Consider the following 144,179-nt stretch of genomic DNA (forward strand, 5'->3'; position numbering starts at 1 on the left):
GGGTTGTTACAGTTTTCCATTGACTTTAATCATAGAGCATGGTAGTACTAAGAGACACCCCAGGGACCTCCTATGTTCCAGGCAAACTGTTATTTACGAGATACCCTGGGGGATTTCCTATATTCCGGATAAACTGATATTTACTTCCATTGTGTAGTAGCAGTCCTATTTCCCCTTCATAATCATAATCAATCACCCTAGACAGTACAGTAATTCCCTTTTCTGCCTGTTGATTCAGAGGCATGAGGAGTTCAAAGTGGTTGGGTGGCAGTCTTAACTTGTATTTCAAAGGACTCAATTACTCTATCTTCTACTGGAAGCACTCCTCCTTCTAGAATTAAGACCTGTAGACTAGCAGATCTTAAGGTTGCAGGGACAGGAAGAAAAAAATTTTTCTAGTGGATCACTAAGGGTAATAGTGAGTGGTAACACTCCTATTTCCACCCTTTGATTCTGGACATGTGAAGCCTGGCTAGGAAAGAAACAGCGCCATAGAGTAGATACAGATTTAGAGCACGTACAGCATTCTGGAGAACAATGCCCCAGCCCTGCAAGGTATTGTCACCCAGTTGTCACCCTAACTGCATCTTCAAAAGGCCATTCCACATTTCTATCTGTGCTGGTTTGAATGTATTACATCCCCCCAAACGCCACTATCTTTGATGCAATTTTGTGTGGGCAGACCTATCAGTGTTAATTAGATTTTAATTCTTTGAGTGTTTCCATGGAGATGTGCCCCACCCAAATGTGGGTGATGACTCTGATTGTATAATTTCCATGGAGGTGTTGGCCCGCCCATTCAGGGTGGGTCTGAATTAAATTACTGGAGCCATATAAATGAGCTGACAAACAGAAGGAACTCAGTGCAGCTGAGAGTGACATTTTGAAGAGGAGCTACAACCAAGAGGGACACTTTGAAGAATGCACAGAAGCTGAGAGAGTAGCTGCAGATGAGAGACAGTTTGAAGACAGCTGTTAAAAGCAGACTTTTGCTCCAGAGAAGCTAAGAAAGGACAAATGCCCCAAGAGCAACCGAGAGTGACATTTTTGAGGAACTGCAGCATTTGGAGAGGAATGTCCTGGGAGAAAGCCATTTTGAACCCAGAACTTTGGAACAGATGCCAGCCACATGCCTTCCCAGCTAACAGAGGTTTTCTGGACACCATTGGCCATCCTCCAGTGAAGGTACCCAATTGCTAATTTGTTACCTTGGACACTTTATGTGACTGTGACTGTGTAACAAAACAAACCCCTTTTATAAAAGCCAATTCATCTCTGGTGTTTTACATTCCAGCAGCATTAGCAAACTAGAACACTATCAGTCTAGCTGCTTCAGGATGGTGGGGAACATGGTAAGACCAGTGAATTCCATGAGTATGTGCCTATTCCTGCACTCCATTTGTCATGAAGTGGATTCCTTGATCAGAAGCAATGCTGTGTGGAATACCATGATGGTGGATAAGGCATTCTGTAATAGATAGTAATTTTGGAAGAAGCATTGCCTGCAGAAATGGCAAACCGATATCTGGGAGTATGTTTCTATTCCAATTAGAAAAAAATGCTGCTACTTCCATGATGGAATGTCCAATGTAATTAACCTGCCACCAGGTGGCAGGCTGATCACCTCAGGAAATTATGTCATATTGGGGACTGAGTATTCGTCTCTACTGCTGAACAGATGGGGCATTCAGTATTGACTGTAGCCAGGTGGGCCTTGGTGAGTGGAAGACCATGGTGCCGAGCCCAGGCATAACTTCCATCCTTACCACCATGACCACTTTGTTCATGAACCCTTTGGACAATGACAGGAATGACTGGAGAAAGAGGCCACCTGGTATTCACAGAATGGATCGTCTTATCCACTTGATTATTAAAACTTCCTTTGCTGAAATCACCCTCTGGTGAGCATTCACATAGGGCACAAAAATATCTTCATGTTTTTTTCCCACTGAGAAAGGTCTATCCACATGCATCTTCCTCAGACTTCTTTGTCACCAATTTTCCAATCATGTTCCTTCCAAGTCCCTGACCATCCAGCCAAACCATTGGTAATAGCCCATGAATCAGTATACAAATGCACCTCCGGCCAGTTCTCTTTCCAAGCAAAGTGAACAACAATTTCACTGCTCGAAGTTCTGCCCACTGGGAGGATTTTCTCTCACCACTGTCCTTCAGAGATGTCCCAAAAAGGGGCTGTAGTGTTGCAACTGTCCACTTTCAGGCAATACCTGTATATCATGTACAACTGTCTATAAACCAGTCCCAAGTTTCCTCTTGCTCAGTCAAGTGATTATAAGGAACTCCCCAAGATGCCATAGTTTTGGGCTGGGAAAGAGAAGGTATTGTGGCAGGAGTGGGGGACCATGGGCATTTGGGCCACTTCCTCAAGTAACTTACTTGTGCCTTCAGGACCCACTGGAGCTCTATCTCATAAACACCACTTCCATTTCATGGTGGAGTGCTGCTATGCACACCCAAATTTATGGCTTGGTGGGTCAGACAATACCCAGTTCAGGTTGGGCAACTCAGGTCTCATGGTAACTTGGTGCCCCATGGTTAAGCACTTGATATCTGCTAAAGTGCAGTAGCAGGCAAAAAGCTGCTACTCAAAAGGTGAGTAGTTATTTGCAGAAGATGACAGGGCTTTAATCCAAAATCCTAAGGGTCTATGCTGTGACTCTCCTAAATGGACCTGACAAAGGCTCCAGACAGCATCTCTATTTGCCACTGATACTTCCAGCACCATAGATCTTCTGGATCATATGGCCCAAGTGGCAGAGCAGCTTGCACAGCAGCCCGGATCTGTTGCAGAGCCTCTTCTTGTTTCAGACCCCATTCAAAACCAGTAGCTTTTTGGGTCACTTGGTAAATGGGCCAGAGTAGCAAACCCAAATGAGAAATATGTTGTCTCCAAAATCCAGAGGTCAACAAGGTGTTGAGTCTCTTCTTTGGTTATAAGAGGGTCCAGATTCAACACCTCATGCTTCAACTTAGAAGGGATATACAGACATGCTCCAAACCACTAGACACCTAGAAATTTCATGGAGGTGGAAGGACCCTGAATTTTTGTTGGATTTACCCTCCACCCCTAAATGTAATACATTGTTGAGTTTAGAACAGTTGCTACTTTTTGCTCACTAAGTCCAATCAACATGATATCATCAATATAAAGGACCAGTGAGATGTCTTGTGGGAGGGAAAGATAATCAAGGTCCCTGTGGACTAGATTATGACATAGTGCTGCAGAGTTGATATATCTCTGGGGTAGGATAGTGAAGGTGTATGACTGGCCTTGCCAGCTGAAAGAAACCATTCTGGTAGTTTTATTAATATAAATTGTGAAAAAAGCATTTGCCAGATCAATAGCTGCAAACCAGGTACCAGACGACAAGTTGATTTGCTCAAGCAACAATACCACGCCTGGAACAGCAGCTGCAATTGGAGTCACCACCTAGTTAAGTTTATGATAATCCACTGCCATCCACCAAGATCCATCTGTTTTCTGCAAAGGCCAAATGAAAGAGCTGAATGGGGATGTGGTGGGAATCACCATCACTCTATACTTCAAGTTTTTGATAGTGGCACCAATCCCTTCAATCCTTCCAGGAATCCAGTATTGCTTTTGATTTACTATTTTGCTAGGTAGAGGCAGTTCTAGTGGCTTCACTTAGCCTTTCTTACCATAATAGCCCTCACTCCACAAGTCAGGGAACCAATGTGGGTATTCTGCCAGTTGCTGTGTATGTCTGTTCCAATTATGTATTCTGTAACTGGGGAAATAACCACACAATGGGTCTGGGAATCCAGTGGACCCATTGTGAGATGGATCTGAGCTGAAACTCCATTGACCACCTGACCTCCATAAGTCCCTACTCTGACTGGTGGACCAGAGTGTCATTTTGGGTCATCAGGTCACTTCTGAGCTGACATTTAAAAATCCCCCAAATGACTGATTATTTCCTTTTCTCCAGTGCTCTGTTACCCTGATAAAAGGTCATAATCTCCTTGGGGAAGTCTGAGAGGAAAATTAGTATAAAGTTTTGGCAGTGTAGCAGGGTTCTTCTCCAAGGGGACCCAGCCTTCCCTTCATTCAAGGGGCTGTAGGTCTGTAAACTGTCTCAATTCTGGGAATTGATTAAAGGGCTGTGACTCTCTGTTTTTGTCATTCAAGTTACACTTTTGTTTACTTGACCAAGAACACTTCCGCTTATCTATATCAAGTAAGAATTTAGTAGACTGCCAATCTATTTTACTTCTAGGTATCCCATGATCTACTAGCTAATGCCATAGGCCCATGCAAGTCAAACTATTTTGACTATTGCTGTGCCAGTTTGGATGTATTATGTCCCCCAAAATGCCATGTTCTTTAATGCAATCATGTGGCGGCCAATGTATTAGTATTGATTAGGTTGTAATCTTTGGATTTGGCTGTTTCCATGGAGATGTGACCCACCCAACTGTGGGTAATACCTTTTTTTTTTAAATTAAATTCAGTTTTATTGAAATACATTCACACACCATACAATCATCCATGGTATACAATCCACTGTCCACAGTATGATAACATAGTTATGCGTTCATCACCACAGTCTATCTCTGCACATTTTCCTTACATCAGAAAGAACCAGAAGAAGAATTAAAAAAAAAGTGAAAAAAGAACACCCAAATCATCCCCCCATCCCACCCCATTTGTCCTTTAGTTTTTATCACCATTTTTCTACTCATCCATACACTAGATAAAGGGGGTGTGATCAACAAGGTCTTCACAATCATACTGTCACCCCTTGTTATCTACATTATTATATAATTGTCTTCAGGAGTCCAGACTGCTGGGTTGGAGTTTGGTAGTTTCAGGTATTTACTTCTACCTATTCCAATACATTACAACCTAAGACGTGTTATCTATGTAGTGCATAAGAATGTCCACCAGAGTGACCTCTCGACTCTATTTGAAATCTCTCAGCCACTGAAACTATTTCGTCTCATTCTGCATCCCCCTTTTGGTCAAGAAGATACTCTCAGTCCCAAGATGCCGGGTCCACATTCATCCCTGGGAGTCATATTCTGCATTGTCAGGGAGATTTACAACCCTGGGAATCGGGTCTGTGGGTAATACCTTTGATTAGATTATTTCGATGGAGGTGTGGCCCTGCCCATTCAGCATGGGTCTTGATTAGTTCACTGGGGCCCTGTAAAAGCTCACAAACAGAAGGACATCAGAGCAGCTGCAGCTTAGAGAAACATTTTGGAGAACACCATTTTGAAACACAACCTAGGAGCAAGCAGACTCCAGCCACGTGCCTTCTCAGCTAACAGGTTTTGCCAGGTGCCATCGGTGTTCTTCAGTGAAGGTACCCTACTGTTGATGCCTTTGTTTGGACATCTGCATGGCCGTAAGACTGTAACTTTGTAACCAAATAAACCCCCTTTGTAAAGGCCAATCCATTTATGGTATTTTGCATAATGGCAGCAAACCAGAACAATCACTTTCAGTGTGCTGTCCATTATGATAGCCACACCCACTTTGTCTTTGTCAATTAAGTGCTGCCATTTGGCTTCTGCCAACCCAGTATCTGATCATCCCCATTTTGTTTAAGGATCCAATTTCTGTGGCAGCAGTTGCCACAGTAATAATTGACCTACAGAGAAGAGCAACCACAGAGCTCTTCAGGGATGATGGAATTAGTCTCACAAATTTATTCCTCACGGTCCTGATGAAAGTTGTGTCCTCTGGGAATTCCTGGGGCAGGTGAGCAGGTCTTACATGAGAAATCCACTCAAGCATTCCAATCTCTCTAAGCCTTTGGATCCCCTCATCTACATTACACCAGGGCAGTTCTGGCATGTCTAGTTCAGACAATGTAGTTGGGCCATGCTTCAGCCAACTATCCAAACAAACTTTTACAGCCCTTTCTAACCATTCAAGCTTCAACACTGAATCCAGGAATTCTGCTTAGTGGGTCCATATCAATAAATTCAGTCTGATCCACCTTTATCTTCCTTCCACCACTATCCCATACACTTAATATCCATTCCCACAAAATTCCCCTGATTTCTGTGTGTGTGTGTGTGTGTGTGTGTGTGTGTGTATACATATACACACACACACACACATATATATATATATGAAAAATTATGAAGTTCTTTTGGAGTATAGTGCATCCCCTCACAGGTCACACTTTGTACCTCATTTTTAGGAACCTGTTGTGGCTTCAGTTCTAGTTATAGTTCTGGAAGAGAAGAGGGGTGATGAGGATGAGTCATGAGATGAATCAGAAGTGTCTTGTAAGTCAACTACCTCAGAATTCCACTGCAGTTTCATGTGGTGAAACATGATTAATCTCTTCAGACAGAGATGTGAGGACTGTTTCTTCAGGGAGGTGGTTACAGTTTTATCAGGCACAGCACAGTTAATCTCTTTAGGTAGATGTTGGGCACACTGGAGATTGAGTGGCTGATTCTTCAGGGCAAATCATTACAGGTTTATCTGCAAATACCCAGCAGAACCTGGGGCTTCAATGTCCCCACTATTATTGTTATCAACCCATATGTCCCCATTCCAATTTTCAGGATCCCATTTCTTTCCAAACAATGCCCTTACTTTAACAGCAGACAACTTCCAAGGTTGTGAATTCAGTTTATGTTGTAATTCAGCTACTCACACAATGAGACTCTGGATCTGGCTTTCAAAATTGTCAGATCTGCAGCTACAAGAAATAAGATTTTCTTTCTAGGCACAAATAGAAACTCCCATGTCTTTCATGCAGTGCTTAAGTTGGGATTTTGTAGCCCTGAGCTCATCCTTTTCTTTTATAACTGTATCCAGCATATTTTGGAACAAACAGCCAACATCATTATACTTTTTAACTCCACAAAACTCTCTTAAGGTTTCAAAAACACTCTTACCCACAGCCTTGCCTCTTATAAGCATTTGAATAGCTGTATCCAGTGGTTATATTTTGAATATCTCTATTGCCAACTCATGCCATGGACTATCAGTGCTATCTTGATCACTGGAAATAGTCCTTGGTGCCCTTGGATCTAATCAGGTTAGAGAACCAATTCCATAAACCCCAGAATCAAGTCTGAAATCTCATCCTTAAGATTCTGTTTCTCAAGAACCACTTCTGGTACCAAAATCTGGATTAGATAGGGCTCTCTAGGGAAACATAACTGACAGGATATATGTGTCTGTGTGTATAGTGCAAATAATATGAGATTTTTTTAATACAAATTGGCTCACATGTCTGTGGAGATGGGCAAGTCCAAATTCCATAGGGTGGGCCACAAGCTAGGATTTCTGAGGAAGATTTTCAATGAATTTCCCAGGAGAAGCTGGCTGGCTGAAGTAAACAGGGAAATTCTCTCTTCTGATTGCTGAAATCATCACTTGTATTTTTAAAGCCTTCAACTGATTGGATGACACTTCTCTTATTGCTGAAAGCAACCTCCTCAGTTGATTGCAGATATAATCAGCCATAAATGCAATCAACTTACTGATGATTTAAGTCCATGAAATATTCTAACAGTAACAATCGGGCCGGTACTTGCTTGATCAAATGACTGGGTACCATTTCTGACCAAGTTGACACAAGAACTTTACCATCACAGTACTCATCTAGGAATACAGACAATAGTTTCAGAAAGGCTAAATCATATCACTGAAAAAAGCAAATTTATTAACCAGAATTCAATATTTGCTTATATTTTTTTATTTAAAATTTAATCAAATAAACAAAAATTAAGTGTAGCATTTGATGAGTATAGGCATACCTTGGAGATGTTGTGTGTTCAGTTCGACCACTGCAATAAAGCACATATTGCAATTAACTGAGTCACACAAGTTTTTGGTTTCCCAGTGTAAAAGTTAAGTTTACACTATACTATAGTCTATTAAGTGTGCAATAGCATTATGTTTAAACAATGTTTAAACAATGTACATACCTTAATTAAAATATATTTTATTGCTTAATCATGCTAACTATTATCTGAGCCTTCAGCAAGTCATAATCTTTTTGCTGGTAGAGGGTCTTAACGTGATGTTAATGGCTGTTGACTGATCACAGTGGTGGTTGCTGAAGGTTGGGATGGTTATGGCAAAGACTTACAATAAGATAACAATGAAGATTGCTGTGTCTATTGACTCTTCCTTTCACAAAAGATTTCTCTGTAGCATGCGATGCTGTTTAATAGCATTTTACCTACAGTAGAATTTCTTTCAAAATTGGAGTCAATCCTTTCAATTATCAACTAAGTTGATGTAATATTCTAAATCCTTTGTTTATATTTCAACAATATTCACAGCGTCTTCACTAGTAGATTACTTCTCAAGAAACCACTTTCTTTGAAAATGCTGGTTTAAAAGCCACAGCAAGTTATTCAGAAGATAGAGCTAAGATAATTAATGAAGGTGTCTACACTAAACCACAGATTTTCAATGTAGATGAAACAGACTTATATTGGAAGAAGATGCCATCCAAGACTTTCATAGCCAGAGAGAAGTCAATGCCTGGCTTCAGAGCTTCAAAGGACAGGCTGTTAGGGGCTGATGCAGCTGGTTACTTGAAGTTGAAGTCATTGCTCATTTACCATTCCAGAAATCCTAGAGCCCATAAGAATTATAGTAAATCTACTCTGCCTGTGCTTTGTAACTGGAACAACAAAGCCTGGATGACAGCTCATGTGTTTACAACCGTGCACTATTGTGAACTACTGCTCACCAAAACAGAGATTCCTTTCAAAATATTTCTGCTTATTAACAATGCATCCAGTCACCTAAGAGCTTTGATGGAGATGTACAGAGAGAACAATGTTGTTTTCATGCCTACTAACACAGCATCCACAATAAGGCTGTTTCACTTTCTTATTCATGTGTTCTCTGGAGCAGCACTTTTATTTCCTTCAAGAACTTATCCTTGGCATTTGCAACTTGGCACAAGAGGTCTAGCTTTTGGCCTGTCTTAGCTTTCAATATGCCTTCCTCACTAAACTTAATCATTTCTTGCTTTTTATTTAAAGTGGGTGACAGGACTCCTTCACTTGAACACTTAGAAGCCATTGTAGGGTTATTAATTGGCGTAATTCCAATATTGTTGAGTGTCATGGAATGGGGGGTGGTCCAAGGGAGAGAGAAAGATGGGGAAACAGACGGTTAGTGGAGTAGTCAGAACACATGCAACATTTATTAAGTTCGCTGTGTTATACAGGTGCGCCCCATGGCACCCTAAAACAATTATAGTAACATCAAAGATCACTGATCACAGGTAACTATAACAGATACAATAATAATGAAATAGCTTCAAATGTGAGAATTACCAAAATGTGACATAGAGACATGAAGTGAGCTCATGCTGTTGGCAAAATGGCACTGATAGACTAGCTCAAGGCAGGATTACCATAAACCTTCAATTTGTAAAACTGCAATATCTGGGAGGTGGAAAAAAAATGAAGCACAATAAAATGATGTATGCCTGTGTTGACAAATGCATAGATCAGTGAAACTCAAACCTTTTCTCAAAGTGATTGGACCATGTTACATGCTTCTGCCTGCAGTATATGAGAGAGTTTTCCATTTCCTTGTCAACACTTGGTATTGCCAGCTTTTTTCATTTTATTCATTCTAGTAGATATGTAATGGTATACGAAATTGGACTTCCCCGTTGACCAAGGATGTTGAACACTTTTTCATGCGCCTACTAGTCATTTGTGTACCTTCTTTACGAAATATCTGTATAGATATTGTCCCATTTTAATAGGCTTTTTGGTCTTTTAAAATTTATTTTGAGGAATTCTTCATAAATTCTGGGTGAAAGCTCTTTGCCAATACATGTATTGTGAATATCGTCTTTCAAACAGTCACATGTCTGTTCGTTTTCTTACAGGCGCCTTCTCATGAACTTTTAACTTTGATGAAATCTAACTTACCTTTTATTTTTCTTTCATGGATATCGCTTTCTGTGCCCCTCTAAGGAAACTTTGTCTGGACCCACGGTTGCAAAGATATTCTCTACACTATCTTCATAAAACTTTACAGTTATAGTTTTTATGTTTAAGACTATGATCTATCTCAAATTAATATTGGCATATAGTGTGAAGTATGGGTTGATGTTTTTGGGGATTTTTTGTTTTGTTTTGCATACAGATATAAAATTTTCCAACATGATCCATTAAAAGACTTTTCTTTCCCTAATAAATTGTTGGCCACCTTTACTGAAAATCAGATGAGTATATTGACATTGTATTCTGAAAACTTGCCTTTATTTACATATTAGTTTAGAAGATGTTTTCATGTTATCTGTGATAAAAAGACAGTTTAACTTATTTCTTTCAAATATTTACATCTTTTATTTCCTTTTATTGCCTTAATGCCCTGGCCATTACCTCTAGAACAAATACAATATAATGTTTAATTATAATGTTTATCTAGTGAGAAAGGGCATCCTTGTCCATGCTCCTAGGGAGAAAACATTCAGTATTTCACTACAATTGACCATATTTCACTATTCATTATGATACAAAATCTACATTTTTCTTACCTGCCCTTTATTAGGTTAAGGAAGTTCCCTTTGCTGAGAGCATCTATCATGAATAGATGTTGAATATTATCAAATGATTTTTTTGACTGTATAGTCTTATTATTTTTCTACTTATTATAGTGAACGGTAGTGATTAATTTTCAAATATTTAAGTATACTTGCATTTCTGGGCTAAGCTTTGCTTGTTAGATTCAATTTTCCAATATGTTGTAGAGAACTTTGTGTTTATGTTTATGACATATGTGTCTGTACATATGCTGTATTTTTTTTTCTTGTAAGGTTTTGATATCAAAATTGTATTGGCTATTGGCACAGATAATCACCTTGGGTTCTGAGTATCCCTGAATATTCCTGCTGGGTATTGCCAGGAATTCAAGGCCCTGACTGCTCTTTACTCAGGTCATTTCCAAAGGTTATGCTTGTAGCAAGCAAGCTTGAGGGGTGAGATAATGTATCCCTGTAGGACAAAGAGCAGATTTGCTTTCTGCTTGCTATAAAAGTGGTATATTATCCAAGTTCAATATCCCTCTCTTGCCATGCAGTTCATTACATGTGCAGGGATCCACTTGGGTCCTCCGTGTCAACCGTATGGTTAGTGGGACTAAGGTAACAGACTCAAATATATTGGTGCTCATGTTGTCTGCTGCCTTTGTCTCTGATTCAAGTCTCATTTCTTCTGCTGGCATCTATGAAATAGTAACATGCCAATTTATTTACTTGCAAGCATAGTAAAATTAAATCCAAGACCTTATAGAAAAAGTTGGTGTTACAGCCTCTTCTGTTTTTTGCAAAAATATCTGTGGGATTAGCATTATTTCTTTCCTAAATATTTGATAGAATCCACTACTGAAGCCATCATTTGAGAATAAAGCTTGATGTATGGGAAGATTTTGATAATATATTCTATTCATTACCATTGGGCTCCTCAGAGTTTCTATTGTGTCAGTTTTGATAGATTGTGTTTTTCAAAGAATTGGTCCATTTGAGTTAAATTGTCAGATTTCTTGGCATAAAGTTATTAATAATATTCCATTATTATCCCTTTATTGTCCATATTATTCATAAAAACCCATTTCTTACTGAAAGTAGCAGTTTTTGTTTTCTTTTAATTTCTTTTGTCCTGATTTTTATCAGTCTAGAGTTTTATCAATTTATTAATCTTTTCAAAGAAGGAACTTTTGGCTTTCTTGATTTTCTCTATTGTCTGTTTTATATTTCTTGATTTCCACTTTGTCTTTATTATTTTCATCCTTTTATATATTTGGTTTTAAATTGATTTTCTTATTTTAGAGTCTTAAAGAAGAAATTTAGAGTGATTTTCAATCTGCTTTCTTTTCTAGTTTAAGAGGTTAAAACTAAAATGTTCCTTTATATACTGCTTTTGCTATATCCCATAAATATTTACTGGTTGTACTTTCATTATAATTTTCCTCAAAATGATTTTTCATTTCTTTGCAATTTTTTTCCTTTGACCCATTCTATATTTAGAAGAGAGGTCTTGAATTTCCAAATAATTGAGGATTTTCTACATGTCTTATGTTATTGATTTTAAATAAGTTTGTTGTTATCAGTAAACACACTCTTTAAAATAGCAAGCCTTTTATATTTATTAAACATGTTTCCTTTCCAGCATATGGTTTATCTTGGAGGCTGGACATATGACCTTAATAAGAATCTGTATTTTGCCTTTGGGAGGTGTAGTATTCTATGGTAATCAAATCAAGATGGTCATCATTTTATTCAGATCTTCTATATTTCTATCTTGTTCTATCAATCACTACCATGGGGGTGTTAAAATCTCCATTGGATTTGACTATTTCTCCCATTAATTCTATCAGTTTTTGCTTTTGGTATTTTCAAGTCCTGTTCTTAGACATATACACATTTGTAATAGCTATTTCTTTCTGATTAATTGACTATCTGACAACTACGAAATATCACTTTTATCTCTGGTACTCTTGGACTTATAGTTTGTTTTGTCTGATAGTAAATATAGCACTCCAGCTTTCTTTTGACTAGAGTTGGCATGGTATATCTTTTACCATCACTTAAATTTGAACATTTATCATTTAGTATATGGTAAAGGTGATACTCAAATCACTGGTGCAAAGATGGAATAGTGCTGGGACAATGGAATAGAATGTAGGGAAATGCTTTCTTATCATGACTCAAAATCCAGAATCATTAAGGGAAAATATTGATAACTTTGACTAATAAAAATTTTACAAAAATCTTTTATGCCGCTAAACTAAAACACAAGCAAAGAAAAAAAGACAAACTTGGAGTAAACATTCATAATGCATATCACAAATAAAAGGCTAACATCTCTAATATATTTTTATAACACTTAGAATTTGAGGTAAAAACATACCATAAACATGAAGAATAATAGACAAAGACAGTCACTGATAATTTTTAAAATATATAAAAATGGCCCTTAAAAATATGGATTGATGTTTGATTGTACTCATGATAAGAAAATGCAAATTGAAATAACAATGAGATTTTAATCAGATTGTCAAAATTATAAAGCTTGACAGCACATCCAGTTGGTAAAGCCTTAGGAAAACAGGCATTCTCATATGTAGATGGTAGAAATACAAACTGATACCTCTATTTTAAAGAATTTGGCAATATCTAAGAAAACTAAATATGAGTTTACCATTTGACTTAGCAAACTCATTTCTAGAAATTGGCCTAGAAGATATACCTCCAATAATACAAAACTACTTAAGTTTTCCTCACGGCCTTGTTTATAATTGCAAATTACTGACAACCATCTAAATACACATACTTAAAAGAGAGATAGTGTGATTTATAGTATATCCACACAATTGTGCTCTACGCAGCTATAAAAATGAAGTCATCAATCTTAAGAATCGGTATTGAGTGATTTCCAGAACATATTACTAGGTAAAAAGTAAAGAGCAAAATTATATAAATAATGGTATCTTTTGTGTAAAAAAAACACAGGCACAACAAACCAGAAACTAATGAGAATGGTTATCTACCAGGCAGGGTATCATTATTTGCTCTGAGATCACCAACTCTGTGCACTCTAGCTATTTTTGCACTCTAGCTGTTTTGAAGTGGGGAGAGTAACACTTCTCTGGTTATGTCTTTCTTATAGTTTTGAATTTTAGGACCATCTTTATATTTTACACATTCAAGAAATTAAATAAAATCAAAAAGGATGAGAAAAGTTCTTAGAAAACATAACAGAAATAAATAGACATAGCTCAAATTCAAATAAATAACCTAACCACGAGAAGTATATTAATTATCTATTGTTAAATAGCAAATTTTCACAAATTTAGTAGTTTAAAACAACATGCATTTAAAAGCTCATAGTTTTTGTGGGTCAGGAATGTGGAAACTGCTTAGCTGGGTCCCCTGTTTCAGAGTCTCTTATGAAGCTATAACCAAGGTGCTGACGGGTTGACTGGGGAAGAAACTTTTTCCAAGATCACTTACATAGGTGTTGGCTGGATTACATTCCTTGTGAAATGTTGGACTGAAGGCCTCAGTTTCTAGATGATTGCTGGTCAGAGGCTGCATTCAATTGCTTGCCACACAGATTCCCCAACAGGGCAACTTGCTTCACCAAAGCCAGAAAGGGAGAGCCTGTTAAAAATACAGAAATCAAAATCATTTGTAATCTAACCCTGGAAATGACATTCCCTCAATATTGACGTATTGTATTGGTTAGGAGAAAAAAGTTTCTCAAGGGGATAAAGTGACACTTCTGTGAGCACCAGGAGATGGGGATCACTGGAGATCCCTCAATAGCTGCTACCACATGAAGGAAAGAAATAAAACAACCAATTCAAGGAACTTTTGAATCCAGTAATCTGATTATATAACTTCAGCCTAAAGAAGAAAATAAACATAAACAACAGTTGGATGATGTTTAATAACTTTATGGTTTTCCAATTCAGAAAATATTTTCTATATCTTCTGGGATTGAGAAATGGAATAAAAATATTGAGGATAATGGGAGCCAGGTTTTTCACCAATAGAAAAAAAAAGTTTAAAAATATTGAAAGGTGGAAAGCTAGAATAAATCATGTGGTTTTGCACTAGATTTAGAGATATCAACATGAACTCAAGGTTTTTAAGATGACAGACAGATAAACTGATAGATAAAAGATCAAGAAATACATATATAGTGGTAGATATAGATGTCCGTATAGATACAGAGATATATCGATATAGATTATTTCCTAGCTCTGTCTGCTGAGAAGGCCCAGAAGAAATACACTCCAATAGAGCGTGCACACCTCACACATCTTGGCATCCTCTGCTCACTGCGGGACATCCTGACTTTTATGCTTCCTGATATGATGTAATATGACAAATACATCTTCTATGAAATACTCGTGACAAAAAACATTCAACCTGAATTTAATCGAGCCTCTAGATCTAAATTCCATTTAAATGAAATACAGAAGATAACAGAACAAGTTAAAAAATATTTCAAGGAAACAGACAAATTTGGAATATGAGTCATTCTATAAGACAACTGGTCTTTTGTTTACTAAAAAGTCATCACACTCATAAAAAAATAGGGGGTGGGGGTTCTAGATTAAAAGAGACTGAAAGAGACATAAAGACAACATGAAATTCATAAAAGTTGACTGGATCCTGATTCTAATAATTCACAGTTTGAAAAAACAGTTTGAGGATAAATTGAAAAAATTGAAAATGGATTGAATATTAGGTAATACTAGGGAATTATTCTTAATTTTCTAAAGGGTAATAATGATACTATAGTTAGGAATGAGTATGCCCTTATTCTCAGGAGATACGTAGTGAAATACTTAGATGTAAAGTGTCACGATATCTATGAATTTCTTTAAAATGATTCAGCAAGACATACAGATAGATATATAGATACATAGATTTTAGCAAAGCGTTAATAATTGTTCAGTCTAATATTAATCATTGTATGCGGGACACTGATTACGTGCCTTAACTTGGCGGGCCTGGGCTGGGGGACCGGATCCACCCCTGGGGAGGGTAGTGGGTACGGGTGAGTGCGCCCTCTACAGCCCCCCGGGCCTGGGAAAGTGAGGCCGGAGGCAGGCCCCATTTCCTCACCCAAAATATACCAAATGTTAGGAGAGGCTTGCCGGAGGGAACCGCCTTTTCCCCACCCCCTTATCTTGCCCGGACACTCCCCGTTGCCAGCGCAACTCCCATCACCACCGGTGCGCATACATTGTTGCCGGACACCGTTACGGGAGCAACTCTCGCCCCTTTTCAATCAACCTCCACGCCCTCTCAGAACCAATCCAAGCCTTTAACCCCTACAGCTACCCCGCCCTCTAAACCGCCCGATATAAACTTGTACTCTCCCCTAATAAAGCTCTCTCTCTCTCTTGGTTTTCATCATCCTAAAAGAAACGTGTCCCGCCTGTTCCTTTCTCGCCGCCCTCCATACTTGCACGCCTCCCGCCGGGGACCTGGCCAAGTCCCCCGCCTCGCCCTCGCCTCCGGGAAAGAGCCCCCGCCGCCGGTACCCTCGGAGCAATCCTGGGAGCCTAGGATTTAGCAACCGGCCGCCACCCTCCCCCAGACGAATCAACTGCGACCGCAATTGTACTACTCTTTCCTGTATGCTTGAAATAATAGAGTCAGAAAGTACATAAATGAATAAAAAGAACCCTACTAATTAAAAGAAATAAATGAATGGGCAGTCACCAAACACTGGAGAAAGGTTTCAAACATGCAGCACAGTGACTCAAGCAAACAAAACAAAGGAAATTAGAGAAAATGGAAAAAATATGAAGATCAGAAAAAATCTTCTCCAAAATTCTGCACATAATACCATCCAATAAATAAGAACAGCATGCTATAAACTAGGCACATCAGTGTGCAATAAGGAACTGTTTGATATTTAAAATAAAATAAGGTCAACAAATAAATTCATTGAGATGCAGTTCGTATCTCAGGGTAAACCAGTGGGAAATGCCACATTGCAGTCAGGCCCTAAATAAATAGCCCTGAGCACATTACATAGTATTCAATTGACAGAACTAATCATATTACCAGTTTTATTAAGTTTCATTGAAAGGATTGGACGATGTTTTCATGAAATTTATAGAGGATATCCTTTAGGTATAGATAGATCACATCAACCTAGTGTATCCCTTAGGTTTCAATTTGGCCACCAAAGCAAGAATGCTGTCAGACTTGCTTTTGATTTTTTTATCCAGGGTTTGCAGCCTAACATACTTTCCTAGCCTTTCGGCAGATAGGAATAATTGGTGGTTGTTGTTTGGTTTCTCTGGAGCACTGTGGAAAGATGAACGCTTCAGCAACAAGCTCTCAGGGTATGATTGTTTGCTCTGAGATTGCCAACTCTGTGCACTCTAGCTATTTTTGCACAATATCTATTTAATTAAGGAAATTAAGGATAAGAAGGTATGATATATAAAATAACTAACAATTAGAATGTCACAGGCACTTCCAAATGAGAGTGGACACTGGTAAATATCTTGAATAAATATGTGGTGGAACTCGCTGGCTGCCTTCTCAACATCCATTCTCTCCTTCATTCTTATTAAAAGAACCTTCATTTTATTTTTATTGGCAATGCATCCAAGTAAAAAAATACACCTATTTCTCAGACTCTCATACAGCAAAAGCTGGCTATATGACATGGTTTCACCAGTAAGTTTAGCTAGAACCTGCTAGGAATTCTTGAGTAGATTTTGCTTTCCTGATATAAGTGGAAACCCTACTTCCTCATAGTTTTCTTATTTTTTGTGCCTGGAATAAAGAAGGGAGGCAAGTGGTAAAGAATTCTATCTTGCAAACATGAAGTAACCATAAGGATGATGGAACCAAAAGAAAAAAGAATTCCAAGATCATGGAGCCACTACACCAACCCTGCACTGCTTATGTCCAGACTTAATTGTTCTGTGAGAAAAAGAAACCCCTACTTAGTTAAGCCACCATAGTTGCATTTTTGTTGCAGGTAACCGAACATAACCTCTGATGCAAAAAGAGAAAGCCTTTAGAAATTCATGACTTTATCGGAAGCCAAAGTCAAACTTATGCCTGAGAGTTACACTTTAACATTTTCTAAGATTCTACAGTAGTTTCTATAAAGAAACTTTAAAACTTTCCATGTTATCATGCAAAGAACTCAGTCTAGACTTTTCTCCATTATGCATCATTTTGGTAATCAGAAGTCCTTGAAATATCACTACTTTTTCTAAAATGAAACATTCAGTCCAGGCTATACTGAGGAAGATTGTTGACTGCCCTCCTTGAAAACAATTCAACTTCCTACATAGTTTGAAAGACATTACCAAGGTGAAATTTGTACAAAATTATTTTCATATCTGGAATCTCTGCAAATGTGTTTCTGAAACTGCCTTGGCCTTTCCTATCTGAGTTGATGTAATGCGTCACCCTCTTCTTTTGGGGAGTTTTGAATTCCCAGTGTGCAGTGCTAATCCCTTCGCATTAGCACTCAACCTCAGGAGCAAGTTCTAATTTGCATGTGCTGAGGAATTAATCAAAACCATTTATAATCAAGCTGTCACATAAATGTCTACTGAAGCAAACTTCCACATCTAAAAGAGACAGTAATTCCAGTTGGCATTTAGGATATGGCTCAGGATGCCCTAGTTGAAAGTTAATACATGAAAGGAATGCAGTGTTTCTCAGCTTTGCTAACCTAAATTAGAGTATTTTTATAAAGGTGAGTGATTATTCTTGAAGGACTATAAAACACACGTGCGTGTGCATGTGCACACACATATAAGCACACACATATCTTAGCATTTTCCAATTCCTTCACAAATGAAACCAGTGGAACCGAAAACCCCAGATATCAGTATTTAGTAAGTAAGCAAACAGTCCACAATTTTAAATGATAAACCTTTCAAGTCCAGGAGATTAATAATAGAAAGGAATGCCTGTTGAGGCTTTGATCACTAGTTGAAACTGAGTCCTAGCCAATAGTAATTAGATCACAAATGTCAAACAATCCTTGTTGAGGCTTAACATGTAAACTCTAAACTCTGTCTGCAAAAGATGAACAAATTCAAAATAACCCTGCTTTCTTTTATTAAAATGGGTTTCAACACATCTATAAATGACAAATTCAGCATTTTTCTGTTGACTTTGGTAGCTGAGTAAAATTATAGGCTAAATGTTTGGGCAAGAAATGATGGTTTGTTTGGCTGCTTAAACTGACCTATTCTGTTAGAAATATAAATATATTTTCCTATATTATAATCATGGTGTTTTCATTAAGACATCAAATAACATAGATTTGACTCAATCACCTCCTTAGATTTCTACTTGTTTTCTTGCATAGATAGAGAAGGATACACATACAGCTGACAAGCTAGCTCACAGGAGTATAAATGTAATTGAGGAGGCTAGAGCATACCCAACTGTCTTTAACAAGCTCACTATATTTATATCTAACCTTTGGTTAATGATGTAACATGCTTCGATATGGCCTGTCAAGTTCAGGATTGAATATTTCTGCTTAAACTTTGCACAACTTTGATCATTTCATGCTAGCAATGTCCATCTGTTGCTGTCGCTTCACAGCTATCAGTTTCAGTGTTAGTTTGCCTCAAATCATGCCTCAATTTAATGCAAGCCAAGCTGGGAATGTCCACGAAGTAGATGGCATGGTATAATGACATTATTCAAGCATTTTTAAAACTCTGGCCCAGGACCTTTTCTGTGCCCTCTTCTTTTTCTTTGTGGCAGTCAGAAGGACTTAGTTTAGTCTCTGTTCTTGTCAGCTGCCACTTCCCACTCTGTACCTTGCTCCACTTTTCCAAATGCTTTGCTGTGCCCCAAAACAAGCATTCAGGTTGCTTATGTCTTAAGGATTTTCCCAGTTATTCACTGTCTGAAATTGGGAGGAATTCAAAATAGCAAAAGCAAATCTTCAGGTGAAAAGATTTCAATAGTTTTACCGTCTTGTTCCTTGGTCTAAAATGACTAAATCCTTGGCTGAAATGTTAGCTGAAAGCTAGTAAAATTTCTGTTCTCAGCTTTAGTTCTTAAGGTGAGCTCATGACTAAACCTTTCCCCACATTCAAACCCCATCAAAACAGGTTAACAGGTGCCCCTTTGCCTCAAGTGGGAATCGGGCATTTTTAAAACACAAGTACTTTGAAGTATTTCTGCCCTGGAACAAACGTGGTCTCCACTAGAAATCTAATTTTTATGGTACTTGCCCTCGGGGCCTTATTTCTTTTTGTCTTTCATTCTGCCTAATAAAACATAGCTTATGTTGGCATGGTTACTTCAATTCTTTGTATTAATAATCTGACAACAATTGCGGAAGAAACTGTCTTTTAAAATGGTTAGCAACCAAAACAGCACCACCAAATGTGCCAGATATACAAAAGCACTAATGTTCTTGATCTTTTCCAAAATTGCCAAATATCACAAATTTCAAAACTCTGCTGTGAAACTTAAAAGCTCACTTATCTTATGATGAATTATAGCAAACATTCTGTCAGTTTCCTCTGAATACACCGTAACAGAGCTTTAGTATTTCTCTTTTACTTCCTTGCTTAATTACCTGATATTTAGTTAAAATTAGTTCCCCTGAACACTAAGTGAAACTTTAAAAAGCAGACAATCTTTATCTTATAAAACCTTTTCCAGAAAAGAAAAAAGGAGGGAAAGATGCCCATAATTTTATTAGTTTAGTATTATATCCTTGGTATCAAAAATAAATAGCTGAGAAAATAAATAAAATATTAGCTAACTAAATTCAAAATATAGTAAGAATAATACAGAGTGATTAAGTTGGAATTATCCCAGGAATGCAAGAATGGTTTAATGATCAAAGCTTTATTTATGTGATTCACCATAATAGTGGACTAAAGGAAAAAAAATAAAATTTTGTAACTTTGTAATTTTCAAAAGAAAAACCAACAAAACTGGGAGCAACTATGATGTTCTTAACTTGATAAAAGTATTTACTCAAGATGGTCAGCTAGATCGTGCTTAATGAAGAACTTCAGACTCTACAAGACAAGAAGGTCTTTTATCAGGACTACTGTTCAAAATAGAAGGCCTGGACCAACACAAGACAAGGAAATAATCAGCAATGATAAGAATTGGAAAGGAGGAGATAAACTTGCCATTATTTGTAGATGATAAGATCACCTACATAGGAAACCCAAGAGAATGAACAAATTAGTGTATCTAATGAGACACTCAAGTGCAATTGCTAGATACAAGATAAACTTTAAAAATTAATAGCATTTTCTACACCTGCAGTCTTGAAATAAACAGTCCTATAAAGGTTGATAAATAAAATATTTAAAGAGCAGATAATCCTTATCTTTAAAAAGCTACCCAACTTATTTTATGAGCTTTTTATGATGTCCAAATTCATATATTTATAAGCTGCAATTATGTACTTTATCTACAGCATAGTGTAGAAGCTAAGAATAAGACTGCCCAAGTTCTAATCTTGGTTCTGTCACTTACTACCTGCATGAACTTAGGCAAGTTAGGTAACAACTCTCTGCCTTAGGTCTCTCAACTCTAAAATGCAAATAATAATAATACTCACCTCTTAGATTGTTGTGAGGATTAAATAAGTTAATACTTGAAAAGCACTTGAATAGTTCCCAGGACAAAGTTGGTTCCATATAAACATTAGCTTGTATTTATTACGCTATTATTTTTATTATTATTCTTATACTAACACATTAATACATTAAGAATTATTTTCCCCAGAAAAAAATTTTTTAATAAAATAAAAAGTAAGCAAATATAGAAGTGTTAATATTTTCTTCTATCCCCCAATTTGCTATACTCATTTCACTGTCGAGTCCAGTGCCTTCTGCAGTAAAAACCAACTGAAAATATGATAGAAAATAAGATGCCACTCAAAACAGCAACATAAACTATAAAATAACTAAGAATTAAGTCAATTAAGAAAGCTCAATATCTTCACAGAGACACATAAAATCTTTTAGAGCTGATCACATAAGACCTTAGTGAAAGGAGATGTTCACATTATGAAGCTAGTAAATTTTTCCCAAATTTATTTATAAATTCAATGCATTTACAATCAAAATCCCAGCAGAATTTGGCCGTGGAACAGGAAAGATTGATTCCAAATATAACTTTAAAGTTTAAACATTCATGAAAAGCCAATATAATTTTGAGAAAGTAAACTGAAAGTGGGAACTCATTACAAGATATTAAGACATATTATAATACCACAGTAATAAAAATCGTAAATCATTGCTGTAGGAACAGACAGACAACGGAACAGAATAGACACACTGAACAGTCTTCAATGTAAATGTGAACTTTGCATACAACAATGGTGGTATCTTGATAAAAGGCCTGAATGTTTTTGTAAAATTTCCTTAGGATATGCAGCATAACAAACAACCCCAAACCTCAGCGGCTTTTAACAGTGAACATTAGATTCCTCACAGGTTTATGGTCAGACAAGGGAACTCACATCCAAATAACCAAGAGTAGTCAAATGTACAGGCCTGACAATGGAGTGGTGAATCTATTCCTCCTACAGGAAAAGATAGCAAGAATGGAGATAAATAAAACCAGTGTAAGGAAGGGAGTGGATAACTGGATACAATAAGTATTCTATCATAACAAAACTATAAAGTTAATGGGAAAAAATAGGAAGGTATTTTTATAACATTGGGATGACCTTCAGTTGGGGGAGGAAGTATAAATCATAATGTAAAGTACTGATAGATTTGGATAAGTCAAAATAAAAGTTTCTACTCCGGGTAGAAAAAGCTGACATTTGATGAGTTGGGAGACAAAATTAGCATTATATAAGGGATTATTTTCTGGAGTATAAGAAGTCATACAAATCACTAGATTATAAGCTTCAAGAAAGGTGGATTTTTCCTGCCTTGATCATTATTATATCTCCAGCGCCCAGATATGTGCCGGCAATACTAATCCCTTCTGACTATTTCCCCTGTCTCAGGATCGCTTCCCATCTATCCATCTTCCAAAACATGTTTATTAGTTTCCTATTGCTACTATAACAAATTACCACAAATTGAGTGGTTTAAAACAACACAAACTTATTCTCTAACAGTTCTGGAGGTCAGAAGTCCAAAATCAGTCTCACTGGACAAAAGTCAAGGTGTCAGCAGGGCAGATCCTAGGAGAGAATCCATTTCCTTGCCTTTTCCAACTTCTGGAAGCTCAGTATCTTCACAGAGACACTTATAAAAGTGCCCACATTCCTTGGCTCATGGCCCCTTCCACCATCTTCAAAGCTGTCAGAGCACTGTCATATCTTTACTGACTCTACTACTCCTTCACCTCACCCTGCCTTCGATCTTCCTGCTTCCCTCTTTAAGGACACTTGTAATTGCATTGGGCCTACCTGGATAATCCAGGATAATTTCCCCATCTCAAAATCCTTTATTTACTCACATCTGAAAAGTCCCTTTTGCCATGTAATTTATCATATTCCCAGGTTCCAAGGAATAGGATGTGGACCTTTTTGCGGCAGACGGTGTTCAGCCCACCTCCAGTGTTTCTCAACCTTGGCACTACTCACATTTTTGGCTGCATGATTCTTTGTTGTGGTGGGTTATACTGTGCATTGTATGGTATTTAGCAGCATCCCTGCCCTCTGCCCACTAGTTACCACTGGCATCCCCCCAACTGAAAGGCAAAATCACCCCCCAATTGAGAACTATGGCTCCATACTCTTCTGGTGATCTTTTTAAAAACAAATATTATTGTGCCACTGTATAGAATTCTTTATTCATTCCCCCTTGTTTTAAAAATAATATTCATACTTCTAAGCATATTTTCGTAGTTTCCTAGGGCTTCATTTGCAAGGTACCACAAATAAGGTAGCTTAAAACAACCGAAGTTTATTGTCTCATGGTTTTGGGGGCTATATGTCCAAAATCAAGGCATCAACAGGGCTATGCTTCCTCTGAAACTTGTAGAATCCTTCCTTGCGTCTTCCTAGCTTCTGGTGGTGGTAGGCACTTTTTGGTGTTCCTGGTCTTGTGGCAACATAACTCCAGTCCTGCTTTCACACACACATGGCCGTCTTTCTCTCTGTGTTTGTCTGTATCTCCTCTCCCCTTCTTATAAGGACACCAGCCATATTGTATTCATAACCCACCATACTCCAGTATGACTCATTTTAACTCAACCAATTCCATCTGAGACAATTAGATTTCTAAATAAGGTCACATTCTGGGGTTCAGGGGTTAGCACTTCAATGTATCTTCTTGGGTGACACAAGTCAACCTATAACACATATCATATTAGATTTTACATAAACTAGCTTTGCTTACTTCTCTTGGCCCCATCTGCCTACTCCTATTCCCGTGTCCTCCACATATGTTTGGGGTTATTCAGAATATGAAGTTCTCTTGTATCTCCTGGCTTTGCAAATATTTTTTTCCCCTCTATCTGCCTGGAAAGCCTCTTCTCCTATTCTTCATTTGAGGAACTCTTCTTTACTTCTCTTTCACAATTTAGTTGTCTGGAAATCCAGGTCCCTTCCTCTGAATGCTTGTAGTGCTCTGAGAGTTACCTCTAAGGGAATACAGGTGTTTATTTATCTCTCTTCCTTGTACTGGTCTGTGAGCTGTCTACATCTCTGACATTTATCTTTATCCATGGATCTAGCACTCGTCATGCCTCTACTTGAATACACTCTCCAGTGGCTTTGACTGAGGAAGGATGTTTCTCCAAGATTAACAGAAGATAACTTGCTTTTCCATTTCAACATAGAGAAGATACTAATTCTCCCAGCCTCTCTCATGGAGAAGGTCCCTCACCAATAGATTATTTCAGCTCTTTTTGTGAGAGTATTTAATAACTATTTAATCATTATTTTCCCCCAAATTAAGGCTCATGTTCAGAAACTACTTTTACTTACTTAATATGCTTAAATTAAAAAAAATAAATCAGAAAAATTCCTTCCACAGGGAGGCTGGCAAAACAAAACTAGAATTAGAAGACCACATTCATAGATTCCACAACTCTGAAAAAGTTAGGTATTTTGGAGCAGTTTCATTTATCACCCAGGAGGGCATGTTGATTTTGCAATTCAGATCTTGACTTTGTAAGCAGAAAGCTGTTAGTCGGGCCCTTTCAGCCTTTAAGATGGAACAAAATCAACTGATTTGCCAAGTTCCAACATTTGGTAAATGCTTTAGACAATAAAAGTGTCAAAATTGTTTTTGTTGCTATGTATTTCATTATTCTTCTTGTAGTCTAATGTTAAAAGTTTGACTTAATGTGTAGAAACTGGAGACTCTTTAGTAATTACCACCGAACACACCTGCACATAATGCTCACTAATGATGGTTTCTTTGATTCAAAGCTCAAATTAAGGGGGTGCTGAGAGGGGATGAATATCATCTTTCTACTTGTTAAATATATTCAGGAAATTTATGTAAAACACAGAAATTAAAGAAATTTCCCCCATGCTCCATTTTTATCCTTCCAGCTCTGAATCTGCCCACAGACCTGTAAGGAGAAGAGTAAAAATAAAGTTTCATTATCCGAAATACGTCAAAACTTAATAAGCTAAATGAAGGTTTTTAGATGGCCTTTTAAATCCCATATAGGGCATGGCTACAAGGTTTCTTTTCCCCCTAAACCACTGTTTCTTAATTTGTTGTTAAAACATGTGGTTGAGGGCCAGTGTAACAGAACTGATGTTATTGAAAAATATGTGGTTAAGATCCTGGCCAACCTGGTTGAATCCCAATTCTGTAACCTTGGGTGAGTTACTTAACCTCCCTACGTTTCAGTTTCTTCATTCATAAAGTGTGGACGGCAATAATACTATCTATCTCAGAGGATTATTTTGAAGATTTAAGTGAGTCAATATTTGTAAAACACTTTGAACATTGCCTGGTATACAGAAGCACTAAATAAGTATCTGGTTTAATATTATTAGTGAAAATGGAGAAATTTTGAACTAAGGACTTGTCAAATTGTTATGATCTCAGCATTGTGCAAGAAATTCTATCCACCTAATATCAGCAAATGTGATCCATCTATTCCTTAATGAAGAATAAGCAAATAAAGTTTCCATGATGAAACTTAGGTTCCTCTCCATAGCTTGAATGGAGTTCCGAATTTCAGTTTTAATATGTAAATATTGTGAATATGTGGATTTGGGGATCTCTACACTTACTCAAAAGTTCCATTAGTTCCCTACAATCCCAGGAAAAAGAAATCCACTTTTCATTACTTTATATGCCCAAGAATATGGTCCCTAGGGATCTTTCTGACGTATTTCCCTTCCTGACTCTTCTGCTTTAATTGCTGTGTCTCAAGTACAAAACATATTTTCCTTTATTGCCTCTGCTTGAAATTCCCTTATTCAGCATTTCTACTTGCTTATGGCCCCCATTCCTTAAAGGACCTGCTTAATTCCTTTCTTGTTTCTGGGCATGTCCCAAACTGTATCTATTTTGAGTGATCTCCTTCAATGAATTCCCACAGTATATATCCCTTTTGCAATAAGCGTGAGATGTCTTTGTCCTTTATTACATTTTTTAATGCAAGTATTACCGACTACATTTTAATTTCCTCGTGTGCAAAGACTCTTCTATGTCACCTTGTACTCTGGAGTCTGGCTCTGTGCCTAGCACACAGCAAACAGTAAATGTTTTCATTAATGAAAGTTTTTGCAAGCAAAATTCACATTTTTCTTTTTAGCTCCCTGGGAACAAACTCTGGGATTCACCTCTTAGCTTAGCATCTCCAAACAACCTTCTGTCTGCATCTCCCAGTGTCTACAAGCATCTGTGTTTGTATTGGCTCTTAGCTTCTCTCCAAAATGTCTCTCTCAGCTTCTCTTGGACATTTTGTCTTGTCTGCTCTCTGTGTGAGCTCTCTTTAAAGGGCTCCAGTGATCTAATTGAGACCCACCTGGAATGGGTGGGGTCATATCTCCATGGAAATAATTTAATCAAAGGTCTCACCCACAGCTGGGTGAGTCACATCCCCATGGAAACACTCAATCTAAAGGTTCCACTCAGCAAAACTGGATTAAAAGATGATGGCTCTTCTGGGGTCCATAACAGTTTCAAATCAGCACAGAGATGATAGACAGATATTGAAAGATACCCCCTTTCAACACTTTTCCGCTAGTCCTACGTGCCTATGGGCTATATATTAACTACTTAAGATTCTAAAGAAGCTGTCCTTTCCAATGTTTTGGACATTTTTATATCATTGACACAATACTGTGTTGTTAGTGAAAAGAACCCTGGTCTAGCAATCAGAAAATTTGGGTTCCATTTGTATATGTTTATTGGTCCTACATGTGATCATGGAAAATAGCAATTGGTCTAAGAATTGGTTTCTTCATCTGTCTGTCCTGAGAATCACGCAGGGTTATTTTGAAGATAAAAGCATAAATGAATGTACACAAATGGCTGCACATTTGGTTGCTTTTATTTCCTCAAGAATACAACTAATTCACTAGTTTGTTGACCTAAAAAAGATAGTATTCTACAGGGTCATTGAATAAAAGTAACAATGTATTTTTGATAATAGTTATTCTAGAAGGAGCATCTGAAAACATGAAATTTTAATTCATAAAAATGGCAATAAAGACATATTTAAAGCTGGTAGAAAATATTTTTGGTGACAGACAAGTCCAATTTTTTCAGCTTCTGGTAATAATCATAATTCAAGGAGCATCCTGGGTGCTGGAGGAAGTGCACAGATGAGCAGGATACTCACTCTTCTGTTTCAAGGAATGAGTCTAGTGGGAGACTAATGTATACCCAGATAATTCTAACACAAGGTAAAGTTTGGTAAAATCTCTGTAAAAACCAACTTTAATAGAGAAGAGACTAATTCTGACTGTATCTAGGAGGATATGTATTCAAGTAGGCCTCAAAAGTTATGAGAATTTCAAGAAACTGGGATTGAGAGGAATTTTAAAAAGGTGAGAACAAAGCACAAGCCAAGGCACTAAAAGTAGAAGTATATTCAAGAATAACAAGTAGAATTTATTTTAATACCTTGAATTGGTAGAATGCTTTATAATTTTCAAAGTGTTCTAAGATATATTATTTGTGAATTAGAGCAATCATATGGCGGTAGATAGGAAAGGGATTCTTCATTTTACATATGAAGAAAGGGAGTTTTAGATAAAATGAATGACTTGTATAAAGTCAGCAATTAGGAAATTGTGCTTAAGAAGAAACTGTGCTTAAGAAGATTACTCTGGTAAAACTATAAAAGGAAAAGGGTGAGGAAGATGGAAGTTAGTATGGCAGTCAGGTAGCCTACTGCCATAGGCTGGGTGAAAGGTACCAAGAGTCCACGTCAGGACAGGTTGGCTTGCAAAGGTAAGGGAACTACTGTTTTGATAGACACTGCCAACACACAATGCATGCAGTTTTGCTCTTGACTGGACGTAAGGAATCAGAGACAAAGAGAAGTACAATATGTTCTGGTTTGCTAGATCTGCCGTTATGCAAAATACCAGAAATGGATTGTCTTTTATAAAGGGGATTTATTAGGTTACACGTTACAATTCCAAGGTGTCGACAAGATGACACCTTCACCGAAGAATGGACAATGTCATTTGGAACACCTTTGTCAGCTGGGAAGGCAAGTGGCTGGCATCTGCTTGTCCTTTGCTCCTGGGTTGTGTTTCAAAATGGCTTTCTTCAAAATGTCTCTGGGCTTCTGTCTTTGCTCCTTTCTCTCAGTTTCTGTGCGCCCTTGCTTCTTTCTCTCAGGATGTTCCTCTCTAAGCATCTGGGGAACCTCTCTTAGCTTCTCTGGAGCAAACTCCAGGCTTCATCTCTTTGCTTAGCATCTCCAAACATTCTTCTATCTGCATCTCCAAGCATCTCCAAGCATCAGCAAGTGTCTGTGTCAGCTGTTGAGTTCTCTTAAGTAATCCAGTGAACCAGTCAAGACCTTTCCTGAGTGAGCAAGGTCCACAACTCCACAGAAATAATTTAATCAAAGGTATCACCCATAGTTGGATGAGTCAGATCTCTATGGAAACAATCAAGAGGTTCCACCCAACAAGACTGGGTTAAGAGATCATGACTTTTGTGGCGGGCATAATATATCCAAACTGGCACACTATGTAAAGAAAATCGGGCTTGGCTTCACAGGTCATGTCAACAAAGTCTCTTAATATCTTTGGCGTCAGTGCCCAACTCTCACTTCTCAAGTCTCTGGGGGAACGTAAAACCTAATTCTAACTGAACATCATATCTGACCCAAATATTCACCAGTACACCACATCTAAATAAGAAGACCATGGTAAATAAGATAAATGAAGAACATGATACTTTTAAAACATGTCCACAAATTCCACACCCTTCAGGCAGTAGAGCTTAATTCCCCTTCCTTTGAGTGTGAGCTATACTTAATGACTGACTTCTAATGAATAGAAAAAGGAGTAAATGATGGTGTGTCACTTCCAAGACCAAGTAATAAAGGGTATTTCAGCTATCTTCTTGCCCTGTCTCTTGGATCACTCACTCTGGGAGAAGCCAGCTGCCAGGCCATAAGAACAGTCAAGCAGCACTATGAAGAGGTCCTTGACAAGGGAAACTGAGGCCTCTTGCCAACAGCTAGCCACTTGAGGGGCAAATCTTCCAGTCACATTTAAGCTTTTACATAACTGCATCCCTGGCCAACATCTTGACTGTATCCTCTTGAAAGACATTGAGCCAGAAGCACCCAGTGAGAACACAGCCAAACTCCTGACCCACAGAAACTGTGAAGTAACAAATGGGATAATTTGTTTCATAGCAATAAAAGGCAAAAGTGAAAAGGGTGTATAGGGCTTTCCTCTATCAAAGGCGGAAAAGAGATTATGACTGAATTTAGGTTGGAGGGAGCATGATTCTTTCTTATTCAGTAATATAATATAGAAGAGTAAACAAAAATTAAGCAAGGGTGTAAAGTACAAATAGTTGTGAACCTGTTCCAGCTAACTTTTGACCACTAATCTCTCCCCATAAAGAGAAAGATTCAGTAGTTTACAAATTTTCAAATTTAGTTAATTCAAATTCAAGTCTCTAGTATATATATTCTTCTGGTTTAACTACAGAACAGTGATATGATTATTAGATCACATTAAAATTGAGATTTTTTCTTTCAATGTGCTATACTTCAATTTTCAGAAAGGAATAGATTCTTCATAACTATAAAATTGTATGGAGTCATGAACTTCATCCATTTAAATGTATATATGTGTGCATACATCTTTGGGTGGGTTTGCTGGTAAATTTGAAGTTATACATGGCCTTCAATTTTGTATAGAACAAATACAACATTGGAGTGCAAATCCAAATAGCACTCCTCTTGGGGCATCCCATAGCAACAAGGTTGCATGATTTGGGTAGGACTCAGGTAGCTCAGCTATCTAAAAATGAAGAATATTTTAATATAGACACTAAAATATATTTAGCATGTAAAGCCAGTTTTCTAAGACATGCCAAACCTAGAGGTGAAAAATTACATTAAAGCTGCTTGTTCTCAGTCCTCTCACTTCCTTTTCTCCCAGCCGTCGTGTTCCAAAATAGCGCATACAAGGAAGCCAAGGCCTGCCAGTCTGTCACAACTTTGGACTTTAGGATAGAGGCAAAGGATTAGGTCAGAAAATGTGGTTACCTGCACTGCGTAGCTCAAGGACAAGAGTGAAACCTTGAAGCAGAAAATAAATTTGGAGCTTCTCAAGTCCCAACTTCTGCTCTTACAGTTCAGCCTAGTTGGGTCTATTCCACCCACCCTAAACCTTCTGTCAATAATAATCCCACATCCGGAGAATAAGGGCTGAACATTGCGCGGCAGAGGCACAAGCCGCCTAACAGAGCTGCCGACCCCGGGACCGGGGCGGGGCGGGGCGGGGCGGGGCGGGGCTTACCCGGGACCGGGGCGGGGCTGACCTGGGGGCCGAGGCGGGACCGGGGCGGGGCGGGGCTGGACGCGCGGGAGATTTGAACTTCCTCTCTGCCAAGCAATTTAACCAGCGCGGAGGTCAAGTTGCTCAGCGGTTTTTTCTCATCTGGGCCCAGAAATTCGTGGGCCACAGGGCAGGCTCCGGAGATGGTGGAAGGACCAGGTTGTACTCTGAATGGAGAGAAAATTCGAGCGCGTGTTCTCCCGGGCCAGGTGGTGACGGACCTGCGGGGAAGCGCTCTGCAGGACTCGGGGAGCCCGGGGTTGCCACACGCAGCCTCCGTGGTCTCTTGCCAGGTGAGCTATTCCTGTTAACTTGCCAAGGAATCGGCAGGGGGGAAATGGAATAACCCCCCCTACCCCACCCCCAGGTTTCCACGGTCCTGCTTATCATCTCTTTGCTCTGCTTCAGGTTTCCAAGGCCCTGTGTTTCTCAGAGTTCATCTAGACTTTCTGGGAGAGGCGGCTCTTCCTAGGGCGACTGCGTAGTTGAAAACTACTGACGCGCTGGGCTGAAGTAGCCGGGAATTGATTGAGGGTGTTTCATTCCATGTCACCCTGATTAGCTTCTTTATAACCGAGCAAAAAATGGCTTCCTTATGTTTATAGCTGTATTTTCTACTGTTAATTTTATCTGATCTCTGCAACCTCTGACATGTTTTTTTTCCTTCCCTGCCCTCCACATTTTTTAAGATGTTCAGCTTCTAGAATAAAATTCTAGCTCCTTGTTTGTCTGATATTTTGAAATTGATACGCATTTCACAAGTAGGATATAATTCTAAAATTGAGCATAGAAAATTCGGCACTAACTTTCCCACTCAATTTAATATTGCCATCTAATGAAGGGGCAGTGAAACCCAATTCTGGTTCCCTTAAGAGACTATTTCTTTTAAAAAGAAATGTAGCACAGCTTCTTGCCACTCAGGCATTCATTGCAAATGGTTTGGCATTCATTTGGTAAGAACTCAGAACTTGTATTTAAAATATTCTGATTAAGCCATCATGCTTTAAAAGCCCTTTGGATGTGTGGATGATTGTATTTCACGGATGCATGCAATATTGTACTGTACTTCAATTTCTACTGGAAAGCTTCCTTCCTAGCCTGTGGTCCTGGAAGAAAAAGCTGCCTGCTATGAAATTAGCATATGCTTACAACTTGAAAGAAATGAGGCCCTAAGTATGAGAAAATACATTTTCAAATGGGGAAAAAAATGAGAATGTTTTGCATCTCCTTCCAATTGCCCTTTTATTTTATTTATTTTGACTTTATATGTCAGTAAGTGCTCTGTACCTACTCCTTTACTATAGTGTTTCTCAAAATAGTTTCAGGGTCCCACAGAGATGGATCTTGGGTTGATCTGTTAAGAGCATTAATGTTTATAAAAATCGCACATTCAAAAAAATGTTGATTACTTAAGGCACTCGGGGAAAGCATAAGGAGCAAAAACAAATGCTTCCCCTCCTGGTTAGCTGGGGAGATCTACAGGCACTCATTAAATAATAGCATATAGAACTATAAATTGGTAAGTACTCTTAAGGAGAGGTAGAGTACATGGTGTTACAAGGACTGATAGGAAGGTCAGGAAAGGCTTCCTTGGAGAAGTAACAACTCAGTTGCAGTCTGAAGGGTGAGTAGGAGATACGCAGAACCTGGGTTGAGGGTTAGCAGGCAGAACACTTAAAGATGGCAAAGGAAGACAGCTTCAAGTATATGAGGAGCTGAAAGAAAACCAGGGTGACTGGGAAAGAGAGGGTGAGATGGAAGGTGGTTTGAAATAAGACTGGACTGGTGGGTAGGAGCATTTTGCAGAGCTTTGTAGATCAGGTTAGGGGGATAGTATTTATCCTAAAAGTAATGGGAGTCTTTGAAGTGTGATAAGATCCATTTACACTTTGGAAAGATCACTACCTTGAAAAGGAAAATGAAAGGCCTGGAGGAAAGCCAGGGTAGATGCTTCTCCTTCAGGGGACAACTGCAGAGCTTGGCTAGTCAGTTGGTGGGGGAAATGAAGAGAAAAGGAACAGAATCACTATTTTAGAAGTAAAGGCAATGGATTTGCTGTGGATATGGTTATATATATCATAATTTTCATCATTCAACAATAATGCATTTTTGTTAGGTTTTATGCTAGATCTTGGGGATACAGTGATGAATAAGATAAAGCCCCTGCTATGAAAATCCAACCTGTTTTAAATAAATATGACCAGTTTTAAATAAATATGACCTCAAATTGTGTTTAGGCCAAAAATAACGTGGACATTTCCTTTGAGTTTGTTATGAAAATCACTGGTAGCAAAGCATAAAGTGCTTTTGAAGCACTCTCACATATGTTATCTCATTTAGTCCTGTGAAATAATAACCTTATAACAAGCAATTAACCTGATTCTACAGATGGGGAATGTGAGGCTCAGAGGAATTTAAATCAATTGCCTGAGAAGACATGACTAGAACGTGGCTGAACCAGGATTTGATCTCCTTTCTGTCAGACTCCCAAGCCTCCACTCAAGCATGCTGAAGGTCCTCTCTGTAATAAAAGATTCCGTAGGAAAGTGGCTATAATACAATGGTAGGCACATCATGTTGGTCAGTATGTAACAATGATTATTTATTAGCTAGAGAAGTGAGACCTTGGATTTTTGGTTGCATCTGCTGCTGTTTTTAGTTATATTCAATTTAGTCATGTTGAATTCTCTTATCTACGCTGATATTTCCCTTCTGAAGGCTTTCAGATTGCATGTTTAGCTTTGCAGCCTCATATAATATAAAGGCTTCATTAATGGTTTGTCAATTATTAATATCACTTGGTAGCAATACCCAAATAAGTTGTAACTGACAAATAAAAAGTCACACACTTAATGCTATTATTTCTGGTATCTTGACAGAAGGATATTTAAAATTGGAATAGGTCTTTGTGATTAGGAACAGGAATCTGGTTCTATGGAAACTAGATTTGCCAATCAATTTGTAATTAAATAATCTCTTTGCGGCTGTTGGTAAAGTTCCAAATATTTTGCTATGGCTCCACTTTCAAGACCTTTGACCTGAAAAAATAAACTTTTGGAATACATGAAGAGCTTTTGCATTTTAGAGGGTTGTCAGAGCCATGGTAAATTTCATCAAAACTTGATAGGTTGTCACAAACCTCTGGCAGGATCATTAGTGTAATAGACAAATCTCATGTTCCTTAGGCATTTATGCCAGAGAGTTAAAGCTATTTAAATGTTTTCTGCTGCTGGCTCGAAATGATTAGTTTTCACAAGGGAGCATTAAAAAATAATTTAATAACTGCATACTATATTCTTTACAGTGCAGAAAATATGAACAAAATTTAAAAGAAGAGCTAGAGAAATATTGATTGGACCTTTAAGAAAATGACTTAACTTTCAGATAATCGTTGTACCAAAAAACAAAGTAACCCACCTTTGTAGCTACTGCCAATATAAACCAGATACTCTGTTACGTTCCAGTTTAAAGTTCATAAAGAACACACTTTAATTCATGTCTCAGACAACTGATCATCATTTTGAAGAAGAAAGCCTAGCCATAGAAGATCCAGCATCTGCTAGTCATGTATACACTATATTATTTCTTTGAGTTTTGATCCACTATCTTGTCAGCATAAAATTATGCAACTGTGTAAGTGCATCACATAAAGCTCTGCTGGAGCTTATAGAACCTTATGGTAAGAAACAATATTGGAATATAAATGAACATGTCTGGTTAATGAGCTGTGAAGAGTCAATCTTCCCATTTTAATTGTTGGGTGGATACAATATTTTAGTGAAATCAGTATGTAATCCGCATGTGTTTTCAGTCTGTTTTTCACAAAACAGGGTATGAAACAGAGTTTATTTACAAGCATTCATTTTGTTTGAAATATTATCCTTTGGCTATTCCCATCACTCCTTAATATTTGATACATGTATTTATAACACCAGCTACTCTTGTTTACCTTTATATATTCCTCACAGTATCATGAACAAACTAGGCATTCAATAAAAGTTTGAATGAATGGATGTATGGACAAGAACAAAATTTTGAATAGTGCAAAGTGATTAAGGATTTATGAATAAATTTATTTTAGAATCTTGTAATTATGAGTTTTCTATATATTTAGTTAATATTATGTGAAAATTTCTACTACAATAAAATCATGAAGCCCACAGTAAAAGTTTTCCTCCTACTTTCCCCTTCTTCAAAATGGAAGAAGAAAATCATGGCTCCTTTTATTGCCATTATTTGAAGGAATGAGCCAATTGACAGATTCATTTTCCAGATTAATGAAGCTTGTTCCTTTAAGTGTCCAAAGGGGTTTAAAAAATATTTTATAAAACATGCATTATATACTCTTGTACCTTCTTAAATATAAACTGATGATGGATTTACTTTAATGACTTAGGATTATCATTATCAGCATCCAGTTTATATGGAATCATCAAACAAGAGATAATGGAGAAGTCTCTCCAACCTCTCATTCTTCCAGATGAGGACAGTAAGGGAGGTGGTTTTCCATGGCCATTGTAGTTTTTTAAACAACACTGAAATATTCAGTGTGCTGTAGAGAAAAGAATATCTGAACATCTCAAATTTGAATCCAGCTCTTTTGTTACTTCTTCATCGGGAGATGGTTATCATTACAACTTACCTTATTTAGTCAAGACTAAATTAGAGGACATGTAAAACTCTTTAGTACACACCAAAGTAAACATCCTGCTAATTGCTTGTTCCTTTCCCTCCCAGTGAGGGCTTTTTCACCAGACCAATTTATCTGAGAAACACCCTATTTCCTCATAAAGTGTTTGTAATCATTTGATGTCCTCAAATTATGTACAAAATATTTAGTGTCTGGGTAAGTGCTTAAAGGTTCTGCTCTTAGAAAATTGTAGATTATGTTTTGATGTCTGACCTTATGACCTCTATCTTGGTGCTTAGGGAGCATTTAAAAATCAGGCTCTTTACTATGTTCTTGATGGTTTCGAGTCAATACATGGTCTCTGATTAAGAAAAGTGTGGCTGCATTAGGAGGGGAAAGCCTCTGGGAAAAAAAGGAGAAAATATGCAAGTAAATATGGTATTTTTTTTCTCCTGTGGGGAAAATATGTGACTGCATGAGAGTTGAAATATTTATCTGTGGAAAAGTCTTATTCTGCTCTGAAAAGTTCATCTTCCTTGTTCACCCATGGATAGGCAGGATAAATGGTAATCAGCACAATAAATCATGTGCTGTCTCTGAAAATACATGTTGTTTTGAAGATTTCATATTATTAAGCCACTTGAAAGTGGGAAGGTGAACCCTTCTCAATCATACTTAAAATTGTGGCAAAGGAGATTTTTGTCTCCATTTCAGAATTAAAATAAGGATGAAATGTTCAAATAATAGAGTAACAGGATTATAAGGGTCAACATGGGAAAGTCAAGTGTATATTGCGCAATTGTGTATAGTTACAGCATATATAATAGGCTTGTGGAAATTAAATTCTGAATTTGTCTGGGTGGCTGAAGCTTAAAGAGATGAAAGAGGTGATAACCCTAGATTCTACAGGAGTACATGTGAATATCTTGTAAATCTTAGTTTGTAGACAATAACTCTCAAAATAAGTGGAACTAGCCGTCACTAGTATGCCAAAATTTCTCCTTAAGTTGGGGCTAAAAAACAAAAATAAAAAAGCAGTTAAAACATATATGCAGGTGCTTAAGACAATCAATCATAAGTTGAATAGTTTATTTTTGTCCCCAGTTTATTATTCAGACCTGACTATTTTAGAAATGATGGTGGACTTGGAATTAGATGACTTGGGTCACAGTGCCTGTATGACAGACCACTGAATAAAAGCATCTCTAGGTATCATTTCCCTCAAAACCAAAATGAAGAATTGGAAGAGATGTTTTTAAAGCAAACATTTACGTGCTAAGTAAGCATCTCAACCAAAACCCACATTATAAGACTGGCTGATGAAAATACATCAATGCCTGCCTAAACTAGGCTCCTTCTACTTTATGGGAGACTCTGGTAAATACAGTATTCTGGTTTGCTAGAGCTGCCGTTAATGCAAAATTCCAGAAATGGATTGGCTTTTATAAAGGAGATTTGTTTGGTTACAAATTTGCAGTCCGAAGGCCATGAAAACGTGCAAATTAAGACACCAACAAGAGGATACAGTCACTGAAGAAAGGCCAATGGGGTCTGGAAAACTCTGTTACCTGGGAAGGCACGTGGCTGGCATCTGCTGATCCTTTCCTCCTGGGTTCTGGTTTCAAAATGGCTTTCTCTAAAATGTCTCTGGTTCCCTCTTAGCTTCTCCAGAGCAAACTCTGGGCTAGCATCTCCAGATGTCTCCAGGCATCTCCAAGTGTCAGTGTCAGCTCTTAGCTTCTCTCCAAAACGCCCCTCTCAGCTGCTCTTGGGGCATTTTGTCCTTTCATAGCTTCATCGGAGCAAACCCTGTGCTAGCATCTCAAAGCGTTGGCAAGCATCTGGGCCTGGAGCTTTTTTAAGTAGTCCAGTGAACAAATCAAGACTTACCCTGAATGGGTGGGATCAAATCTCCATGGAAACATTCAATCAAGAGGTCACACCCTAATCAACAGACTAATAAATCTGCCCCCACAAGATTGCATTAAAGAATATGGCTCTTTGGGGTACATAATATATCCAAATCGGCACATATAGTATACTACTTGTCTATAGCTTTTAGTGGTCATGAGAATTTGTTCCTCGTATATTTAAATCTCACATCATTGTAGATTATTAGAAAGTGAGAACCTGGGTGTTAATAATTTTATCAGGAGATGAAACCAATAGTAGAATAGAAGTTTTGCCAGGAAGTCTCAGGAAAGTTAAAGAAAGATGGGGATGTCGAGTGAGAAAACAGGAAGCCTGCACTATAAAGCCACACTCAGTCTTGGGAGGAAGGAGGAAAGTGGGAGGGGTCCGATTGATCCCACAGGTGTTCACTGATCCCCAAGCATTATGTGATGCTGGGGGGATATTAGCTAAACAAGATAGTCACTGTCCCTGAAGAGCTCACAAATAAATGGGAAAAAATGAAGTTGCAGATAAATAATAATCAAGTGTGGTATGGACTATGACATGGGTTGTGGGAAAGACTGCTAGGTCTGGCAGGTAGAAGCTTCAAGATGATTCTATTGCCCAGCTATGGAAACAATACCAGAGAGAGTTACAAAAGATGCATATGTGAGCAAGTAAGAGGCTATATTAACTTTTCATTTTAATTCCCAAACACCTTATCAAGTATAAAAAAAACTTGTTCCTAAATATATTCAATCAAAGTTCACAAAGTATTGGTGTGTGGAACAGTTTCTACTACACCAAGGTCATTTGAAAGTTTCAGATCAGTGTTTTTTTCCACAAGTGACTATTTCTCTACTTGTCATCATGCCTCCACTTGCCCTTCTGTCGACATCTGTGTTGTAATATTGATATCCATCAGCCAAAAACACTTTTTTGCTACATAACTGTTTCAACTTTTTTTTTTTTTTTTTTTGATGTGGTATTGTATGTTGTTTTTAATTATGGAGAAGAGGGGAAAACACCAGTAAAATAAGACAGGTGTTATACACCTTTAAGGATTTGCTTTGTGGTTCTCTTTGAGGTTCTGTAAGCCAGGACAATATATTTCACATTTCATTGACAGCTGTGTGAAGGGATTTAATGGTCTCATGCATTTTAAGTATATTGGCCTTTATATTTTTGGATTCATCCTCCTTCACACAACAGAATTTATTTACAAGAACACACATTCCTCTCTGTCTTGTTAACAAGTGGCACAATAACCATTAAGCTTTGGAGAGCCATCCACTAAGAGCTTTTTTAAAATGGCTGAATTGCCCATGGTTAGATCAATTAAACTTTCAGTAATTTCTGACAGTTGATAATAGATTTGGAGAGTAGATAGATACCTGCTCCAAAACAACCTTTGATGCTTTGAGGGATTAATCCTGGAAATAAAAGCTTTCTTTTTTGTCCTACCCCCCAGAGTTCGTTGGAGAAGATTTTCAGCTCTACTCTCCATAAGCTATATAAGGAACCAAATTCCCCCCAGTGTAGGTTCTATACAATACAGAGGCAGAATCTTATAGGCCCATTTAGCACATGGTTAGAAATTCCCTGGGGAAAATCTAGGATCACAATCAGTATTAACTAGGGTTGATTCTCTTAATAATAGACATTATTAGGAGCCCTGGGCATTTTAATATTTGGGCAAGAAGGGATAGAGGTTTCAATTAAGGCCCAATATTTTCACCAGCTTTTAGCCATTTCTTTCAGTTGCTCTCTTCTGTATGCCATATAGCAGTTTAAGAATAAGTGGTACAAACAAACTTGATATAAATTGTACCCTTAAATAGTTTGGTTAGCCAAATACAACAAAATCCAGTGGTATATTACTGCTGAATTAAATTTGGGTATTTTGATAATGAAGCAGCTTTGGCTGGCAGTGTCCAGTCTAGTCATTGAATAATGAGTCCTCCTTTTAAAGTGGCAAACTTCCCCAGAAAATTGGCTTGGTTTTCAGATCCATAGCATAAAAGAAGCAGGGAATATTATAAGGTAAGTAAACACAAACAGGAGTACTCCCTTTCAGTAAGATTAACACTGCATTTAGTTGATGTGAGTAATTAAGAATACCATGTGGTCCTATCCATTGAGATATGGAGGAAATTCTTCATCGCTTTCTCTTAGTTGAACCCAATTGCCAGGATGGAACTGATAACCCCATTTGTGTGAGGCCACTGGCCTGACTGTGAATTTTAAGACTTGGAGACATGACGTCAGAACCTGGCAAAACTGAGTAATATTATTTGCTTCATATAACTTTAGGAGATCCAGAGTCATGTGGTCTACCTTTCTTTCAGTTGATGACCTTGATTCCTACTTGACTGAAAAAACTGAACCATTCGTAAGAGAAAGTTCATAGCCACATCTACCTACATTCCAACATCTGTAACCATACAATCTAACTTCGTTTCTAATGCTGTGGATGAACTATCCATGATCCTGTCAAGACCAAAGCATCATATATATCCTTCAGCCATCTCTTTTGACTGTTAAAAACATTGCTCCAGCTGTTCTTTCTCTTGCACAATTAATGTTTTCCTTTCTGCTGAATCTTTTCTCCAACATACAAACATGTTCTATCTTAAAACGAAAACACCCGGCCATAATTCCCCTTGGCCACCAAGCCATTTCTAACTGTTGCCCTTTACAGCACTGTGTATTCAGCCTGCCTCTATTTCCTCCCATTACCTCTTAAACCAGGTTTTTGACCCCCGACCACTTCTCCAAAACTCTTGTCACTGATTACCTCCTCATTACTAAATCTGGTAGTCAAGTCTCTGTCTTCACTGAGTTTGGTTTATTAGCAGCCGTTGATACTCTTCTTCCTTGAAACATGTTTTTCACTTGAGGTCTAGTATACCACACTTGCTTGGTTTCACTCCTGCTTTGCTGGCACCTTCTCAATCTCCTTAGCTGGTTCCTCTTATCCCCAACATCATAACATTGGAGTACCCCAGACCTCATTTCCTGGGCCCCTTCTTGGTTTGTTTATGCTCACTACTGCAGATATCATCTACTTTCATAGCTTTAGAAGCCATTGTATGATGATCTCCAGCCCAGACTTTTCTCCTGAGCTCCAGACTCATATATCCAACTACCTATTTGACATCTCCACTTGGATGTCTAATATAGACATCTAACTTTAACATGTCTAAAACTGAATCTGACCTTCTCCCAGCCTGTTCTTTCAACGTGTTTCTCATTTCAATTGATGGCACTTCTATCTTTCCTATTGTTCAGACCAAAAATAGATCATCCTAGACCCCTTTCTTTCTCTTGCCTCTCACACATTCAATCCACCAGCAAATCCTTTTATGTTCTACCTTCAAAAGATGTCCAAAAATATGACCATGTTTCAACAACTTTACCACTACTATAGTGGTCCAAATCTCTTTCTTCTTTTGTCTGAATTATTGAAGTAATTTTTAAAGTAGTTTTCCTACTTCCATCCTCCATCCCCTTAGCTAAAATTCTATTCAGCAGCTAGAGAAAACATTTAAAAAACTAATCTTTCCCCTCCTCATTTCTGTCAGAGAAAAATCCAGCCCTTAGAATAGACCTTGTGGGCCACATGCTCTACTTCCTATTATATGTCAGACCTCATCTGTCTACTACTCTTCTTGTACTTCATGCTCCAGCCACACTGGCCTCATTGCCATTTTCCCAACACAACAGACACACTCCAGCCTTAGAGCCTTTGCACTATTGTCTTTTTGCCTGGATTGTGGCTCACTTCCTCTACTCCTTTAAGATGTGCTCAAATGTCATTTTCCCAATAGATTATGACTGTCTTTTTAAAAATTGCAAGCTGCTATCCCCTCCCCCAGTCCTGAACCCTCTTTTTTCATCTCAATTTCTTTTCAAAATGTTCTAACATTATATTATTATGTTTATTGCTTCCTCCCACCCCCTAGAATATAAACTTCATGAGGGCAGCAGTTTTTAGTTGTTTTATTCCTTGTATATCCCCAGCATCTAGAACAAGGCCTAGCAAATAGTAGAAAATAAAAGCTTTTCTAAAATGAGTGATTCCAATTAAACAGCCATACATGGTCCATTTTTAATGGGGAGGACTGTCTTTCCAGACATCACATACCACTTCTATTGTCTAAAGATGTCAAAGTTGTAACAAAGCCAAATGGATAACATGAACTGTCATAGCTGTTGGCTGTTAGAGTTTTAAGCTAAATGGTGTATATTCTTGTCAAAGCTGTTAATTTAACAGACTTCACATGAGACAATTGGGATTCATTTACTGTTTTATTAGGTGTTGTGACAGCACCATCTATTTCAAGGTTACCTTGTCTCTTTGCCAGGAGCCATTATAAAACAAAAAGTCAGAATTAAGTAGAGGAAAGAAGGTCTGGACAAGGAACAGACACATAATAAGTAAGTATAACCCAGTCAACATGGTTACCCATCTTGGGAAGTAGGGAAGTGGGGCAATTAGGTTTAGAGCAAGACAGTAACATATAGTGATGTGGGAGCTGACAGAAGAAGAATTTTTTAATTAGTCAGTCAGACGATGAATAAGTGTTGAGTTTGTAGATTTAACTTGTGGGACTTAAAGGGTTATGGGCGATTAAAGCACTGGGATGGCAGTAGTAGCAAATTCCCTCCTAACCCAAGAAATAAGGAAAGCTACTATGGTGTCTAGGTGTCTAGGTCTGTATATATGAAATGGGGTAAAATTTATCCCCTGGCCTCTGCTGGGAACCCTAACAGAAGCCAATGTACTTCGCAGGACTTTGATAAATGCTAGTTGTGCCAGTTTGAATCCATTATGTCCCCCACAAAAGCCATGTTCTTTAATGCAATCTTGTGGGGATGGACTTGTTAGTCTTTTGATTAGGGGGGACGTTTGATTAGGTTGTTTCCATGGAGATGTGACCCACCCAACTGTACGTGAGACCTTTTGATTACATCATTTCCATGGAATTGTGACCCCATCCATTCTGGGTGGGTCTTAATTAGATCACTGGAGTCCTTTAAGAGAGCTCATGGAAACAAGGAGCTCTGAGAAGCTGAGAGAGACATTTTGGAGTGAAGCTAAGAGCTGACACAGACTCAGATGCTTGGAGACACTGGGAGATGTAGACAGAAGGACGTTTGGAGATGCTGAGCTAAGAGATGAAGCCCAGAGTTTGCCCTGAGAAGCTAAGAGAGGACTCTCAGGTGCTTAGAGAGAAATGTCTGGGAGAACAGACAAAGATGAACAGGAGATGAGAGAGAGAAGCTAAAAGACAGAAGCCCAGAGATTTTGTGAAAGCCATTTTGAAACCAGAACCCAGGAGCAAAGGACCAGCAACACTGGCCACGTGACTTCCCAGCTGACAGACAGAGGTGTTCCAAACGCCATTGGCCTTCCGTCAGTGAAGGTATCCTCTTGTTTGAACACTTCTATGGCCTTAGAGCTGTAAATTTATAACTTAATAAATCCCCTTTATAAAAGCCAATCTATTTCTAATGTCATGCATAAGAGCAGCACTAGCAAACTGGAACACTAGTAAAGTCTATTGTGGTAGGATAGAAGATTGTTGGCATTGACATGGTGGGGAAACAAGACTCTAAAACATTAATTTAGAAATGAAGCTTAAAAAAATGTTAGTAAGACTGACTCAGAGATCCTAAAATTGTAAACCTAATCTATATTAAGGCAAAGGTTACTCAAAACAATTCTGTGTCTGCTCTGTATATCATCATCATAAAAGTGTTCTAACAAGTTGATAAGAACTTTTTACATACTAATTGTTTGCCCTGGAGGCCTACACCAACCTACTATCTGAATCTACACTTGGCTCCAAGAGTATATACTGGTTTAAAGTCCTTTGTTGCACAGAAAACATCAAAACTCTTGGTGCTTCTCAGTTCAGGGATATAAAGCCAGTTCCCTGAACTTAAGGTTAGTTGGATAATTCTGGTATTAGCTGTCACCATTATTACCTTGAAAAGGTTTAGTGGAAAAATAGTCTCTGTTCTCTCTCTATTGTCCCTTTGAACTAAGTACCACAGTTGTGTCATTTTTTTTAAACAAGGGCCAAATTGGTAAAAGGAAGAATAAAGTGGATGTGTCATCTTAAATAGTTAGAATGACAGATGTCATAGACCAAAAGTTTGAGAATCACTGCTGACCTTTATCATTCCAACTTAAATGGTGGAAAAGTTGTGGTTTGCTTCTAGGCTCTACATAAAGCTGTTCTATAATTATCTCCCTGAACCCTCTTTCCACCATCTGCCAAGATTTCATCAATGATCTTCTGAGGATCCTTAGGACCATTTGAGAAAAAGGAAAAAAAATGTTAGATACATGAAAATATTATTTTAGATTAAGAGTTAATTCTTAACTACATGTAGATATAATTATATGTATTTATGGCATTTCACACAATAGTTCTGCATATATGATAGTTTTAAATTATTTGTTAATTTTTGAGTATAAATTAAATTATGTTTATAGACATGCTTATAAATAAATCTAAAGACTAACAAATAATGATACAAGGAACACTGTTACACATACTGCCCGGTTTAAGAAAGAACACTGACAATATTTAAACCCAGTCCCATTCCTTTCTCTCCCCCCACAGGAGAACCTGTATTTTATGTTTATAATTTCCTGTTTAATGTTCACTCCATATGTTTTAATCCTAACCAAACATAGTTTGGTTTTGCGTGGTGGATGGACAAAAGGGGTAGTGGGTTTATTTTTCCTTTATTCTTAACATGGTTGGGGAGGAGAAGAGGAAAATTCTCTTATTAGATTCCCCTACTCAGGTGGGCCCCAGGATTTATCTCTGGTCATCTATGCCCCCATAAGCCTATGAAAATTGAAGCTCTCATTACCTGGTCCAGTATATGCCTTTATGGTGAAAACTGGCTTCAGGGATATGCTTACCTCTTGGTGTTCTCTCTCACTTTCACTTGGCTTTATTCCTTACTTGCTTATGAGTTCATCAATGCAATTAAAAATATTTTACTTTTCAATTTTTTCCATTATTTTTAGCTGCTTTTATCTGAATAGTCTTTCAGGGAACTTGCTATACTTATGGAAATGGGAAGACTCTATATTCTAGATTTTTAGTTTTAAAGCATTCATGTAGTTTTCCTGTGCTTTCTTTTCCTATGCACAGAGATATATGATCCTGGGAGAAACTCATTTTGCTTGTCAATTACTTTTTTCACTTAATTTTTTTGGTCTCTCTCTCTCTTTAAATGACTGCATAATAATTTGCCAAAATGTATGTAAACAGCTCATTACATTACTTGACTTGTTGGAGATTATCATCCTTCTCATTGGGATGCACCTGGGTATGAAGTATTAAAAGTGCATTTAAGAATTAAATTATAATTTTGTTTTGTGTTTGTGTGTGTGTGTGTGTTAACGTGTGTGTATGCGTTTTCTACTAGACTGCTGCACTGAATAATAATGAAGATTCCAGCCTGAATTTCTTGAGACTGCTTAATGGATATGTTTACAGTGGTGTGGAAACTTTGGGAAAGGAGCTCTTTATGTACTTTGGGCCAAAAGCTTTACGGTAAGATAAACCTGTACAATACATCTTATCTCTCTATGTTTAAAGATGTGTAGAAAGCTTGTCTTACAATTTGCTGGGTGTCGCATTTAATCATGTGGAAAGTACTCTATTTTTAAGAGAGCTCTAATATAAGAGGTTGAAATTCTATCATGAAAGGCAAAAAGCTGAAGAAGAAGAAATTGTGATGTCATTGTTACTTGGAGGGTTAGTCCATTTATTTCCTTAAAAAAAAAGTGATAGGCTAGCCGGGCTTCCCGAGATATATATACTAGAGCAGTTGATCTCTGCTCTTCCCTGAACTCCATATACTGCTGTTCTCCCCTCTTGTTTTCACCAATTGTTTATTGCATTCAGTGACATCAACTGCTTTATATTTGTGACAGCTCCTAGTTTGGTATAAATGTGCACACAATTTTTATATTTTTCTGTCTCCCTTCTTCTTCTGAAGCCTGAATGGAATTCAAAAATATATTGTGTATAGAATTCAAAAACGTTCCATAGAAATAACAGGATCTCCAGTGTTTCACGATTCATATGGAAATTCAGGGCTAATATTATTGGCAAAGAAAGACCAGCGATCTTCCACCTTGGTTGACTTGATAAAAAGGATGTCGAAATTTATATTTTCTGGAGTATGATTGCCCATATAATTTTTGCAGGGAAGTGAAAAAAGTCTACAGGTTAATATACCTATCAAATCTCAGTCTGCCTTTTCAAGTTTAACCTAAGCTATTGCAAACTGTAAAGATATGGTAGTGCTTCTTTGAAAAATTTTTTTTATGTTTCTTTTAATACAACTTAAAGGAAAATTACTAGACCCTGCGCTTCTAACTCAACTGAATAATGGTCACTAAGAGAAAATGTGACTATGTGATTGTTACTTACTGCATCTCATCTACCACATGTTTAGAATATTTCAGGGTTTATGTAATTACTTTTCCTTTGACATCTTCTCTCCTTATTGTCAGCAGCTGCTGTCCTTGGACAACATTGTCATTTCATGGTTTTTCTTAGTCTGTAATTGATAACATCAGCATATGTCTAGTGGTTGATGCAGTAATGATATATTGCAGGTTCCATTATTGCTGTATTGACTGATGTGATTGAAGACTCTTAGCTATGAACACAATGTAATCCTCACAGGATAGTTGAAAGCATTGATATGTTATTGATTCTCTGGTGTTAGGTGCAGATTTATTTCTGTAGTAGGAGAGGGAAGGTTTTATCAAATGTTCCCAACCAGACTGATAAGGGGGAATCGCTTCTTAGAGCAGGGCTATCAGTAAGTGTTCCATGAAGTTAAAAACAAGGGCACTCGTTTCTTCACATTAAGTGAACGAGTGCAATCCCTAGAGACAACATATCTCAGTGTATGGGTGGGGAGAAGTGCGGTGGCTTGCTTCCTTTCAATTTCTTGCAGGCTGAAGGGCTATTGGATGTAACTCGTCAAGGCCAGTGGCACATAAGCTGTTTGAATCTGAACTACACGACTTAAAAACGACCGTGTCACCTTTAACATAAGTTCAAAAAATACCTGTGCTTCTTAGAGGAATGGGTGTGTCTGTTGAAGACATGTGATCCTACTATGAGGCAGCAGGTCTGGGAGCATGAGATAGAAATGTAGAGTCTTCGTTTTTGTCTTCTGTTTTCCACCCACTAGGCTAGTCTGCATTTTAGAGAGAAAATAGCAGGAAACTTGCTTAATGATAGCTTACGGTTTTCTCTTATTACCCAGCTTTTCATGCTAAAACTTGCCCACAGGATTTTAGTCATAATGCATGTGTACTTCACAGGGCAGGCATATACCTTCCTGGGATTTATTTGATTAAGATAGTAGAATACAGGCATAGCCCTTTTTGAGAGAGTCTGCCATGTAAAAATCCAAACTTAAGAAATATACAAATTAGAGGGTGATGATTTCTATTACTAAAGGATGTCCCAGACTGCTCGAGTGCTCATAATAGTGCCATAATATACTAAAAATTATTTAATATACATTTATTTTAGGAGCACAGCTTTTGTTGTTATGTGTGGTTAATATCTATACTACTTTTGAATACTTTACAGAAGCACTTCACCTAAAAACAAAAATCATTTTTAATTTTTTTGTTATAAACATAATACTCATTAGAGAAGACAGAAATAATGAACAAACAAGAATAAAATGACATGTACACAACCCTACCATATAATAACATATAATTTCTGTTAACTTTGGATGCATATATTTCCGATCCTGTGTGTGCCTATATCGATATGTCTGTTCACCCAGACCCACCCACACTACAAGCTGTCATTTTCAATCAAAATGAACACAGCTGTTACATCTGGGACTAACATTTAAAAGATATATATTTTTAATGAACATCTCTTTCCAAAACGCTTTGCTGTTTCCAATATGCGATTTATAGGACTCTGTTTGCAATTATCATACATACTCAGAGACCAGAAACACTATCTGAAATATTTTGGAGGCTTTGCCACATTAGAGATACTTTATACATAACCAGTTTTGTAATTTGTTGGAGCTTAAGTGGTAGAACCTCTAAACAGATATGCAAGTAACAGTGTAACAGTAATGAAATCCATCATAAGCTACTTATAAAAGGGTTTTACAGCTTAGACTTAGTTTTTGTAATCTTTTGTGGAACATGATAGGAGAAACTGAAGTGTGATAAAGGTTCTAAATTAAATTACATATTTTAGTGTAGTAAATACCTACTGTTTGCCCATCATGGCCACTTTTCTTTGGGTACACCGTTCCTTTGGGAAACTGGTCATCTGGCCACAACAACCACATAGTTCAAATTGGATCTAACATCATTTTACATAACCTTATAGCTCATACACAATTGATTAAGCCAGTCTGAGTTCTTCTTGGGGACTTTCTCATCCGGAGCTGAGGAGTGTCGGGCCCTTCGTAATGCTGGGAAGCTGGGGATGTGAGTGAGGCCTTAGAATTCGCAGGTGGCCATGTTACATGGCTTGTCAAGAAAGACAGCACAAGGTGACAAAAAATAGAACCTGCCTACATAAAGCAGAGGGAGAATTCCAGAGGTAATTTAGTCCCTTATTCGATCTGTTTCTGAGATTCACCTGCATTCCAGCCTTTCCTACAGTTTGGTTGTTCAACCCTTCCTACGATTCAGAGAGCTGCTAAGTATCGCTTAATGCCTAAGCCTTTTTTGAGTCGAGTCTCTGTCACTTGCTAAGAACACTGACCATAAAAGTAATTTACAGGTAGCAAATTAAATATTTGTAGTTTTGAAATTTGAATTATTTTGAATTTTAATTACCATAATGCTTTCTTGTAAAACTGGCAAATATATAAAAATCTTCTTTGCCATTTATTTACTTTCCCTTTTGCACCTATAACCTGCAGGACCACTAGTTCTGCTTTCTTCTTCTTTCTTTTCATAACACATAATTTTATTCCATTTTTTTAAGTAATATGTAAGACTGTTATAAAACTGGCATTTCTGAAAAATATAAAGGGAAAAGTAAATACCAGCCATAATTATTACCACCTAAAAATAGAACTCAACATTTTTTGTAAATATCATATGTAAAATATAAATTATATACCACATATCCTACAAAATTTATTTATATATGTATATATTATAATTGTGTTTTAATATTATATAAATGGGAACTTTATATTTGGCTTTTTAACATAATTTTCACATTGCATAGGTCAATGTCAAAATATACCTATTCATTATTATTTTTAGTGTGTGCAGAGTGTTCCATATATTATCATTTTTTAACCAATCACCTACTGATTAACATTTCCCCCATTTTTCACTATAATTAAATGTTCTGCACTTAAACATCCTAGAACATATATTTTTACCATTTTGATGTTTTCTTAGGGTAAATTCCTTGATGTGGGTTTGCTGGATCTTGAATGCTGGTGCTTCTTTATATCCATTTTGGAGAAGTATAGGCATCTATAATAAATGGAAAGCAAAGACATTTGTTTGCATGATGAAGAATGCAAGGCCTATCTTGGCTCTGATTATTCAATCTTTATCTACATCTCTTTGCAAGGTTATAAAACCCTGCAAAGATGTTAAGATAAAATTCATTTGTAGCCTACAATACTTGTGGAATTGGGGAAGCTTGTCACAGATTCATCTAGCATGGTTTTTTCAAGGCATCTATTTCTTATAGTTCAATAGTTTTATCTCAACATTTCACCATCTCCAGATCCTCCTGCCTCCCCATCTTTTAAGTCATCTTTATTAAGGTATAATTTATTTATTGGATAATTCATCCTTTAAGAGTGTAGTTCACTGAATTTTGAGTAACCACCACCACAATCAATATATAGAATATTTCCCAAAAAACTTCCTCCATGTCCCTTGGATAGTACGCTCCGTCCATACCCAGTGTCTGGCAACCACTGATCTGATTCTGTCACTGTAGTTTTGCCATTTCTAGAATTTCATATAAATGGAATTAAACAGTTTGGAGTCTTTTCCATGTGCCCTTTTTTACTTTGCATACTGCTTTTAAGATTCATACGTATTGTTTGAAATATCAGTAGTGCATTCTTTTTTATCACTAAGAAGTCTTCCATTGTATGGATGTATCACAAATTTGTTGATCCATTCATCAGATGAGGGACATTTGAGTTCTTTCAAATTTTTAATTAATATGAATACAATTGCTACACAAATTTATATGTGACATATATGTGGGCCTATAATTTTATTTCTCTTCAGTAAATACCTTGAAGTAGGATTTCCGATTCATCTGGTAGGTTTATATTCAACTTTGAGAGGAACTGCAAAATTGTTTTCCAAAGTGGCTATACCACTTTACATATCCACCAGCAATGTATGAGAATTCCAGTTACTCCACTCTTGTCAGCACTTGGTACTATCAGTCTTTAATTTTAGCTTTTGTAATAGTTGTGCAGTATGTCTCTTTGAAGTTTTAATTTTCATTTGCTAATGACTGATGCTTTGTTATTTGTCATGTGTGTATCTTTGGGGTGAGGTGTCTGTTCACATCTCTTTTTCATTTTTTTATGGATTTACAGTCTTCATATTATTGAGTTGTAAATATTCTTTATATATTCTGGGTGTAAGCCCCTTATCAAATGTGTGTTTTGCAGCTATTTTCTCCCAGTCTGTGGTTTGTCTTCATTTTCTTAACCTTGTCTTTTGAAAGCCAAAAACTTTTAATTATGAAGAATACCAGTTTGTCAAATTTTTGTTTTATGTTTTTGTGTGTGTGTGTGTGTGTGTGTGTGTGTGTGCCCATCAAAAAACCTTTGCATATGAAAGCTTACCAAGATTTTCTCCTTTGTTTTCCTCTGGAAGTTTTATTGTCTTACTCTTGTGTTGAGCCAGCCTTGCGTTTCAGGATAATGTCCCACTTTGTCATGATGCATTATCCTTTCTACATATTACTGGATTTGATTTGCTAATATTTTGTTGAGGATTTTGTTTGTCTCTCCTACAGTTTTATTTTTTTGTTAGTATCTTTCTCTTATTTTTGTATTGGCTGATGCTGGCCTCCATATGAGTTGAGAATGATTTCCTTCTATTTGATTTTCTGAGAAAGTTTGTGTGTACTTGCTATTGGGTAATATAATTTTGTCTAATGTATTTGAGGTCTGAGGGAAAGAGAATGGAATAGAGGACATTTTTGAAGAAGTAATGGCAAAATGTACAGAATTAATGAAGCTGCGTAATAAGATCAAATGGTCTGCCATACTTGTAACTGGATTCCCAGAAGAAAGAAAGAATAGGGAAGAAGACGTTTCTGTAGAGTTAAATGGCCAAGAATTTTCTAAGCAAACCACAGATCCATGGAGCTCAGAGAATCTGAAACAAAAACAAAAACAAAAAACCCTCATTCAAACCTAGTCAGTGTGCTGAAAACCAAAGATAAAGACATAATCCTGAAAGGCAATTGGAGAAAAAAGAAACCTTATATACGAAGGAATAAAGTTAAGAAATACATTGGATTTCTCATCAGAAACTGTAGAACACAGAAGACAATGTAGCAATATCTTTAAATTGCTGAAAGAAAAAATAGCTGTCAGCTCAGAATTCTAAAACCACCAAAAACATCTATTAAAAATACAGGTGCTCTCTCTCTGACTAAGCCAACTTGAAAGGTGAAATCACTACCCTCCCCCCTACGTGGGATCAGACACCCAGGGGAGTGAATCTCCCTGGCAACGTGGAATATGACTCCCGGGGAGGAATGTAGACCCGGCATCGTGGGACGGAGAACATCTTCTTGACCAAAAGGGGGATGTGAAAGGAAATGAAATAAGCTTCAGTGGCAGAGAGATTCCAAAACGAGCCGAGAGATCACTCTGGTGGGCACTCTTACGCACACTTTAGACAACCCTTTTTAGGTTCTAAAGAATTGGGGTAGCTGGTGGTGGATACCTGAAACTATCAAACTACAACCCAGAACCCATGAATCCCGAAGACAGTTGTATAAAAATGTAGCTTATGAGGGGTGACAATGGGATTGGGAAAGCCATAAGGACCAAACTCCACTTTGTCTAGTTTATGGATGGATGTGTAGAAAAGTAGGGGAAGGAAACAAACAGACAAAGGTACCCAGTGTTCTTTTTTACTTCAATTGCTCTTTTTCACTCTAATTATTATTCTTGTTATTTTTGTGTGTGTGCTAATGAAGGTGTCAGGGATTGATTTAGGTGATGAATGTACAACTATGTAATGGTACTGTAAACAATCGAAAGTACAATTTGTTTTGTATGACTGCGTGGTATGTGAATATATCTCAATAAAATGATGATAAAAAAAAAATACAAGTGCACATGATTGCATGGAAACTTGAATGGGGGGTGAGATCTGGTTTGTTTGTACAGGTTGGTGTGAAGCCTTGATACATCCCAGAGTAATTTGGGCAGAGAATAAAAAAGTATTTGAAAAGCCCCCATTGGGGAAAAATGTGGAAATATTAAATTTACCCACCTGGGGGAATTCCTTATATTCTTGCAAACAATGGGGACTACTAATTTAGTAGGCCAAACCCTTGATCTTGGGTATTGCCCCTGTGAGGCCTGTTGCTGCAAGGGAGAGGCTGAACCTATTTATGGTTGTGTTTAATAGTCACCCCCAGAAAACCTCTTTTGTTGCTTGGATGTGGCCTGTCTTTCTAGGCCAACTTGGCAGGTGGACTTTCTGCCCTCCCCACTACATGGAACATGACTCCTAGGGATGTGGTTCTCCCAGGCAGCAAGGTATGTGACTCCCAGGGATGGGTCTGGACCCGGTATTGTGGGATTGAGAGGGCCTTCTTGACCAAAAGAGGGAAGAGAAATGGAGCAAAGTAAAGTTTCAGGGGCTGGGAGATTCCAAATGGACTTGAGAGGTCATTCTGGATGTTGTTCTGCATTATATATATCTATTATATAGATATCCCTTTTCAGTTTTTAAGTGTATTGGAATGGCTAGAGAAGGGTGCCTGGGACCGTTGAATTGCAACCCAGTGGCTTTGATTCTTGAAGATGAGTATATAACTACGTAGCTTGTGCAGTGACCATATGATTATAGAAAGTTTGTGTGGACTTGCTATTGGGTAATATAATTTGTCCAGTGTATGGACAGATGAGTGGGAAAATGGGGACAAAAAGTAAATGAACAGTAGGTAGGTATGAGGGGATGGGTTTTTAGGTGTTCTTTTTTACTCTAATTTTAATTTTTATTTATTTATTTATTTATTTTTTGGAGTAATGAAGATGTTCAGGAATTGACTGTGGTGATGAATGTACAACTGTATGTTGATACTATGAACAATTGATTGTACACTTTGGATGACTGTATGGTATGTGACTATATCTCAATAAAATTGCAAGAAAAAAATGCAGGTGCAGTAAAAGTTTTGCAAACAAATAAAAGCTAAGAAATCCAGCACCAGTAGATCTACAGTACAAGAAATGTTAAAGTCTGTCCAGCATAAGGAATATGATAAGGAAATTTGAAGCTACAGAAATAAATAAAGAACACCAAAAATGACAAACATGACAGTAAATATAAAATATATTTTTCTCTTGTTTTTAATCTCTTTAAAAGATAACTCCATGTCTAAGTCAAACACAGTTAACAATGTTTTGTGGGTTTTACAACATAGTTAGAAGTAAAATGCATTGCAACAATACCACAGTGGGATGGGGAAATGGAAGAACATTACTCCAAGGGTACCCCACTATACATGTTGTGTAATATTATTAACGTTGAATTGTGATAAGTTAAATATGTGTATTTAAAGCCCTAGAGCAGTTACTAAAAAGAGTTTTCAAAAAGTGTGTAAGTAATAAGCCAATAGTGGAGATAAAATGGAATGATAAAAGATACTCAATTCAAATGAAGGCATGGAAAAAGGAAAAAGAGAACAAAGAACAGATGAAACTAATGGAAAATGAATAATGTAGTATATTTAAGTCCAAATGTATGAATAATTACATTAAATGTAAATAGTCTAAACACCCCAATTGATAGGCAGAGATTAATTGAATAAAAGAGCCAGCCTCAACCATAAGGTATCTATAAGAAACCCAATTTAAATATAAAAACACAGATAGGTTAAAGTAAAGGATGGAAGAAGATATACCATATCATGAAAACACTAATGAAAAAAAGCTGGAGAATTATCATAAAGTAGACTTTAAAGGAAATAATATTTCCAGGGTTAAAGAGAGTATTACATTATGATAAAGGGGTCAATCCAGCAAGAAAATATAATAATCCTAAATGTGTATATACTGTTCCAGTTTGCTAAAGCTGCCGGAATGCAGAGGTTTCTTTTCCCTTCCCCAGTAGCTTAAGACTTTTGCTTCAAATGAGAGGAGTGTTTAAGTAAACAGGGTCTCATGCCTATATCCCACAAGAGAAGCTTTTTTAGGTCCCCTGCCATGATTTAACTCTTCTTGTATGTATCTGGTGGACATCCAAGGAAAAGAGTTACATGTGAGTGCATAATCCCTTTATCCTGTGGCTTCCAGGAATTCTAAACTGTCACACCAGCCCACATTCAATATTTAAGAATCCATTTAAAATTTTAGGTGTTTTCTTCTTACCCACTTTTATAGTAGCCATCTCTTCTGTGCTCTGCCATAGGTGAAAAAATTTGAGTTACATCTTTCCACTGAGGGGCTTGTCCCTCTTTGAAATTTAGTTCATCTGGTTGTCTTGCAACCTGTGTTTCTGTTGGGCACAAGAAAAGTTATGATTTTTTAAATTGTGTTTTTTTTTCTCATTGGGGTGAGAGCTATGTTCACTCTCAGGCTTCTATATCACAGGTAGAAACAGAATTTCTTCTTTCCCTTTTAACATGGTTAAAGCTATATCGTTTTACAATCTCTCTTTGAATTCCCAGCACAAGTTTTATAATTGTTATATTCAACTTTTATTTTACACCCTTTATTACCCTTAGGAAACTTTTGACCACTTGATATCATAAGCACTTGTCTCACCTGCAATATGTTGTCATTATCATAAACCTATAATGATACTATTATTTATACTTTCTAAATGATATTCAGATTATTCCGATAATAATAGCTCAAAGGAGTGTGGCTGATTTTTAAAATATTATCTGGTCTCATTTATTTATTTGAGGAAACTGTTTTAATCTTGAAGAATTTTTAAAATAATTTAATTTTAATTTAGGTGTAATTTTTGTTTTAGAACTCTGATTGCAAGAGACAGAAGCCCAACTCAAACAAGTTCACGACTTATTTATATGAATGCAGCGCATTCCTGAAACCTGAAGATAATGCTGCTGGGCTTTGGGGAGGACTAGAGCCAAAGACTAAAAGCTATTAGGACTCTTCATTTCTTGACTCTGTTTCTCACTGAAATATGCTATAGTTCACCTCTCTGCAGACAGGCTTGACTTGGCTTCTCTACTATACATTGTGAGGAACATTCTCACCAAGAGCTGTTTGAATGGTAACAGGAAACTGATCTCTCTAAATCCCCAGTCCATGAATTCAGCAGGAGAACTCTGAGGAATCTGGCATGGATACTGATGGATCCAGCTTGGGTCAGGTGACCATTCCTGAATCAATTATTTCAAAGGCAGAGGATCCTGGGTGGGGACGGAGACCAGTCCATGTTGGTCCTAACGCCCACCTTTGGACAGGCAGCTGTGGTTGGTGAGCGGAATTATATTCTGTAGTGTGAATACTCAGGTAACCAACTGGATTGGTGTAGGGGGAACATGAGAGGATCAGGAGGTAGAAATAAGCATTTCATAAAATTTTCTCAAGCTAATTTAATTATAATAAGGAATCTTGAGAAGCAGACCTAACTCTTAAATTGTCTTTTGAGGATGTAAATATAATATGGGCCTATGTCTTAGTATATAAAAAATAAAATATATGACAATTGTTACAACAATGCAGGTATTTACTGTGCATTGAAAATTTTCATGGGACTATTATATTTTTCTTAGTTTAAAATAGAAGGTAATTAATAATAAACACACAAAATATATTGGTTCATCAGGGCTGAGGTATAATATTTGGCTATTTAATAAAAATAAAACACATAAAAATAAAATAATAAAAAGTTATTACAACTAGTAATATTTGGAGAATTGCCTGCTTTATGCACATTTTCCCCTAAATGGGATAGATTTATAAGACAAAAAAAGGCATACTTATTTGATTCAGGGTCCTTATTGGGACTATTCTTGCATTTGAATTGGGTCTTATTCTTTGAGATTTTTGATGTAGATATGATTTCATTATATAAAGTGATTTATAATCTACTTTATGGGCCATGCAGCTGAAAAGATTGTACATATGATGGCTTCTGGGCATGACAATTGTACACTTTTCCCTGGGGTTGAGCCTCCATAAGCTAAATTATGGAGTACTTACAGGCACACGTTTTTCCTGTCAAGAACTATGGGGCATGCAAAATGCATTTATGATTGATAGTAGGGCACACAGAGTTTAAAACCCACATTTTTAAAGTTAGACTAGTTAACCTTGTACAATACTGTAATATGGTGCTTTGGAATTAGAAGCACAGAGCAGTAACATTTGCTGCCAAAAGAGCCATATTTATTAACTCAGCAAAGTTATAAGGAGAAGGATTTGAAAGGCAGGACACAATTTTTCATCTTGAGAATCATTTTGGGTCTTCATCATCTGTGGTCTCACAAACCACTTTTTTTTTTTTCCTGGGCATGCTAATCATTCCTATAAAATCTGAAAGGTTATGAATTTTGCATCACTGTATTACAGTTTTAAAGTTAACTGTAAATATTTATAAATCCCTTCTTCCCAGTACACATAAAGATAAAAAGAAATATAAAAGACTTGAAGACAATAGTACTTTGACTTGTTCCCTTTTTTATTTTTTGATATATAAGATTTTGCAAGAAATTATTTCACTGCTTAGCTTAAAGGAAGGGGAAGAAAAGAGTGAGGGTCTTAAACTGTAGATATTATTTTGGGTTGGTAAATGTTACCAATCCATTTAACTAGAAATAAGGAATTTGAATGTTAGTGGCTTTGTAAAATTTATGAAAACACAAACTACAGGCAATTTAAATTTAGCTTTACCTCATTTCAAACCTTTATATATGAAAAAAAAAGTTATGAGGTGTTAAACTCATCCACAAATAAAAGACACTTCATCTAACAAGAAAGGAAGAATGGGTATGGTTCCTTGGGTTTATTGTTGGGGCCTGATTCTTTCTCTAAGAAGTTATTTTATGTATAGGTTGAAAAATGGATTGTCACATCTTCTAGCTTTATAAGGATACAAAAGCTGTAGAGAAAGATATATAATAATTTCAGTTACCGTTTATTGCCCTTTAAAAATACCTATCCTGACTAACATTTGTTTGCTTATAATCCAAAAAGTGAAGTAAAGGAGCAAATATTTGATACATGATACACTTTCTGCCACTCAAAAATTGGTTTGATTTTGTTTCAGGATTCATTTTGGAATGAAAGGCTCTGTCAGGATTAATCCACTTGGGTATGAAAATAGAAGTGGAGTCTCTCCTGTTTTTGAAGTACAGCTCACCAAAGATTTGATTTGTTTCTTTGACTCATCAGTAGAACTCAGGTAAAAATAAAATAAAAATACTTCAGCAGCAAAACTGCAATGCTTGGATCTGCAGTTTGGTTTGGCACATCACCAGTGTAAATAAATAAGTAAGTAAAATGGTTTATAGTTGATAGAAACTCATTTTAAAGGAGCCTGCATGTAATATAGTTTGTTAGAGCCTTCACTGTTTCTATTTATATCAAAGCTCATTTTAAATGACACTGTGAAATTATAACCAGATTTATGATTAATGTGTTTTATATTCCTTTCTATAGAAACTCAATGGAAAGCCAACAGAGAATAAGAATGATGGAAGAATTAGATGTATGTTCACCTAAATTTAGTTTTTCAAGAGCAGAAAGTGAAATTAAAAAGCAGAAAGGTCAGATGCTATGTGATGTGTTAATGGATCAGAAAGTGTTGCCTGGGGTAGGAAACATCATCAAAAATGAAGCTCTCTTTGACAGTGGTCTCCACCCAGGTGTCAATGTATGTTGTATTTTTAAAACAATTTCTTTATTTTTATATACTATTAGGGGAACAGTATGGAACACTTCAGTCTGTTTTGCAGTAACATATTCTCCTCAAACAGACTTCACGTTTCCTCGTGCTTTTGTTTGCTCGTGTCACCTTCTCAATTAAGCCAACCTTGACCATCCTACTTAATATTGTGGCATGTGTCCCCTGCTTCCACTTCTCACTCACGATCTTCCTTAACTTGCTTTGCTTTTTATTTTCTCCATAATATTTACCACTTTCAAACATAGCAAAATAGTTACCTATTATATGTATTGTTTAAAAGCCGTCTTTTCCAGCTAGAATGCAATCTCTTATGAGGACAAGGCATTTATTTTGTTTACTGATGTATCCCAAGAATCTGGAGCATAGTGTCTGTCACATGGTGGGCATTGAAGAAATATTTGTTAAATGTATGAATGGACCGAGGTCACAATTTTCTTTTCTATCTGGCATATTAAATAAACACACACACACTCATGTATTCTTGTGTATAGCTATTGGTGATGTTAGAAAATGCTATTTCAGTGGAATGATAAAAATGGAAGTCAGGTTGCAGGGAGTAAGGAATAAATGTTCAGTCAGGAAATAGAAACAAAATTTAGAGTACTTGCTCAAATAGCTTACAGTGGAGTGAAGGGAAAATATTAGACAGCCAGAGGGAGATGTCAGAACAAGGAATAATTTTTTTTAACTCTTTTTTCCTTGTTCATCAGCTGGAGAACTTAAACTTATTTATATGTTGAGAATAAAGGAAAAAAATGATAGAAAGGGAGAGGTTGAAATTATAGAAAAGAGAATGGTAATTAGTAGGATAAAAGATTCTGAGAAGGTCAGAGGCTGGAAACCAAACTGGGGTAGGAGGATACACATATTTTAGTTTACACAAAAGAACTCTGCCTTAGCATATTTATCTAGGTTTGTCTAGCCTCTGTTAACTAAATCATTTTTACATGAGTCCAAAGATACTTTACTTTTGGTAGCTATTTCCTTGATAGTCTTGGTAAAATCTATAGGGGTAAGAATTAAGTTTTAAAAGAAACCAGTTAAAAATAAAAATAAAAAAATAAACAAACAAACAAACAAAAAACAAATAAAAGAAACCAATTAATCATAGTTCTAGATTGGGTTCTTATTTTTGACACTTTGAACAAGCTAGTCAGATTTCTATAATATGGGAATAATGAAGCAGAATTTTAACAAGAATGAGCTATTTTCGAATCACTTAGACCTCTATAGAAAATGCTTTAAAAAGTAGCAGGATATTGTTATCTATGATAAACTGAGAATTTATTTTTTATTGGTCTATTTATCCATCCATTCTTTCATCCAGTAGAAGATAATTTCCTCATAATGTCTGGGAGTATATAAAGTTAGTATCATTTCTAAAGTTTAACTATTAACCCCCTAAAAGCACATACACAATATTTAAAAAGTACATTTTAACATTTCAAAATGTGACTTAATACAGTATATAAGCTATGGTGAGAAATAAATGAGTTTTAGAAGTTCCTGTCTTTCATTTAATTTGAATATAAGCAACTGAAGAATATATATAATACTCTCAGAGTATTAGATGATTAAATGATTCTGGTTTTTATAATCAATGATAAATTATTTTCTTTCATAAATAGATATATGCATATATTCAAATACATGCAAGAGTAAGTTAGAATTTCTCCTGGAATTATCATTGAAAGCACATGTGCCAGATGACAATTAATTCTGCAAAGATAACAATGAGATTTATGCTAGGCTGGGTGGCAACAAATTCTTCAGCAAGGTCTGTTTCTGAGTTCTTCCATGTGTTAACTAGTACTTGATACTAATGCATTTATATAAATTCATGTCTTTTTAAAGCTTGATAGTGACCTCAATGATTAGCTACTCCATTGCCTTTTTTTTTCCCTTCTATTCTTCCTTCTTCCTTCCTTCCTTCCTTGCTTCCTTGCTTTCTTGCTTTCTTGCTATTTTTTGGTTGATTGGTTGGTTTGGTTTACAGGCTCAGCAAGACTTTTCAGCGTGGCTGAAAGACAATGCTAAGATTTTGAAGATTCCTGATACAAAATAGATATTCAGTAAATACTTGGATTAAGAATTAAAATTTATAAGTAGGAATATAATTATATAATTCTTTATCTCTAGTACTACCACTTATAAATAGAACTATTAATGATGCCAAATAAAAATATGAGTAAGAAACTTCTAGAAGATATGCATATATTTTTAAATCTATTTACGGTACTCTAACAGAACTGGCAGGTGGTATTATGTTTATGAATTATGAAATTCACATGAAATTATGAAACTATCCTCAGTCATTTTTCCGTTTTTAGGTTTGTCAGTTAACAGATGAACAGACCCATCACCTTGTGAAAATGATTCGTAATTTCAGCATTCTCTTTTATAGGGTAAGAGCATAAAGTTTTCAGCTATGTAAAATGTCAGTCCTGTCCCTTTCAGTTGCACCAGAAATGGCAAAGTTGTATATAGCCATCTAGTGGTAAGAGTATAGAGGTGCATTAAGGGAAAGTGACATTTATGGGCATAATTAACATCTTGAAATACTTAAAATTATAGGTCAGACTAAATTTGCTTACCAATAATTGTATTAAATTATCTTATATTAAGTTGCTCAGCAGGTATATTAACATTTTGCTTAGACTCTTGTTCTATTTTTAGACAAATAAAAGTATATGTGAGAAGCCTAATGAGATAGATCCCACACTTTAGTGTAAATAGATCTCAGTTCACCAGGCTTTGCCACTTATCTGTGTGGTTTAGATTATTCAGATAACTTTATTTAGGTTTAGTTTCTTCATCTGTGAAATGGAATAATAATTTTAATAATTTATTTCTGTCTACTACAAAGACAGTTTTGAGAATGAAATGAAGGGCTAAACTGTAAATTTAGAAAGTTGTATATATGTATATAGAGACTTCAATAAATACATTTCATCTTTTAAACAAAGTATTGTAAATGTCTGATTTTTTTCCAGTCCATTTTCTGTATTCAGAATTCATATTTTTTGACGTTCAAAAGGGAAGATATTGCTGGATTCTTTATTGATTGGCCTAAAGTGTTAATGAATATCTTAACTTTCCTATTCTGCCTTGAGTAACTGTGGCTATTTTTAAATTTTATATGCTCCTTTGTTCTTCCAGAGAAAGATGATCATAGAGAACTGCCCATATTCTGGCCAAGTTAAGTTGGGCATTTAAATGCTTTGGTTAAATTAATATAAGTAAACAACCAAAATTAATTATGTAATTGTATAATTTTCAGATATGCATGGTAAGCCACATTTCTGAGCTTTTAGATTTTTCACACTGCTGATGTAAATTCAAAATATTCTCTTTGTAAGAGCTTTAAATGTATGTAAGTAGAAAATAATTTTGACAGAAAATATCAAAACGTCTTTTCAAATAGAACTTATACCAATAAGGAATATGTTCAATGTTAGAAAGGCATTTGAATTTTTATTTTCTTTTCTAGGGTCACTGTAAGATTAGAAAAGAAAAATTATCCTTTTCAGGCCAGCAAAGATGTTAAATTTTGCCCCTAGAAATAATTTTTTTGGCTCTTGATACTGACTGCATTAGCAGCTTAAGTTTGCTAAAATGATCAGATTTAAAGCTAATCTAGTCTTTTTCTTATAACCGCATAATTATGTATAATTTTTTTAAAGACATTTTAAATTATGGAATTTTTATATCCTATTTAGATAAGAGGGTAAATCTATGCAAAGAACAATTTTTAATACCGATAAATTATAAAATAATGACTTAATTATTTTATGCAAATTTTGTTTGACAAATATTGCTGATTCTTGTCGATACCTGTTTCTCAGATGAAAGAAAATGTTATATACAAATACATGTAAACTTATAACATTATTTTCAGAGATGACTTCCAAGAATATATCTTTAGGTCCTTAGCAACACTATTTTGATAGATAACTTTTTTTCTTTTTTTTTTAGTGCCATAAAGCAGGATCTGCTATTTCTAAACACTATAAGGTCTATAAACGTCCTACTTGTTGTCAGTGCCACTGCAAAATAACTGTGTGTCGCTTAGGGAAGAATAACAGAATGACGTATTTCTGTCCTCACTGTCAAAAAGAAAATCCTCAACATGTCGATATAAGGTAAGATATTTAAATTAAAGGGCTACTAACTATCAGAATATTAATAAGAGAGGTAGAAATAGGAAATAGCATCATCAAAGAACCAGAATGGGCCAAAGCTGGTTTGTAGACCACTTCTGAATTCAGTTAGAAAACCTCTAGCTCCGCTCAGGTGTTAATTTCTAGCCTTTAGTTTTAATCTCATTTGTATAGTGAGTACCAAGAGGTGTAGATATGTCAATAATTGAAAAAAAAAATGCAAATATCATTAAATGTGTTTGCTTCATTAAGAATTATTACAAAATGAGCACTATCTTTTTATAGAATTTATGTCTCGGTGAAACATCACACTGATTAAAGATACAAGCAGCTGCATGGCAGTCTGTGTGATTACAAGCCAAAATGATCTGTGCACAAGAGTTCAGGGATATTAGGGGTTTATATATACAGGAAAGGTGGGGAAGATCTCTTAGAGAAAGTGTAATTTGAAATTCACTTTTAAAAGATAGTTAGAATTTTGTTATGTTAATGAGAAAGCAAATGCTATTTAATTGATAAGAAAGAGCATGTCCTCAAGTCTTGACTCATTAATCAGTGATGATGATAATATTGGCCAAGACAAGTGAAGGTTTCAAGTAGTTGAATAGTACAAACTATTTTTACAGGTACTATGGGACCAAATAGAAGGGATCATGTAGTTCTGGGACTGGTTAATGTTTTGTCCAAATCAGTGGATTAAATAACTTAAACTGATAGTAGCGTGGTAAGGGTGGAAAACGAAGAAACATAGAACACATATGAGGAAGCTAACAAGCACAGTGTAATGGGAGAGAAATAGTTGCAGGCCAGGAGTCAAGACACTGGGAATGGAGAAGAAAATAGAAGATTTAACTTAAAAATTGTTTAAAGTCAGCAGGTATTGGGACTGATTTGTTATTTAGGATAATGCAAAAAGTGTCAGACCCAAATAATAGAAAGAAATGTTGGGACAGAATGGAAAAGACAAGTTGAGTTTTGGATTTGTGAGTTAGTAGTGGAATATTCAGGAAGAGATGTCATTTGGGCTGAATTACAGGATGGGATATAATGACTTGAGAGTTATCAGCATAGTGTCATTGGGTGAAGTATTAAAATAGGATCCATTCACTGAGAGGAAGAATAGAGAGAAAGGAACCAAACCCAAGCCTCAGGGAATACCTATAACTACAGTAGGAAGAAATAGGAGTAAACAAAGGAAATAAAAATGATATGATTGGAAACCAGAGCATTCCAGGCAGAATAGCTGCACAGAAGCCAAGGAGGAGGGACGAACTACCATGTCTGCAGAACTCAGGGCTACGGGTTGGAGCCATGTGCAGTGGGAGGTTACAACTCCTGTTTATGTCTTCATAAATATATCTGGAACTGTCTTTTCTGTCCCGTGTTTCTGGACATTTTCTGGGTCATTCCTTCTCTTGGTCTTGACCACTTTTCTCTAAACACTCCATGCCCCCTTCATCTCAGCTCCTTCACCCCATTTTACTGTCATAGAGATCTGAAATATGTTTAGGTGATTCATATGTTTATAATACAGATTTGTGATTTTCTTATTTTGCATAAATAAGGAACTGTTTTTCATCATACTAGTGTAAATTTATTTGACCAAATGCAATTGACATGGCGATTGACATGGTACCTAGCAGAGAGAAGACATTCACCGTGTGTGTGTTGACTGAATAAATGATTCATGCTCTCTATTGGTTTTCTAGGAATTTATGGCTTTAGAGGTTAAAAAAATCTTGCCTATTCTTCCAAATCAAATAATTGCCAATTCCAAAGTTTCTTTGAAACTGGATTCTGAGGGTGCAAGGGTACCCTGAGAGAGCAGTAGAGTTCACCTATGCCTGAGAAATGCAAAGGTTAAGACTTACTTGGCAAAAACAGGTGTCCACAGCAAAAAATACACAAATACATACACACATAATATAAAATAAAGAAAAAGTTTGAAAACTAGTGCCTTTTGTTCTATTCTTAGAGATTTCTATGGTTAAATATATTTCATTTATTTCTGGATTAGTGTTTGAACCCTTTTATGTTGACTAAACTTTCTTATTTTAATTGAAGTGAAGTTGAAGAAGTCTGAAAAGCCCAATTGCTATGGTGGTCTTTCTTAACTCCTTCATGAAGTCCTCCCTGACTTCCCAACTTTCCCAGTTTACTTTGATCATAACACACTCCAAACACCTATGCCATTTATTTTTGGCTTTTTATTATATCCTAGCTACCATTATTTGTGTATGCGAGTGTTCTTTCCTTTAGGGGACACTGTTGCTGGTGTTATTCTTTCTTTTAAACAGATATTTATTAGGGACTACTATGAGCCAGGCACAGGGAATACAAAGACAAAATGGAATACGGCCCCTCAAAGTGCGCAGGGTGTAAGGTGAGGAGTAAATAAGTCTACAGATGATTAAAATCCCATGATGGAAGTGCTGTAAAGAGGTATATTTGCACAAATGCAAGATAAGTCTAGAGGAAGAAACACTTAAATCCACCTGGGAAGAACAAGGAAATCTTTCTGAAGGTGACATTTGAGCTTGATGTAGAAGGAAATAGGAATTCATCAATGACAATAGGTAGGAAAGGCATTTCCTGGAAGAGAAAGCTTCACATGGGAAACTTCATGGGGGAAAAGGCCTAGTGCATTTGGAGCACTGCATAAAGGGGAAGACATTTTGTTCCTATATGAAGAAATATTCAGGCCTCTAAAAACCATGCCTTTTAGAAATTTGTTAATAGCTGGTTACTAGTTAATGAGAATTTAGTACTGTTTGCAGACCAATTTTTACTGCTGGTTTGAGTTAGCACAGTTGTTTTTTGAGGGATAAAGAGATTAGAGGCCCTTGGGAGACATGAAGAAAAGTTATGTTGGGTTATTCTTGAAAGGATAACCTTGTTTAGGGAAGAGTATTGTGATTGCATAGTTTCCGTGTTTAAAAACATAATTTAAAACAGGTTGTTTTGATTTCAATGAAGGAAACTCAACTCAAGTTAAACTAAAAAGGAATTTATGAATCATGCTGTTACGATGAATATTGTTAGTTCCCAGGATTAGCAGAAAAGCTGCAGGGACTAGAACCATGCAAGTGACCTTGCTTGGCCTCTTTGCCCATAGAACATGTAGAGAGAGTGACGGCAGGTCTAAGCTGCTTCCTGCCTAAACCTCACACCTCAAACCTCATAACAGTAAATATTTTCTGGTTTCAGCAGAAGAACGGCATTCTGGAGGGCTTCCAGTAAGGAAGCAGAGTCAATTGAATGAAATAGCAAATGAATTTAGTTGAAACAGAAGTTCAGCAGCAGCTTGAAAATTATTTTATTCAAAGCTTCCTTAATTGCTACTTTATTTTGCATAACTGTTAGTTTTATTAACATTCACATTGGTATTTTAATAAAATAATCTATTTTGTTTGGACAAAGAAAAATCAGTTGCTTCCCATGCTAGTCTCCATTATACATGCCTGAGAAATGCAAAGATACCTCAGAGACAGTGTTACCCTCCACGTATAATTTATGCTCTGCTCTGAAAATGAAGCCCATACCCAACAGTCAGTTTGGGATATTCTGTTTTAAGATTAGTCGAATCTGGTAGTATGTACAGTGTATACAAGAAGAGAAGAGAGTACAGAAGAGAGCCTTCAATTACTTTAACTTTGGTCATCAAAAGAAAAAAAATGGCTATGGAAGAGAAGTAGAAAAAACAACTTCATAGAAACAGAGGTGGGGCATGAAGACTTAAGTTCTGAGTTAGAGAGAATAGGGCTTGAGGAAAGACCATTTCATTTGACAACTGGGAAATCAAGATGATCTTCCAGAAAGCAGTTTAAATAGAAATGGAGGAGCAAAATTCATTCATTAAACTTTATGGAATATTTAGAGAATACTGTTGTTCAATGGGAGGACACAGGTTTAAGAGAAACCCAGATGTGCATTTTTATGTAGGATATCAGGCATTGCTACATAGTCAATGCCCTGAAGGAACATCACACAGGGTAAGAAGATAGATAGTGACAGGGAATGTTCATTTTAGGTAGGGTGGTCAGATAACATCCTTGAGGAGGAGATTTTTGAAAAGACCTTGTGAAAATCTAGAGGTGAGCTAGAAGTATTCCTAGAAAAGCCAGAATGCCTCCAAGCTTCCGGTACCTCCAAGGAAGAGAAAGAAGGCAACACTGACGTCAGTAGAATGAATGAGAGACAGAGGGATCTGCTCTGCCTGGCGGGACCAAAGCATACAGTGCCTCCGCAGCCATCCTAAGGAGTTTTGATTTTATTCTGAGTGTGATGTGAAGCTGTTGGAGGGTTTTGAGCAGAGGGCAACATGATCTGACTTGCTTTACCAGCATCCTTTGGGCAGCTTTATGGAAAGACTGTAGTGTGACTAGAGTGAAGCAGTGACATCGGGGGGCTCTCAACAGTAGGCCAGATGATAAACGATGGTGGCTTGGAATACAGTGGGAATGGTAAGAAGTGGTTGAATTTAGGATATTTCAGAAGGTGGAATAGGGTTATGGCCTGAAATATATCTAATTTGAGGGCCCTCTTTATGCAAAAGAATAAAAATTAATGCAACTTTCTGATGTGAGTATTTAGAATGAGAAGAGAATTCACAGCAAATTATAATTTTTAAATACCATAATATCAGAAAAATAAGATATTACTATTTATTATTATTAGTTTACTGTGTGACATACCAATTGTTTTCCTACATGGTATTGACTGCATTCTTGATTTCCTTGTCATATGAACACCATCAATATTATTACATTTTTATTATTGTCAGCTTAGAAAATTGCCTTTTAGCTTCATAATTGGTTATTGATAGTGGCTTATCTCTAACTTCCCCTAGAGCAGTGATTCTCCAACTAACATGCATCAGGATCTTGTGGAGGGCTTGTTAAAACATAGATTGCTGGGCTCCACACCCAGAGTTCTGATTCAGTAGGTCTGGGTTGGGTCCTGAGAACCTGCGTTTCTTACAGGTTCCCAGTTGAGCGGCTGCTGCTGGCCTGGGAACCACACTTTGAAAACCACTGTCTTGGAGAACTCCAGCCTTTTGCTCTCCCTTTGGTCCACCTGATTTCCCACCTCAACCAGGTTCCTGGGTTGCTTGGTTGGGTGGTACATGGGTCAATAGGCCTTAAAGCCTGGGTCATAATGTCCCTGAGCAAGGAATGGAACATCTCTGGTTCAGATACTTCTTGAGGTTAAAGATGGGGTCCGCATGCTCAATGATTTCCCCAGGGAACATGTTCCCTGGGCATTGGGCAGGTGTACGGTGGTTCCAGCAGCCCACAGTCCTCACCCAGAGTCCCAGGACAGCCACCATGGGTTGCTCTTGGAATCCAGCATGAGGCTGGAATTCCTGCTTCAGTTCCCCACATGCCCTGCCGTAGTCCCTACAGAGAGTACGCTGAGCCACGGAAGGTTCCTGTGCAAGCTTAAGCTTCACCGTCTCCGTGGTAAGTCTACCTCTGCATCAGAGCCTGCAGGGTTTGCTGATGGATTAGATATGGGGTGTAAGGAAAAGAGATGTTAAGGATGGCTGCTAGGTTTTGGGGCTGACCAGTTGGGTGCATGGTGATTCCACGTACCAGATGAGACAACCAGTAGAGTTGTAGATTAGGAAGAGGGTAGAAATTATGAATTTTTTGGACATGGTAAATTTGAGATTCCTGTTACATATCCAAGTGGAGATTGGAAAGGATTTGTTTCTGTGTTTAAGAAGTAGAGCAGTAAGGAAAGGATGCTTTCAAAGCGTCCATAAGATACAATAAACATTCCCTTATGATTAATGAAATCCATGCAACTGGAGATGAAGATAGTGTAAAATTGGAACAAGTTGAAAATCTGAAGGTCATGTAAGTGTTATATTTTGTTAATTATGAATAAATGCTATGAAATACTGCCCTTTTTAATACCTAGAGAGCCATGATTAGGTCAGATAAACAAATCCTATAGAAGGTCTGGTGTTCTTTGGAATAAGAAATACAGAGTGGCGGTAAAGTCAATGTAAAAAAAAATAAAAGAATCATAATGAGATGTATCTTACTTTCAGATTTTCTTATGCTATTTAATATTTTACCAGACAAGCCTGAATTTCAAAATGGCTGTAATCATATGTAAGGAGCAAAATGTTACAGAAGACAAGGCTACCTTTGAAAGTCAAAGATCTCATATTATAAAATATAAGGTTCACAGCCTTTACCTGGAAGAACTTCTTTTAATATTAATGTTTGGAATAATGAAAGAAATTCAGGACACTACCATGGTATCTTAACATGATGTGTTTTTTTTTTGTTTTTTTTTAATCTTCATTTTATTGAGATATATTCACATACCACGCAGTCATACAAAACAAATCGCACTTTGGATTGTTCACAGTACCATTACATAGTTGTACATTCATCACCTAAATCAATCCCTGACACCTTCATTAGCACACACACAAAAATAACAGGAATAATAATTAGAGTGAAAAAGAGCAATTGAAGTAAAAAAGAACACTGGGTACCTTTGTCTGTTTGTTTCCTTCCCCTATTTTTCTACTCATCCATCCATAAACTAGACAAAGTGGAGTGTGGTCCTTATGGCTTTCCCAATCCCATTGTCACCCCTCATAAGCTACATTTTTATACAACTGTCTTCGAGATTCATGGGTTCTGGGTTGTAGTTTGATAGTTTCAGGTATCCACCACCAGCTACCCCAATTCTTTAGAACCTAAAAAGGGTTGTCTAAATTGTGCGTAAGAGTGCCCACGAGAGTGACCTCTCAGCTCCTTTTGGAATCTCTCTGCCACTGAAGCTTATTTCATTTCCTTTCACATCCCCCTTTTGGTCAAGAAGATGTTCTCCGTCCCACGATGCCAGGTATACATTCCTCCCCGGGAGTCATATTCCACGTTGCCAGGGAGATTCACTCCCCTGGGTGTCTGATCCCACGTAGGGGGGAGGGCAGGGATTTCACCTTTCAAGTTGGCTTAGCTAGAGAGAGAGGGCCACATCTGAGCAACAAAGAGGCATTCGGGAGGAGGCTCTTAGGCACAATTATAGGGAGGCCTAGCCTCTCCTTTGCAGCAACCGTCTTCCCAAGGGTAAAACCTATGGTAGAGGGCTCAACCCATCAAACCACCAGTCCCCTATATCTGTGGTCATGTTAGCAACCATCGAGGTGGGGTAGGCCAATACCCCTGCATTCTCCACAGGCTCCTCAAGGGGGCACTACATCTTTTTTTCCTTGTTTTTCTTTTTTTTTTTTTTTTAACTTTGCCTTCTTTTTTAAATAAACTGTATGAAAAAAAAGTTAAAAAGAAAACAAACATACAATAAAAGAACATTTCAAAGAGACCATAACAAGGGAGTAAGAAAAAGACAACTAACCTAAGATAACTGCTTAACTTCCAACATGTTCCTACTTTACCCCAAGAAAGTTACCTAATATAGCAACATTTCTGTGAACTTGTTCCTACTATATCCATCAGAAATTAACAACCACAGTCATTCCTGGGCATCCCCAGAACGTTAAATAGCTTATCTGTTCTTCTTGGATTATTGTTCCCCCTTCCTTAATTGCTCTCTATTGCTAGTTCCCCTACATTCTACATTATAAACCATTTGTTTTACATTTTTCAAAGTTCACATTAGTGGTAGCATATAATATTTCTCTTTTTGTGCCTGGCTTATTTCGCTCAGCATTATGTCTTCAAGGTTCATCCATATTGTCATATGTTTCACGAGATCGTTCCTTCTTACTGCCGTGTACTTTTCCATCGTGTGTATATACCACATTTTATTTATCCACTCATCTGTTGAAGGACATTTGGGTTGTTTCCATCTCTTGGCAATTGTGAATAATGCTGCTATGAACATTAGCGTGCAGATATCTGTTCGTGTCACTGCTTTCCGACCTTCCGGGTATATACCGAGAAGTGCAATCGCTGGATCGAATGGTAACTCTATATCTAGTTTTCTAAGGAACTGCCAGACTGACTTCCAGAGTGGCTGAACCATTATACAGTCCCACCAACAATGAATAAGAGTTCCAATTTCTCCACATCCCCTCCAGCATTTGTAGTTTCCTGTTTGTTTAATGGCAGCCATTCTAATCGGTGTGAGATGGTATCTCATTGTGGTCTTAATTTGCATCTCTCTAATAGCTAGTGAAGCTGAACATTTTTTCATGTGTTTCTTGGCCATTTGTATTTCCTCTTCAGAGAACTGTCTTTTCATATCTTTTGCCCATTTTATAATTGGGCTGTCTGTACTATTGTCATTGAGTTGTAGGATTTCTTTATATATGCAAGATATCAGTCTTTTGTCAGATACATGGTTTCCAAAACTTTTTTCCCATTGAGTTGGTGGCCTCTTTACCTTTTTGACAAATTCCTTTGAGGTGCAGAAACTTCTAAGCTTGAGGAGTTCCCATTTATCTATTTTTTCTTTTGTTGCTTGTGCTTTGGGTGTAAAGTCTAGGAAGTGGCCGCCTAATACAAGGTCTTGAAGATGTTTTCCTACATTATCTTCTAGGAGTTTTAAGGTACTTTCTTTTATATTGAGATCTTTGGTCCATTTTGAGTTAATTTTTGTGTAGGGGGTGAGGTAGGGGTCCTCTTTCATTCTTTTGGATATGGATATCCAACTCTCCCAGCCCCATTTGTTGAAAAGACCATTATGACTCAGTTCAGTGACTTTGGGGGTCTTATCAAAGATCAGTCGGCCATAGATCTGAGGGTCTATCTCTGAATTCTCAATTCGATTCCATTGATCTATATGTCTATCTTTGTGCCAGTACCATGCTGTTTTGGCAACTGTGGCTTTATAATAAGCTTCAAAGTCAGGGAGTGTAAGTCCTCCCACTTCGTTTTTCCTTTTTAGAGTGTCTTTGGCAATTCGAGGCATCTTCCCTTTCCAAATAAATTTGATAACTAGCTTTTCCAAGTCTGCAAAGTAGGTTGTTGGAATTTTGATTGGGATTGCATTGAATCTGTAGATGAGTTTGGGTAGAATTGACATCTTAATGACATTTAGTCTTCCTATCCATGAACATGGAATATTTTTCCATCTTTTAAGGTCCCCTTCTATTTCTTTTAGTAGAGTTATATAGTTTTCTTTGTATAGGTCTTTTACATCTTTGGTTAAGCTTATTCCTAGGTACTTGATTTTTTTAGTTGCTATTGAAAATGGTATCTTTTTCTTGAGTGTCTCTTCAGTTTGTTCATTTCTAGCATATAGAAACATTACTGACTTACGTGCATTAATCTTGTATCCCGCTACTTTGCTAAATTTGTTTATTAGCTCTAGTAGCTGTATCGTCGATTTCTCAGGGTTTTCTAGATGTAAGATCATATCATCTGCAAACAATGACAGTTTTACTTCTTCTTTTCCAATTTGGATGCCTTTTATTTCTTTGTCTTGCCTGATTGCCCTGGCTAGCACTTCCAGCACAATGTTGAATAACAGTGGTGACAGCGGGCATCCTTGTCTTGTTCCTGATCTTAGAGGGAAGGCTTTCAGTCTATCACCATTGAGTACTATGCTGGCTGTGGGTTTTTCAAATATGCTCTTTATCATATTGAGGAAGTTTCCTTCAATTCCTACCTTTTGAAGTGTTTTTATCAAAAATGGATGTTGGATTTTGTCAAATGCTTTTTCAGCATCTATTGAGATGATCAATTGATTTTTCCCTTTTGACTTGTTAATGTGTTGTAATACATTGATTGATTTTCTTATGTTGAACCATCCTTGCATGCCTGGAATGAACCCCACTTGGTCATGGTGTATGATTTTTTTAATGTGTCTTTGGATTCGATTTGCAAGTATTTTGTTGAGGATTTTTGCATCTATATTCATTAGGGAGATTGGCCGGTAGTTTTCCTTTTTTGTAGCATCTTTGCCTGGTTTTGGTATTAGATTGATGTTAGCTTCATAAAATGAGTTAGGTAGTGTTCCATTTCCTTCAGTGTTTTGAAAGAGTTTGAGTAAGATTGGTGTCAGTTCTTTCTGGAAAGTTTGGTAGAATTCCCCTGTGAAGCCATCTGGCCCTGGGCATTTATTTGTGGGAAGATTTTTGATGACTGATTGGATCTCTTTGCTTGTGATGGGTTGGTTGAGGTCTTCTATTTCTTCTCTGGTCAGTCTAGGTTGTTCATATGTTTCCAGGAAATTGTCCATTTCCTCTACATTATCCAGTTTGTTGCCATAGTGTTGTTCATAGTATCCTCTTATAATTTTTTTAATTTCTTCAGGATCTGCAGTTATGTCACCTTTTTCATTCATTATTTTGTTTATATGGGTCTTCTCTCTTTTTGTTTTGTCAGTCTAGCTAGGGGCTTGTCAATCTTGTTGATCTTCTCAAAGAACCAACTTTTGGTGATATTTATCCTCTCTATTGTTTTTTTGTTCTCTATGTCATTTATTTCTGCTTAAATCCTTGTTATTTCTTTTCTTCTACTTGGTTTAGGATTGGTTTGCTGTTCATTTTCTAGCTTCTTCAGTTGATCCATTAGTTCTTTGATTTTGGCTCTTTCTTCCTTTTTAATATATGCGTTTAGTGCTATAAATTTCCCCCTTAGCACTGCTTTTGCTGCATCCCATAGGTTTTGGTATGTTGTGTTCTCATTTTCATTCGTCTCTGTATATTTAGCAATTTCTCTTGCTATTTCTTCGTTAACCCACTGATTGTTTAGGAGTGTGTTGTTTAACCTCCAGGTATTTGTGAATTTTCTAAGTCTCTGATGGTTATTGACTTCTAATTGTATTCCACTGTGGTCAGAGAATGTGCTTTGAATAATTTCAATCTTTTTAAATTTATTGAGGCTTGTTTTATGTCCCAGCATATGATCTATTCTGGAGAAAGTTCCGTGAGCACTAGAAAAGTATGTGTATCCTGGTGATTTGGGATGTAATGTCCTGTATATGTCTGCTAAATCTAATTCATTTATCAGATTGTTTAGGTTTTCAATTTCCTTATTGGTCTCCTGTCTGGTTGATCTATCTATAGGAGAGAGTGATGTGTTGAAGTCTTCCACAATTATTGTGGAAACATCAATTGCTTCCTTTAGTTTTGCCAGTGTTTCTCTCATGTATTTTGTGGCACCTTGATTGGGTGCATAGACATTTACGATTGTTATTTCTTCTTTTTGAATTGCCCCTTTTATTAGTATGTAGTGGCCTTCTTTGTCTCTCAAAACATCCCTGCATTTAAAGTCTATTTTTTCTGTGATTAATATTGCTACACCTGCTTTCTTTTGGCTGTAGCTTGCATGAAATATTTTTTCCATCCTTTCACTTTCAGTTTCTTTGTGTCCCTGTGTCTAAGATGAGTCTCTTGTATGCAACATATTGATGGTTCATTTTTTTTGATCCATTCTGCGAATCTATATCTTTTAATTGGGGAGTTTAATCCATTTACATTCAATGTTATAACCGTGAAGGCATTTCTTGAATCAGCCATCTTATCCTTTCATTTATGTTTGTTATATTTTTCCCCTCTCTCTATTAATATCCTTTATTGTACCCATACCGAATCTCTTTAGTACTGAACCTTTCTCCAAGTCTCTCTGTCCTTTCTTTGTTTCTCTGTCTGTAGGGCTCCCTTTAGTATCTCCAGTAGGGCAGGTCTCTTGTTAGCAAATTCTCTCAGCATTTGTTTGTCTGTGAATAATTTAAGCTCTCCCTCAAATTTGAAGGAGAGCTTTGCTGGATAAAGTATTCTTGGCTGGAAATTTTTCTCACTCAGAATTTTAAATATATCGTGCCACTGCCTTCTGGCCTCCATGGTGGCTGCTGAGTAGTCACTGCTTAGTCTTATGCTGTTTCCTTTGTATGTGGTGAATTGCTTTTCTCTTGCTGCTTTCAGAACTTGCTCCTTCTCTTCTGTGTTTGACAGTGTGATCAGAATATGTCTCGGAGTGGGTTTATTTGGATTTATTCTATTTGGAGTTCGCTGAGCATTTATGATTTGTGTATTTATGTTGTTTAGAAGATTTGGGAAGTTTTCCCCAACAATTTCTTTGAATACTCTTCCTAGACCTTTACCCTTTTCTTCCCCTTCTGGAACACCAATGAGTCTTATACTCGGACGTTTCATATTATCTATCATATCCCTGAGGTCCATTTCGATTTTTTCAATTTTTTTCCCCATTCTTTCTTTTATGCTTTCATTTTCCATTCTGTCATCTTCCAGGTCACTGATTCGTTGTTCACCTTCCTCTAGTCTTGTACTATGAGTGTCCAGAATCTTTTTAATTTGGTCAACAGTTTCTTTAATTTCCATAAGATCATCCATTTTTTTATTTAGTCTTGCAATGTCTTCTTTATGCTCTTCTAGGGTCTTCTTGATTTCCTTTGTCTCCCATACTATGGTCTCATTGTTCATCTTTAGTTCTTTGAGTAGCTGCTCTAGGTGCTGTGTCTCTTCTGATCTTTTGATTTGGGTGCTTGGGCTTGGGTTATCCATATCGTCTGGTTTTTTCATATGCTTTATAATTTTCTGTTGTTTTTGGCCTCTTGGCATTTGCTGAACTTGATAGGGTTCTTTTAGGATTTGTAGACCAATTGAAGTCCTTATCTCTAATTTATCAGATCTACAGCTTCATGGAGTACACTTTCTCTAACTAACCAGCAGGTGGCGTCCACGAGCCACCTGTTCTCCACAAGCCAGTTTTCCCCTGCTTAGCCTTTTTGGTGAGTGGGGGAATGAGTCTTGTGGGGTCCAACTGGTGTACCAAGCTTGCATGTGTAGTTGGTGTTGCCTGCCCTGTATATGGGGCGTGTTTCTGGGCAGTCAGGGAGAGGGGGTGACTCTAACAATCAAATCTCCCTGGTGATCCTAGAGTTTTAAAGCTGCTGCAATAGTCTAATCCTTCAGTTCAGTCCTGCCACAGTTTGTCTCTGCCACTGACCCACAAGTCCTTGGTATTGGCGTATAGCTCCTGAGACTTGCAAGTTGGCCCCTCTTCCAGGCTGTGCACCCCGGGTGCTCTGTTGAGGGATGACTGTGCTATGTCACAGGTGAGTGCCTTCCCCCCATGGTGGTTCTGGGCTGCTGGGCTGTGTAGGGAGGCTCCCAGTCTGCTGAAATGATGGCTGAATGGGGCTTTGTTAATTCACACTGCTCCACCTTCCCAACTCTGGGACAATCAGCTGAGGTTGCAGGGAAGGCTAATGTCCACACCCAGTTTTGTGGTGTGTGCCTGTTATTTGAAGCACTTCCGTCACACTGGGTTGTCTGGGGCAGCTCTGGGCTATGGGGCTGGCGACGGGCAGGAGTGTTTCCTGTCCACCAGGATGATGGCTGTGAGCAGACACCCCCCTTTTCTTGGGAAGTTGTGGTGTTTAGTGAATTTTCTCAGCCACTGGATTATTGCCTTTTGTCTCAGAGCTCTCTTAGTTCTGCTCTTGTCTTGACCTGCCCAAATTGCAAGTCTTTGAAGCTTTCTGTATTGGGCTTCTTAGAGTAATTGTTTTAGAAAAAGAAAAAAGGATTAAAAAAAAAAAAAGGGCCCTCCTCAGAGATCTAATGGGTTATTGAAATGCTAAGAGACAAAGCAATTAGGGCCATTAAGGAAAGGTCCACAGGGCAGAGAGATCAGCTTTTCTTCGGGATTTGCATATGAGCCTGAGGGCCTGAGCTCTGCCCTTCCCCTTTCTATGTTCACCAGAACTCCAAAAATCCTCCGCTTTTATTTTGGAGTTTTTCGTGGTGTTTTTTTCTATGTCTGTCTCCTCTCTGCTGGGCTGGCTGCTCTCAGATTCTCTGGTGTCTGGTCTCAGTCTATCTATGGTTGGAGTTTGGATCAGTAGAATGAGTTTCCGGTAATGGCTGCCACTGCAGTTCTCCCTTCTCCTTCCCGGAGCTGACAGCCCCTCCTCCCATGGGACTGAGCCTGGCAGGGAGGGGTGTGTGTCCCCTGGCCGCAAAAACTTACAGATTTCGCTGAGCTCAGCAGTTCGACGTTTTCATGAGTGTTGTATGAAGTATGCCCAAAGTCAGATTGCTCTGTGGTGTCCAGTCCACGCAGTTCCTGGCTTTCTACCTACTTTCCTGGAGGAGTAACTAAAACATACAGCTCACCAGTCCGCCATCTTGCCCTGCCTCCACGTGATGTGTTTTACATGCATCAGAGCTTAGGACAATATGAGATCTTTACAAAGACATTCTGTTTAGCATTAAATGACCAATTAAGAATTCCAGGTAGAGAATCATGACTTACAATTGTGGCCAAAATCAGGATTGGTTTTATTTACTATTTCTTAAATAGATAATGAACATGAAAATGTTTTACCTGAAGGGAATGAAAACTTGGATACTTTTCTTCATCAGCATAGACCAATTAATCAAAATAGTGTCAGTTTACTTCCCATGCTCTAATTTCTACATAATGCTTTTTTTTTTCCTTATTTGGTTGAATAAAGATATTTTAGTTTTGCTTTAGGAAAAGTATTCACTTACGTAAAACATTATTTAAGAAGTGTTTCTTAGTAACTATATCAAGTATTTTTAACCGGTTTTTACAAAAATAACAACTGTTTGACTCCAGGTAAAAACTTTTATTTGTTATTTCTTATTTTAACAGGTATCAGCAGAGCCCAAGTGAAAACATTTTATGCTAAGATGCAGTTATAACTCTATCTTATGCAATAATAAACTTGTAGCATTTGTGTTTGAGAAGTTCTGTCACCATTTCTGAAACACCCGGAATGTGTAAGTACAAGGCAATAATCACAATGCTAATGCTTAGTTTAAAAAATTATTTTGCAGCAAACTGCCAATCAGAAATACCATAATCAGCTGGACACCTAGCAGGGGACATCATGTTATGGCATCTGTGGCTCGGAAATCTGAAGAGCAATGGACATGTGTGTTCTGCACACTGATAAATAGGCCTTCTTCTAAGGCATGTGATGCTTGCTTGACTTCAAGGCCTGAGGGTAAGACAGAATTTTGATTTTGAGTTCGTTCCATTTTTAAGAGGGCTAATTGTACGTTCAGATATATATATTACTCCATCTTGATATTCAGTAACAAAGTAAAATGCTTTCTTTCTTAGAAGTTTAAAGGAATTGCCAGCCTTTATGTAAACCATGCTGATATTCTGGACTGAGTGCTTTTTTTTAACAGGGAGGGAAAACACACTTGTTCTAAAACAGTATGTGCCTTTGTATCTCAAAAAACTGAGCTGATCACATCTGTTCTCTACTGTTTCTAATGAATTATTCAATAAAGCTTTGTTTTATGCAGATTTCAGCAACTTTCTAGTTTGTTATTCAGTTCAAGTGTTTCATAAATTGAAAGGGAGGATTTCTGTAAGAATATCGTTGCAGGTGGAATAGAAAAGTGCTGAATGTTTTTTCTCTCCTTTATCCTCTTGCCCCTTGTTATTAAAATCTTTATGCAGACAATTGTACTGATTTCATTGAAATCCTTCAAAATAACTCTATAGCTCACAATTTCATGCGTTCAGAGAATGTAAAATCTCAGAGGAAACTTGTGATTAAGAACCATCTCACTGATGCAGCTTCTATTGTGTTCTCAAAGTGTTATTTCTTTCTTCAATTAGAGATGAGAAAGTTCCGTTCTTGACTTATGGACCCCCACATTGTGTTAGCTGTCGCACTGTGCTTTGTTCCCTGGGCCAGAGAGGCTGCACCGCCCCTTGCACAGCTTTGCTGGTAGCAGAAGGGACTGCACCTACCATTTCTCTCCCTTTCTCTCCCTCTCTCTCACTCTCTCACTCTGTCTCTCTTTTTTCAATATCATTCAGCAGAGAAGGAGAGAGACCTCAGAAAGCCACAGACTTATGTGTCTACATTTATTTCAACATTCTGAAATGCCTTTATATATCTCCAAGTGTCTTCATGTTCATTTTTTTCTGCATATGACAGACATAACATCTTAACTACCATGTAGAATATTATTATGGTACTGATTCCAAAATCTTAGGATACTTTGTTGAAGCTGTATATTTAATACATGTTAAGTCTTTGTAATTCATTTTTACTCGTTTTAAATGAGTCTTTCATTTTATCTTGTCATTTATAGAAACATTCTTGATATTCTAAATCTAGGCCTCTAACCTCTGACTTAAAGCTTGAAGAGGTGTCATCTCTTAGTTACCACTGCTTTAATACTTTGCCTAACATTAGCAAAACTGATAGCTGGGTGACCTTCAAATGCTTAAACATATATGAAGCAAATATAAATCTTTGTCAACCCATCTCTGGGTCCCTATAAATCACTGAAATTTTCAGTTTATGTAATACTTCATTTCATAACCAAAAGATGGTTAATTTTGGAATTCCTATCTAACTTTAGTGTAGCAAGTGAAATAAATGCTTTGATCAAATAAAAAGATGTTTCATATAGTCAATATATTATATTTCTGGCAATATTACAGAATTCTTTTTCTTTCCCTCCAGATTCAGTACCCAAAAATGAAGAAAATCCTATTGTCTTTAACAACTTAGTGAAGTATCCTTGTAATAGCTTTGGAAAACCAAACACAGAAGTGAGGATCAACAGGACAACTGCATTTGGAACTACAACCCTTGTGTTGACTGATTTTAGCAATAAATCTCGTACTTTGGAAAGAAAAAAGAGTGAAAATCAGACACTAGATGGGGAATATCAGAATTCTTCTAAAGTTTGTTTTAGTGATATACAGCACCCCTCCAATGAGAGAAGAAACTATATAACTCAACTATCGAACAAAGTAAACATATCACCTATGATCTGCTCTCAGTCTAAATTATTTAGCCCTGCACATAAAAAATTGAGAACAATCCAGTCATCACCAGATCTCAAAAGTTGTAACCCTGGATCTTCTAATAGGTATGATGTTTCTAATTCTAACTTGCTTTATAAGGTATTTGCATTGTTTTAAGAAGGCAGAAAAACATCCATTTTTTAGAAGTTCAATTGATTTTGGTAATGTAAATCAAACCCTGAAGACTTGTTTCCTTTTCCTCTTTTCTAATTTATAATGTTAGAGCAGGGAAAGGAATGAAAAACAATTTCCTAAATCTTTTTTTTTCCTAACTATAGCCAAATACATGCTTAGTACAGAATATTTGGAAAATGTTGGAAATTCTAAAGAAAAAAATGTAAAGCCCTCATAATCATGCCAGTTATCAATTACACCATTAATATAGACTTTTTTTTATGTTTCTTTTAATGAAAGACTGTTCTTCCAAAAAAGGGAAACTGTGTTTCATATGGATGTAATAAATGCCCATCTATCTTAAAGAGAGGAATCTGAGATATGTTTAATGACATCTTTGCCAGCCAATGTGGCTGCATCTCAAATATCCATAGGGGAAAGTGTTCTTTATTTCAACCAAAAAGAGCATGCATGCTACTATTATATTTATTTATTTTTTATTTTTTTCTTTAATTTTTTATTGTGATTAAGTTAAATTTATAAACTTATAATTTTCATCTTTAAAGTCTTAAATCTTTCCACACAAGAATATATTATTCCTCTCTATTTTTGCATCTTTCGTTTGTGTCCTTCACTAGAGCTTTTAGTTTTCTTCTTCCAAATCCTGTATAATTCTTACTAAGTTTATCTCTAAATAGATTATGTCATTTTAAAGTTTCTCTGTTGGGTAGACTGTAAAATTGTATCTCCTTTCGTGTTTTAACTTGCATTTACATTATCACCAATGAGATTGAAGTTTTTTCTTATATTTATTGGCCATACATTATGTTTATATACTATTATATTTATATTTATATACTATTATATTTAAAATTAAAAAGTTGTAATTCCATTTAATATATACCACCAGATTAGATATGTTTTATGAGACTACCAGCTACACATCCAAGAGAAGAACCCAACTGCTGTCACCTAAACAATATTAACTGCTGCTAAACCAGTCGTCCACTGACACTCCTCCCCCTGCCTTGTTTAGTTCCTTTATGTGGGTTTCCTAACAGAATATCACCACCTAATATTATGCCTCCATCAGAGAGAGACAGTTCTCCACTATTTTCTTTTCCAAGCCTCTTAGTTTATTGTTTGCTGCCCCCCAACCCCCTTTGGAAAGCAGGTCCTGTACATCCAGCATTGCTTAATGGAGTGAAGAAAATATAACATGTGAAGGAAGGAAGGGTCTTCTTCCCAAATATGAATGTTAAGCAGAGAAAGAGTTACTATGGGTAGAGATATAAAATAATCTCAAATGCATTCTGATTGCCATTTCTTCCTCTCATTAAAGATGGCTTTGCTGATGGTGAGCAGCCTCCTCAGGGCAGTGGGATGAGTGGCCAACTGGTATACACTCCTGACCCAACTTCTGGGAATCCTTAATGGTTATTTCATAATTTCCAAGACAGTTTTTGATTAGTGGATGCACTTGAATCTCAAGTTTCTTGTCCTGACTCTCAGTTTACCATCAGTCAGTTAATCCTTATGATTTATCCTTGACCTATTTTTTAAGTATTTTGTTTGTAATCATCTGTGATATCTGGTTTAACTTTTGTTCATAATACTCAGAACTGGTAGACATAGATTGAACTATGGGAGCCAAACTTGAAGGACTTGATGACTACCCTACCTTTTCACTTTAACCCTAATTAAAGCCTTACGATGAAAGCTCATGAAGGAGTTAATTAAGAGTGTCTGAGTTGGGAGAATATCCTATAGGAGAAAATCATTTCTGAATAGACTTCCATTCTGTGGCTAATGTGGAAAGAAGTAGAAGTGCTCATTTAAAAATATTGTGGCATTCGTTGTACCCAGATGAAATATCTTGGCATATTTTTATTTCCTTAGTGCTTTGTAGAAAATCTCAGACAATTTATCTAATGAATTAAGGATTTAAAAAAACATTAATGTAGCCTTAAATTTAAATGACTTCTTCATAAGCCATTAGTAACAGGATCGTATGATTAATCACAGTGCACAGCATTACTTACAAATGCTGCAGCATATGTATGTGTTGAATATAGGAACACTAGGACTGAGACTCTACAATCAATCAAGATCAACTAGCAGAATAAATGTCAAGTGATGAAATAAATTCACCCAGCAGCCCTTCTGCACCCAGCTACTTTACAAGGAATAAATAGCAAATTACGGTCATTTATTTCATTTTTCTCCTTGTCTGGCAGCTACAGTGTTCATCTTGTGGACAAGATGCCTGACAGAAGCTCACAACAAAGTGCTATTAAAGCAGTTGGTCCACTCACAATTTACAGCCAGTTTATTTTTTTCTTTGATAATTATATGGAAATTAACTTGACTTTTGTTCCTTTAATTACTGATCTCATCACCACATACCTAGTCCTCCCTGCTATATGGAGGAGGCATATTTTAGGATTGGTCTGTGGAAATACTTGAATTTTACCAAGCTATTAGATTCTAAGTTGAATGGTTGAACCAATCTTTAAGCATTTAAGACACTTCACTAAAAACACTTGACTCTTTGATGTAAGTGTGATCACGGGGAGCATAACAGTGATACATTTCGAAAGACTACATTTGTTTTAGGTTGACGTTTTTCCTGAATTGACTTAAAGGCTCACATAGATGAGTGAAATGAAACTAATAAAACCATTAACATTTTTCATGTTTGCTGCCAATAGAGGTACTAAAAGGCTGCCTCAATCATCAGTGTAGACTCTGACACCTTGTACTTGCTTCTGAATCACCATTTGGAGTTTTCAGTCCCTAAGGATTTCAGATCTACCTGGGACCATCCAGGATGAGTCCCTTAAACTCTATTGGTTTGTTTTAATCCTTGAAATACTGTTGGGCTATAAGATCTATACTCAGTAAGCCTGATTAATTAAAAAAAAATTAGGCAATATTTTTTATTGTAATGAGTCATCCTATCTTTAAAATAAGTTAAACCATAATAAATTGATTGCTGAAAAAAATAATTTTTAAATTATAAACCTGTTGTTGGTAATGTCTTCCTTCTTGATAATAGTTTTTATCCTATCTCTGTCAAGTTTTGTTTATTTATTAGCTAATATGTCTTTATACAGAACCTACTATGCATCAAGCACTATTCTTGGTTCTAATGACCTCTACATCAAGCATCAGCATACTTCAGCTGGCAAGTCCAAATCTAGCCTGCCACCTGTTTTTAAAAATAAAGTTTTATGGGAACATATCCATTCCCATTCCTTTATGTATTTTCTGTGGCTGCTTTTTGTGCTACAACAGCAGAGTTGGGTAGTTGCAACAGAAACTAAGACCCACAAGCCTAAGATATTTGCTCTCTGAGAAAGCTTGCCGACCCCTGCTCTATTTTATTAATAGAGCATTTATAATCTAGTATTAATATTCAAAATGATGGTGCTAATCATCAAAATAAATTATTCTGTGTACTGGATTTGCCTCAGAAAATACTCTGCCAATCTTAGTTTTTTAACTACAAAGTCTTTAATGATTGAAACACAGAGGAGCCAAGATATCCTTAATTAATCAGAACATTCAATTATCTTAGATAATGTTTTCTATCATAAAATTAAGATTAGCAGTGCATAGTTGAATGGATGTGATCACAGGTGGCATCAGTATCTTGGCTACATTAACTCAGTGCTTCACAACGTTAATGTGCATATGATTCATCAGAGAATCTTATTAACACGCAGATTCTAATTCTGTAGGGGATCTAGAGTAGGGTGGATAGTTGTGTATTTCTAACAAGCACTCAGGTGATACTGGTGCTTCTGGTCAGTGGGCCACACTCTGAGTGCCAAAGATAAGCTAGCTTATATCTATTTTTATTTTTAACTTTACACCAAGAAAGAAATGGATGGAAAACAGAAGTGAGGAAACACATTGGGGCCTTTCCACCTCAATTCTACCACCATTTTGTCCCTCTCCCCCGGAAAAGCTTTAAGAGTAAGAGCATCTAAACATCTCCCTCAATAAGTGGAATCCCAGACATCTCTAGGTTGAAGTAAGTGGGTTAGAAAATGTTTAACTAATGGTTATCCAAGACAAACACCTTTAAAATACATGGTTGCATGCATGCGTTAATAAGAGAGCATCATTTCGTTCACTTCTCCTAGTACTCTTAACCTCTTTTGTCTTTCTCCTTCAACAATTAAAAAAAAAAATCTGATTATGATCCACTGGCTTTGATTTTGAAATATTTTGACTTCTCTACAACCATCCAGGTGTCTACTTTTCTTGAAGTTAGTTTTAATATCGCCTCTTTTGTCAAGGAGTTGGTGAAATGGAGGGAGGGTTGCATAAAAGAAGAGCCCATTGCCCTTCAGCTTCTCTGCTTCTGCTTTATTAGCCATGATTCTAAAATACAAGCTGCTCCACCATCTGAAAAAGGTACCAACAAGTTGCTGGCAAAATATTTAATTGTAGTTTCCTTAGCAATGCCTAGAGCTGTTTTTGTTTTAGTGGCTGTTCCATGAACAGCTTCAGAAACTACTCTCAGAATGTTTTAATCCTTCCCAGCAAACATTTTTTAAGCAATTGTATTTATGCAACTGTTTTATAACTGGATTTTAAACCGATTTCAATTTCATAACAAAAAAGATCTGATACTCTGTCATTTCCTTATATATGATGGCTTGAGGCATCATTATAGGAACAAGTGTGTGAAAAATGTAGTTTAGGGAGCAAGAAAAAGGGAAAATACCTTTGATTTTTAAGTATTTTTTAATTAAGAATGTTATTTGAGAAAGGATGAACTGTTTTATCATTGAAATTTTTTAAAAATAAAGATATTAGTTGGAGAGACTTAGGGTTTTAATTAATATGAACACTTTTTCTCTTCAGTTGTTCCATTCCAAGACAAACTGCTATGATGACAAAATATGGAAAATATAAAAAGATTAATAAAAATGAAGTTTTTTTTTTTTCAAAGAGAAAATTCTGTTTATACGGATGCGGCAGAAGGCTGGTTTCTGGCCTTTGTACACCATATACAGGAATGACCTCTAGGTATTCTTGATCCTAATCATGGGAAGAATAAATCTTCCCTACTAGTTTTTACAAAATACACATTTCTAACCTGCCATGCATCCTGTTTCTTGGTGGAATATGATTGTAAGTATTATAGTAGTCTTGATCAAAGAAAAGGATGGAAAACTGTCATTAAAGTGGACGGTAGAGAGAGCCATCTTTATGGCCTTGTCAAAACCATTAATGAGAGTTTACTACTGGTGTCAAAATAATTAGAAAAGATTGTGGCTCTAGTTACCTTTGTGGGGCAGCCGGACTTGAGAATATTTTAAAGGAAATAAAACTAGACACATTGTCGTGCAATTGAAGAACCAAATATCACAAATGAAAATTAAGAAATTGTAGCCATATGATGTATTGGATGGACAATTCAGTTGTGTTTTTATTCTTTAGAAATTTAAATTACATACTTTAGGTACACAGGCATCATTGGAAGAAAATTAGAATTACCTAGGAAAACAATTAAAATTAAAAACACTTAGTTGTATATTTGCCTAAAGTTGACCATGGTCCTCTTTTTCTGTACAATCTCCTTGTACATGCAGAATTCTAATGTGAGGGGGTGAAGTGGTATGAATGATCCCTTTAGCGCTATTATGCTGTGGTTACTTTGTAATCTGTCATTGCAGTGAACTTCAAATTAATATGACAGATGGCACTTGTACATTAAATGCTGGTAGTCCTCGCTGCAGTAAACATAACCGCCTCTGCGTTCTTCGAGTTGTGAGGAAGGATGGCGAAAACAAGGGCAGGCAGTTTTATGCTTGTCCGCTACCTAGGGAAGCACAATGTGGATTTTTTAAAGTAAGTGTAAGATTTAGCAACCCTACTATGATGTAAGTGAATATTTTGGTTACAATGTAACAAATAGCAATACTTTTCCAGTTTGACCTTTAAATTAGCCACATTGATAATCAGCCCAAGGTCTGAATGATGAATGACTGCACATTCAAAGAGGTTCAGTAAAAATTAACAAAGAAATTAAAAAATTTAAAAATTAAAGTATATTTGTAACCATAAGAGTAGAGGTATTGCTTTTGGTTTCTAAAGAGAGAAAGGTGTTGAGTGACTTAACCCATATGGCTCATAGTCTAAGACAAAAACCTGCTCTTCCTAATTTCAGTGCTATGTCCAAGCAGCTTTGGTTTACACATTAGATAGCCATATAAGAGAAAATAATTTATATGCCGTGGACTTACAATAAACTTAAGCAAATCCTACTGCACAAGCTTGACATACAAAAAAAAAAGAGAGATGACACAATAACAGTTTGGCTGTAGGCAGTTTCCTCACGCCTTTCCAATCTGGCTGTATCCCTGAAAACGAATGTGAGATGGGAGACAAGAATCGAGGGTCTCTTTATCAGTATCACTTCCTGTATATCTCAGTGTGTGAGCCTCACAGCATGCTGAATATGAGTCGAATGTTTTAAGCGACATATTTTTCTAACCACGTCATCTGGTGCTGAACTGAAAAAAAATATATATATATATTGATCTGTTCCAATGCTGGAACAAAAATGTTCTGGTTGGGCTTACTGAAAGATAAGATATCTGTCTTCAGTTGGTGCCTTCCCAAGGAAATTTTGATGATTTTAGATAATCTCTGCACAAGATGTGACTCTACCCTATTAAACTCACAGATTTCCTCCTTAAGAAGGTTGTATAATTCCTAGACACAGAAAAGTAGGTTGAGGTTGCCAGGGGATAAGGAGGATAGGAAAGGGGAGATGTCACTTGGTGGATAGAAAGTGTTTATAAATTTTGGAAATTTTTAAATAAAATTATTTTTTTTTAAAAAGAAGCTTTTATAGGGTGTAATGGGGAAAACATTACCAGCAATATCAATAATACCACAGCCTGCTTCTTACCTCTCTTGAGGTCAGCATTAATAAGAATAAGAAGAATACAATGGAATCTGGCTAATTTAGTCTAGATAAGTCTGTTTTGGGTGTTTTCTTTTCCTAAGAGACTAAGGCAGTTTAGTATTAAAATTGTGACAACTCTTTGACTTTGCAGTTTTTTAACTGAAACAGATCTATAGCAAGGACACTGTTAATTTGTTTTACAGCAAGATTCTGGTCGTTTTCAATTTCTCTTAATAAAGGAAAAAAACTACTATAAATATGCCTGTAGACCAAGGGAAGGTCACAATTCTAACAGTTTTCTATGTGATTCAAGCAAATTTATGAGAGATGCTTTTTCTAGGATATAAGCTTTATCAAGGGCAGCAACTAAATTTAGTCTTATGTCTATTTTACAGTGTCAAATTAGTAGTGAGGACAATATGGTGCTAATCAAATAAGCCTAGAATTAGCCTGAGCATCGTTCCAACTTCCACTAAACATTACAACCTTGTCTTTTTTGTCTTTTTTCCCCAGTGGGCAGATTTGTCCTTTCCATTCTGCAACCACGGCAAACGCTCCATCATGAGAACAGTGCTGAAGATTGGACCAAATAATGGAAGGAATTTTTTTGTGTGTCCTCTTGGGAAGGAAAAACAATGCAATTTTTTTCAATGGGCAGAAAATGGGCCAGGAGTAAAAAGTATTCCAGGATGCTAAATTTTCTTCTATAGAATATTTGGCATTTAATCTCTTCAACCTGCACATGATGTTTTATGTTCTTTTGTTTAATAAGACTTTAGGATATCTGTGTTAGACTGTAAAGTTACTGCAATATTTGAGAAATGCTCATTTTTCAATGGCTGTCATCTTTCCATCCTATGGCTGCATTTTTTTACCTTGATTTATGCTATGTGCATTTCATTAGGTGTACAGCATATTCCATTTAGAATGTTTATTTAATGCATTTAGTAATGATAAAATATTTTTAGTATGCTCTTTCTTGGTTTCTTGTAATTTCTTTGAGTAAGCAGTGATTTTTCTGTTGTTTTTTAAAGAGAGGATTATGTAATACAATAAAACAATATGGTATTTTGTCTAATAAATACTTTCTCAGCTACTACTGCTATTCTTAATAATGTATGATTTAAAGTTCTTGTTTCAGAAATGATATTTTTAAAATGAGGTCTTAATAAAAAAACAAGACAGCTTTTTCCATTCACCAAACATTGAGTTTGTGTTAAATGCCAGGCACATGCTTTATGTACCCTTGTGTTACTTTAAGTTCATTCACATGGAAAGCTATGGGGATCCAGAATATAAAAGTAACATTTAAGAACAGAAGTTGTAGATTTATGTTTTAAAAAGTTTGTCTAATCTTTTAACATCTCTTATTTAATTAAAAATTAGGTCAATTTGACAACCTTAAAATAATGTTCTATTTTTTTTTTTATTTTTTTATTTTTTGACAATTGAGAAGTCTTTGTTAGACATTCCCTACATGCAATGATAAAATCTGGATAAAATTAAAAATAAAAAATAAAAAACCACTTTGACGTAATTGGAGAGCAACCAGTACATTCAGGATTACTGGAGGTACAATCTGGCGAAGGGGGAAACGCAATGATGAGAGTGCCAAGTCTACATGGCTTTTCTACTGAGGCATTTGACAACCTTCAGAATGAGACTTAGAAGTCCCAGAAGGAAGAGGCAGCCTTTCTGGAATGAGAATAAGTAGGGTGACCTTTTTGGAAGAAAAATATAGGGACTTCTGATTCCAAGTAGGATGTGGTGGTAGTGGTAAGATAAGTTAAATAAACAATGATTCATTAAAACATGCCTACTTTAAGGACCAGAGATTTATGCAAACAGAGACAATTATATTAAGATTCCAGAAAGGATAGAGACTTTGTGAGGGGAGGAGAGATCACAAAATATTTCCATACATGGAAGAATTTGCTTTGTGTAGACAGTGAAAATCATAGGCAGCAAGACATTACTAGGGCATTAAAGACAAGCCGATGGACAGGTAGAAGTTGGCGCGTCAAGACTCAGTTGAAATCCAGAGAATCAACTCGGGGATGATTTTCCCCACTTGCTGTATTAACTGAGGGCTGCACAAGAAAGACAGCATCATATCTCCTGCAGTTCCATGGTTCTGTGGAGATAACATCCAACTACAGGAATATGCCAATGACATGGGAGATGCAACTTTCCTGCACATGTTTCATGTGGTTATCATTTCTTGTTTTTTATGGCTACTTTGCCTGTCTGGACTCCGGTTTTGGAGACATCCTATTCCTTGTCTTCACAGTTCCTCTCCTTGCTCCAATTGGGAATGCACATCTGATTTGCAGACCTGAAATCCCACTGAAACCAGATGATTGAGGATTTCTGCCATTACATCTCTGAACAGCTTTCTCTTGGATGTATCCAGGAGAGCCCACTCTTCTTGGGGGAAGTCTATAGCTACATCTTTAATTTTACAGACTCCAGTGGTTGCATTGTCAATAGCTCAACTGACAACTATCTTCCTCTCTAGTGACAACCAGTAAATGAATTATGAATATTTTGTTGACAGCCTTTCTGAGGAAGCACAGAAGGTTGGTGCCAAATGCTTGTCACCCATGTGGACATGGCCCAACTTGTCCCAGAGCACTGGCACCTCCCAGGTGGGTCCTGTAGATGTTTCTTGGGTGGTCTAAGGCTGCAGGAGAGGGTGCATTGGAGCTGTGGATGCACAGGGCAGGAAGCTTCTAGCTCTCTCTGTTAAGTGCACCATCTCCTGACCCTTTGGCTCAATCAGTGAGAATGTTACCATTATATTTTTATTTCAAGTTTTATTTTAACCCTGGTTAGGAGTTGAATTGTGTCCCCCAAAAAGATTTGCTTAATTCCTAAACCCAGGACCTCACAATGTGACCTTATTTAGAATTGCATATGTAACTAGTTAAGATGAGGTTATATTGGAGTAAGATGGGCCTTAATCCAATATAGTTTCTTATAAGAAGAGAAGAGACACGAACACAGAGCTATACAGGGGAGAAGGCCATGCGGAGGGAGAGGCAGGGACAAATTTTGCAGCTACAAGCCTTGGAACACCAGGGATCGCCAATCACCATCAGAGGTCAGGAAAGTGGCAAAAGATTCCCACCCTTGACCTTCAGAGAGAGCATGGCCCTGTGGACACCTTGATTTCAGACTTCTAGTCCTTAGAACTGTGGGAGAATAAATTTTTATTTTGATCTACCCAGTTTCTGGAACTTTGTTACAGCAGTCCTAAAAAACTAATACAATCCCCCTCATTTATTTCTCAAAATTTAATTCTGGTAACTATGATTGTTTCCCAAAGGAAATGGAAAGCACCAATCATAAGGTATCCTTGCATGTTTGTGGAAAATTACATTCAGAGCTGGTTCAATCTATTAATAAAAAGAAAAGACAGCAAGGAAGATGGTTGGAACCCCTTTTCCCACTCTATCACTAAATTGTCTGTGCAGAGATGTAAAAAGTTAACAGCATATGAAATTAACAGCAAGAACAGCATTATTTCTCAACCTTAGCATTTTAACTCTACATTAAACAGAATTAGAACCAACCCAAGATCAACCATCTGAATCCAAAGAGCTCAAAGGTCAATGACTTCAGGATAGATCAGGGACTGGACTGGACTTTAATAATCTTAGCTGCTATTATGGGTTGAATTGTGTCCCCAGAGAAAGATAAACTGAAGTCCTAATCCCCACTACCTAGAAGATGAGCTCATTTGGAACTAGGCTAGTTGCAGATGGAATTAGATACATAAAGATAGTCATACTGGAATAGGGCAGATCTCTAACCCAGTATGACTGGTGTCCTTATAAGAGGGGAGAGAAAAATACAGACACACAAGAGAGAAGACAGTCAAGTGAACAGGGAGGCAGATATTGGGGTCATGTTGTCGCAAGCCAAGGAACACCAAGAACTGCTAGCTTCCTCCAGAAACCAGGAGAGAGGCATGCAACAGGTTCTCCCCTACAGACTTCAGAGAGCACATGGCCCTGATGACACCTTAATTTCAGACTTCCAGCCTCCAGAACTGTGAAACAAATTTCTGCTGTTCTAAGCCACCCAGTTGGTGGTACTTTGTCACCAGTCCTAGGAAACTAATACAGCTGGCCTGTCATGGAGTACACAGGCTGTGCATTAAGAAGGAAAGAGCCAACTGCAAATCAGGCTTCCATAAAGTCACCATAAAATTAGCAATATAGGCAAATGAAACAAAAGAATTTAGCATGGTAAATTTAGATGCTTGTCTGACAAGAAATGTGCAGGATCTAAATGAAAATTTTACTGAGAAGCATAAAAGAATCGGATGGACAAAGCATGTTCCTATTTTAAAAGACGTTATGCTTCCAAACTTAATTTTGAGTTTTAACAAAATTTCCCATCAAAATTTTAAGGTTTTTTTTCCTTCTTTTGAGTCCAAGTATACTCCAAATAAGCCCAGCCCTCCCACAGTTAGTGACTCTGGATTCTGGATAAAATCAAAAACATAAAGTACTGGAAAATGAACAAAAGCAGGCAATATCCTAGAGGAGTGTAAAATTGGGAAGAAGAGACCAACTGATGGTGATTTCCCATTTCTCACAGCTTTTATCCTGAGGTCAGAACAAAGTGCCAAGTGGGCTAAGCCAAAACTTTGATAGAAAATCAGCAGTCTTTCTGAACTGAAGAGCCAACAGACAGATTTTGGGCAGCCATATCCACTGGAAAGTACAGGAGAAATCCCAGAAAGAAGAGATTTCTAATGCTTATTGAGCCAGCAGTAGGGACAAAACGGGCAGGGCTCTATGTGTAACATACGCATTATCCACTCTAATCCAAAAAATAACTGATAGAGATAAGAACCGTAATTACCCACATGGCATAGTTAAAAAAAACTAAGACCCAGAAAAATTATGTCATTTGCTCAAGGTCACAGAGCTGGTAAACAACTATGTAAGTGAAGACAGTGAAGTTCAGCTGTGGGAGCAAACCCAAAATATCAATGGCTTAGCAACAAGAGTTTCTTCTTGATCCTACTACCTGTCAAATTTGGGTTGGCAGACAGGTCTTCGTTCATGGTAGTCACACAGGGCAGGATTTGAGTGAAGTTTGCATGATGCTGAAGCCCCCATTCAGAATAACCTATTCTGTATTAAATAGAAGTGGCTAGACCCAGAGTTGAATGCCCTTAATATATCTAAATATCTAAAAATCATATATGTAGGAAAAATTGTATATGCCCTTAATACATGTAAATATCTAAAAATCATATATGTAGGGAAAATACACAAATGAAAATAGCTGTGGTATGATGATTAAATTATGGTAATTTTTATTCTCTAAAATTTGCTTTAATATAATTGTGTAAGGAAAAAAAATAAATTTAAAATAAAATATACTCCAACATTTTCCCACAAATCCCTTTAAAAGATGTTTATTTTTTACTAGTTACCCTGCTATCTAAATAACTTTAAATGTGTAGTTAATGGTACAGTATAATTGTTACATTGAATAAAATATTTTTTCTGGAGTTTGTACAGAAACTTCTGTTTTTGCATTTAAAAAGGGGGTGAAGCCAGCATTAAAAGAGGTAGAATGGGGCCTGGGAATGGTACAGAATGGAAAAACCCTACTGTTCCTGAAAATTGCAGAAAAGAAACTAGGAGTTCTTAGATTGAACCACTTTAAACCTATTAATTAAATTCTATTGGCTACTGTAGTAAAAGAATAGGGAGGGATAAAAATGATAGGAAGTTAAAATGAGATGAAGAAATGAAAAAGTGGTGACAGTCAAAATAAAACAGATCTTGCAAACAGAAAAGGGGGAGGATGAAGGCAAATACCCAAAACGTTTACACTGGCATTTTGTATCTAGTTCTGGCAATTGGAAATGCAAATACATGGAGAGTCAACCAAAGAACAGCCTTCTAAATTTTTTACAACTACACACTAGCTTTTTTAGACAAATGCTTTCATAAAGTACAAAACTGCAAAACAAATTAACAGACTCATTACAATTCCATATCTACCTTTCATATTAACATATCTGTGTCACCCCCAATTGCCAGCATTGGCGTTTTGGTTTACATATTAATAAATACTTGTCTGCTTTTTAATATGCATTTATTGTCCTCATTATTATGTTATTGCATTCAGCTTGTTTGGCAGCAATTAAGAAAAAATTATTTTGCTATTAATGGCAGAAACCAATTCAGGAAACTGAACAGAGCAGGGAAAATGTTAAATCTAAGTATTTGAGTTGGCTATTGACTCGTTAGTTTAATAACTCGTTTTCTCCAAACCTGAATAATTTAAATGCATTAGAAATGATAACAGCATTAAAAAGTGCATTCTTAAAATGGTAAACACTGGATGTAGGACCTGAGTTTGTAGTTATTACTTATTTAAAATAAACAAGCAAATTCCATTGAGAGATGGTTTCATTCTCAGGAATGGTCTATTAGCAGGCAGCAGTGAGCACAACAATTAACCATATCAGCACATTAAAGTCTAATGTGTAAACTCAACATAGCAGCAAACACACATCCTACCATGGCCTATTAAGTAATCAGAAATGATTGCAGATAATTAGCTTGTGAACAGCTGCATAAATTCAAGTATCCTATTTTTTATCAGACTTGGAGACTTCAAGTGGAAGGGATATTTGTCAACTATGTCTTGAATTGGGTGGGAGTGTCACTGTGAAACAAAATTAGGGACAAATTCTATCATTTGATGACCTATTGCCATTTTCAATTTTCCTTGGATAATACTTCTAATGTTCACATGAATATAGTTCCATAAGTAAAAAATACAGAATTAAGGATATTACCAATGACCAGAAAACTCTTTTAAGATTGGAAATTAAAATAGGATCTTAAGCAGAAATCAAACAATAAAATTCCCTTACTGAGTGTGTTTGATTTATACATTCCCACATATCCTTTCTGAATGACATAAATAGCACCCAAGTTAAATGATACAGTTGTGTTTTAATTCATTAATGTACTTGATAAGTATTTCCTTTTAATATTAAAATACTGTGCTTTCCTTTGTTTTTATATCGTTTCACTAAATAAAACATGCTGGACAGAGCATGATAACTATCTTTAGAAATCTGAAGGACTGATATGAAAAATAATTAAATTTATTCCATGCAGGTCCAGAAAATAGAATTGGGAAAAGGTAGGAAACTACGGTTTAATAAAAAGGACAAAATTCCCCAAATTGTTAAAACTGAGAAGGGCTGCACTGTGAGAGGTTTAGCTACTACCAGGAATGTCATCAAACAAATTCATTGACTCACTTCCTACAAGGGTGAACATGATTAGAAGGGACCTCTGTGCTGTTTGAACTAGGTTCTATTAAAGATTCCTTCATACTGTAAGATTCTAGGTACTAACACCCTAAAGGAAATGGTTCAGCAATGAAGGAATATATCAGCATTGATGGTGTTAAACTTTTGGAGTGGACTTTCTGAATACTTGCATTGAAGATTTTGTGAAATAACATTTTTGCACAAATTCATTGTTTTCTGACATAAATTAGTCTTCATTTTATTTATAGGCATACCAAGGATAAAGTGGAGATTTATATAATTTTTATAATTATGCAATATATTATAAGATATTATAAAATAATATATATATATATTTTTCAAGAGCAAGGATAATAAACATAATTAAGAAGCATGAGTTTCACTTACAGAGAATTAGTTACATTGAATGTATTGTATATCTTTTTTTCTCTAGATATCCTTATTTTTATGAACATCCACACAAGAAAATACTATGTTCCTAGCATGCTACGTTCTATGAAAGCTAGAATCATGCCTCAAGTGGAGGCAATCCTTTGGGGAGAAATAAGCCTGCAAAGCCCCAATTACAGTTCAACAAGACAAAGGCTATAGTGGAAAGATAGAAGGTACAAAAGGAAAATAGGAAAAGAACTCCCATGGCAGCCTGGAGGAGACCTGGAAGGCCTCACAGTGGAGGTAATACTGGGGAAGAGGAGTTTGCCAGAGGGAAGAGTTTGTATAAAGGCAGGGAAAGAGGCTATTGTATCGTTAATATGAAAGGGAAACTAGATCCAAATCAACCAACTCTTAGCAATCATATGCATGTCATTCACTCATTGCAAACTAGTAATTACTCTCAAATTCTTGAGAGTGACTTCACTATAACCACTGCCTGTTTCCAAGAACAGTGCCAGTAAAAAGTGCTAATAAACTCGCAGACCAGCAATGTTGGACTAGCAATGTCAGCATCTTCCTGGAGCTTGTTAGACTCTGAGGCCTGGGAATGAGTGCTTTAACAAGCCCTGCAGGTGTTCCTTATGCAAGCTCAAGTCTGAGAACCCCTGTTCTAGAACCGAGTATTTGCATGTTTTAGAAAACATTTAATGCACTTTTACTGAGATATGTTCACACACCATATAATTCATCCAAAGTATACAATCCATCCAAAGTATACAATCAGTGGCTCATAGTATCATCATATAGTTGCGCATTCATTGACACAATCAATTTTAGAACGTTTTCATGCCTTACTCCAAAATAAAGAGAATAAATAAAAAGAAAAATAAAAAAGAACACTCAAAACATCCCATACTCCTTTTCACCCCTTATTATTTATATATTGTTTGTCTTATTTTATTACTCATCTGCCCATACACTGGATAATGGGAGTGTCAGTCACAAGGTTCTTAGAAAACATTTTAATCTACTATACTAGAATAAACATTTAATACAAGTGCTATTGTTTTTTGAAATACACCATCATAATTAGGTAAATGAATTTGAAGTGAAATGGGAATTTGGGGTTGTGAAAAGAGCAATGGACTGGGAGTCAGGGACCTGGTTTCTAGTTCTAGCTCTGCCGCTAAATAATAATAATTGCCACCAAAAAAAAAAAAAATGTATAACTCCACTGTTTTAGTTTCCTGGGCTGCTCAAGCAAATACCACAAAATGGGCCAGATTAAACAATGGGAATTTATTCACTTGGAGTTTTGAGATTAGAAGAAAATCCACATCAAGGAAGGCATCATCAAGACGGTATTTTCTTCCCAAAGACTGGTGTTTGGGACCTGCTGCTGGTGCTCCTTGGTCCCTTGCTCCCCTGTCACATAGCAATGCACGTGGCAGCCTCCCCTGGCCTCTCCCTTCTCTTATGGGTTGAATTGCAGCTTCTTGCTTCCATGGATTTCTCTCCCTCTGTCTGAATTTCATTCCTTTTATAAAGGACTCTAGTAATTGCATGAAGATCCATCCTGATGGGGCTTGGCCGCACTTTAACTGAGACAACCTCATCACAAGGTCCTATTTGCAATGGGTTCATACCCTCAGAAATTGATTAAGTTTAAGAACATGTTTTCCTGGGGTACATATAGCTTCAAACCACCACACCTGCCAAGTTCCATCACTTCTCTGGAACTCGGAATGTTGAGTCATAACACAAACAAGTTGTATTAGAAGGTCTCTAAGAACCCTTTCCAAATCTAAAATATTGTGATTTGGAGTAGGTTTTAACATTATGTAATTTAAATTTAATCACATAATGGGGCATTATATAATGAAATAATATAATTGTCCCAGTCTCTTTGCAGGTAACCTTCTGTTGTTTTCACTTCTTGTATCTTTTGAAAGCCGTGTTGTCCTTGTTCTCTGTTGTGTTTCTTGCCCATCACTGTTTAACCCTCTATTCTTTCTGCCTCACCTCTTTTGGGTCAATGGTTAATTCACCACATAATTGTTCAAAATGAGGTAACTTTATTTTTTTATACACATTAACTCCCACGAAGAGTCCTTGATTAAAACTCCCCAGTAGACTTTTAGATGAAAACAAAGCAAAGAGCGCTCATCTCAGAGTGTGAAACATCCTGTCTTGAATGTCAACTGAACAATTCACAGGGGGTAGGTGCTCAGAAGAAAATGTTTCACTGAAGTTAAGATAGGGAGAAGATTAAAGAAAGAGCCCGTGGGAAAGAAAAAAAATTAACTCTTCTGTTTGTACGCAATGGCTTAGAATTTCCCTTTATTTCTTTGTCTTGTTTGTGTGTGCTGATTTTCTGTTAAATTTCTTTGCCACCAAATCTTTCAAATGTTAAACTATAAAATTTTAAAAGATAGGCTTTATTAACCCCTGAACATCTAGCATAACAACCATGCCAGTAATTTTTCAATAAACAATTAATAAATGCTTAAAGAAAAAATGCTTAATGTCTTAACCCTGGCCAGAATCAGTAAATTGGTTTTCCCCACAATCACTGGAGCTTCTTACCAAGATATTTTATCTATAATTTTGCAAGGAGATACTTTTTTTTTCACTTCACCTATTTGCTGCTTCATCTGCTCCTGCTCCCTTTTCTGTTATGATCCGTGACTGGGGAGCTAACATATGTCTGCACTTTCCTTCTATCTTACTCAGTATGGTGTTTTAGCACTCCATATTTTGTGTCCTGGTACTACTCTCCTAACAGGTTCCCGGGTAATGCAGCTTCTGCCTGAGTGCCCTTGAGACCCACTTAGAGCATGTGCATGGTTGATCTAAAACTTTTCAACAACACTTCTCTGCTTGGATAGGAAATTACAAGAGAATGCTCTGTTGCAGCATCACTTTGCAATCATTCCACCTTTACGCCTTATGGTCTTGCATCCCCAAATTGGTCTTATCTGCTACAGTTGATTGTCCAGTGCTTTACAATGGGGCCATAACCATAACACGTTTCCAGCACTCTCATTTTGTTGCAGAAGTGAACATAGATAATTTTGATCCATGGTCAGCTCCAGTGTGTAAAAACTTCAACGCTGTTATCTGTTCTAAAAATATCGGAAGTCGTGCGTTTCTGAAGAGCAGAATATCATTGTTGGAATCTGGATCACCGTAAACCTCTCGGTGCCACGCTTAAAGGAACATTAGCAATAGTCTTTCTGAATAGTCTCTGTGTGACTAACTTTTGTCATGGATCGTTTTTTGAGCTGCTTATTGTCACCCACTCTATTCACAGTGTTATACTCATTTTACTCCCTCGGGTCATATTTTTTTCTTGCTTTCTCCTTTTCTTTCCCCTTTGAATTGGGATATGCATGAATTAACCCAAGGGATCCCCTCAAAAATCTTTCTCTAAACCTCAGAATAGTTCAAGAGTCACTGTCATTCCCCCCCACCCCCACCCCGTTCCGGTAAATCCTGTGTTTTTCTTCTTCTTAGAAATAATCTCTATTGTAATAAACTACTATAGTATATAATTAGTTGTTTAATATTTGTCTTTTTAAAAATGAGTGCTCCATGAGGGCATGGGTTTTTCTCTTACTCAGCACAGAATCTCCAGCAACTAACCAGTGACTTTAATAAAGTAGACATTCCATAAGTGGTTATTGAATCATTATGTATTCCATTGCTTTATTAATTTTACTAGCTGTTATTATAATTCTAAAAATGTAGTTCTTTGGCCTGCAAGCTGATAAAGACTGCTGCTTTGCTGATAAGCACACTTTCTCCATATAGGCAAAGCTCCAAGTGAATAAAGCCTTTGAAATTCAAATTATCATGAAAACATCCCTTGGTTCTCCCTGCCCCCTAAATGGAGCGCTGTGGCAGCACGTCTCACATTGGAGGGAGCTGGAGTCACAGACAATGCCTTGCTCCTTGAGCTCCCCTTTTCCTTACAGACACCTCCCTTCAGTTAGTACATTTTTTTCTTCAGGTGGGTTATAATACAACTGATTGTGATTACAGTACTTAATCTATTCACTATAACTGATTAAGTTACTGCTTGATTGTGTTACACCTTCATCCTTTTACTGTGATTACATTGTTGCTGGAAATATATGGATACAATCAAGCTTCTGCTATTGTCACATTCCCCAGGGTGTTTCTAAATTTCTTCACATAATCTTTTGGGGCTGTTCCTTAAGGTATGTCATTTTTACAGATAACTAATCTCATTCATTACATTTGGAATCTTCTTGATTTTATTCTTGGAGTGCAGCTTTATCTCAAGCTCCTGGGGTGACTTTCCTGTTCTCCCCAGTACTAACCAAGCCTGGCAAATAATTCAGGCAACAAACCACATCCTTTCTTTCTTTTCCTTTCCTACTGTCTGTTCCTTGGTCTTAGAGGAGTGATGGTGGAGAGTTATTCATACGTAACTCCTAACAAAGAATAAGAAGGTCTTTTGTGACTTTTTCATCAAGGGTCTGAAATGTAAGTTTATCACTATCTTCAGAGCAGAGAAGTTTATCACTATCTTCAGAAGCACAAGTAGTTAAAAAATAATAATATTAAAAAGTTCATGATTGCTCAATGTTGCATTTTAAGTGGTTTATACCCAACCATTTATGGTCAGGATCTTTTTTTCCAGGTGAAGCAGGATTAGGTGATAGCTCCAAACACATTTCCCTCCAGCCTTCCAGGCCATGACAGCAACAGTTTGTAGTCTCAGCAACACTGCAGATTTGAGGCCATTTGTTTACTATATTTGTTCTTTTAGGAGGTCAACAGAGCAACAGGGTAGATTGTATTCATTCATTCATACTTTTGACTGTAACAGAGCCTTCTTTGGATTAACAGTGGAAAGCTTCCTCTTGGTATTTATAAAATTAAATATCAGAGACTTTCCTACAGTATCTCCAGGAATATTATAATATAGCCAGGCATTGTGTAAAAAATATTTTGCCCCCCAAGACTCAAGAGAGTATAAAGGATCTCATTGTAAATGTTAATTGGTGGTGAAATTCTTTTAGTCTGTAAATAATGATCATATCAGCCTTATATCCATTGTATGCAGTTAAAACTCTTTTAAAACTTGGGCATCCTAGTTTGCCACTATTTCCTGATATATCTTCCATTTGTACAGTGAGGTACAACACCATGCCCCATCTCCAGGCCAATGTCTAATTGCTCTCAAGAGGAAAAGAGAGGTAGAAATTTACAAAGTTAAATGTATACAAAATACACTTTTGTTTTATTTCCTCACACTTTCCTAACCTACTGGAAATATTCCTGACACATAACCTAAAGAATTTTACAAAATAAGCACACAGAGCCACAAATAACTCTATTTTTTTTTAATTTCAAAAATAACTTTTCTGGTATATAATATGTTCATTCCCAAAAGGCTTCAAGTCTCTTCATCTAAATAAGTGGCCTTGATGCATGCACCTCAGAGGTTGAATAAAACTGTAACATATCTTTAGTTACCTCACTAATAAGTTTAATAGCCTCTGTATTTGGAACTCATGTATTTAGCAGTCTCATGTAGGTGGAACATGGTAGGGTAAGCAAAATGTGGTTTTGAGAAGCTGAACTATTGGTTCCTAAGTCCAGGCACTGAACTTTTACAACTCATTTTCAGAATGAACTCTTACCACCTAACAGACGAGGATCAGATGCTGAACCTATTTACTCTTCGTACCTTATTTTCATAAGCTGGGTGGTCTGGTTTTCCAGACCTCTAGAGGCAGAAGCAGAAATAGGAGCTATGGAAAAAGGTTTCTTATTGGTATTCACCCTGATAAAAGTAAGAAAACATAGGGAAATGCAGGCAAACAGAAAAAAACAGAAATCAACAATTCATAATATAAGAGGTCTTCCAATGTCATTCGGTTTGAAGTCATCCCTTTATTATGGCATAGTATAGTAATTTATGTCCCTAACACTAAGTAATCAGTTTAGTAAATCTATATTGATAGGTACCATGTCTACAACAAAGCTTTTTATATTCAGCTCCCAACACATTTTCTGACCATAATCAGGAGTTGAATTGTTCAATGTTGAATGATATTGTGAAAATAGACTCCATAGAAACACATGGTAATTATTGTGTGTATTGTGTATTGTGATTTTTTAATGGGACTATTTCAAAAGAAGAGTATGAGAAAGTTAAAAGGATGTCAAGAATAAAGTGAACTAGCAACTGAGAGTTAAAAAATGCAGGAAAAGGTCAGGAATATAGAGCTTTGAAAAATGGAAAGGTAGCATAGTATAGAAGCAGAATTCTAGATCTTCTGAAATTCACAGTTTAAAGATTTAAGAAGGCTATAAATGAGGTAGTGGTGGTAGTTGATATAGAAAATGATAAAGACATAAATAAGAATCTCGGCATAGGCAAGACCCTGGTAAGAGCACACATTAGAAATGTTCAGGGGTGGATGACAGATGTAAAGGCAGAGAGGAAGTGGTTAAGTTCAAATCAAGGATAACGCAACTTTTTTTTTTGCCTTGGGAGCAGTATAAAAAAAGAAAATTTGAGGGAAAAAAGAGCAAAATCGAATTACTTTCTAGCATAACTAGAAATTAGACTGCATTCTTTAAAGAATCAAGAATGACATAAAACTTCAGGAAGATAACAGACTCAAACTAAGGAATGAAAGAAGGAGACAGAATAGATTTGAGGTCGATGTAATTGTTAAATACTGTTATCAGAAATACACTGGGAGATCCAAATTTGGGCTTAATTGCACTCCATAAGAAAATATTTTATGATGTAAGATGGAAAGATTTTGAAAATTATGGAAAAATACATCAAAAAAGATGATTGTGGATTGGAAAAAAGTTCTAACAAAATATGACCCAGGTAGCCATTTATTATTGGTAACTCAGCTTGCCATTAAAGAGTCTTAAACTCCACTTTCTAAAAAGTATATACTTCCTCCAATATTCTAAATAAATTGTGTTCACAAGAAAGAGAATGATACCTAAGGAATTTGACAAAATTTTGAGAATACACTGCAATCACTCTTGCCTTACCAGTTAGAAATTTTTCCTGATCTCATTAATTGTAAAAATGAAAATCATTGTACTTGGTACTTTACAATAAATATTCAAGCAACTGAAGCTATAAAATATAACCAGGCAATTTAAATGACTTATTATAGAAGCATAAAACTTGAGACATTCCTATTAACTGAAAACATGAAATATTTCAAGTAAGATATTTAAAGAAAAGAAGATGTCCTCAGACTAATTAAAACCCAATTACATATAATTGAAAATACCAGTGAAAAAATACCTTACCATATTCCATTATGGAAATAGCTCAATTTTCTATAATGCTCTATACACACACACACACACACACAAACACACACACACACACACAAACAGGAGAATTAAGAAACCTGTTGCTTACCGGATTACTTCCAGTAATTGGAAGGAGCATAGAGTTTGTACATTCTTTCATCATAATTCTGTTTATTTTACCATGCCTGAATTTGTTATTAGATGATGCATATGTGTAAAATATTGTCCTAAGAAACAAAAAGGAGGCAAAATGAATTATAGTGGTGAGATTATTATTTTAAAACATGACTTTTTCCTCCAAAAAGATGTTTTAAAATTATGTGTAATTTCTAGTGCATTAATATCTTTGTAGTGTCCAATTAACTCCTTTGAATAGAAAAGTTTGTGGCATGAGTGAAGCACAGACTATTTCAAAATTCATCCATATTTTGTCATTAGTTTTTAAAGAAGATATAGTTTATCTACTGGTTCTTTTTAGATAAAAGAAAACAGCAAAGCTAGACATAATTTTACAGAGGCTAAAATCAAAGTGTTTTGAAATTATAGATTTAATTTTACCCAACCCAACAATATCGGGCAAAATTCTTTACTATCATGGGAAAAAAAGTAGCAACCGTGCCTCTGTACATGGGCAGAAAATGGCCACGAATGTAGAAGAAAATTGGTAAGTTTCTCACAAGATGAATTGCATTTTAGATATGTTGTGATATTGACTTAAATACCATGTTATTGAGAAAAAAAGAGATAGGTCAAGCTATACAGCTTCAACTAATTGTGTCCATATCTCTGAAGTGAGCAGTTAGTTGCAAGTCTAGCAAGCAGACATGAGCTCTTTGGACTGCTTGGTTATATTTTGCACCGTATTTTAAGTTATTTATCAACTTTCAAAATTAGAAGGTGTCACATAAAAATACAGATTATGGATTCTCTTACAAAACCAGATCTTATAACAGAGGAGCCACATTCCCACACAGGCAGGGACCTCTATCCATAACTCAGTTGCTTGCATTTATCTCAGCCCCAACCTATTCCCCATTGTCTCTCCAACACTGAGAGAGCATCGATTGTCCTTAAACGTCTTGTAAACTTACTCTCATTTTATTTCCCACGTTTATGTCACCTGCCTGGCGAGGCATTAGAGTTTGAACCTGGCTCCAGGAGCCTACAAGGACTAACTCTTTCATGCCATATTTTTTATCCTTCAAATCACTTTCTGAAGTCCAAGTCTTCATTATTTCCCAGAATACTATCCCTTAATGCTTAAGTTAACCCCTAAGACTTTCTCCATATCCTTTATGTTATATATTTTCACTATAATGTATCTATTTCTAGGTGTGGATTTACTTTCATTCAGCTTCTTTTTAATGTGCTGGTTTATATTTTTAAGGTCTTTAATTTTATATTCTGCATTGGAGGTGAATTCCTCTTAGAATATTTTTTTAACTTATTTATCAAAAAATTAAAAAAAACATTTCAAACAAAACAAAGGAATAAGAAAAACAAATAACAAAATAACTACATTGCTTCCAATATGTTCCTACCATACCCAAGAAAATTCACAAACCATAATCATTCTTGAGCATTCCCATAACATTAAGATTACCCTCTATAGCTTATCTGTTCTTATTAGATTATCATTCCCCCTTCACTAGTTGCAGCTATCTCTAGGTCCCCTACATTCTACAATATAAAACATTTATTTTACATTTTTCACTAAGTTCATATTAGTGGTAACATGCAATATTTCTCTTTTTGTACCTGGCTTATTTCACTCAGCTTTATGTCTTCAAGGTTCATCCCTGTTGTCATATGTTTCACGACCTCGTTCTTTCTTACTGCTGCATAGTATTCCATCGTGTGTATACACTGCATTTTGTTTATCCACTCATCTGCTGAAGGACAGTTGGATTGTTTCCATCTCCTGGCAATTGTGAATAATACCGCTGTGAACATTGGTGTGCAAATATCTGTTTGTGTCACTGCTTTCAGATCTTCTGGTTATATACCAAGAAGTAAAATTGCTGGATTGAAGGGTAACTTGATACCTAGTTTTCTGAGGAACTGCCAAACTGTTTTCCACAATGGCTGAACCATTATACAGTCTCACCAGCAATGAATAAGAGTTCCAATTTCTCCATATCCTCTCCAGCATTTGTAATTTTCTGTTTGTTTAATGGCAGTCATTCTAATTGATATAAGATGATATCTCATTGTGGTCTTAATTTGCATTTCCCTAATAGCTAGTGCAGATGAACTTTTTTCATGTGTTTTTTAGCCGTTTGTATTTCCTCATCTGAAAAGTGTCTTTTCATATCTTTTGCCCATTGTGCAATCGGATTGTTTGTACTATTGTCATTGAGTTGTAGGATTTCTTTATATCAGTCTTTTATCAGATACATGGCTTCCAAATATTTTTCCTCATTGAGTTGGTTGCCTCTTCACCTTTTTGACAAATTCCTTTGAGGTACAGAAGCTTTTAATTTTGAGGAGTCTTAGAATATTTTAATTCATTTATTCTCTCTTGGTTTGTCCAGTCCAGAGGTTATCACATATATTTAAATTTTATCTCAAAGTTTGTTTTCCTTTTCAGAAATTTTAATTGTTTCTTTTCCCTACCTATTTTTAAATTTAACTTCTATTTGCTATGTTTCATGATTTCTTGTTCTTTTCTTGAGAGTCCTAAACATACTTATTTTAAAGAATTTTCAGAGTATTCTGTTATTTTCATTTCTTCTGGGGTGAATTAATCTCCCATTTTTTTGTTTTTTATATTATCAGTTGTCTTTCCTAACTTTATTTGCCCTCGTATGTTTTGGAATTTGGACTTCCATGCTCATCTTGAATGTTAGTTTGTTCTCTTTATCTCCCATCCCTTCTTTCTCCCTCCTTCTCACCCTTTCCCTCTCTTCCTCTCACTCTCTCCATTGCCTATTTACACATGTTTAATCCTTCTCTAACAGTCGTTTAAGTGCTTTTACATAGTTCTGTCCCCACACTGACTCACGGCTAAAATGAATTCCCATCAGGGCTCCTGTTTTTAATGATACTGGAATTACCACAACTTTAGTCATTGCAACAATCAACCCACATTCTGGCTGCAAGGTTGTGTTTTTATAAGCAATAGTGAAATGTTCTGCAATGGTTTTTCTAATATTTCTTTTACACATGGGGCTATCCCACATAAACACCTAGCTTCAAGCAATGCTGTCGCCATGGTCTCCTGCACTGGTGGGAGGAGGAACATCTTTTGTTGCAGGTTACTTGGAAAAGGTAAAAAGTATCAGTGATAGCTGCCTGATTCTGAAACTAGAGTCTAGTTTGAGCACCAACAACTACTTTGTGTTTCTGTTCCATCTCTGATCAATGGAAATGATCATCTTGTGTTGAACTTGGCAAGGGTTTGCGTGTATTTTTTTCTAAAAATATATTATTTATTGCTAGTTGTCTGAATTAGAGAGGCCATCTCTTAAGAAAATATTAAAACATCTTCTTACTTGGAAATTTTCCCATACCTCTCTCCTCACTCCTTAAACTGACTTTGCATTCCCCTGCCTCCCTCCCTCCCTATTTCTAATTTATTTTTTGCTTACGTATTACATTCATATGGTACCAAAATTCCAAAATACGAAACAGTATATAGATAAAAGTCTTTTACACGATGGTTCGCAGCAAACCATTTCCTTTTCCAAAGACAGTCAATGTGTATTTCAGATGCGTGTGTTGGTGTGTGTATCCTTCTAAAGATATGCTGTAAATATAAAGGCAAATATACATGAACTATTCTGCTCTCAATTTTAATGTATTTGAATGTAACACTTGTTTATTTTATAGCCTACTTTTGTGTCACAGTCAAAAAAAATCTTGTCATCTGAGATTATTTGTACTTCCCTAGTTTTATTATTTATGTCAATATTTTATCAATTTGGAATCTAGGGACATGTAAGCTATGAGGATGTACCCAATTTTATTTTTTCCCTGATGTCTATCCTTTGCCTTATCCATTTTTCCTCTAATTAAAGTGCCATTGTTATTGTATACTAAATTTCGTTTATTTTGGAGTATATCTAGAGTTTTTATTCTGCTTCTATGAGCTGAAGATTTGCTCATGCTTTAACACAAAAGTTTAATTATTGTAATACTGATACCTTTTAATTTTTCCATAAAACATTGGATTTAATTTGTTTGTTCCAAAAATATCTTGTGGTTTTTTTATAGGGAGGGAAAAAATCTAAATTTTAAAAATATCCCTTTGAGTAAGTTTGAAATTATTTCAAAGTAAAAATTTTAAGGAAAAAAAAATATATCCCTTTGAGTATACCTGGTATGCTTTCCCATTTGTTGCAGATTTTTAGGTCTCACAACATAAAAGTTTCTTTCCATTGATTTTAGATATATATTTTGTTTTGTTTTGTTTAATAAACTTTATTTTTGCTGAGTTGTAGATTATAGACAAATGTGAAGATAGGACATAGAGTTCCTGTATACCTAGCACCCAGTTTCCTCTATTTTTAGTCTCTTGCATATATATGGTATATTTTGTTACAAATAATGGGCAATTTTGACATATTGTATAATGGACATCCATACTTTATTCATATTTCCTTAGCCTTTATCATTGTCCTTTTAATGTTGCAGGATCCCATCCAGAGAGCCACTTTACATTTAGTTTTCACGTCTCCTTAGGTATTCTTGCTTGTGACAGTTTCTCAGGCCTTCTTCTCTTTCTCCTTCTCCTTTGCCTCCTCCTCTTTTTCAGAAGACAACTGGTGAGGTATTTTCTAGAATTTGTTTTATGTTTTCCTCACAATTAGACTGAAATTATGGGTTTGGGGGAGCAGACCACAAAGATAAAGTACCATTGTCTATTTTAAATAAACCTGCGATTTAGGAATATATGGGATGCAACAGATGACTGAAAAATGAAAGTGAATAATGAAACCCTTTTAACTACATGACTAGGAAGGGAAAACGCTGACAGACTCCAAAATTAAGTGGCTTCTTTACAAATTTGTCCTGCACACACCAATAGTGTTCACCACTCTAAACCCAAACCCATTTTAGTGCAGTAAAAGGTGCTGCATTTGATGATATTAGAGCTTCCCAGCAATGATGTGGGGTAGGTAGCTACTGTTTCTCTTTTGTATCCTTATTCATCATTATTAAATCTTGGTTCTAGATTTATGTGATTGTACAAAACTGAATAGACAACTTCAAAAAGAAGGAATAGTAATAATGGCTAATTAAAATAGATAAAAATTTACTCATAAGGAAGAAAAAATTATAAATTAAGAGTTCCTGATCTGAATATCTGCTGATATAAAATATTTTTATACTATTGGAGATTTAGCCAATGTAATTAGACAAAAGAACAAATGGTGTATGCATAATGAGAAAGAAGGAAAGTGGTCTGAAATTTTGTTATGTGGTACAAAGCATCCACCATTAACTTCACAAATTTTATCACTTAGTATTGTGAATAAAATTGTAAAATGCAACTGGAGAAACAAAAAGTAAATGTGATTCAATAAATACATCAAATGCCAAGTTTTTAAAAAGAGTAACTTAAAATTTGTGATGATTCTTTATATATCAATTTATAGCCATGTAATTCAGTCAAAATTTTATAGGTTTTTGGAGGAAAAAAACTTAAAATAATTCTATAGTTCATCTGAAAGAACCAAAGTGTAGAACAGACAAGATTTCTTTTTAGGGAAAAAAGATTTGAAAGAGAACTTATACATTTGGATTAAAAACAGTGCTGAACCTTTACTTCTCTCTTCATACCAAAATAAATTACAGATGGATCAAAGATTTAAATATTAAAAAATAAAGCCATCAAAATAGATTAAAAAATATTTCCAATCATTTTTAGAAACTTGGCATGGGGAAGATCTTTCTAATGATAAATAATACAAACAAGGAAAAAGAAGAATTAATTTACATAATATATGCCTACACTTTGTCATAATACATCTTAAGAAAGGCTAAAGACAAACGGTATATTGAGAAAAATCACAATCTTCCCTCTGTCTCCAGATTACTTCCTCAGTTCCTCAATTCTAACAATTTACCTATTCCATCAGGACCTAAAATTAATTGAACCTACTAACTTTTTACTCTCCTTCACCATGCCATCCCATACTAATTCTTCAACTTATCCAACTTAGGTTTCATGGTCAATACTATAATCATCATGCTTGCTTGCCTAAATCATGATCCTAATTAAAGCCATCTCTCTGCATCTCATATGTCATCATCTTTGAATCTAAATACAATTAAAGAAAAACTCTTAGTCATACTCGGGCCTCACTTTAAATTTATAATCACTAACATCACGTGGGCTCTTAAAGCTTCCCAGCAATCAGGATCTAATTCCTTAGTCCAATCTCTTTTGACACTTTTAGATGTAATTTAATATCTTCTCCTCCCTCCGCTAATATCAAATTTCGAAATACTTCCTTCCACATCCTCTTTCAGCTGGTTACCTTATTTCCTATGTCACTGAAAACATAGAAGCAATCTTAAAAGAACTTCCACAGGCTTCCTCTGCCACTTCAAACCCCCCCGCCTGTGCAGGCTCAAACTTGTTATTAGTATTCCTCCTGCAGAGAAGTCAATCTTCAGTGCCAGTCAATTAACAGTGTTTTTCAGTTGTACAGAGAAGTCATAATCAATGATTATCAAAAGCCTTATAATCAATAACTCAGTAAAGAAACCTCTATTTTGACCATTCCATAAAATTTTATTATTTTACCACAAATTCTATTATCGCAGATATTATGGATCACTAGCAAATTAATTAATTAAATAATCATATTATATTACAAAGGTAAAGTAGCTTCGTAGGTCCGTGATATTGTCTTCCACCTTGCCTTTCTCAGAAAAATTGTTTAATACTGTATTGACCTAATTTAGCTTGATATATATCCAACATGACTTCAGCAATGCACCTATCTGAGGTCAATCTGAAATTATTTTCCACCAAATGGGATCATAGATCTTAAGAAATCTGTTATTTAGTAAATTTCTTGAAAAGTGACTTTTTATATTGATCACTCAGGAAACAGTGTGTATGTCCTTTTCCTAGGTGTCATAAATGCAGCCTGTACATATTCTCTGAAAACCACACATGACTACTATGTACAAATCTGATGAGCTCAAGAGACTTGGAAGCAAAGTTATAGAAAGGTAGTCAGGGGAAAGCTGCCATAGTTCTGAGACTATAGGAGAACATCTCAGCTGCAGCTGGAGATTATGAATACTACCACTAAATAAAAGAAGTGTTTAGTCAAGGAGAGAGGTTTTTCTTTACTCTAGTTGGTCTGAACAGGCTCATTTATTTTTCAGTATAGTCTGTGATAACTTACTTTGGCATTTTCTCCACGAGAGCAAAAATCCAGGAGCAATATCCAGCCGTTTGCTTACTGCTCTTCTGTGAATAGCATACCCTGACCAATCTATTTCAAAGGACAATACTCCAGGCATAACACATGATGTAAATGTAACATGGCAATTTGATTTTCAAGTAGCGCTTCACAGGAAGCCTGGTTAAGCACAAGCAGCCTGCCGCAGTCAACCTTTATAAATGTATTATTTCAAACCTACCTAGGTAGCACAGAGTAAAGTAACAATCTTAACTTTCTGAAAAACAGAACATATCCCACAGATTGAAAATATCTTTTTCTTTACAGCCTTTAGCTCTTAAATTTGATTCCCTGTCCTTGCCTGGCTTGAACACCGTCAGAGTCCAAATCGAAGAGAGAGTCCTTCCTTCATGGCCTCAAATTCCACTTAAGACATTCGTGATGGTTTCCTCCCACTCTTCCAGAATTCAAATCTCGAACTGTGCACATCCAATACCAAGAAGGTAAACAGAGCTAAATGGGAGGATTCAGACATCCTCACTCAGTGTGACAAATACTGCAAATATGATAATCAGCTAAGTTATCAGAGAGAATTTTCGGGTAAGAAACCACCTCTCCAGAGCAAGCATGATTGACTTTGATTTGCTCCTCCTCCAGGCCTAGCTTCCCGCCAACCCCATACAAATCACCGTGTCTAATGCAGTCACCCAAGGGCAACATCTTAGAGTAAATTCTGACTCCTGGCCTTCAAGATCAGAACAATTGCCTCTAGAGCAGTCATAAGGTTTGTATCTTCCCTTCCACAGATCAGAATCAATTAATTCTCTGGTACAGTTACAGTCATCTTTTGCCTGGACCACTGCCATTTTCTTCCCCAGTTAGTTCAGGCCGCCACTGCGACAACATCTCTCTGGCCTGTCAGTTCAGCTTGACAGTGTCAATAAGTCCTCAGAAGTTTTCTGGCTTCCCTTAGACTTTTATATGAAATTCCCTTTCAGCTCCCAGAGTTTTCTTCTGTTTAGTCATGGCAGCATTACATCATTCATCTCACCGGGATTTATTACCTACCAATGTTTGGTTTGCTGCAGCAGTTCCCAAGCATTTTAGTCTCAGGACCTCTTTACACTCTTAAAAGTTATTGAGAACCACAATGTTTAGGTGAGTTACATCTATCACAATTTACCACATAGGAAATTAAAGTGGAGAAATTCTAAAATCTCTATTTATTAGTTAAAAAATCATAAACCCATTACATGTTTATAATATTTTTGTGAAAAATAGATAAACAAAAAAGCAAATTTAGTGAGAAGGGTGGTATTATTTTATGTTTCTTCAAATCTCTTTAATGGCTGCCTTAAAAGAAGAATGCTTTGTTCTCATTTCTGGAAAATATTGACTCATTGAATTATTGCACTCTTCCAAATGTAGACAATTTCATTATGTAATATCAAAAATATTATTCATTTTTATAATTACTGATCTCATAAGAAAAGTCTTCAAATAGTGGGAAGCTTTCAAATCTCACAGTTGTGGATATGTTTTCCAAAATCTGATTTTCAACATGAAAACTCAAATTTTAACATTGAAAATACAAACTGTTAGTTGTTTTCCTTGAAATCTCAGGTTTACTTTATTCATCTTCAATAAAATGTCTGCCAAATACCCAAATATGCATAATCATAATTTGTTGATTGTTCTTACAAATAAAAATGGTGTTTCATGAAAATATTGGACAGTTTTAGCTCAGAACTCAAAACAATTACATGTGTTTTCCTCAAGACAACAATTGTGCTTCAGTATGTGGCAGATGTACTTGATGTGCAATTCCCATTTTGCCACACAGGGTAGTAAAAAGAAATATAGCCAAGAGTCGAGATTTAATAAAACTACTACTACCTATGGTTTCATCAAGACATGCCTAAAAGAAACTGTTTTTTCAGGTTTTTTTGACTGCTTGTGTGTGATGGTGAAGAATACTATGATGATTAGTACATTTTTGGTTCCACTGTCTTGATTTATGCTAAGATGCCAGCCATTCTACTCATTGTTGATTGTGCACTATTGCTGTGAATGCCAATACTGTGAAAAAGGCAAATAATGCCTGAGTATTATTATGAAAATTGTTATGGTCATGGAACACATGACAGAGTGTCAGGAACCACTAGGGTCCATGCACCACACTTGGAGAAGTACTGGCTACCACAGGAGATTCTCTACCCTGGTGTGCTGGTTTGGATGTACTGTGCCCCCGAAATGCCATGTTCTTTGATGCAATCTTGTGGGGCCCATGCATTCTTGTTGATTAGGTTGGAATCCTTTGATTGAGTGTTTCCATGGAGTAGTGACTCAACCAACTGTGGCTGAAACATTTGAGTAAATTATTTCCATAGAAATATGGGCCCTGCCCATTCAGGGTGGGTCTTGATTTAATCACTGGAGTCCTATAAAAGAACTCACAAGCAGAAGACCTCAGTGCAGCTGTGAGTGACATTTTTGGAGAGCAACAGAGACAGATATTTTGGAGATGGCCATTGAAAGTAGACTCAGGCCACTGGAAGCCCAGAGTTTGCTCCAGAGAAGCTAAGAGAGAACAAATCACCCCAAGAGCAACATTTTGAAGAATACCCAGGAGCTGAGAGGGAGCTGGAACATGACCCAATTTCAGCAGATGCCAGCCATGTGCCTTCCCAGCTAACAGAGGTTTTCCAGATTACATTGGCCTTCCTTTGGTGAAAGTATATTTGTGTTGATGCCCTAATTTGGACATTTTCATGCCCTTCAGCCTGTAAGTGTGTAGCCAAATAAACCCCTTTTATAAAGGCAATCTGTTTCTGGTATTTTGCTTAACAGCAGCATTAGCAAACTGGAACATGTGGTTAAAAGAAATTGGAGAGGTTTTAAAAATACCTATGCTCAGGCCACAGGTCAGAGCAATTAAATCAGAACCATTGAGAGTGAGACCCAGGCATAAGTATTTTTTAAAAGCTTCCCAGATGCTTCTACTATCAGCAAAGTGGAGAAACATTGGTCTGGTCTCATGTCCATTGAACCTTTCAAAACTAACTTTCCCCTTCTTCCATGTTTTGTTCTTTTAAATTTTCCAAGTTCTTTGATGTGCTTAGAATACTAACATTTTATTTATTATATTTTATTTATTGCAACTTTTCCAACTCATCTATATTTCATCTTGTGTAAGAAATCTTTTCAGATGTTAAATGATGATGGAGATAAAAATAAAACATCAATGAACTGTAAGCCAGCTTGTGCAATTAATTGGGATTTGTTTTTACAGTATTTCATTGCTTTCTACTAATAGACAAATATCAAAGTAAAGAGTTTACCTGGGGTCAGTAGTGATTTAACTCATTCTTTCTTAATTACTCACATAAAGAGAATGATGGTCAAAAGGGTGTTTCCTCAGAAACAAGAGTATCTGAATCACAAAGAGAGATGATGTATTGCTCACTACACCATACCAATCAGACAAGTGTACTAATGCAACTTAAAAACATGTTTAACAATGGATATTTTTTTAAAAATGTTTTCTTCTTAGCTCACAATTTTTTTTTTCTTGAAGCCATTTAGCTTGCTAAGGATTTACTCTCTTCTGTTTTTTAAAAGGATCGTCAGTGACCACATGAACTTTCTCTTATAAAAGAATTACATATATTTTTGTTTTTGCTAATAAGAAAATAAAGAAAATCATAGTACAACTTACTGTGTTCCCTCTTAAACCTAGCACTTTGTTCAATTTTGAATTCCACTCTAGGATACTCTGGTGTCATATGGGCAAAGAGTTAAGCTTGTTGAATATTATATTCATATAAATTACATAATAGCTCTCTACAAGTGACAGAATTTCCTAACAAAAATTAGATCGTAAAACAAAGTTTAACAGTAAATATTATAAAAATAAAGTTTTCTATTTATGGCATTTTTTTCCTATTGAAAATATAAAGCACTTAAAAATAATCTACTAATTTTTATGCTGACCCTCTAACACCTGAGCAAACTTTCTTTCTTTAAAAAAAAAAAAAAAAAGCTGAGAGTCTCAGGTGACTAATAACCCTGAAAGAACTGGCATCAAAAACCCATGTTTCCAGCTTATGGGCCACAGTACAATAGCCCTCTAGCATGGTTGATAGAACTATTCCCAGTGGTAAAGCTATTCACAAAATATTATTTGAACACTTGACTATACAGAACTTCAGATAGGAAAGGGGGTGCATTTTTCTCCCTTCATATAGATTGTAGTTCTGAGCTGTTATCAAGTTGTCTGTTATTGCACCAAAGAGTGACTGCTGCTCAGGGTGTGAAAGAGGAGAGAATTCCTCCAGGTCAGAAGAAGATAATGATTTTTTAAGAGCATATCAAGAGATTGACGGCATGAAGAGGAATTTCAGGCAGGCAAGGGAAATGGCTGGAAATAAATGTCTCAAGCTTTACTGGTCTTCCACAGTTGTCTTTCAGAGCTGCCACAGGGAACAACTTCACAGCGTTATTGACCATGAGGCAGTTAAAGTTCCCATTAAAATTTGCTAAATTTACTCTCTGGATGCTTTTGGACAAATAGTAAAAGTCATGCCTGGTATTTAGCTGACAATAATATCCACTTTTCTTTTATTCATTATCATTGTTTTTACTTTTCTTCTTTTTATTATCATTGTTTCAAACACATTATTTAAACTATCAGTACATCAAACTTTTGTGAAATGAGGAAGCAATATTAAATGAGACCAATCATCAAGTTCCCTTCACAGAACCACTGTTACATATGATTGCATTCCTAGGCTTTCTATTTTCCTACCAGACCACTGAGCGGAAACTTCTAAGTGGTGTAAATTTAAGCTGAACTACACTTTTAGCTGTGACAGTGTCTGGTGCCAATTTGAGGGAACATCTTGGGAAAAAAGTTACATCTGCACATAATTTTGTTATTTCTTTGTCTCTTCTTCCTTGCAGATGGTTATCTAATGACTCATTAACTTGTCAAATTATTTCATTACTTTCTGTTTCAATCATTTCTACTAATTTAATTTTTCACATCTGCTTTTCATGTTAACTGAACAATTTTGATGTTCAGTTTGACTTCCCTTGCATTTACATTTCTTACTTGAAATCTCCTGCCGTATTACCTTTTTAAAAATCCCCTCCTTTCCTCCTTTCCTTTATCCTCCTTCCTCCTTCCCTTCCTTTCTCCTTTCGCTTCCTCCTTTCCTGCTCCTCTGCTTTCCTTCCTTCCTTCAAAATCATATTGAAAGTTCATAGATTTCTAACCATTATTCAGTGCTATGATATCCTAGGCACTGGGCCAAGCTATACATATATGTGTTTTGTTTTCATAACCAAGCTCTGAGATAGGAATTATCATTTCCCCCATTTTGCAGATATTGAGCCTGAGGCTTAGAAAGGGCATGAAATTGACCAAGTTATTAAGTGGCAGAAGCATAGGTGGAATCAAGCTCCACTGTGTTCCCTAAAGAGTGACCTGCTGAGCCATTATGCCTATGATTCTATCTTGGCCATAGATACAGAGTGTCCTTTAAAAAAAGGAAGAATAACTGCCCCTGATGACAATTAACCTCCAAAGAATTAAAGTGTATTCCAAATATCAAAAGCTTCTCTTAATGGTCCTTTACAAGGTTATTATCCATAAATTTAAAGAAAGCCATCTTGATGTCATTTATATTTTTTATACTTACCATTTTGCAAAGGATAGTTTCCTGAAAGTCTAGTAGCTATCCATTCTGACTGTTCTTCCTTTTAGACCTTTAAAAGTTTCCCCCCTTAGCCCCTCTTTTAGCTTCCATGGCATTTTCCTAACTTGCTGCCCATATCTGTGGGCACTTCTTTTCCCTTCTTCCTATTTTGTCTTCTGTCATATCTCTTCTCAGCTTGGCTTTTTAGAGGCTTAATTCAGTTGGTTTGATATTGTCCCTCCTTTCTCTTAATTTCTATACTTGTTTTCCTTTGGACCCTTTCCCCATCCACTATGTTCTTCTTAAAGTACTGATCAAAACAGACTGTTTGATTGGGAACATTATTTTGGAGAGCTGAAGGGTGGGTTGAAAGAAGGAGATGAATCTGAAACTCTTGTAATAATCTAGCTAAGAGGGGATGAGACACTGTGGAAGAAAGTGGATCAAATGAAACAAATGCAGAGGAATAAGGGTTAAAACCTAACTCTTAGCACTTGCCAACTCTCAGGCCTTGGGAAAATCACTGAAGGCCCTTGAACTTTCGTGCTTTCATTTCCAAGATGAAGGTTGAAATGCCTACTTTTATTGTTGTTTAGAGCATTAGTGGAAATATATTACATGATTGGTTTATAGGAATTGCTTCGTAAGTTGTAGTCATGATTTCAGTCTAGATTTGTGGCAATTAGGTTGAAAAGGAGATAAAGGGAATGAGGGAGAGAAAAATAAAAGAATTCCAAGGTATTCAGCTTGAGCAACTGGGATAATAATAATTCTTGAATTGATCTGGCCTTCTAGATTCCTAGAATGTCCTTAACCTGTCACAATATACGGGTTTTTTGCCCTTGTTTGAAATATTTACCATCTTAGAAAATACAGTTTTCTAGCAATACTAGCCCGTTAGTCACCAGTTAACTGTGCTATTTGTAGGAAGCTAGGAGAAGAGGGAGCAGTGGCAGGAAAAGAGTCAGAAGAAGGAAGAAAGGTCAGAAGAAAGGAGTGGAGAGTGGTAGAGGCAAGGAATTACACGATCATTCTTTTTTATTGATAGCATACACTGTTCCTGGGTTTGCTGTAGGGTGTTTTCAAATAGTGTACAGATTTCCTGCTGATTATTGACTCTCCTTTGCAATACCTATATTTTGTCATATTGTGTTTTCTAAAGTTGAGTAAATAAGTGACAGATTTTTTTAAAAGTGTTCACTCTCCAAAAAGACATTGATATCTATTATATTGTGGTTTAATCCACAGATATTTACAGCAAGAATTTCTTTTCACTGCTCAGGTCCAAATCTATAACCATTAATCCTTCCTAAATTTTTCTTGTCCAGAGGAGAGTTTTCACCAACATACTATGGATAAAGTCTCCCACTATAAACAACTCCTATGTTTAAGTTTGAATTTCTTCCAATCACAGCCAATTATTTCTAGTTTAGAATAATTTAGCCTTGTCAAAGTTCTGTAATATATTCCATTGTCAGTTTTTTAAAATATTAGGACTAATAAAAAGTACATACTTCATACAGTAATATTTTTAAATGCAATTTTATTGAGATATATTCACACACCATATAATCCATCCAAAATAGGCAACCAATGGCTCACAGTACCATCATATAGTTGTGCATTCATCACCACAATCAATTTTAGAACATTTTCATTACTCCAAAAAAAGAAAATAAAAATAAAAAAGAACATCCAAAACATCCCATACCACTTATTCCCCCATTATTTATTTATTTATTTATTTATTTATTTATTTATTTATTTATTTATTCTTTATTTTATTACTCATCTGCCCATACACTGGATAAAGGGAATGTCACTCACAGGGTTTTCACAATAACATGGTCCCACAATAAAAACAGTTATGCAATCATCCTCAAGAATCAAGTCTACTGGATTACAGTTCAACAGTTTCAGGTATTTCCTTCTAACTATTCTAATACACTAGAAACAAAAAAAGGAATATCTATATAATATCCTCCCAAATGACTTCTCAACTCTATTTGAAATCTCTTAGCCACTGAAACTTTATTGTTATTTTTCTTCATTTCTTTTCACCCTTTGAGCCAAGAAGGCATTCCTAATCCCATGATACCAGGGCCAGGCTCACCCCTAGGAGTCCTGTCACACATAGTGGGGAGGACAGTGAGTTTATTTGCAGAGTTGCCTGAGTGAAAGAGGCCACATCTGAGCAACAGAAGAGCTTCTCTGGGGGTGACTCTTGGGCATAATTATTAGTAGGTTTAGCTTCTCCTTTGCAGGAATAAGTTTCATAAGGGCAAGCCCCAAGATCAAGGGCTTGACTTACTAAATTGGGAGTCCCTAATGCTTGAGAAAATATTAGAAATCCCCCAGGTGAGGAAGTTGAATATTCTTTATCTTTCCTCACCCCTTCACTTTGCAAATACTTTTTTAATTTTCTGCCCAAAATACTCTAGGATGTATCAGGGTATTTATTACCTTAACCTGTACAGAATAACAAGATCTCGTTCCCTATTCTAGGTTCCATGTAATTATTTTGTTTAAATAAACTGACTATACAGGTTAAGTTAGTGTGCTACAGAAAATATAAATTTTGTACCAAATAAACATCTGTTAAATAACAGTTAAAACTCAGGGAGAGACGTGACTGCTGCAAGAGCTTATAATCTAGGAACCTTTACAATAAGCCTTATTGAGCATCCTGCACTCCTGCATCATCAGTTGCCCAATCTCTGCCCACATTCTATCCCCTGGTAACTTATGCTCTCACATTCAATTCTCAGCATTTGCTCATTATAGTTAATTTATATTAGTGAAGACTTACAATATTTGCCCTTTCATTTCTGGCTTATTTCACTCAACATAATGTCCTCAAGGTCCATTCACCTAGTTGCATGCCTCACAACTTCATTCCTTCTTGCAGCTGCTCAATATTCCATTGTATGTGTACACCTTCCGTTCACTCTTTGATATACCCTTAAGCCACTTGCAAATCATGCATAATGCCGCCATAAACACCAGTGTGCAAATGTCTATTCGTGTCCCTGCTTTCAGTTCTTCCAAGTATATACCAAATAATAGGTTGTAGGGTCATATGACAAACCTATACCCAGCTTCCTGTGGAAACACCATGCTTCCCTCCAGAGGGGCTGCACCTTTCTTTCCTACCAAGAGTGAATAGGTATATTTCTCTCTCCACTTCTTCTCCAGCACTTGCATCTTTCTGTTTATTTTTTAAATGGTTTTATTCATATACCATACTGTCCATCCTAAGTGAACAATCAATAGCTCCCAGTATAATCACATAATTATGCAATTCATTGCCACAGTCAATATGTGAGAACATTTCCATTTCTTCTGCAAAGAAAGAAGAAAAAAAATAAAAAAAGAAAGAATTTAAAAACAGGAGAAACAAAAACAACAACAAATCCCATACCCCTCCCTTATATCCCCCACTTATTGATATTTAGCTTTGGTTTATTGCCATTGTTACAATTAATGGAAGAATATTAGAATATTACAATGTTACCCTAGTTTGCATTGATTGTATTTTTTTCCATATAGCATCCCATTTTTGACACCTTGCACCGTGACGTTTACTTGTTCTTCCTCATATAAAAATTTCCTTATATTTGCACATTTAATCACCATCATTGTCCACTCTAGGTTTTACTAAGTTAACCAGTCCCAGTTTTCATCCTCTATCTTTCCTTCTGGTTTCACAAATGCCCCTTGCCTTCCTCTTTCAACCCTACTCACACTTACCTTTATTCATTATACTTACAACATCATTCAGTAAGATTTTGATACCATAATGGTTTCTGCTGTGGTCTTTACAAAGTTATTTCCTTTCATGTTTTTAATGCTTCCTATAGATTTTGTAATCTGCGTGACTATTTTAGTTTCCTTGCCTGCTTAAGCAAATGCCGTAAAATGGGTTGGCTTAAATATTGGGAATTTATTTGCTCATGATTTTGAGGCTAGGGAAAAGTCCAAATAAAGCCATTATCAAGGTGATGCTTTCATCCTGAAGACTGGTGTTCTGGGGCTGGCTGCTGGTGGCAATCCATGGTCCTTGGTTCTTCTGTCACATGGCAGTGCACATGGTGGATACCCCTGGCCTCTTCCTTTTTTTCTAGTTTCCATTGAACTTTAGCGTCTTGCTTTCTGTGGCTTTCTCCCCTATCTGTCTAAACTTCATTTTGCTTATAAGACCCATCCTGATTGAGGTGGGCCACACCTTAGCTGAAGTAAATTTAGCAAAAAGTCCTACTTACAATGGGTTCACACCCACAGGAATGGATTAACTTTAAGAACCACCAATTCCATCCTCTGGACCCCAAGAAGACATGTTCTGTCTATATGCAGAATACATTCATTCCATCACAACATCTCCAAGGCCTGAAGTAATTTCAGTAACAATGCTGAGTACAGAGTCTCATCAAAATCGATTATGGAGGAGATCTGTCCTGGGGCACAATTCCCCTCTGTCTGTGGACCTGCAAAATTTAGAGAACAAGTTATCTGCTTCCAATATACAATGGAGGGACAGGCATAGATAGCCATTCCCATTTCAATAGGGACAAATTGGAAGGAAAACAGGGGTCACAGTTCCCCAAACAATTCTGAATCCCAGCAGGGCATGCTCCATTAGATTTCAAGGTCTGAGAGTCATCTACAGAATGATGTTTTGTCCTCCAGGCCTGAGAGAACAGCAGCCCTACCACCTTCCAAATGTTTGCCCAGTGGTCATGCTCTCCCCAAACACTGGGGTGAAGGCTCCACCTTCTGCTAGCATTGGGATGGCAACCAGGCTCTCCACAAACTCCAGGCACAGGCCTCACCCTCTCTGAGCATTGGGATGGTGACAGGGTGTCCGTGGACCCCGGGGCACAGGCCCCACCAATTCCCAGCACGGGGGTGGCAGCACTCTCCCTGAACAATGGGGCAGATGACCTGCCCCCTCCAAGTGCAGGGGCAGACCCACCCTTTCCACACACCTGCCTGGGGCAGCTCTCTTGGCCTGAGGCATATCTTTGGCCCAGACCTCAATGTCCCTGGTTCTGCCCTTGATATTATTCTTCCTTCAGTTTGTCCCTTTCAGTCCAGGCTGACAATTGTTCTACTCACACAAATTTTGCAAAAATAAAACTTATGGCTTTGCATATAGTTCACAAGGGTCCAAACTATCAGACAATAAGCCCATCCACAGATCTTTCCTGCATAATTGCATTTCCAATTCCAACTTCCCATTGAAATGGCTAACTGGTTCCAAGTTCAGTTAAATCCTCACATGGAGCACTATTTGGGGACTGACTTTCTGCAAGATCAGAGAGATCCCTGGTAGAGCCACTTCTGGCCCTAATCTCAGAGCACACTATCTGGATAAGTTCAGAATATTCCAAAACAGCAATTTCTGGTTTCTTTGTGCTTGAGTTCAGTTCTCAGCTTAACCCTTTCCTCTTGCATTTTACTATAAGCTACAAGGAGAAACCAGGATGTACTTTCCATGAGTAGCTTTGAAATCTCCTCAGTTAAATATCCAAGTTCATCATTTTCAATTTCTGTTTCATCCAACATCAGAACTCAATTTCACCAAGTTCTCTGCCACTTTTAAAAAGGATCACCTTTCCTCCAGTTTCCAATATCACATTTATCATTTCCTTCTAAGGCTGCATCAGAAATAACTTTGGCATCCATATTTCTACCAACAGTCTCTTCAAAGCAATCTAGACTTATTCCATCAAGTACCTCGCAATTCTTTCAGCCTCTACCCATTACTCAATTCCAAAAACATTTCCACATTTTTTGGTATTTGCAATAGCATCACCCACTGTCCTGGCACCAAAATCTCTTTTAATTTTCCTTTGGTTGTGCAAGAAAATACCATGCATTTAGTTGGCCTAAACAATGGGAATTTATTAGTTCACAGTTTTGAGGTTAGGAAAAACTCAAAATCAAGGCATCGTCAAGGTGATGCTTTCTTCCTGAAGGCTGGTGTTCTAGGGCCAGCTGTGGTGATAATACATGGTTCTAGGTTCCTCTATCACATGGCAATGCACATGGTGGACTCTCCTGGCCTCTCTCTTCTCTGCCAGTTTCCAATGACCTCTGGCTTCTTACTTCCTGTGGTTTTTTCTCCTATTTGTCTGAATTTCATTCCGCTTATAAAGGACTCCAGTAATAAGATTAAGAACCATTGTGACTGAGATGGGCCAATCCTTAATTGAAGCAACCTCATTAAAAAAGTATTACTTTCAATAGGTTCATACCCACAGGAATGAATTATGTTTAAGAACATATTTTTCTGGGGTACATACAGCTCCAAACCACCAAAATGCCCTATATGCTCATTCATCTTCCAAGTATCTGATGTTCAACTCATAGTCAGGCTTTCACTTTGTTGCTATGCATTCTATTCATCCTTCAATTTATTTTTATTGGGGCTTTTAACATTGGCAGACGTATTTATACCAAAGCTACATCCACAAAGAGCTACCTACAGAGATTTGGTTAAGCACAGATAGGTGAGATGGAAGGTGCTTTTCATTTTGTTTCTCCTTTATTTTTAAGTGACTCCTCTAATCTCCTTTCTCCATTTGGACTAAAAGGTATAGATTGGCTATGGGAACATATTAAAATTCATTAGATATTTGAAGTAACCATCATTTCATTTTTACTGTACAGATCCCATCTGTGGTGATTCTCATATTTTATAATTTATAGAATATTTTATTTTAATTAAACAACTAGAAGCTAATATAAAGACTCATTTAATATTAACATAATATGTTACCAGAACTGCTGTAGGGATTCAGAAAAAGAAGATATTGGTATGAGTCACATTTGTCCAAATAAGTTCACACATCAGATAGAATACTAGTGAAAACTGAAGAAAATGTAAGCTCTGGATTAAGGGAGCACAGAGATGGGGTTTCCCTGGCATATATGCTGAGAACTAGAAAGACACCCACTTGGTTAGATGGAGGCCATGATTTGAGGACAGTGAGAAAGCAGACTGCACAGTGAAGGATCAATTGATGTAGAATCTTAAATATGAAATTGAGGTGTTAGAATGAGATTCAATGATTTAAGAAATTAGACCTATCCTATAAGAAAGTGCTGATGAGTTTTTAATAGAGAAGATATGTTTTGTGAAAGTTAGTCCATTAACAGTGTGCTGTATGGGTTGAAACAAAGCAAAACAGGAACATTTACAATAATCCAGTCATGAGGCAATGATGAGCGTCTGAACTAGAATAATTACTATGGGAATAAAAATTAGGAGACATGAGAGATACTGCAAAGGAAAAAGTCAACTACGCTTGGTGCCTGCCTAGATATGGAGAGCTAAGTTTGAGAAGCAATAATGCTCAGGAAAAAAGAAAAAATTCCCCAATATCTGGTTCAATACATCATTTTTCTCCTCTAACACTCTAAACATAAATGTTGTTCTTGGGGTAAAATTAAAAATGAAAAAATTATACTAGATCCTCCTGAAGAACTGAATAGGATTAAAGAATAGTTTTAAGACATGGATCGTATGTTTGTTCTATAACTCAAAATCCAATTGTGATGCTTGATCAATAATATAGTATTATTTGTATATTGAGTAGCCTTTTTTGATTCATATATTAATGACAAAACACAAAAAACTTTATCATGTGGGCTTCAAATGTCATTAGTGAAGTTCATTAGTTCCATTGGATGTTTCCACTTTCACTAAAAACATCGGCAGTATTGTGCTTTGCCTTTGCTGCATTCATTTCAGAAAAAAAGTTGTTTTCCCTTCTTTTTCTTCTAGTGTTAAGACACAGGATCTGATTCCCTTGTTTACAGCATTGCCTATGAATGACTTTCTAACAAGGGCCTTTTCAGAAACCTGTGATGCTAGTAGTCCTAAGAAGAGAGGCGTTTTAGATATAGCCTCGGCTTTAAGAAAAAAATGGTTATCTTCCAGTCTTTTTGTCACCTAGAACACTGGATTTTCTTAGAAGCATCTTTTTTTCTCTAAAATACTTTCCTGTCATTCATTGCCAGCTATCTAGCTCACAAGACAAGAGTAATTAATAGCTGCCTGCTTGCTTTCACACTATTTCATGTCAATTTAAACATAGTCAGAAAACATATTTATTTTTCTAGATCCATTGTCACCATCTTGATCTGCATTTTCACCATCTTGATCTGCATTTTCACGGACATTAAAAATAGTGCTACCATTCTGATCATCCCAAAACCTTGCATGAGTTCATGGCTGTTTTGAAAACTGCTGTTTCTTTCCTTTTACTCTTCCAAGCTTAATTGTACAAAGCAATTCCTTTAGTCCTCACAGTAACCCTATGAAGGAGGTATTTTATGGCCTCCATTTTTCAAATGAGTAAACTGAGGCTCACAGAGATTAAATAAGTTTTCCAAAATAAGTGGTAGAACCAACATCTGAAACAAGGCAATCTGGTTCAATAGACAGCATTCATAACAACTATTCAACTTTAATAGTTTGAGTTAGTTGCTATTCCACTAATGCAGTATTAATTTCTGTCACCTTACTGGCTTAAAAAAGGTGGCTTTTGGAAATGTATTTCAAATTTCATTCATTTATTCATTTACTTCCACCAATATTTATTGAGCATCAGCTCTTCACTGTGCTTAGTGATGAAGTTGCTGTGAGCAATAAGGCAGACACGGCTCCACAGTCTGGTGAAAAAGAAATGACAGTTAAGAAACTGACATAGAGGGTAATGAATGGTATAGCAGGACAATGATTGGAACAGCATGTATAAGCCATTCAATGGAGGGCAGATGCTACCCTATGGGCAGTGGGAAGCCACCGTAAAGTTTTGAGTAGGAAAATGACCTGATACAATAGGCATTTTAATAAGGTAAAATCTCTTTTATGAGGAAAATGTACTGGAAAGAAGCAAGATTGCAGATAGGACAGTGGCTGAGGCAACATCCAGACAGGAGATGATACGATGGTCTCCACTACACTGATGGCAGTGAAGGTGGAGACAAGAGGAGAATTCAAGAGAACGTGGAGCTTGGATGTGGTCAGCGACTCCAGGTGAAGACTTGAAATATTGGGTAAATAGAAGTGTCATATACAGAACTAGATTCCACTTTAAAAGGATCAAGTTGGTAGATGAGTCTGATAAATAAAATGAAGAATTCAGGTAGTTGAGGAGATAATGCATTATAATATATACTTTTGCAATGATTCTCAAAGAAAATAGTTTAAGAAACAAAGCACAACTTTTCTAGGTTATTTTAATCTTTCTATTTAAACCATAGACTATGTGTCTAGACATTAAATCCTTCCCACCATAACAAAAATATTAAAACCAAGAAGACATTTGCACTTTCAATAAGGACAGCACAGAATCAGACTAATGAGAATCACCAGTTTAAAGATTAGAAGAATAAAATCCTGTAGGAGTCCATTCTTGTAGATAAGATAATGGGAAAACACCAAGCTAGGCTAGGGCAGTCTGGACTAGGAGAAAGGTTCAGAACTGGGAAAACAAAGGCTTACTATCATCCAAAATAGAACTAATAATTGCAAAACAGGTAATTTTCACAGGCTAAACTTGTCACTGTGGCCTTTCCACGTGTCCTTTCCAAGCACCGCCACCCCACTCCCATGCCCTACCCATTCTGCCCTCAGACTGCCCAAATTTTAGCCCTGACGCCTCTCCTTCTCTGCCTCCCTGCTCTCTCCCCAATCGGGTATCTCCACTCCAGTAATCCATAGGACAATAATTTGACTAGAATAACTCACACTGAAGGATGAATGAGGCTTGATCCCCCCAGAGATAATTTCCATTTTAAAGTTGTAAAAATTAAGAAAAGGATAGTGTTAGGAAAGAAATAGTCAGATCTTGCTTTTTCCAGGGGAGCTCATACCTGCTTTTCAAGAGGACCAGGAAATGAAACTTATCTGGGCTGTATAATTATTGATAGATGGATTTAAACTTTTCCTCTTCCTTTCTGCTTCCAAGAAGGTAGCCAGACCTTTGTGCCCCATCATATCAGGGAAGGTTTATGCAGAAGAGGGAGAACGGAAGTGGTTTGCAGCCACTCTTCCCTGAGGGCCTCTGATTTCAAGAATCCCAAGCTCCTTGAGGGAGTTTTACTATAGGACAGAAATCAGGGATACCAATGCCTTTGAGCAAAGTGCTCCGGAAGGAAATGGCTGCAGGTTGAGCTTAGGGACATTTGATGCTAGTCACCAGGGTCTCCAGCCTGGCAAAAGGCACAGGAAGTTTTGAAGAAGCAAGGCTGAACCTCAGGGGAGATAATGCGAGTCTGGAACATGAACACATTTGAAGCATCCAGGACAGACAAGTGACCTCATAAGGTCAGCTCTGGGTGTCTCCCCAAACCCCCCAAACACTTTGAGGACCCTAGAATACAAGGGCATAATAGTGACCAACATTGAATTTCCCACCAGGCAGTCAGAATGGGGCTTAGGATAAGTTTAATTTGTCTTCAAGTAAAGAGCACATCTTCAGCACAGAGGGATCTGTGGATTCAAAATAATAGTTATTTGAATGGAATCAACTTTAGAGCCACATAATTCACCCTTCTACCATGTGCTTGTTAAAGATCACAAAAAGTATAAACTAGAGCAAAACCCATAACTAATCATTTAGGAAGCAGTGCATGTTTTATTATATACATGTTCCCAGGTTCTCTATACAATACGTTAAAATATTTATTTAAAAAAATGAGTGGCCTGGCCATTATATGATTATATGCAACACAAAGAAGGGTCACTGGGAGATTTTAAAGCACATCACCAGTTATTGTGTGCTCTTCAATTCCTAGATTGATTTTTTTTTCTTTTCTTTTTTTTCTTTCCTAGCTGCTGTATGTTTTCTTTCCTTGGTTTGTCCAAATAACCTGAGTTTTTGAAATAGCTCAGACTTCTTCTGGTCAAATTACCAAACCTGCAAAACTCGCCTTTTGTGTTTTCTTGCTTGCTCCTCCTCTGTTAGTAGTTTAATGGAAAGCACACCGGATGAATCAACTGGTTCTCCACCTACCTTTACTCGCTATGTGGACAAGCTGCTTGGCTATTGCAAACCTTATTTGGCTATCAGTAAAAACGTGAATACAAAGACAGATCTTATTTACCTTATAAGATTGTTGTGAGGACCAAAAGAATCATATATAGGAAAACATTGAAAAAACTTTAACACAGAACATAAATGTAAACTACTGCACAGGATCAAATTATATTTCCTAAATTTAATTGCATTTTCTTTTCACTTGCCATTTCTAAGCAGTTTAATTGCATTTAGGAAATACTTCATACATGGAGTGAATTGTTGTATATGTATATACCATTTCCTGGAATCCGCTGAATAAGCTACAGAGCACCGAGAAGGCAATATTATAATTCACTGCATAGTGCCATTAGTTAGAGGGGATGTTTTAAATCCAACTAGGTGAGCTACTTTCTCTTTGCTCAGTTTAAGGAAAAGGTATTAAACTGTCAGTAAAAAAAGAATGATAACCATTTTATAAATTTCACAGAAGTTTACTCCATTATCTTTTTTGTCTCTATTACAGGAGGCAAGTTTCACTCACAGAAAAGCAACGAGCTGACTCACTGAGCCATAGAAGTTGCTAAGAGTGAGCTAGGTCATCCCATGTTTTCTCTTCTTTTTGGCATTTCCACTTTTTCTTCTGTTGTTACTCAATGTGGACTTCACTGATTTTAGAGTGGCATCTTCTTAATTAAATTTATTTTGAATGTAAAAACATATTAAACAGATCTCTTATCTTAAAATTATCAAATGGAATCACATGGAATTTATCTTACCTCCAAAGGAATGAACTGGTTTAGTGTTTTGATAGAAAAATTATCATACATGTAAGTCAAAGACGATATATTAATAAATTCTATATTTGACTCAAATGAACTCATAGGCAAAAAGTAAATTCAATAACTACCGTGATAGTCAAAACAATAAAATGTCACAAATTATTTGACACTCCTGCCACTGAGAAGAGCTTGGGGTTTCTTTGACCAAGTGAGTGTAGTGGAAGTTACCCCACGTGGTTTTCCAGTCTAGGTCATAAAAGGTCAGGCAGCTTCTGCCACTTTCTTTGGGGGAAGCCAGACATCACTTAAGAAGTCCTACTATCCTGAGAACACTGTGCCGGACAGCCTCGTGTAGGGGCTCCAGCGACAGCCCTGGTTGAGCTCCCAGCCCATGGTCACCCTCAGCTGCAGCCCTGTGAGCCCAGCTGAGTCCCCAGAGCGCATCGGACTGTAATCATGAGAGATCCCCAGTGAGAACAGCCTACCCAAACAAAATCATGAGCAAAACAAAATAAAATGCTTCCAAGTTTGGGGATCGTTTTTAAAACAGCAATAGTCACTGGAATGGAGCCCCAGAAATTAGTTTATTCAGATCTTAGCTAGTTAGTAACGCAAATGTGCAATTTTCAAACAACCTAAGTTTTTACTCTAGGTCTTATCATTCATTACTCCTGTGAGCCAGCCAAAGCAACATTTAAAAATCTTGATTCCTTCAACAGATGAGTGGATAAATAAAATGTGGTATATACACACGATGGAATACTACGCGGCAGTAAGAAGGAACGATCTCGTGAAACATATGACAACATGGATGAACCTTGAAGACATAATGCTGAGCGAAATAAGCCAGGCACAAAAAGAGAAATATTATATGCTACCACTAATGTGAACTTTGAAAAATGTAAAACAAATGGTTTATAATGTAGAATGTAGGGGAACTAGCAGTAGAGAGCAATTAAGGAAGGGGGAACAATAATCCAAGAAGAACAGATAAGCTATTTAATGTTCTGGGGATGCCCAGCAATGACTATGGTCTGTTAATTTCTGATGGATATAGTAGGAACAAGTTCACAGAAATGTTGCTATATTATGTAACTTTCTTGGGGTAAAGTAGGAACATGTTGGAAGTAAAGCAGTTATCTTAGATTAGTTGTCTTTTTCTTACTCCCTTGTTATGGTCTCTTTGAAATGTTCTTTTATTGTATGTTTGTTTTCTTTTTAACTTTTTTTTCATACAGTTGATTTAAAAAAGAAGGGAAAGTTAAAAAAAAAACAAAAGAAAAACAAGGAAAAAAAAAGAAGTAGTGCCCCCTTGAGGAGCCTGTGGAGAATGCAAGGGTATCGCCTACCCCACCTCCATGGTTGCTAACATGACCACAGACATAGGGGACTGGTGGTTTGATGGGTTGAGCCCTCTACCATAAGTTTTACCCTTGGGAAGACGGTTGCTGCAAAGGAGAGGCTAGGCCTCCCTATGGTTGTGCCTAAGAGCCTCCTCCCGAATGCCTCTTTGTTGCTCAGATGTGGCCCTCTCTCTCTGGCTAAGCCAACTTGAAAGGTGAAATCACTGCCCTCCCCCCTACGTGGGATCAGACACCCAGGGGAGTGAATCTCCCTGGCAACGTGGAATATGACTCCCGGGGAGGAATGTAGACCCGGCATCGTGGGACGGAGAACATCTTCTTGACCAAAAGGGGGATGTGAAAGGAAATGAAATAAGCTTCAGTGGCAGAGAGATTCCAAAAGGAGCCGAGAGGTCACTCTGGTGGGCACTCTTATGCACACTTTAGACAACCCTTTTCAGGTTCTAAAGAATTGGGGTAGCTGGTGGTGGATACCTGAAACTATCAAACTACAACCCAGAACCCATGAATCTCGAAGACAGTTGTATAAAAATGTAGCTTATGAGGGGTGACAATGGGATTGGGAAAGCCATAAGGACCACACTCCACTTTGTCTAGTTTATGGATGGATGAGTAGAAAAACAGGGGAAGGAAACAAACAGACAAAGGTACCCAGTGTTCTTTTTTACTTCAATTGCTCTTTTTCACTCTAATTATTATTCTTGTTATTTTTGTGTGTGTGTTAATGAAGGTGTCAGGGATTGATTTAGGTGATGAATGTACAACTATGTAATGGTACTGTAAACAATCGAAAGTATGATTTGTTTTGTATGACTGCGTGGTATGTGAATATATCTCAATAAAATGAAGATAAAAAAAAATCTTGATTCCTTTGCTATAAAACAGGAATATCTATTACTTAGAGTTAATGTAATGTTCAAATGAAAACACATGTAAAAAGCCTTTCAAAAGTGAGCACATGTAAAGCATTATCATTATACTGGATTTAACTAATCCAGTTAATAAATATCTTATAATAGAGATTTTGTGTTAGCTTTTTTTACTGATCAAATTTTCAAAGAGATATTGAAGGTATTTTATTGTTTTCCAGAGTAATATTTATTGTTGGATTGAGAGAGGAGGTGGAAAGAATACAAATCCATGTCAAAGTACATAGGAACATATGCCTATTTAAAGTTTCATTTTCTTTCACATTCTTATGTGATATTACACAGCATGATGTAGTGCGGGTTTTAGGGGTGATTTATATTCATCATAAAATGTCTCTTCAGTATTATTAGTGCCCATTGTAGGATGCTTAGGACTATCTGAAAGTCATTTATCATTCAGAATTTATGATAAAACCACTATTAGGCAGCTTCTAGGCACTCAGTCATATTTACACTTCTGGAAAGCAACATAGGGAAAGAACATTTAGGAAGTGACCTTGATGCTTTTATATTGCGCTCTTGTGGTAAATATCATCAGTGCTAGAACTTTTTAACATCAATACTATAAAGAATCAACTGCCAAGACATATTAAAAGCTATATCCCTACCATTTATTTCTGAATGTTTTTCTCAGATTGTAAATGAGCCGTTTCTAGCAAGCTTGGTCCTTGATGTGGCATTGGAGTGTACTTTAAAAATCATTGACATTTACTGAGGCATTTCAAGAGATGAAGGCTGCATTGTATTACTGGCAATTATGTGCATATTTAGCTGGATTTCTTTTTCTGTGCAAGGAGGGGTCTTGCTGTGCAAAGGAAGTGGACAGCCCCCTTAAATAAATATCTATGGTCTGAATGCCTACTGGGAAAGGGAAGTCATGCTTTCCTGCCCAGATGGGTATTTCCCATTTTCTAGAGTCTTAGATTGGTGGCACATGGCAGAGTCGAATCTATAGTCTTTGTGTGTATGCTTTCTCTTTCATAAAGCAATCTAAAAAACAACTAAACCACCTTTTGTCTAGAAACTGTAAGACAATGCCAGCCTCATTTTTAAAGAATATAACTTATTTTATTTATTTTATTTTACTTTATTTATTTTATTAAGTATTACTTTTTTTAGTACCAAAGCCTCAGTACAAGATACTTAGATTGTGCAACTTTCTTGCAAAAAAAGAGAATCTTCCATATTTCTAATGAAGAACAAAGCAAAAATTACACAACTTTCAAAGTCCCCCAACATTTGGACGCTATCCTCTTTTCCAGGCTTATTTTCCCTTCCTCTCCCACTGACTCTACCCATAAGGTAACCAGTCTTTTATTCCCAAACATGTTCTTACGCTTTACTAAAACTGTTCCTGTTGCTAGGAATGCTCTTCCCTGGTATTTCAAGGGTTGAAGTCTTGCCCTTCTTTCAATGCCAAGTTCAAATTCTAACTTTTCTAAGTCTTTCCATATGTGCTTGTTTGGATATATTATGTCCCCCACAAAGCCATGATCTTTTAATCCAGTCTTGTGTGATATTTGGATTAGGTTGGTTTCCATGGAGATGTGACTCACCCAACTGTAGGTGATAATTTTGATTAGATTATTTCCATGGAGGTGTGGCCCTGCCCATTCAGTGTGGGTCTTGATTAGTTTACTGGAGCACTATGTAAGAGCTTGTTGCTACAGCTGAGAGAGACATTTTGGAGACAGCCGTTGAAAGCAGACTTTTGCTGATGCTTTGAAGATGTTAGCCCAGAGTTTGCTCTAGAGAACCTAAGAGAGAGACAAAATGTCCCCAGAGCAACATCTTGGAGAACACCATTTTGAAACACAACCTGGGAGCAAAGGAAGAAGATGCTGCCACTTGCCTTCCCAGCCAACAGAGGTGTTCCAGATGTCATTGGGCATTCTTCAGCGAAGGCACCCTATTGTTGATGCCTCAGTTTGGACACTATTATCGCCCTAGGACTGTAATTTTGTAACCAAATAAAGCCCTCTTTATAAAAGCCAATCCATTTCTGGTGTTTTGCATAATGGCAGCATTACCAAACCAGAACACCATATGTTCTATAACCAGAATTATCTGCCCATCAGGTATCTCTTCAGAGGGGCTTATTAATATTTCTATTAAAGTTATCTTGTCAGTTTTATCATTCATCATATACTGTGTTTGAAATTAAAGGCATACAACCTGTTGATTGTCAAGAATTTGGAAGGCTCTGAGATTTTACCTTAATGGAAGCTAACAAGCTTTTCTGTCACATTCATGAATGCTGGCAGAAGATGTGAGACTCCTGAGTCAGACACAAGGCATTTATTATACACAAAAATAGCAGTAGCCAGGGTTGTTGGCATTTGTGCCAGTTCCTGACCCCAATTCCCACAAATTGATACAAAGAGAGCCAGGTGATACGTGCATACGAAGTATTCATTATAGGAGCGAAACCATCAGCTTAGAGAACCCAAGTCCTTTATAATGAGCAGTAAACCTGCCTGAGCTTTGTATCGGAGGGAGAGATCATCTTTAGTATAAAGGACAGGATAACAGAACATGCCCTTTGCACCACAGGCAGCTCCCCCTGCCCCCTTGGCTCTGTCTTCCAAATCTGTTCATTATACAATCTTTTTTTTAAATACAGTTTTGTTGAGATATATTCACACACCCCACAATCATCCACAGTGCACAATCAACTATTCACGGTACCATCATACAACTGTGCATTTACCACCAGAATCAACTCCCAAACACCTTTCTTACTCCAAAAAATAAATAAATAAATAAATAAATAAATAAATAAGTAAATAAAAGTAAAAAGGAACACCCAAAACATTCCACCCCCCCATCCCACCTCATTTTTCATTTAGTTTTTGTTCCCATTCCTCCACTCATCTGTCCACACACTGGACAAAGGGAGTGTGAGCCTCGAGATCCCCACAATCACACAGTCACACCACGCAAGCTACACAGCTATGGAATAGTCTCCAAGAACCAAGGCTACTGGGCTGCAGTTCGACAGCCCCACGTATTTCCCTCTAGCCACTCCAAGACACCAAAAACCAAAGAGGGACATCTGTATAGCGCATAAGAATGCCCTCCAGAGTGACCTCCTGACTCCATCTGAAATCCCTCAGCCACTGAAACTTTATTTTGTTTCATTTCCCTTCCCCATTTTGGTCAAGAAGATTTTCTCAATCCCCCGATGCTGGGTCCAGGCTCATCCCTGGGAGTCATGACCCACGTTGCCAGGGAGATTCACACCATGGGAGTCAAGTCCTACACAGTGGGGAGGGCAGGGAGATCACCTGCCACATATACGAACAATCTTGAAAGATAGTTTGTAACAAAGACAGTCAGCACCTCTGCTCACAAGACATGGAATAGTGTTACAGACCCAGGGGATATTATCTCCCAACATTAGTTTCCTCGACATTGCCCACCTCTTCCCTAGACTATAAATTCCTAGAAGGCGGGGAGGATGTTTTATTTGTATTTTTCATACTTCCAGGTAATTACTGTTGTTTGTTGAAGAAAGTCCATCAAATCTTCTGGATGAATAGAGTGATATACAAGAAACATTGATAATTTCCTCTGTCAACACCATAGATACAGAAACCGGTGAGAATATATTTTCGTTCTGACCACACGGTGTCCCTCCTCCAGTGGTTTTTTTTGATGACTGTCATGTGTTCTAACTCCTCCCTCCCATCCCAGTCCTTGCCACAAACAGCATTTTCCCCCTCTAATTCCTGCCCTTTCAAGACCAAATGACAGAAAAGGAAGTAAGATTCAATTGCATCAGGGTATTTATGATTGATTACAGCTCTAGTATAACCCATCTGAGACCAACAATGACTTAAGTTAAACAAGAATGAAATATAAATAATGCAAATGTGGACAATTTCTAGCAACCTCAGTTCTAGGTATATATTTTTGACTTTTCACCCTAAAATTGTAAATTCAAAATATATTGATGAACAAGTACCCTGCCTACATATCAGAGTAAGCATAGGAAATGAGTACTAATATTACAAGGAAAAGATTTAATATATAAAAAGTCTGAGACTAGAAAGATAGCATTAGGCCTTCACAAAAGATGTAGCTATGCTAATTGAAAATTTAACAAAAAATGATACAAAATGGTTTTGAATCACAGACAAGAAAAATACCTGTTCCTGCCAAATCAAACACTTATTATAACCTTTTTCTGAAGAAAAATTCTTTCATAGCACAACATATGTATGTTTTATTTTTCGAATTAACACTCTCTCCAGAGAAACAGGAGTGCCAAAGATAGTTTGAGGAAAAAAAAAAATCAGTAATTAATACGGAAAGACTAAAAGGGAAGGTGATTTCCTTAACAGGAAGAACATGCCTGATTTTGAGTGGTCACTGGATGGATTTTATAAAAAAAATCTTAAAAATGGTTTAATGAAAAATTGCTTGATATTTAATGCAGTGTTTGTGTGGAAGTTGTCAGGACTCTCAGAACTGCCATGGTAGTTTGCCATTTTGAAACTCCATGTGTATAGAGATGATTGTGATAATAGTGGGCCAATTTTGCAAATTAAAATCATTGAAAAAAAATCAGACCCCATATCTTCCATGCCTGACTCTGCTCCAATATTCAGAGCAATATTCAATACCTCAGAATCATCACCTGAGAGAACCCTTCTGTTCTACAATCTAAATTGGTATCCATATATCACCAGTTAGTCTAAAATGATCTCATGGGTGTATCTGCTAATTTTTTCCCTCTCTCTTCCCTCACCAGCCCTAGTACATGAGATTTACAGGAGCAGAGCCTTGTCTATCTCTTCATAGCTGTATCCTTTGGGCCCAGAACAGTGCCTGAAGCCTGGTAAGAATCAATAAATAATTGTAGAATAAATGAAGTCATTGCTTTACTCCTTGAGGGCCACAGTTGGGTGCTCTACTTTCTATCTTCTTAGCATGCACAAGATTCTTGGTAATCTTCAACTGTTCTCAGCAGTGTAATGGTCAAGTTTCCCTTCTTAAAACTCTGGATGAGACGTAAAATGTTCATGGCTTGGCTCAAAAGGAGGAGGAAGGGCCTTTAGATGTTCTATCACAATTATTTTGTTTCCTCTTTCTCAGGCTATTGCTTCCCTTGAATTTGATACTTGTTCTTTTTCCCCTGAAAAAGACTGAGTCATTCTTGGCAGCTTTTGGACACCTTAGCTCTTTGCCTTGTTCACAGATCATCTTTCCTTCAGCCCCTACCCACTCCCTCACCACCACCACATCACAAGCCAGTCACAGCTTGCAAAGTAGTATTTGTTTTTAGCTATGTTGCACGTGTGTATAGTATATTTTGATCTGATAAATACTCAGAAAATAATAATAGAAGTGCAGAGAGAATGGAAAACTACTGATTTTCAAAACAAATACTAACTTTGCAAGACAAATTCAGAAAGTGCACAAAATTTTCTATTCAATGATTGGTCTAGATCCCATAAAATTTGGTCACATCAAGTCTCAGATTACCTAGACAAGCTTTCTGAACCAATGCAGAATTTTAATAAATGTTCCTAGAAAAACAAAAAACATGTAGCCTCCTCACCACTAACCCCAAAAGCTAGTATAAAAGCTAGTATTATTTCTAACATAAATTGTAATCCCATTCACTTTTCTCTCTCACCTGTTCCTAAATTCCTGCTCATACCAAATTTTCCACAGAAGCAGGTTTCCTGAAGGAAAAAAAAAAGGAGTTCTGGCAACTGCTATTAGCACAGACATGATGGAGGAAGGGGCCAAGCATCTAAGACAGAGGTGTAGTCCATCTTCCTGTAGATAATGATCTGTTTCCCTCTGTGTCCCTAGGATTTTTGGTATTCATCCAGTTACTCAGAGCCTGGGGTGTATTTGTGAAAGACAGAGAAGCGTGTTTTTAAGGATAAATATCTGCTGACACATACACAAAAACTTACTTAGTGTGTACTGCAAGTTTTCCTTCTTTCCCCTTTTCTTCTACATTATTGCTTTTTAGGACTGTTTCTAATGCTAAAAGAAGTACTCTTGGTTCCCTTGCTTCTTTTTCCTCTTCTCACTCAGCTAGTGTCATCACCTTTCTTTTCTGTTCTCTATACTTGAACAAATAAAATTCCTATGGAGTCTCTTCATGGTTCTGGTAAAGTCTCTGTTGATTGTTCATTTGAGGAGATTGGGTTGCAAAGAGGATGAAGTCTTGAGAACGACTAGCAGTGTTTTCTTTTTTCTGGCAAAAGTATTTTATGCTTACATACTGAGTTGATGAAAATTGAGGACTAAAGAAGCTGATTCACCCCTATCTATTTGTAACAGACTAAATACTAAAAAGAAGGCAACATAGTAAATCTCAACTGAGAATATTGTATTTTTATTGAAATGCTAGTAATCAATTAAATGAGATTTGGGATCTAAGATTATTTTGACCTGCAGGAATTCTTCTGTCAATATAGAAAAAATATATTCAATATGAAAATTATTGAGAAGTTTTTATTATTGACTACAGAAGATGAACAAACCAAGTGATCTGAAGTCCTAGATGTAGAAGTCACAATCCATTTTAGCATTTCAGAAAAGTTGGTTTCCATTGGTTTCCATTCTGTGAACAACTAAAAGAGAGTCCTAGCTTAAACCACAAAACATTATTTTATATTTTATTGTCTCACAATGATAATCTATTGTCTCACAAAGACACAACAATATAATCCATAACTCAAAGAACTTGATCATCGCTTTCTGCCTAGTGCATGTAAATAATTACAAGATTTCCTCTTTAATTTTACCCCTGTAAGAAGTTTCTTCATCTTACAAAGTTTTGAGGGATCTATCTTTGCCTCAAAAATATGAAAAGCATTTTATATTTTAGCTGCGATTCAAAATCTCTTGATGTGGTAAAAAGGTAAAGGTGCTTTATTAGGAAGAAAGCTGAGCATTTTTGAGATAGCAATAAGCTATTCTGAAACAATTTTGGAAATAAGAGTAAAACTAAACTCAGCTTCACCAGATGGACAGAAAGTGCAGACAGTTCTGCATCCTTAAAAGGATTTAAATGAATATATAGATACCCAAGCCTTCTTTCACTACCTTAAAGCACAAAAACATAAACATGGACATGTGCAAACACACAAAGACACATTTTCACCAGATATTATCTAATAATTGTCTCAAATCTCTCTCTCCCTTTGGCAGTGAGAACCAAGCCTTTGTGAGAAATGACCTACTGTTTGACAATATGAAAACAGAAAAGGATTCACGTGCCATGAAGAACATCTTCCAATCTATCAAATATAGAATGAAATCAAGTAGAACACTACACTAACTACAGCAAATTATACCTTTTCTGAAAACAAAAGTTAGCATTTGCGTGGTAATATTTTAGCAAATTTTGCAGAAAAAAATCCCATTCAAATTTTTCAAAAGAATTCTACCTGTCTTCAAAGAAATGTTCTTGAAAACCCATCAGTGACAAGAAATATCTTTCAAGCCCTCCCTCAAACACTTATCACGTTTACCAGGTGATATTTTCTTCTACTTCACATAACTTACCTGACACAGTAGTGTATCAGCAATATACTACAGGGAAGATAATTGGAATCAAGAAAGCTAATCCACCTTTCTGCTTCAGCCGTCAGAGAGGAAAAAAATGAAGTCACAGCAAATACTTTTAAAAGCACAACAGTAGAATGTCAATTTCCTGACTCAGCAACACAAACCAAAATGGCAAAACTATTCACAAAGCCATAAGAACCTGCCACATCTGGTATTCGGTGGCATAGTATACTTTCATAGCTTATTTGAATAGAAATTGTAGGAGAGAAAGATGTGACAAACCCCTTGCCCCAACCTCCAAGTCAGGGTACAATACACTGTGTAAGAGTATAATATTCAATACATGCAGCTGAGTTAAACCATAACACTAGTACTTTGGTCTAACAGAGCAAAAGCTCAAGAAAGCAATTTCAAGTGTAAGAAAGTACAATGATTTCCAAATGATACTCGTAGAAAACAACATCACCTGGCTACAAATTTATTCATGAAGCAAAAGGGACCCAGGTAAAACCTTACCAGAATGATAGCCACACATCCCCATCCTCCTTATGCCTTGAAGCCGAGATTTCTATGCATTAACACAAAGCCAGACATGCTGATTATAGAAATTTCCCTGTTTGGAAGATAAAGAAAAAAAAAATCTTACTTGATGAATATTTTGTTCCTATTTATTTCAAGTAAAAAAGTGGATCTTTAAAGAGTTAGCTATTTTGCCAAGGACCATTCACATAAGATTTTTTTTTTCTTATGGACAGTAAGTCCCTGACTTAGAAACATGTACCCATATTTTTTTTTCTTTAAATACAATTACATGTACCCATCTTACCAAGAGGTCACACATAGTGTGCCAGAAGTTGAAAGGTCTTTTCTCATGGGAGAGAAGATACCTAACCGTCTTCTGAGCTAGCAACCATTGTATGAAAGAATTCCTTTCTCAAATGGTGGCGGGAACTGCAGTGGGTGGTGAGACTGGCATCTGGCTGTCTAGATATCAGGGGACACTCTCTCCCTTCACTCCATCCCACTCGGTGCTGCTGTTTACCTGGCAGAATAAGGGGGGGGTGTAGTTAGATTTTAAGATTGATTCATAAAAGTCCAGAAGTTAAATAAAACAGAAAGTTCAATTTCTTCATTTTGTTTTCTACTTTTATACTAAAGTGCTTAGATGGAAAAAATCTAGAAAAAAGATTTTTACAGTGGAAACTCAAAATTTAATATTTCATAGGCTGGGTTCAGAATCCTACCTACTTTCAGATGTCATCATATTATCACACTCAAGGCATGCATTATTGCAGACTAGTTCACGGCCTGTCACATCTTACTAATTAATTGTCATACACTGATATAAACAGAGAACATTTTTTGAGTCACTCACAGAATATGTTTTTATTATGAAAGCTTAAATGTAACTACTTTTACCTCCACACTTACAGCTCAAGAAAGCAAGCTCTATTACCTGTAAGTAGCATGGATAGTAAATAAACTTTCCTGCTGCTCTCCTCTATCTGATTACATGGTACTTCTCTTTCCCCACGCCACTTACATAAACACTTTCGTGACTCAGAATAAAAATTAAAACCAGTAAATGGTTAATGAAGGCTTACAATGTCAGGATTAATCTTGCACCACTTTTCCTGTCTCCAACCACACTGACTTACCAGTTTCTTGAATGTACCATGATCCATTGGTCTAGAAAATTCTCCCCTCCTCAACACACAGCACCCCAAAGGCACTTTGCCTGATCAATTCCTACTCACTGTTAGGATCTCAGTTTAGGTATCATGGCCTGGAGGAAATTTAGATGACATCTAGGCTAGGTCAGATTTTCCTGGTATAGTTATCAGATCACTATATGCAATTCCTTTGATATACTTATCACAGATTGTACTGTAGAATTATTTGATGGCTGTGTGTCGTCTCCATTTGACTGCAGGCTCCAAGAGGGTAGGATCTTTTTTTTTAACTTACTATTTCATCCCCATGACCTAGTACAGTACCTGTGAGTGGTCGGTATGCTAGTTTGAATATATTATGTCCCACCAAAAGCCATATTCCTTGATGCAATCTTGTGGGGGCAGATATATTCATGTTGATTATATTGAAATCCTTTGAGTGTTTCCATGGAGATGTGACTCAACCAACTGTGAGTGAAAAGTTTGATTCAATAATTTCCATGGAGATGTTACCCTACCCATTCATGGTGGGTGTTAATTGCATCACTGGAGTCATATAAAAGAATTCACTGACAGAAGGACCTCAGTGCAGCTAAGAGTGACATTTTGGAGAGCAACTGAGAGTGACATCTTGAAGAGGAGCTGCAGCTAAGAGAAGACAAAATGCCCCAAGAGCAAAATTTAGGAGAACGCCATTTTGAAACGCAATCTGGGAGCAAGTCGATGCCAGCCGTGTGCCTTCTGAACTAACAGAGTTTTCCAGTCAACAATGGCCATCCTTGTCTGAAGGTACCCTATTGTAGATGTGTTACCCTGGACACTTTATGGCCTTAAGATTGTAACTATGTAACCAAATAAACCCCCTTTATAAAAGTCATCCATTTCTTGTATTTTGCATAATGGGCAGCATTAGCAAACTGGAAGAGTAGGAGTTCAATAATTGTTAGATTTGTCTTATTCCCTATTGGAGCAATGATGCCATTTGTATGCAAGAATGAGAAAAAATTCAGGAACATTAATGTGAAAATTTTCCAGAGGTTAGCTTCCTCTTTAGTTAAGAGCCTTAACTGTGAAGCTATATGGTTAAGAAATCAACAGTTATATGAGCTATATTAAAATGTGTTTCTTATCTCTTGCATTTGCAAAATCTATATTGACTTCTGACTTTGATGACTTCTGCTTATCTATGGCTGTATAACAAATAAACCCAAAACTTTGTGGCATGAAGGTGAATTGACAATTTTTTTCCTGTAAAAGGTTATACAGTAAATATTTTAGGCTTTGTGGGCCAATTTCTCTGTCGCAGCTACTCAAGTCTACCATTGTTGCACAAAAGCAGCCATAGACTATACATAAACAATTGAGTGTGCCTGTGTTCCAACACAGCTTTATTTACAAACACAAAAATTTGAATTTCATGATTCTCTTATGTTTCAAAATATTATTATTTTGATTCTTTTTCAACCATTTAGTAATGTAAGATCCGTTCTTAACTCAAAGGTCACACAAAAACACTAAAAGGGCTGAATTTGGTCTATGAGCCATTCGTTTGCCAATCTCCGGATTAAAGCAACAATGTTTTGATCATCTCTAACATGTTTGCAGGCTAAGAATGCAGACAGGTTTCAGCTGGGTGATTCTTCTCTTCTTGATGTTCCAAAGGTCACTCAGCTTTGGAAAAACTGATTTGGAGGGACCAAGGCAGCTTTTTTCAGGTCTATCACCTTGGTGGAAATGCCGGGAAGGCTGTGCTCAGCTGGCATTGTTAACACAGCGGCTGACCTGGCTTTCAGAGAGACTTACGATCACCCATATGCGTGTTGACAGGGGGTAAGGCGTATGTGAAAAGAAGCAGGTTTAGAGAGGAAGGAACAAGGCAGAACAGCATTATCAAAGCACTGTGGTGTAGTGGTGTTTCTTAGTTTCCCCATAAGAAAGAGCTTATGCTAACGCACACTGTCAGATTTTGTACAGCTGTTCGCTTTCCATCTTATCATTTCCTTCTTTTTTCTTCATCCTTCAATTGCCTTTCCTTTTCAGTTCAAAACAAGCCTGCAGAGTAAATGCTGAAGCATAATCCTGTATTAATTTATGGGCCGTGGTGTGGCTTACTGGAAATGAAACACTCTGGTCCTATGAAATCCTAATCACTTTCACAGCCAGCAGGTGCCAGAGTTAAAGCATTTCCAGTGAAGTGAGCAAGAACATTAAATAAAACCAGTGCTGGGGACTGGATACATTTAAGTCAGGAAGAGGAAAGAACCATGCTACTGATCAAAGCCTGGCCCAGGGAGGCAACTCCATTTGGCTTTAACTCAGTGCAAAAGGCAGCAACTTCAAATCCATGGTCAGTTCAATTCAATTTAGTGAGAGACTTACCCAGTTATTTCTGTGTTGCATTCCAAGCAGAGAGGTTCTAAACGGGCTCATGAAAAATCTCCCAGGTGAAAAAGATAACATAAAAAAATTGTCCCCTATGCAAGCTCTTTTAAAAATCCCTGACCCTTTGAGCCATTCTCCCACATTAGATCAGAATCTCAAAAGAAGAGGAAACTCCTGGGAAGGCTTCTGTGTTTGGAGTGGACAGCTCAGTCTCTATTTCCTGTATAATAGTTCATACACAGGTGGTATGAAAAAGACCTCCCTATGAACTATTGACTGGGAGTTACTGGAATGAAAGTAGGTTTTGGGAAAGCACAAATCTAGAAGTGCTTGGATTAATGAATTTTCCGAGTATACACATGACCGAAAATGGGTTCTCTAACACCTAAGAATAGATTTATTTAGTAGCATTAAATCCATATTAAGATGAATTAAGACATAGTTTAAAAAGTAATATAATTATGTTTAAGCTGAGTTCTGATTTTCAATTACACCAATCCAAAACAACTTTTCAAAGCTGGCAAAATGTTACATATATCCTGAATAGCTGATATAGCCAATATAATGATAAAGTGGTAAATAAGCCCTAACTACAGATAACCAAAAATTGCTGAGGCATTTTTGGAATGCCTAATATGAACACCTTGGCAGGTAATGTAGCTTCTTAGTGATGTTCAGCTTATAGGAATATTAGAATAAGCTTGCTTTCCTTGAATTCAACTTATGGTATTATGCAGAACATTGCCCAGGTTTTAATTGCAAGTCTGGTCCTGATTTTGAATGTGTTTCACTTAAAAATGATTTAAAAAGCAATGCAAAATAGTTTTTTTTAGAATTTATATATATATATTAGAATCATTTCTATGTTTAATACAGTATTTAAAACGCCTTTTATTCACAAATGCTGTAATACTCCTATTAACCAGTGAAGCCATCCAAAGATGTATACAGCAAAAGGTTATAAACATTCATGCATATTACAGTATGGGTATCGAGAAAGGAAAGACACTCGTAAGTTTGAGGTAGGAATGGAAGGAAGGAGGGGAGTTTTTGAACTAGGGAGCGACACACTCAAGTATGAATTCTCAGTGGTCTTGAACAATAACCCAGGAAAAAAGGAGGAAATAGTGTACATTTGGTGTGTGGGTGTATGTGTGTGTTCATGCTTATTCCTTCACACTGGATAATAAAATGATTGTCTAGATTTGTAAGATGACATAAGGCTTTTGCATTTGAAAACTTCTGTTAGTCTACATCCTGAAAGAATGGTTACAAGAATAGTATATTAGCAAAGATCTGCAATCTCCTTCCTTCTTTCAACCAGTTTTGTAACAATCACAACACAAATAATGCAGTTTTAGAAAACAAAGCTGTTAGGGAATATGAATGCTAATGGGGCATGTGAAAGTCCTTTTAGTTTTGACAAGCCAAGTTCAAATAGCATTTGTGGGAATGAGAGCATGGTTTGTTTTTTCTGCATCCAGACGTCTTATCCCAGGAAAAGTTTTGGGTCATGATTTTTTAAAAGAAATAATGTCTAGAGTTTTGACAGTGTTCTCTACTGATAATCCTTAACCAATTAAAGATGATCCACCAGAGACCTTGTTCATAAAAGTTTACAGAACAGTCACAAAGTAGTTGAATTCAAAATGATGAGTATAAAGATAAGGGAACAATTTTTGAATAATAACATATCCAGTAAAGACAAAATGTATCTCCTCAAAATATAATGGAAGAGCATTAATTTTAATATCATGGGAGACATTTTCTCTCCTAACAGCTCTTTAGTATAAACAGATTTCTTCACTTTGGAATACTATAACACTTAAAAGGTATTCAGGTCAGTGATGGTTCTTTTTTAAGACAACACTCCGGGGATAAATACAACTTGTCCCCCAGGCAACAGCATTATTTTGATGAGCCAAAGTCATAGAATATTGATTCTGCAGGAGGAAGTAAGGGATAAAGGAGGGAAATTGAAATATATTGAATTCCTATTGTATGTCAGGCATCATGGAAAGTGCTTCATAGTTTATAATTGTCTCAACAGCCTCAAGCAGATATTATTGTCTCTAATTTAACAGATGTGAAAAAAAGCTCAGAAAAGTCAAGTAATTTGTCCAATGACACATAGATAATATGATAGCAGTAAAAAAAGTCTAAGTCTGTCAAATTCAATACTATGTTCATTCTAGTTCACTAGATTGACTCATCAAGAAAGGAATTTGATACCATCTATCTCAGTCCTGCCCAAATTCTAGTGTGCATATGAATCACTGGGAATCTTGTGAAAATGCAGATTCAGATTCAGATTCTGGGGTGAGGCCTGAGATCCTATATTTTAATGAGCTCCCAGATGATGCTGATTCTGCTGGTTCATGGGCCACAGGTTGAATAGCAAGACTCTAGCTTACCTTCAGTTCCCTTCTGGAAACCTAAGGTTCAGAGAGATGAAGAACCTAAGACCATATCAGTACTTCTTGGCCAAGCTGAACTTTGAGGTAGGGTCCACACTAAAGGGTGTTTTGGGAGGTGGCCCCCTCCTACTCTCCAGCAGACCCCTAAAGTCTGACCTGTATAAAAATGCATGCACTTGCCATGCAAACTCAGTGACAAGATTCCCCTGAACCCTCCTTTTCAAGAGAATTGTTGTCTCTCTTTTCTTTAGAGAATTTTGGAGTTGCCACTGCTGTGAAGGCGTAACTTTTCATTTCCACCTAGTGCTCTTTCTACTGTAAATCAAGTGTTACATCTTAAAGTGGGATGCACAGATAAGGAACAGAATTAAGTCATTAGAATTCCTCCACAGCAGGGATCACAAATACAAATGTGGATAACCAGACAAGTTAGTTGAAGAAAGTGGTCCTGCTGGAATTGTTAATGCACTTGAGAGCCTGTGTCCTTCCCAAGAGAGCAGCCCATACACAGCTCCCAATGATCACAATCATGTGGAATGCAGTTGTAATGTTGTCTGACCTTTCAGTTTTTCAAAGAAGTTGGAAATATGGATTTCAAAAAATATATACAACTTTTAAATGTTTGCAACAAATTCAAATATTTTTAAAACACTTGACTAGCTATACTAAACATTTATGGAGGTCAATTTGACCAGACGGTTGCCAGATGGTAAGCTCTGCTCCTCAGGCTTGTGTGAAAAATTCTGCAGTACAATATTGTGGGAAATAACTTGGGTAGCCAAAATTCTTTTAGTCACAATCAGTGCATTATTAAGTGTGTTACATTCCGCTATTTACCATGCTGAAATGAAAAGAATGACTCTTGGAAGATCCCTGTTTTGCTCTGACGGTATATAAGCCATTTCAATAGCTAATTATTATGATGGTAGACTGGGATGGTAGCATGGGATGGTAGAGTGGGAGTCTCTAAAGTTGGGATAGCTAAGAACTAGAGAAATTTGTAATAAACTAAACAAAACATTTCAGTCTCAATAAATGAAGAAAGAAACAGAGAAATATCTATGGGGCCCTAACGAGGGCTTAAGAATTAGAGAGAGTTATAAAATCAACTCCCTCATTTTAAAGATAAGAAAACTGAGGCTTATGTATGTTAATTACCCAAAGTTACAAGTGGTACAGCTGGGATTATTAATTTCATATGCCTTCCCATTTCAGCAGTACAGGTATCATTCAATTGTATATTTTTGAATACTCCTAGAGAATGCCCAGGATTTCAACATTCTGTTATGAATGTTGTTGCAGGTTGGGTTCCCGGGGAAGCAGACTCTGAGACAGAGACCAGCATGCAGGGTAGTTATTGGGAAATGCTCTTGCAATCACCACCTGTGGAAGGACAGGGAAGGAAAAGGGACTGGGTTCTGAGGCAGAATTAGCCAAGGCCTCAGCCAACCCCATGCAGACTTCTGAAGCTGGGATGACTAATGTAGAGTAGATTGGTTTCTGAGCCAAACTCTTAGAAATTCTAATTAATTCAGAAAGTCATTTGGCTTTAACTCCTACACAACTAGTTAGGATCTTAGCCTCATCCTGATTAGTTTCTCTGAGGACAGAGAGGAGGGAGAGGATCATCTTCATGCAATTCTGGATGAGATATTTATATGTTTCTGCATTTCCTTCTCTTCATGTATAGGATGATGTCAGAGACTTTCTTATCCTCCATTTTAAAATCAGCTATGGAATTTCTAGTTGACTTATATAATTTGGCTTCTGAATGCTCCACTGCATAGGAGGTTTTGATGGCAGTGGACTTTAGAGAACCTTTTAAAATAATAGTAATGATGGCATCCAGCTAGACAAGGCACATGGGTGAGCTGCACCCACTTAAATACTTTTTTACAAAATGAACCAAATCTCAGGAAAAGAATAGGTGGTGTATGATTCTTGCATCTTATTTTGACTGATCAAAAATATCTTGTAAGACAATTCAAACTAATATATATATTTATATATATATTTACAATTTTTATTTATATATATTTACAAATTACCCTATGAATAATAGCTCCTATTAAATTACCTTAGGGTCTATAGTCACTGTTTCAAAATATGGATTTGTCCTCTCCCCTGAGACTATCAGAATCATGGGTTCAAGTAATTTATTCCCTATCTTTAATTTGACATACAAATTTTAAAAACTAGAAACTTAGCAAGAACATTGGGTATTGAACACAACATATTTTATTGAAAAATAATTTACATATGTTCTATGTAAATAGACCAACTACATGAGCAATCAGTCAATTGATCAATCAGTCAATCATGCCTACGTGATTAAGCTCCAATTAAACTTCTGGTCCTTGGAGCTGTGTGAGCTTCCCTGGTTGGCAGTGCTCCATGTGTACTGTCACCCACTGATGCTGGGAGAGAAATGTCTCCTGGCTCCACGTGGAGAGGATACCAGAAGGACTGTTTGGAACTCTCCTGGACTCTGCCCTGTGCACCTCTTCCTTTGGTTGATTTTCTTCTGTATACTTTCCCCGTAATAAGCTGTAAGTATAATAGCCTTCAGTGAATACTGTGAATCCTCCCAGTGAATTTGGTTTGGGGAATCCCCTGAACTTCTAGTTGGTGTCAGAAGTGAGAGCATTGTTGAGGGCACTGGACCTTCTGAACTTCGCAATTTTGTAACTCTGGGCAGTTGTGAGAAGCCATTCTTTGGGTAATAAACAATTATTAAGAAATAAATTACCCAAAAATAAAATTTTGCACATAAGCAAGTAGATTCAGGAACCACATTTTGATGGTGTTCTCCCTGACTTGAGTTTCTTGCAGAG

At 36.7% G+C, this 144,179-nt stretch overlaps 1 protein-coding gene across 1 annotated transcript; it reads left to right on the forward strand.

Annotated features, from left to right (window-relative positions):
• Positions 1-30,562: 30,562 nt before the first annotated feature.
• On the forward strand, positions 30,563-86,173 carry NEIL3 (nei like DNA glycosylase 3). Its single transcript, XM_037829110.1, has 10 exons — positions 30,563-30,764; positions 44,453-44,580; positions 56,532-56,666; positions 56,924-57,137; positions 59,501-59,575; positions 61,146-61,312; positions 76,092-76,261; positions 77,750-78,161; positions 83,904-84,078; positions 85,655-86,173. Exons 1-10 carry the CDS (start codon positions 30,615-30,617, stop codon positions 85,835-85,837), a joined length of 1,809 nt encoding a protein of 602 aa, XP_037685038.1. The 5' UTR covers positions 30,563-30,614; the 3' UTR covers positions 85,838-86,173.
• Positions 86,174-144,179: the final 58,006 nt, after the last annotated feature.

The sequence above is a fragment of the Choloepus didactylus genome, chromosome 3 (assembly GCF_015220235.1).
Source record: "Choloepus didactylus isolate mChoDid1 chromosome 3, mChoDid1.pri, whole genome shotgun sequence".
Taxonomy (NCBI): Eukaryota; Metazoa; Chordata; class Mammalia; order Pilosa; family Megalonychidae; genus Choloepus; species Choloepus didactylus.

Coding starts and splice junctions, on each gene's coding strand:
- NEIL3 (XM_037829110.1), top strand. CDS start 30,615: ATGGTGGAAGGACCAGGTTGTACTCTGAATGGAGAGAAAATTCGAGCG. Junction 44,581..56,531: donor TTTGGGCCAAAAGCTTTACG/GTAAGATAAACC, acceptor ATTTTGTTTCAG/GATTCATTTTGGAATGAAAG. Junction 59,576..61,145: donor TCAGCATTCTCTTTTATAGG/GTAAGAGCATAA, acceptor TTTTTTTTTTAG/TGCCATAAAGCAGGATCTGC.